The sequence below is a fragment of the Oncorhynchus kisutch genome, linkage group LG11 (assembly GCF_002021735.2).
Source record: "Oncorhynchus kisutch isolate 150728-3 linkage group LG11, Okis_V2, whole genome shotgun sequence".
Classification (NCBI taxonomy): Eukaryota; Metazoa; Chordata; class Actinopteri; order Salmoniformes; family Salmonidae; genus Oncorhynchus; species Oncorhynchus kisutch.
Window position 1 is genome coordinate 79344037 of NC_034184.2, and position 144179 is coordinate 79488215.

A 144179-nucleotide genomic window follows, 5' to 3' on the forward strand; every position below is an offset into this window, starting at 1 on the left:
TCTTCCATAAAGGCCAGATTTGTGCAATAACGAATATAATATACGAATACTTTCGCAAGGCACTGGTCTTACCTGGACCACCATGTGTCTTTTTGTTAAAGTTAATCAGGTGTTTGAGAGATTGGATTAACGCTTTAAATATTCACTGACCTGTCTGTTTTAACACTGTGGCTGGCTGACTCTAATATTGACAAGATGTTTTTTGATATATGTCCTAGAGGCCAAGGTATTGTCTCAGAGAGTCGTAGAGAAAAACAGATATGAAGAGGGCAGGGCAGAGGGCAGGGCAGAGAGAATTGGAAAGTTCATGGTAAGGACGGAGAAGGGACAGAGAGAGAGAGAGAAGGGACAGAGAGAGAGAGAGAGAAGGGACAGAGAGGGAGAGAGAAGGGACAGAGAGAGAGAGAGAAGGGACAGAGAGAGAGAGAGAAGGGACAGAGAGAGAGAGAAGGGACAGAGAGAGAGAGAGAAGGGACAGAGAGAGAGAGAAGGGACAGAGAGAGAGAGAAGGGACAGAGAGAGAGAGAAGGGACAGAGAGAGAGAGAAGGGGACAGAAAGGGAGAGAAGGGACAGAGAGAGAGAAGGGACAGAGAGAGAGAGAAGGGACAGAGAGAGAGAGAGAAGGGACAGAGAGAGAGAGAGAGAAGGGACAGAGAGAGAGAGAAGGGACAGAGAGAGAGAGAGAAGGGACAGAGAGAGAGAGAGAGAAGGGACAGAGAGAGAGAGAGAAGGGACAGAGAGAGAGAGAGAAGGGACAGAGAGAGAGAGAAGGGACAGAGAGAGAGAGAAGGGACAGAGAGAGAGAGAAGGGACAGAGAGAGAGAGAGAGAAGGGACAGAGAGAGAGAGAAGGGACAGAGAGAGAGAGAGAAGGGACAGAGAGAGAGAGAGAAGGGACAGAGAGAGAGAGAAGGGACAGAGAGAGAGAGAAGGGACAGAGAGAGAGAGAGAGAAGGGACAGAGAGAGAGAGAAGGGACAGAGAGAGAGAAGGGACAGAGAGAGAAGGGACAGAGAGAGAGAAGGGACAGAGAAAGAGAGAGAAGGGACAGAGAGAGAGAGAGAAGGGACAGAGAGAAGGGACAGAGAGAGAGAGAGAGAAGGGACAGAGAGAGAGAGAAGGGACAGAGAGAGAGAGAAGGGACAGAGAGAGAGAGAAGGGACAGAGAGAGAGAGAGAAGGGACAGAGAGAGAGAGAGAAGGGACAGAGAGAGAGAAGGGACAGAGAGAGAGAGAGAGAAGGGACAGAGAGAGAGAGAGAAGGGACAGAGAGAGAGAGAAGGGACAGAGAGAGAGAGAAGGGACAGAGAGAGAGAGAAGGGACAGAGAGAGAGAGAGAGAAGGGACAGAGAGAGAGAGAGAAGGGGAGGCAGCAAGAGAGAGAGAGACACACACACACACACTTGTGGGTTTAGAGAGAGAGTGTGAAATTGGAAACACACACACACGCAGCTAATAATCCGTATTGTGCTTGCAGTGTTTTTCCAATTACAGAGATTATAAATTGTTAGGTTCTAATTTTTCAGAATAAATAGGACACTAGAGAAGCTGAACCAGGTTTAATTCTCCCCAAAGGGTGGACACAGCTGTATTCAGATAAAGACATGTTCCCACCACTACCAGTATATACAGTGGGGCAAGAAAGTATTTAGTCAGCCACCAAATGTGCAAGTTCTCCCACTTAAAAAGATGAGAGAGGCCTGTAATGTTCATCATAGGTACACCTCAACTATGACAGACAAAATGAGAAAAATAAATCTAGAAAATCACATTGTAGAATTTTTTATGAATTTATTTGCAAATTATGGTGGAAAATAAGTATTTAGTTGTATAATTAAGAACAGTATCTTGCAGGATTCAATAGTTGGAGTTGTTGCCCCGTCTCTTTCTCTGTGATGTCATTCTAATGGGATCCATAAAGAACACAACCCTGTCTCTTTCTCTGTGATGTCATTCTAATGGGATCCATAAAGAACACAACCCTGTCTCTTTCTCTGTGATGTCATTCTAATGGGATCCATAAAGAACACATCCCTGTCTCTTTCTCTGTGATGTCATTCTAATGGGATCCATAAAGAACACAACCCTGTCTCTTTCTCTGTGATGTCATTCTAATGGGATCCAGAAAGAACACAACCCTGTCTCTTTCTCTGTGATGTCATTCTAATGGGATCCATAAAGAACACAACCCTGTCTCTTTCTCTGTGATGTCATTCTAATGGGATCCATAAAGAACACAACCCTGTCTCTTTCTCTGTGATGTCATTCTAATGGGATCCATAAAGAACACAACCCTGTCTCTTTCTCTGTGATGTCATTCTAATGGGATCCAAAAGAACACAACCCTGTCTCTTTCTATGCGATGTCATTCTAATGGGATCCATAAAGAACACCACCCTGTCTCTTTCTCTGTGATGTCATTCTAATGGGATCCATAAAGAACACAACCCTGTCTCTTTCTCTGTGATGTCATTCTAATGGGATCCAGAAAGGACAGAACCCTGTCTCTTTCTCTGTGATGTCATTCTAATGGGATCCAGAAAGAACACAACCCTGTCTCTTTCTCTGTGATGTCATTCTAATGGGATCCATAAAGAACACAACCCTGTCTCTTTCTCTGTGATGTCATTCTAATGGGATCCATAAAGAACACAACCCTGTCTCTTTCTCTGTGATGTCATTCTAATGGGATCCAAAAGAACACAACCCTGTTCTCAAACATTTACATCAAAAGATGCAAAGTTATGGGCAAAAACACAAAATATTCACATCATATTAAATATTTGTCTTGATCAAATAACATGGAGAACAACCACTTTTTGTGCAGTTTTAATTTACCATCCTTACAAACCACTTAATGTAAATGACTGTATTATACATAGGCTGGTCATCTAGGTTTGCATGGTGCGTGCAACACCAGGGTTGTGGGTTCGATTCCCACAGGGGACCAGTATGAAACTGTTTGCACTCACTACTGCAAGTTGCTCTGGATAAGAGTGTCTAATAAAATGGAAAAGGAATTCATAAACCATTTCAGTTTTTACAAAGTACTTCAACAAACTGGAAAACATATCAAGCAAGTATTTTTTATATTCCACAACTATTATTAGATGAACTGTTTTGTACAGATAATTATCAGACTCAAGTTACAAATGATGGTAAACACTCAAATGCATTTAGTTAAAACATTTCCACAAAAGTAGTGCACTGGGCCTTTACTAGTCCTGTGTTAGCGGACTGATATACTCTTCAGCGCGGGCAATTATTTTGTTGCAGCACCCGCAAACTACTTCCCGCAGCTATGCTCTGATGTGTTGTTCTATGGGTCTGAGAGAGGCTACAGTAACATTCCCGTCAAGGTGTTTTCAGAGGGTAGAAGTAGGCATACGAAGAAAAAAAAGCATTGGGGGGTGGAAACTAAATACCTCTGGTTTTTAAACCGCTGTAATTCGACCAACAAAGAGAAGGGGTCCGAGACTGTTTTAGCTGAACTGAAATGCGTTTTTAATCAAATACATTCGTTTTGGATTTTAAACCCGCGTGTTTTTTTTTCATGCAAGTGAGTAAACTTTCTGAGGGGCGGGTTTACTTTTTACCCCAGTCTGTCTATTCGCGTCAAGCAGGCGTCACCACCCCATTTTTGGGGAGTTGGTGCGCTCCTTACCTCAAACTCAACTGGATGGAAATCCGTGGACACCAAAAGTCCCGAGTTATTTCTGGAGCTTTGTACTGGGTTGAAGGAGGATAAGAAAGCGGGGGGGTTACTTTTCACCAATTGTCATGATAATTGTTGTACATAGAGAAATAAGGAAAAATCCTGCTGTTATTTTCGCTGGATGGAACTCAGTAAAAAGGTTAGTAAAAGTAGCCTTTTCTCAAAACTTCACTGGCTTGGAGGAATCTCAAGCGGTGCCAACATGTATGCGCAAGTGTGCATGTGGAACTTGGTTTTGTAGCCTTTTGTGACTTGTGGGGAAATGATACAGGTATTTGTTTGTCAGCTGATTTGATTTAATGGTAGTAAATTGGCAAGGGTAGGCTACTTGACCATTTGCGTCACTCTTGCTCTGTTGCAACCATCAATTCTATAATTGCTACAGATAAGAACCGATCTTGCTTTAGCCCCCCTACCCTACGTTTTAGGGGGAAATTGACTTCATTACCTACGATCAAAGTTGAAAAGTCTATCTTGACGTGTGGGTCCTGCTTACAACGTTGACATCACCTCAGCCAAGTCTCATAGACAAGACGTAGCATAGTAAACGTAAATCCGGGATGCTGAAACTAGTATGATATGGTTACGTAAGACAGAAGGTTATTTAAAGGGACATTTAAAAAATAATTAAATGTTATGTTAATCATCTCCAGTACCACCCCAACATTAACGTATGTAAAAATGTCGCGTTGCTATGTTTTGTAGTAAAAAAAGATAGAGGAAGATACGTTTTACCAATGACATTGGTTAAAATCACAATGCACACCAATTCAACTGACCTGAGCCCTAGGACCATGCCCCAGGACTACCTGACATGATGACTCCTTGCTGTCCCCAGTCCACCTGGCCATGCTGCTGCTCCAGTTTCAACTTCCACCTGACTGTGCTGCTGCTCCAGTTTCAACTGTTCTGCCTTATTATTATTCGACCATGCTGGTCATTTATGAACATTTGAACATCTTGGCCATGTTCTGTTATAATCTCCACCCGGCACAGCCAGAAGAGGACTGGCCACCCCACATAGCCTGGTTCCTCTCTAGGTTTCTTCCTAGGTATTGGCCTTTCTAGGGAGTTTTTCCTAGCCACCGTGCTTCTACACCTGCATTGCTTGCTGTTTGGGGTTTTAGGCTGGGTTTCTGTACAGCACTTTGAGATATCAGCTGATGTACGAAGGGCTATATAAATAAATTTGATTTGATTTGAATTATCAGGAGGTGTTGCCTCCTAATTGTCTATTTATTGGTGGATGTCATTGGAAACATTTATCTTTTTTAATACAACACAAACTTGCCATTTTCCAATTTAATACAAATAAAAAAATGTAAATCACATTTCCATCAGTATTCAGACCCTTTACTCACTACTTTGTTGAAGCACCTTTGGCAGCGATTACATCCTCGAGTCTTCTTGGGTATGACGCTACAAGCTTGGCACACCTGTATTTGGGGAGTTTCTTCCATTTTCCCCTGTAGCTCCTCTCAAGCTCTGCCAGGTTGAATGGGGAGCATCGATGCACAGCTATTTTCAGGTCTCAAGTGATGTTCGATCGGGTTTAAGTCCGGACTCTGGCTGGGGCATTGAGACTTGTCATGAAGCCGCTCCTGCTTGGTCTTAGCTGTGTGATTAGGGTCGTTGTCCTGTTGGAAGGTGAACCTTGACCCCAATCTGAGGTCCTGAGAGCTCTGGAGCACTTTTTCATCAAGGATCTCTGATACATAGTTTCTGATGACATTTTGACGTTTTTGTTCGTTTCAGACTTCGTGAAGTTTTTTTTTTCTGGCTGTTCAGACACACATATTTTTTTCACGGAGGCACCCCAAAGTTGGTAGCTGAAGTCTACGCCCATTTGTCAGTGATTCGTCAACAGTAGGAACTCTTATTTTAATAACATATGGGGGTGAAAGGGTGTTTCACATGTCACCATTAATATCCACACTATGAGGAGAGTTAATATCCACACTATGAGGAGAGTTAATATCCACACTATGAGGAGAGTTAATATCCACACTATAAGGAGAGTTAATATCCACACTATGAGGAGAGTTAATATCCACACTATAAGGAGAGTTAATATCCACACTATGAGGAGAGTTAATATCCACACTATGAGGAGAGTTAATATCCACACTATGAGGAGAGTTAATATCCACACTATAAGGAGAGTTAATATCCACACTATAAGGAGAGTTAATATCCACACTATAAGGAGAGTTAATATCCACACGATAAGGAGAGTTAATATCCACACGATAAGGAGAGTTAATATCCACACTATGAGGAGAGTTAATATCCACACTATGAGGAGAGTTAATATCCACACTATGAGGAGAGTTAATATCCACACTATGAGGAGAGTTAATATCCACACTATGAGGAGAGTTAATATCCACACTATGAGGAGAGTTAATATCCACACTATGAGGAGAGTTAATATCCACACTATGAGGAGAGTTAATATAAAGTCCCTCTTAATTCACCTGCACATTCATTTCTTTGTTGTTCTGTTTCCATACAATCCATTATGTACAATTACACTAAATATTATTTGAATAATGCAAGTTTTTAAGTTTTTTTAAATCCCTGCTGTCTTTAAAATGACATTCAGGAGCTAAAGGTTTTCAATAGTTGTTTTTAATTAATACAAAAATATATACATTGGAATATATTGGAATGATATATAAATATAATATGGGGAAACTGGCCCCCAGGTGCCAGTTTTCCCCGAGTAGGGGATGGAGCGAGTTGCCCCCAACACACTCATCCAACATATTACTACTTTACTTTAAAATGATCTACATTCTTCTCTCAAAACAAGTGGATTATTTAAGACTTAAAAAAATGTAAAATTATATATATATATAAAAAAACATCTGGCAACATCTTGTGGTTTTAATGTGAATTACAGGGGGGGGGGGGCAAGTTTCCCCCTAGTACCCTAACGGTGCTCCTATGAACGGTCTAAAACCGGGCTTAGTTCAGTTCACAGAGAGACAACGTGATTTCACATGACAAGACATAACTGCCTGCGGTCATAGAAGGTAGAACTGAAGTAAGCCAATGGAAGTCTGTCTGTCTTTCATCGGCTTTAGCTCTGCTCTGGGACTCTGTTATTTATTCAGACAGGGGCTTTGATTTAAGATGGTAAGATTAGCCACGTTGCTTTATGTGTTTTATAAAAGACAGAGAGGACATTTAATTGAAAGCAGCAGCATTTGTCAGCTGACATGGCAATGTTACTGATACTTAACGTAAACTCACTTCCCTCCTTCCTCCCATCCTACCTTAGTCTATAGTAGACGTATTCATTTAAAGGTGTCCGCGTGCCTCCCATCCTACCTTAGTCTATAGTAGACGTATTCATTTAAAGGTGTCTGCATGCCTCCCATCCTACCTTAGTCTATAGTAGACGTATTTATTTAAAGGTGTCCGCGTGCCTCCCATCCTACCTTAGTCTATAGTAGACGTATTCATTTAAAGGTGTCCGCGTGCCTCCCATCCTACCTTAGTCTATAGTAGACGTATTCATTTAAAGGTGTCCGCATGCCTCCCATCCTACCTTAGTCTATAGTAGACGTATTTATTTAAAGGTGTCTGCGTGCCTCCCATCCTACCTTAGTCTATAGTAGACGTATTTATTTAAAGGTGTCCGCGTGCCTCCCATCCTACCTTAGTCTATAGTAGACGTATTCATTTAAAGGTGTCCGCATGCCTCCCATCCTACCTTAGTCTATAGTAGACGTATTTATTTAAAGGTGTCCGCATGCCTCCCATCCTACCTTAGTCTATAGTAGACGTATTTATTGAAAGGTGTCCGCGTGCCTCCCATCCTACCTTAGTCTATAGTAGACGTATTCATTTAAAGGTGTCCGCATGCCTCCCATCCTACCTTAGTCTATAGTAGACGTATTTATTTAAAGGTGTCCGCATGCCTCCCATCCTACCTTAGTCTATAGTAGACGTATTAATTTAAAGGTGTCCGCGTGCCTCCCATCCTACCTTAGTCTATAGTAGACGTATTCATTTAAAGGTGTCCGCGTGCCTCCCATCCTACCTTAGTCTATAGTAGACGTATTAATTTAAAGGTGTCCGCATGCCTCCCATCCTACCTTAGTCTATAGTAGACGTATTAATTTAAAGGTGTCCGCGTGCCTCCCATCCTACCTTAGTCTATAGTAGACGTATTAATTTAAAGGTGTCCGCGTGCCTCCCATCCTACCTTAGTCTATAGTAGACGTATTTATTTAAAGGTGTCCGCATGCCTCCCATCCTACCTTAGTCTATAGTAGACGTATTTATTTAAAGGTGTCCGCATGCCTCCCATCCTACCTTAGTCTATAGTAGACGTATTCATTTAAAGGTGTCCGCATGCCTCCCATCCTACCTTAGTCTATAGTAGACGTATTTATTTAAAGGTGTCCGCATGCCTCCCATCCTACCTTAGTCTATAGTAGACGTATTCATTTTAAAGGTGTCTGCATGCCTCCCATCCTACCTTAGTCTATAGTAGACGTATTCATTTAAAGGTGTCTGCATGCCTCCCATCCTACCTTAGTCTATAGTAGACGTATTTATTTAAAGGTGTCCGCATGCCTCCCATCCTACCTTAGTCTATAGTAGACGTATTCATTTAAAGGTGTCCGCATGCCTCCCATCCTACCTTAGTCTATAGTAGACGTATTCATTTAAAGGTGTCCGCATGCCTCCCATCCTACCTTAGTCTATAGTAGACGTATTCATTTTAAAGGTGTCTGCATGCCTCCCATCCTACCTTAGTCTATAGTAGACGTATTCATTTAAAGGTGTCCGCATGCCTCTCATCCTACCTTAGTCTATAGTAGACGTATTCATTTAAAGGTGTCCGCATGCCTCCCATCCTACCTTAGTCTATAGTAGACGTATTCATTTAAAGGTGTCCGCATGCCTCCCATCCTACCTTAGTCTATAGTAGACGTATTCATTTAAAGGTGTCCGCATGCCTCCCATCCTACCTTAGTCTATAGTAGACGTATTCATTTAAAGGTGTCCGCGTGCCTCCCATCCTACCTTAGTCTATAGTAGACGTATTCATTTAAAGGTGTCCGCATGCCTCCCATCCTACCTTAGTCTATAGTAGACGTATTAATTTAAAGGTGTCCGCATGCCTCCCATCCTACCTTAGTCTATAGTAGACGTATTCATTTAAAGGTGTCCGCATGCCTCCCATCCTACCTTAGTCTATAGTAGACGTATTAATTTAAAGGTGTCCGCATGCCTCCCATCCTACCTTAGTCTATAGTAGACGTATTCATTTAAAGGTGTCCGCATGCCTCCCATCCTACCTTAGTCTATAGTAGACGTATTCATTTAAAAGTGTCCGCATGCTTCCCATCCAAAATTGTTCAGAAGTTTTGGTACATATTTTATGACAACGTTTTGTGACATTTTTGTTCGTTTTGGACTTGTTTTTTCCCCCGGCTGTTCGGGCGCAGGAAGCCAAAGTTAGTCTATGTCCCTTTGTCAGTGATTGGTCAACAGTAGGGATTATTCAATAAAGCGAGAGATTACTTGTTTTCATGCAAATACTTTCATTGAGAAATACTGCACCAAAAATCTGAGTAAAATTGCACCAATAAGATCTCCTCAGCAAACAAGTCAAAATGAATGACAGATCTCTTGAGTTATGGAAGATATTAAATCTGACTATTTTGAAGAAGTGTATACTGGCTATGGCATCTCAAAATGGACAAACAGTACTATTGCCCCCCCCCCCCACACCCCTATTTTTTTCTCTTTGGCAAATCACAGGAGTGGAATGTAGTAGCTGAACAGAGGCTATCGATTTAGATCAACCAGAATAAACTGGTACCAGACTTCTTCTTCACTGGCATCTGTATGATCAAAGTGTGTGCGGTTATATCGTTGTAGCTTGGGGATAGCTGTAAAAAAAAGCTGTAAAATGTCCTGTAGCCCAGATTGTGTGTTTGTGTTGTCTAGGGGGAGGGAGGAAATTAGAAAGTAGTTTAAACAAATAAGGGCAACAGTTGTATAACACTGGCAGACTGTTGAAAGTCAGGGAATTAGAGTTTAAGAAAAGGCTGCTGTTACACACACAAGACGTTTATTCTTTCAGTGAAATACTGAACCGTTCCTTATTTTATCTAACGGGTGGCATCCATCAGTCTAAATATTCCTGTTACATTGCACAACCTTCAATGTTATGTCATAATTATGTAAAATTCTGGCAAATTAGTTCGCAATGAGCCAGGCGGCCCAAACTGTTGCATATACCCTGACTCTGCGTGCAATGAACGCAAGAGAAGTGACACAATTTCACCTGGTTAATATTGCCTGTTAACCTGGATTTCTTTTAGCTAAATATGCAGGTTTAAAAATATATACTTCTGTGTATTGATTTTAAGAAGGGGATTGATGTTTATGGTTAGGTACATTGGAGCAACGAAAGTCCTTTTTCGCGAATACGCACCGCATCGATTATATGCAACGCAGGACATGCTAGATAAACTAGAAATATCATCAACCATGTGTAGTTATAACTAGTGATTATGATTAAGTTTAATGCTAGCTAGCAACTTACCTTGGCTTCTTACTGCATTCGCGAAACAGGCGGGCTTCTCGTAAGGCAGGTGGTTAGAGCGTTGGACTAGTTAACCGTAAGGTTGTAAGTTAGAATCCCCGAGCTGACAAGGTAAAAATCTGTCGTTCTGCCCCTGAACAAGGCAGTTAACCCACCGTTCCTTGGCCGTCATTGAAAATAAGAATGTGTTCTTAACTGACAAAATGACCGATTTTCCGATTGTTATAAAAACTTGAAATCGGCCCCAAATAATCGGCCATTCCGATGAATCGGTCGACCTCTAGTCTCTGGTATCAGTAACAGACAGCTGGATGGAACAGTTTGGTCGTTGTTTTTCTCCAGAGTTGAGTCGTTTGCCAGGGATCCCTAACCTGCAACCTCAATGCTATAAGAATCAGACTAGTTTAATCCTGACTGAGCAGTGCAGCAGATGAACAGGCCTGACTGTGTGGTTGACTGAGCAGTGCAGCAGATGAACAGGCCTGACTGTGTGGTTGACTGAGAAGTGCAGCAGATGAACAGGATATAGGTTGTAATACAGACAACTGGGAGGACAAATACAGACTGTCTTGTCTGTTTGAATCCATCTCATTTAGTTTGTGTTATATCTGACTGTGTTTTCTCACCAGGTTACGCTCTGGGTAAATCCTGCTTCTTGCGCTTCAACCATCCAGAGGAGGCCAGCCATATGAACAGCATGCTGCCTCTGAAGACCCCTGTCTCACCCCTGGGCTACAGCACAGGTAACATACACGCCCCTACCCTCTATCACCTCTGACCTCCCCTTGACCCCAATCCTCGCTTCTACTTTGTTCACTCCCCTCCCTCCCCCATAGATCCCATCAGCCCATAGTCCCTCAAATGTTATATGACTTCCTCTCTTCCACTGAGGATACAGTTAGGAAGTGGAGGTGGAACCCATCTTGACAGTTGTGTGTGATTGAGACGTGTTCATGCGTGACGAAGGCATTCTTGCGTCCCTAATATATGCGATATCTTCATAGAGGGGTCTCTGAAGAGCCACAGGGTTAGAAACACAGAAGGGATGCTTTATTGTAGGGTGTAAAACTGTCTGTTACACCCCACAAACCTAAAACACACTTCTCTAGACCAAGGCTGGTGGAATGTTCTTCAGAACTGGCGATCGCTGTCGTCATGGTGATGCAGCTGTGTTCCGCTGTAACCGTGGTGATTGTTCAATCAATCAAATTTATTTATAAAGCCCTTCTTACATCAGCTGATGTCACAAAGTGCTGTACAGAAACCCAGCCTAAAACGCCAAACAGCAAGCAATGCAGGTGTAGAAGCACGGTGGCTAGGAAAAACTCCCTAGAAAGGCCAGAACCTAGGAAGAAACCTAGAGAGGAACCAGGCTCTGAGGGGTGGCCAGTCCTCTTCTGGCTGTGCCAGGTGGAGATTATAACAGATCATGACCAAGATGTTCAAATGTTCATAGCTGACCAGCAGGGTCAAATAATAATCACATTGGTTGTCGTGGGTGCAACAGGTCAGCACCTCAGGAGTAAATGTCAGTTGGCTTTTCATAGCCGATCATTCATAGTATCTCTACCGCCCCTGCAGTCTCTAGAGAGTTGAAAACAGCAGGTCTGGGTCAGGTAGCACGTCCGGTGAACAGGTCAGGGTTCCATAGCCGCAGGCAGAACAGTTGCAACTGGAGCAGCAGCACGGCCAGGTGGACTGGAGACAGCAAGGAGTCATCAGGCCAGGTAGTCCCGAGGCATGGTCCTAGGGCTCAGATCATCCAAGAGAAAGAGAGGGAGAGATTTCGAGAGAGCATTTGATCACGGTATGTGTGTGATTCTGGAGTACATCAGTGCTGTTCGCTTGCTGTCTCTGCAGTTAGGCAACAGGAATGTACACACACAAACATACATCTGTATAGGGATCTCTCTCACACATGCACACACACACAAACACACAATCAGATATAACACAAACTAAATGAGATGTTTCTGAGAGCTTTGTGAGAGTGTGGTTGTCTTATGGTTATTTTTCACACAAATCAAATTGTATTAGTCACATGCGCTGAATAGAACAATGTGTTGTAGACATTACAGTGAAATGCTTACTTACATTAACCAACAATGCAGTTTAAAAATATATGAAATAAGAATAAGAAATGAAAGGAACAAGGAAGTAAAAAGCAGAAGTAAAATAAAAATGGCGAGACTATATACAGGGGGTACAGAGTCAATGTGGAGGCTATATACAGGGGGTACCGGTCAATGTGGAGGCTATATACAGGGGGTACCGGTCAATGTGGAGGCTATATACAGGGGGTACCGGTCAATGTGGAGGCTATATACAGGGGGTACCGGTCAATGTGGAGGCTATATACAGGGGGTACCGGTCAATGTGGAGGCTATATACAGGGGGTACCGGTCAATGTGGAGGCTATATACAGGGGGTACCGGTCAATGTGGAGGCTATATACAGGGGGTACCGGTCAATGTGGAGGCTATATACAGGGGGTACCGGTCAATGTGGAGGCTATATACAGGGGGTACCGGTCAATGTGGAGGCTATATACAGGGGGTACCGGTCAATGTGGAGGCTATATACAGGGGGTACCGGTCAATGTGGAGGCTATATACAGGGGGTACCGGTCAATGTGGAGGCTATATACAGGGGGTACCGGTCAATGTGGAGGCTATATACAGGGGGTACCGGTCAATGTGGAGGCTATATACAGGGGGTACCGGTCAATGTGGAGGCTATATACAGGGGGTACCGGTCAATGTGGAGGCTATATACAGGGGGTACCGGTCAATGTGGAGGCTATATACAGGGGGTACCGGTCAATGTGGAGGCTATATACAGGGGGTACCGGTCAATGTGGAGGCTATATACAGGGGGTACCGGTCAATGTGGAGGCTATATACAGGGGGTACCGGTCAATGTGGAGGCTATATACAGGGGGTACCGGTCAATGTGGAGGCTATATACAGGGGGTACCGGTCAATGTGGAGGCTATATACAGGGGGTACCGGTCAATGTGGAGGCTATATACAGGGGGTACCGGTCAATGTGGAGGCTATATACAGGGGGTACCGGTCAATGTGGAGGCTATATACAGGGGGTACCGGTCAATGTGGAGGCTATATACAGGGGGTACCGGTCAATGTGGAGGCTATATACAGGGGGTACCGGTCAATGTGGAGGCTATATACAGGGGGTACCGGTCAATGTGGAGGCTATATACAGGGGGTACCGGTCAATGTGGAGGCTATATACAGGGGGGTACCGGTCAATGTGGAGGCTATATACAGGGGGGTACCGGTACAGAGTCAATGTGCGGGGGCACCAGTTTTGTTGTGCCCTCTTCACAACTGTCTTGGCGTGTTTGGACCATGTTAGTTTGTTGGTGATGTGAACACCGTCGATGAGAATGTGGGCATGCTTGGTCCGCCTTTTCCTGTAGTCTACAATCATCTCCTTTGTCTTGATCATGTTGAGGGAGAGGTTGTTGTCCCGGCACCACATGGACAGGTCTCTGACCTTCTCCCTATAAGCTGTCTCATCGTTGTCGGTGATCAGGCCTACCAGGGTTGTCATCGGCAAACTTAATGATGGCGTTGAAGTCATGCCTGGCTATATAGTCATGAGTGAACAGGGAGTACAGGAGGAGACTGAGCACACACCCCTGATGGTCCCCTGTGTTAAGGATAAGCATGGTGTTGTTATCTATCCTTACCACCTGGGGGTGACCCGTCAGGAAGTCCAGGATCCAGTTGCAGAGGGTTCCAGGGTCCTTAGCTTAGTGATGAGCTTTGGGGGCACTATAGTGTTGAATGCTGAGTTGTAGTCAATGAACAGCATTTTCACATAGGTGTTATTTTTGTACAGGTCGGAAAAGGCAGTGTGGAGTGCAATAGAGACTGCATCATCTGTGGATCTGTTCGGGCAGTGTGCAAATTGGAGTGGGTCTAGGGTTTCTGGGATAATGGTGTTGATGTGACCCAGGATCAGCCTTTCAAAGCACTTCTTGGCTACAGAAACGAGTGCTACGGGTCGGTAGTCATTTTGGCAGGTTACCTTAGTTTTCTTGGGCACAGGGACTATGGTGGTCTGCTTGAAACATGTTGGCATTACAGACTCGGACAGGGAGAGGTTGAAAATGTCAGTGAAGACACTTGCCAGTTGGTCAACACATGCTCGCAGCACACGTCCTCGGAATCCATCTGGCCCTGCGGCATTGTGAATGTTGACATGTTTAAAGGTCTTACTCACATCGACTGTGGATAGCGTGATCACACAGTCGTCCGGAACAGCTGATGCTCTCATGCATGTTCCATTATTATTTGACTCGAAGCGAGCATTTAATTTAAAAAAAATACATTTCACCTTTTATTTAATCAGGTAGGCTAGTTGAGGACAACTTCTCATTTGCAACTGCGACTTGGCCAAGATTAAGCAAAGCAGTTCGACACATACAACAACACAGAGTTACACATGGAATAAACAAACATAATAAAGTAGAAAAATCTATATACAGCATGTGCAAATGAGGTAGGATAAGAGAGGTAAGGCAATAAATAGGCCATGGTGGCAAAGTAAATACAATATAGCAATTAAACACTGGAATGGTAGGATGTGCAGAAGATGAATGTGCAAGTTGTGATACTGGGGTGCAAAGGAGCAAGATAAATAAATACAGTATGGGGATGAGCTATGTACAGGTGCAGTGATCGCTGAGCTGCTCTGACAGCTGGTGCTTAAAGCTAGTGAGGGAGGTAAGAGTCTCCAGCTTCAGAGATTTTTGCAGTTCGTTCCAGTCATTGGCAGCAGAGCACTGGAAGAAGAGGCAGCCAAAGGAAGAATTGGCTTTGGGGGTGACCAGTGAGATAAACCTGCTGGAATGCGTGCTACGGGTGGGTGCTGCTATGGTGACCAGTGAGCTGAGATAAGGCGTGGCTTTACCTAGCAGAGACTTGTAGATGATCTGGAGCCAGTGGGTTTGGCAACGAGTATGAAGCGAGGGACAGCCAATGAGATTATACAGGTCGCAGTGGTGGGTAGTATATGGCGCTTTGGTGACAAAACGGATGGCACTATGATAGACTGCATCCAATTTGTTGAGTAGAGTGTTGGAGGCTATTTTGTAAATGACATCGCCAAAGTCGAGGATCTGTAGGATGGTCAGTTTTAGGGTGTGTTTGGCAGCATGTGTGAAGGATGCTTTTTTGCGAAATAGGAAGCCGATTCTAGATTTAATTTTGGATTGGAGATGTTTAATGTGAGTCTGAAAGGAGAGTTTACAGTCTAACCAGAGACTTAGGTATTTGTAGTTGTCCACATATTCTAAGTCCGAACCGTCCAGAGTAGTGATGCTGGACGGGTGGGCAGGTGCCGGCAGCAATCGGTTGAACAGCATCCATTTTAGTTTTACTTGCATTTAAGAGCAGTTGGAGGCCGCAGAAGGAGAGTTGTATGGCATTGAAGCTCATCTGAAGGTTAGTTAACACGGTGTCCAACGAAGGGCCAGAGGTATACAGAATGCTGTCGTCTGCGTAGAGGTGGATCAAAGAATCACCAGCCGCGAGAGCGACATAATTGATGTATACAGAGAAGAAAGTTGGCCCGAGAATTGAGCCCTGTGGCACCCCCATAGAGACTGCCAGAGGTCCGGACAACAGGCCCCCGATTTGACATACTGAACTCTATTGGAGAAGTAGTTCTGCACAGTAATGTCTCTTATCGATGGCGGTTATATCGTTTAGGACCTTGAGCGTGGTTGAGGTGCACCCATGACCAGCTCTGAAACCAGATTGCATAGCGGAGAAGGTATGGTGAGATTCGAAATGGTCGGTAATCTGTTTAACTTGGCTTTGGAAGACCTTAGAAAGGCAGGGTAGAATAGATATAGGTCTGTAGCAGTTTGGGTCTAGAGTGTCTCCCCCTTTGAAGAGGGGGATGACCGCAGCAGCTTTCCAATCTATGGGAATCCCAGACGATACAAAAGAGAGGTTGAACAGGCTAATAAAAGGGGTTGCAATAATTTCGGCAGATAATTTTAGAAAGAGAGGGTCCAGATTGTCTAGCCCGGCTGATTTGTAGGGGTCCAGATTTTGCAGCTCTTTCAGAACTATCTGGATATGTGTGAAGGAGAAGTGGGGAGGTTTGGGCGAGTTGCTGTGGGGAGCGCAGGGCTGTTGACCGGGGTAGGGGTAGCCAGGTGGAAAGCATGGCCAGCCGTAGAAAAATGCTTATTGAAATTCTCAATTATTGTGTGTTTCCTAACCTCAGTGCAGTGGGCAGCTGGGAGGAGGTGTTCTTATTCTACATGGACGTTAGTGTCCCCAGAACTTTTTAAAGTTTGTACTACAGGATGCAAATTTCTGTTTGCAAATCTAGCCTTAGCTTTTCTAACTGCTTGTGCATATTGGTTCCTAACTTTGCTTATGGCGAAATATAACTCATTGAGTGCAGTCTTAGTCTTAGTGCCAGCATTGGTCTGTCGTGGTATATAGACAGCTACGAAAAGTACAGATTAAAACTCTCTAGGTAGATAGTGGGGTCTGCAGCTTATAATGCGAGCCAAACCTTGAGACTTCCTTAGATATCGTGCACCAGTTGTTGTTTACATATAAACATAGTCCACCCCCCTTGTCTTACTAGCCACCACTGTTCTATCCTGCCGATACACTGTATAACCTGCCAGCTTTATGTTGCTAATGTTCAGCCACGACTCCATGAAGCATAAGATATTACAGTTTTTAATGTCCCCTTGGTAGTTTAATCTTCCTCGTAGGTCTTCGATTTTATTTTCCAATGATTTGCAGGTTAGCTAGTAGAACGGAAGGCAGTGGGGGTTTATTCGATCGCCTACGAATTCTCAGAAGGCAGCCCGACTTCCGTCCTCTTTTTCTACGTCTTTTCTTCACGCAAATGACGGGGATTTGGGTCTGTTCCCGGGAAAGACATTTGGGCTCGTCGGACTCGTTAAAGGGAAAATAATCTTCTGCCAGTGACACATCCACATCATTACTGGAATGGTGCAGGATAGCCAGCTAGCACGTAAAATTCTGAGAACCATATGTTTCTTAGGTTGGATTTTCAGTACTTCAGCATAACGTTTTCTGCTTGTTTCCTCATGGTTCTATTTAAAGTCATGTTCTCAGAACATTAAGAAAACTTTCCATAAAAACCACAAGAAAACAACATTAGTAACATTCCAAAAATGCTCTAATAATAATAATCTAAGTTATTTATAAACATATACATTTTGTTCTCAGCGACAACAATTGTCTATCCTCTCTTGTTTAGTGTGTTCAGGTGGGTTGGTCGCGGCCACTGATTGGCCACACCGGATCTTAATGAGTGTTTACTTTGAAATGGGGTTTCGTTTGAATAGACTAAAATGAACAGCTACATATGAGTTAAAAAAAAAAACATGTCATGCTAGCTCCATCCTGGTGGCACACAGTGGACTAATTCCATGGATAGAGAACAGAAGAGCATAGGTTCGAATCTCACTGTCGCCGTGTCACAATAAATAAAGAAATGTGTTATTATGATTAACACCTATGCAAATTCATTTCCATTTGGCCTGTCTGTGCCTGGAATTCAGAACAGTTAACCAGCTAGCAGTGTTATTATGATTAACACCGATGCAAATTAATTTCCATTTGGCCTGTCTGTGCCTGGAATTCAGAACAGTTAACCAGCTAGCAGTGTTATTATGATTAACACTGATGCAAATTAATTTCCATTTGGCCTGTCTGTGCCTGGAATTCAGAACAGTTAACCAGCTAGCAGTGTTATTATGATTAACACCGATGCAAATTAATTTCCATTTGGCCTGTCTGTGCCTGGAATTCAGAACAGTTAACCAGCTAGCAGTGTTATTAAAGGTAGTATTGAAACATTCAGTAAACGTTTTAAGAAAGTTATTAAAAAACCTCCAATCAACCCTAGAATTTACATTCTCAGAACGTTAATAAAACCTCCCAGGAAAACGTTCAGGCAACCCTAGTAAAACGTTCTCAGAACCTCCCTGCAACATCCCTCGTTCTAATATTTATTTACATATTTCTTAATTCTGTTCTTTTACTTTTGGATGTGTGTATTGTTGTGAATTGTTAGATACTACTGCACTGTTAGAGCTAGGAACACAAGCATTTCACCACACCGGCAATAACATCTGCTAAATATGTGTTTGTGACCAATACAATTTGATTTGTATGTTCCCTTCCCAGAACGTTTATTTAAAAAAAAAAAAAAATGTTTTATCGATCAGGAAACTTTCGACTTCATTCCCAGAACCAATGGGCAACCATAAATGTTCATTCCCAGAACCAATGGGCAACCATAAATGTTAATTCCCAGAACCAATGGGCAACCATAAATGTTCATTCCCAGAACCAATGGGCAACCATAAATGTTCATTCCCAGAACCAATGGGCAACCATAAATGTTCATTCCCAGAACCAATGGGCAACCATAAATGTTCATTCCCAGAACCAATGGGCAACCATAAATGTTCATTCCCAGAACCAATGGGCAACCATAAACGTTAACGTTCATTCCCAAAACTTCCAAGGAGCTGCATACTGGGTAGATACACACATGCCCGTCTACATTTAGTGGTTCTATGTGTGTCTTGGAAGTCATGATGGTATGGATAGAACTGTCCCATTACTCAGGTAAGGGAAGAAATGTTTCTCTATCGTTGATGAGTAAAATAACTGTTTCCTCTCCATTGCTTTCACCTATAGAGTGTTTTCAGATCAGCGATGATGGAGGGGAAATTGAACCGTCAGGGGAATTGAGGAAATTCCTGACCGCTTACAGTATTTATATTTCCCCAAATTCCAAAGTAAGGAAGTCAATTGCTCTGCTACTTTTAGAAACCTGAACTACCATGTGTGTATTAGTTTTGGATCTGAGAATAGGTGTGTGTGTGTGTTGGCTGTCAGGCCCTCTGTGTTATGGGCCATTTTGTATAGCAGCTCTCTGCATTTTGGGTTATGGGTGTTCTGCCAAGCCCAGCTAGGAATCAACTTAGCTGCACGTACATCCACCATGCAACTTTCACACTCACTCCTAATGGGGCGGCACAGACTGGCCCACGTATACACAAAGCTATTAATACCTCTCTCCTTCCTCAGTCCAATAGGCTTCAACAGACTAAACAGACAACCATTGGACAGGGAATGGAAATATTTTCTTCACTATTCACTTAACGGTGAACATGGACACTTTAAAATAACATCTCTTATGTATCAACTCTCCTCTCTCGCTCTCTCTCTCTCTCTCTCTCTCTCTCTCTCTCTCGCTCTCTCTCGCTCTCTCTCGCTCTCTCTCGCTCTCTCTCTCGCTCTCTCTCGCTCTCGCTCTTGCTCTCTCTCTCGCTCTCGCTCTCGCTCTCGCTCTCGCTCTCGCTCTCACTCTCGCTCTCTCCCCAGACTATCTGAAGTTTAGTAGTGACTACAGACATGGGGAGGTGGGAGGTGCCAGCAGCGCCAGAGGGATGCGCTCAGCCTCAGAGCTCCGTGATTTGATGGACACCTTACAACGCAAGAAGATCGCCCTGGAGACAAGCCTGAGAGCCAATGGGGACGCTAGCCCCTCCTACTTCAGTATGACACAGGTATGACAGCTGTAAAGCTCTCCCAGCAGGATCAACCATACTCAAAAGGCAGACCCAGAACGGGGTCAATACGGATCTCCTCCCCATGGCAAAATGTGTACAAGTTGAGAAACTGAGCATTATGACTCCGCCAACAAGAGGGGCATGAACAGTTTGGAGTTTCATGCATTGTGAGTTGGGGAGTTTATTACTAAGTCAATACATTACAATATAATTTGGTCCAAGAGACTCCTGAACATCTTCTACCCCCAAGCCCTAAGACTCCTGAACATCTAATCAAATGGCTACTATTTGCATTGACCCTGCCCTCCCCCCTTTATGCTGCTGCTACTCTCTGTTCATTATCTATGCAAAGTCACTTTAACTCTACCAACATGTGCATATTACCTCAATTACCTCGACTAACTGGAGCCCCCGCACATTGACTCTATACTGGTACCCCCTGTATATAGCCTCACTACTGTTATTATACTACTGCTCTTTAATTATTTGTTACTTTTATTTTGTATTTTTTACTTACCAATTTTTTTATATATTTTTTTAACCTATTATTGTGATCGACTACAACAGGTATTACAGTGAAATGCTGACTTACAGGCTCTAACCAATAGTGCGGTTGAATCATGACGTTGGTGATCTTCAGGTCGAAGCTCTAGAAAGAGGCCCGAGTTCCCGACTCAGGAATTCTGAGTTGGATGTCCGTTCAAAACATATTTTCCCAGTCCCCAGTTGTCTTGAACTCACTGGAGGCGCAGTTCCTAGTTCCCAGTTGTCTTGAACTCACTGGAGGCGCAGTTCCTAGTCCCCAGTTGTCTTGAACTCAATGGAGGCGCAGTTCCTAGTTCCCAGTTGTCTTGAACTCACTGGAGGCGCAGTTCCTAGTTCCCAGTTTTCTTGAACTCACTGGAGGCGCAGTTCCTAGTTCCCAGTTGTCTTGAACTCACTGGAGGCGCAGTTCCTAGTTCCCAGTTGTCTTGAACTCACTGGAGGTGCAGTTCCTAGTTCCCAGTTGTCTTGAACTCACTGGAGGCGCAGTTCCTAGTCCCCAGTTGTCTTGAACTCACTGGAGGCGCAGTTCCTAGTTCCCAGTTGTCTTGAACTCACTGGAGGTGCAGTTCCTAGTTCCCAGTTGTCTTGAACTCACTGGAGGTGCAGTTCCTAGTTCCCAGTTGTCTTGAACTCACTGGAGGTGCAGTTCCTAGTCCCCAGTTGTCTTGAACTCACTGGAGGCGCAGTTCCTAGTCCCCAGTTGTCTTGAACTCACTGGAGGCGCAGTTCCTAGTCCCCAGTTGTTTTGAAATGTGCAGAATGTTTATCCTTTTAAGCTTAAAGACCCTTTAGCCCAGACTTGGACCACACATCCACTCCACTGAGTAGCAGGCTAGTGAACGCTTTGCAATGCTTGCAGTTAGCCACTGATTCCTTCCAAACCACTCATTGTTGAATCTGCGATTTCCAACTTGTTGTGTGATGTTTATGGCCTATGAGCACCGATACGTTTTATCAATAATTTCTCTTAATTGAAAAGGATCATCATCATTCATGATGATGACTGATAGATAGCTTGCTAGCTAAGAATTTTGAAAGTATAACGTTGACCGTCCAATCAAAGCTACTGTAGATATGTGGTTTGACGTCATTTTATCTTTGGCCAATGACTTTGAGCCTTCTTAGATGGGTACTTCAGTAACTCTATGGCAGCACCCAAGGGTCTTGAATTATTTTGCTCTCCCCGTAGATTTTGTGGCGTCGTAGTGTCCCCGTGAGTGACAGAACATTGTGCCAATCACGGCACAACTAGAAAACATTACCAACTACTACACTCCGTATTTTCCGCTGGCTGCCCCACCACCACAGAAAACACTGAGCTAGGCTGAAACACCACCACAGAAAACACTGAGCTAGGCTGAAACACCACCACAGAAAGCACTGAGCTAGGCTGAAACACCACCACAGAAAACACTGAGCTAGGCTGAAACACCACCACAGAAAGCACTGAGCTAGGCTGAAACACCACAGAAAGCACTGAGCTAGGCTGAAACACCACCACAGAAAGCACTGAGCTAGGCTGAAGCACCACCACAGAAAGCACTGAGCTAGGCTGAAACACCACCACAGAAAACACTGAGCTAGGCTGAAGCACCACCACAGAAAGCACTGAGCTAGGCTGAAACACCACCACAGAAAGCACTGAGCTAGGCTGAAACACCACCACAGAAAACACTGAGCTAGGCTGAAACACCACAGAAAGCACTGAGCTAGGCTGAAACACCACCACAGAAAGCACTGAGCTAGGCTGAAGCACCACCACAGAAAGCACTGAGCTAGGCTGAAACACCACCACAGAAAGCACTGAGCTAGGCTGAAACACCACCACAGAAAACACTGAGCTAGGCTGAAACACCACCACAGAAAGCACTGAGCTAGGCTGAAACACCACCACAGAAAACACTGAGCTAGGCTGAAGCACCACCACAGAAAGCACTGAGCTAGGCTGAAACACCACCACAGAAAGCACTGAGCTAGGCTGAAACACCACCACAGAAAGCACTGAGCTAGGCTGAAACACCACCACAGAAAGCACTGAGCTAGGCTGAAACACCACCACAGAAAGCACTGAGCTAGGCTGAAACACCACCACAGAAAGCACTGAGCTAGGCTGAAACACCACCACAGAAAGCACTGAGCTAGGCTGAAACACCACCACAGAAAACACTGAGCTGGGCTGAAACACCACCACAGAAAACACTGAGCTAGGCTGAAACACCACCACAGAAAGCACTGAGCTGGGCTGAAACACCACCACAGAAAACACTGAGCTAGGCTGAAACACCACCACAGAAAGCACTGAGCTAGGCTGAAACACCACCACAGAAAGCACTGAGCTAGGCTGAAACACCACCACAGAAAACACCTGCATTTTGGAGCTGCCTTACTCAAGAAAGCAAAAAAAGAGACCATGTTTGTATGCAGCTTTATTAACTCAATCATTTATGATTTTTTAAATGTTTGCATACTGATATGTGACATGTATTAATGCCAAAATAACAGGCAACAACAACCAAAATGATCTGCCTCACTTGCCCTGAATGGGTTACCACTGCACCTAGGAAATGTGTGTGACCGGACCTTCTCAAATAGTAGTTGAGTACCCCTGCTAGATGGACATTCCTAATACATTTTCTTCTACTCTTCTCCCTCCCAGTCTCCACCCACCACGTCTGTGACCTCACCCACCTCGATGTGGTCAGCCTATCAGGAACAGGCTAGGCGCTTCTACGGCTCTGATCGTCCTCCTCTCTCTGGCAAAGCTGCCGCCCCTCGCTCCCCCTCTCGGCGCTCTGACCCCCCTTCCTCCCGAACCTCCATGACCCGGAAACAATCATACCAATCACAGGACAGCCTGCTCATCTCCCCTGGCAATGGGCGACGCCCACTAAACCCAAACTCCTCCCCCCTGGTGTTGATGCGGAACTGTGGAGGTTCCTCTAACTCAGTGGCCGGTGGTGATAGCCTCTCCCCTCCTCCACCCTCATCCCTCTTTCCAACTAGTGGAGCAGCCAGCATGCCCTCCAGTCCCCGCCTGGGACTACGAAGCCACGGCAACCATGAGCCGGTGCCTAGCAACCGAACCAGGAAGTACTCTGCAGGTTCTATAGGCGGCATAATGGAAAGTCACAGCTGCTCATTGCCCCGCCTCTGCCCCTCATCACCTCGTTCCCATGACAACGGAGCCCTGGCCCTGTTTTCCCTGACCTCTAATCCTCTACGCAACTCCTCTCACAACAATAGCCAAAACCATACCACAAACAACAACTACAATCATAACCAAATCACTAACTTCACCTACAGCCAGGCTCAAAACATGAACCGGAACCAAGGAGAGGGGGTGGAATCCATCTCTCTCTCCATCCCTGAATCTCCCACCCAGGCCCCTCCAGACATGACCTCACCGTCCCTATCAGGGGGCTCTTCCAGCCCCGGTGTGGCCAAGATACTCAGCTTCACCTCCACCAGCTCCACCTCCAGCCTTCAGGAGCCAAAGAGGTCAGCCAGCCGAGGAGCCTCCCCTGGACCAGAGCTCTTTCTGGGGGAGAGGCGGAGAGAGCACAGGGGGGGAAGACTGGAGCCTGGGCTAGGATTAGAGGAACGAAGGCAGTCATTTGGAAAGGGAGGGGTGGGGCTGGGGGCGGGGTTGACCCCACCAGGGGGGTTCAGGGTGAGGAGTGGCAGTATCAGCTCCCTGAGTGGGAAGGAAGAACTGACTGACTACCACCATCGCCAGAGAGACGAGAGACTACGAGAACAGGAAGTGGAGAGACTGGTGAGTTGTGTGTGTGTGTCTGAAATTATCCAAATGAAATAGTAATTCAATTAGGAACAGGATGGGTGGAATCAGATGACTTCCCTCTCACCTCTCGACCTCTTGAAGACATTGTTCAGGAGGTGCACTGTTTGGGCGTACGCACACACACACACAGATGAATATGCACACACACACATGTTCCCTGAAGGAGGTTCAGTGCCAAGGTAGATACCTCTGGCTGCTAGCCTATGCTAAGATACGTAGCTATTCTCACTCCTTCACTTTGTTGGGTCTGGTTCAGAGGAAAGTACAGACGTCTTTGGGCTCTCCTTGGTGTGTGTGTGTGTGTGTGTGTGTGTGTGTGGTTCCATAAGTCAGGCCATCTGGAGTTCCGCCCAGTTGGGTTGGTCCGGGTCATTTTGGAACCCATAACAGAAATGTCAGATGTGGGTTAGAACCAGATTGAATTAATGACTGGGAATATACCGCAGGTGGATATACACTCTCCCTCTTTCTCTCGCTCTTTCTCTCGCTCTTTCTCTCGCTCTTTCTCTCGCTCTTTCTCTCGCTCTTTCTCTCACTCACTCGCTCTTTCTCTCGCTCGCTCACTCGCTCTCTCTCGCTCGCTCACTCACTCTTTCTCTCGCTCACTCTCTCTCACTCACTCTCTTGCTCTTTCTCTCGCTCTCTTTCTCTCGCTCTCTTTCTCGCGCTCTCTTTCTCTCGCTCTCTTTCTCGCGCTCTCTTTCTCGCGCTCTCTTTCTCGCGCTCTCTTTCTCTCGCGCTCTCTTTCTCTCGCTCTCTCTTTCTCTCGCTCTCTCGCTCGCTCTCTCTCTCACACTCTTGCTCATTCTCTCGCTCACTCTTGCTCTTTCTCTCGCTCTTTCTCTCTCTCTCTCACTCGCTCTCTCTCTCTTTCTCTCTCTCTCTCTTTCTCTCGCTCTCTCTTTCTCTCGCTCTCTCTTTCTCTCGCTCTCTCTTTCTCTCGCTCTCTCTTTCTCTCGCTCTCTCTTTCTCTCGCTCTCTCTTTCTCTCGCTCTCTCTTTCTCTCGCTCTCTCTTTCTCTCGCTCTCTCTTTCTCTCGCTCTCTCGCTCTCTCGCTCTCTCGCTCTCGCTTTCTCTCGCTCTCGCTTTCTCTCGCTCTCTTTCTCTCGCTCTCTCGCTCTTTCTCTCGCTCTCTCGCTCGCTCTTTCTCTCACTCACTCTTGCTCTTTCTCTCGCTCTCTCGCTCACTCTCTTGCTCTCTCTCTCGCTCACTCTCTCGCTCTCTCTCTCGCTCTTTCTCTCGTTCTTTCTCTCGCTCTTTCTCTCGTTCTTTCTCTCGCTCACTCTCTCGCTCGCTCTCTTGCTCTCTCTCTCACTGTCTCGCTCTCTTGCTCTCTCTCTCTCATCTCAATTCAATTCAAAAGGCTTTATTGGCATGGGAAACAGTGCATTCAGAAATTATTCAGACCCCTTGACTTTTTCCACATTTTGTTACGTTACAGCCTTATTCTAAAATGGATTCAAGTTTTTTTCCCTCATCAATCTAAACACAATAATAATGACAGTGAAAACAGGTTTTTAGAAATACATCATTTACATAAGTATTCAGACCCTTTGCTTTGAGACTTGAAATTGAGCTCCGGTAAATCCTGTTTCCATTGATCATCCTTGAGATGTTTCTACAACTTGATTGGAGTAAATTCAATTGATTGGACATGATTTGGAAAGGCACACACCTGTCTATGTAAGGTCCCACAGTTGACAGTGCATGTCAGTGCAAAAACCAAGCCACGAGGTTGAAGGAATTGTCTGTAGATCTCTGAGACAGGATTGTGTCGAGGCAGAAATCTGGGGAAGGGTACCAAAATATGTCTGCAGCATTGACCACCGAGACTGTTCCTTGAGTTGGCCTTCCAACCACACTGAGCAATCGGGGGGAATGAGTGTTGGTCAGGGTGGTGAACAAGAACACGATGGTCATTCTGACAGAGCTCCAGAGTTCCTCTGTGGAGATGGGAGAACCTTCCAGAAGGAAAACCATCTCTGCAGCACTCTACAAATCAGGCCTTTTATCCTCTTTGGGCTGCAATCCCGTTAACGGGATCGATATGACAACAGCCAGTGAAAGTGCAGGCCGCCAAATGAAAAACTACAGAAATCTCATAATTAAAATTCCTCAAACATACATGTATCTTATACCGTTTTAAAGGTAGTCTTGTTGTTAATCCCACCACAGTGCCTGATTTCAAATAGGCTTTACGGCGAAAGCACCACAAACGATTGTTAGGTCACCACCAAACCACAATAAAAACAGCCAATTTCCCCAGACAAAGAGGAGTCACAAAAGCACAAATAGAGATCAAATTAATCACTAAACTTTGATTTTCATCAGATGACACTCATAGGACTTCATGTTACTCAATACATGTATGTTTTGCTTGATAAAGTTCATATATATATATATATATAAAAAAATCACGTTACATTCACTAGTTCCAAAAACATCCAGTGATTTTGCATAGCCACATCGATTCAACAGAAATACTCATCATAAATGTAGATGATAATACAATTTATACACATGGAATTATAGATATACCTGTCCTTAATGCAACCGCTGTTTCAGATTTCTAAAAAACTTTACGGAAAAAGCAAACCATGCAATAATCTGAGACGGCGCACAGAACAATCAAGTCAAAATAGCCACCATGTTGTAATCAACATAAACCATATATTACATGCTAAATATTCATCAGAATGCACTCTCAGGAATCCCAGGTCCACAATAAATGCTTGATTTGTTCGATAATGTCTGTTATTTATGTCCAATTAGCTACTTTTGAAGGCGTGTTTGGTACACCTATCCAAACGCTGGAGCTGGTCGACCATTTTTTTCAGACAAAATCTTGAAAAAGTTACATTACAGGTTGAAGAAACATTTCAAACTAAGTACAGAATCAATCATTAGGATGTTTTTATCATAAATCTTCAATAAAGTTCCAACCGGAGAATTCCTTTGTGACTTGAGGAGGAACGGAACGCAGGAAGATATCATGCGGTATGCGCGTGACCTGGAACTGGCTCTCTGCCAGTAGTCTGACTCATTTCCCTCTCATTCAGTCCCACAACACAGTAGAAGCCTCATTCAAAATTCTATAGACAGTTGACATCTAGTGGAAGCCCGAGGAAGTGAATCGTCATTCATATCTCAAGGGGATTTCAATAGGGAATGGGTTGAATATATACCAACCTCAGATTTATCACTTCCTGGTTAGATTTGTTCTCAGGTTTTTGCCTGCCATATGAGTTCTGTTATACTCACAGACATCATTCAAACAGTTTTAGAAACTTCAGAGTGTTTCTATCCAATACTACTAATACTGCTAATATATGCATATTATTAGTATCTGGGACAGAGTAGCTGTCAGTATACTCTGGGCACACCTTATTCATCCAAGCTACTCAATACTGCCCCCATGTCACCAAGAAGTTAAGAGTTGAAGTATAGCCAATTTGTCTGTATATTTTATCATTTCATGTAGGATATCATCAACACCGCAGGCCATTTTGGGTTGGAGGGTTTGTATTTTGTCCTGTAGTTCATTCAAGGTAATTGGAGAATCCAGTGGGTTCTGGTAGTCTTTTAATATCTGATTCTAAGATTTGTAATTGCTCATGTACAGTTGAAGTCGAAAATGTACATACACTTAGGTTGGAGTCATTAACTCTATTTTTAACCTCCACAAATTTCTTGTTAAACTATAGTTTCTTCAAGTCGTTTAGGACATCTACTTTGTGACACAAGTAATTGTTCCAACTATTGTTAACAGACAGATTATTTCACTTATAATTCACTGTATCACAATTCCGGTGGGTCAGAAGTTTACATACACTAAGTTGACTGTGCCTTTAAACAGCTTGGAGAATTCCAGAAAATGATGGCATGGCTTTAGAAGCTTCTGATAGACTAATTGACATCATTTGAGTCAATTGGAGGTGTACCTATGGATGCATTTCAAGGCCTACCTTCAAACTCTGTGCCTCTTTGCTTGACATCTTGTAAAAAAATCAGCCAAGACTTCAGAAAACAAATGGTAGACCTCCACAAGTCTGGTTCATCTTTGGGAGCAATTTCCAAATGCCCAAAGGTATCACGTTCATCTGTACAAACAATAGTACGCAAGTATAAACACCATGGTACCAAGCAGCCGTCATACCGCTCAGGAAGGAAACGCCTTCTGTCTCCTGGAGAGGAACATACTTTGGTGTGAAAAGTGCAACTCAATCCCAGAACAACAGCAAAGGACCTTGTGAAGATGCTGGAGGAAACGGGTCCAAACGTATGTATATTCACAGTAAAACGAGTCCTATATCGACATAACCTGAAAGGCTGCTCAGCCACTCCTCTTTCTATTCTGGTTAGGGCCAGTTTGCGCTGTTATGTTAAGGGGGTAGTACAAAGCGTTGTACGAGATCTTCAGTTTCTTGGCAATTTCTCAAACGGAATAGCCTTCATTTCTCAGAACAAGAATAGACTGACAAGTTTCAGAAGAAATATCTTTGTTTCTTGCCATTTTGAGCCTGTAATCGAACCCACAAATGCTGATGCTCCAGATACTCAACTAGTCTAAATAAAGCCAGTTGTATTGCTTCTTTAAACAAAACAACAGTTTTCAGCTGTGCTAACATAATTGCAAAAGGGTTTTCTAATGCTCAATTAGCCTTTTAAAATGATAATCTTGTATTAGCGAACACAACGTGCCATTGGAACACAGGAGTGATGGTTGCTGATAATGGGCCTCTGTACGCCTTTGTAGATATTCCATAAAAAAATCTGCCATTTCCAGCTACAATAGTAATTTACAACATTAACAATGTCTACACTGTATTTCTGGTCAATTTGATGTTATTTTAATGGACAACAATTGTGCTTTTCTTCCAAAACCAAGGACATTTCTAAGTGACTCCAAACTTTTGGACGGTAGTGAGTGTGTGTGTGTGTGTGGACATTTCTAAGTGACCCCTGTCTTGTGAACGGTAGTGTACATGTTTCTGTGTGTGCTGTAGGAACTCCAACGGCTGGAGACCATCCTGTCTTTGTGTTCAGAGCTGGGGCGATCGGAGCAGGACAGGGAGAAGAGTGTTGGTTCTAGTCCAGGTACCGGTCTAGCCGATCTCCAAAAGATCAACCGGGAACTAGAGAAGCTCCAGGTCTCTGACGACAAAGAGCCAGTATCAGTCTTCTTCGACTTAACCGTTAACGGAAATGGTACCGAGGAGCGTCAGGTCGGACAGCGATGGAGCAGAGATCCCCGTGACAACAGGGCGGAATCACCCGTCGTCACTCTACGAAGCTCTGCCTCCTCGCCCACCCCGCATCTACCGAGGACCAATCAGGTGAGACTTCTTCACTTTCTCACACGCTCTTTCTCCCCTTTCAGCCAACCTCCGTCTCTCTCTCTCTCTCCCCCATTTCAGCCAACCTCCCTGTCTCTCTCTCTTTCTCTCCTTTCAGCCAACCTCCCTGTCTCTCTCTCTCTTTCTCTCCTTTCAGCCAACCTCCCTGTCTCTCTCTCTCCTTTCAGCCAACCTCCCTGTCTCTCTCTCCTTTCAGCCAACCTCCCTGTCTCTCTCTCCTTTCAGCCAACCTCCCTGTCTCTCTCTCCTTTCAGCCAACCTCTCTCTCTCTCCCCTTTCAGCCAACCTCCTTGTCTCTCTCTCTCTCCCCCCTTTCAGCCAACCTCCCTGTCTCTCTCTCTCTCCCCCCTTTCAGCCAACCTCCCTGTCTCTCTCTCTCTCTCTCTCCCCTTTCAGCCAACCTCCCTGTCTCTCTCTCTCTCTCCCCTTTCAGCCAACCTCCCTGTCTCGCTCTCTCTCTCCCCTTTCAGCCAACCTCCCTGTCTCTCTCTCTCTCCCTCTCCCCTTTCAGCCAACCTCCCTGTCTCTCTCTCCCTCTCCCCTTTCAGCCAACCTCCCTGTCTCTCTCTCCCTCTCCCCTTTCAGCCAACCTCCCTGTCTCTCTCTCCCTCTCCCCTTTCAGCCAACCTCCCTGTCTCTCTCTCTCTCCCCTTTCAGCCAACCTCCCTGTCTCTCTCTCTCTCTCTCTCTCCCCCCTTTCAGCCAACCTCCCTGTCTCTCTCTCTCTCTCTCTCCCCCCTTTCAGCCAACCTCCCTGTCTCTCTCTCTCTCTCTCTCCCCCCTTTCAGCCAACCTCTCTCTCTCTCTCTCTCTCTCTCCCCTTTCAGCCAACCTCCCTGTCTCGCTCTCTCTCTCCCCTTTCAGCCAACCTCCCTGTCTCTCTCTCTCTCTCTCTCTCTCCCCTTTCAGCCAACCTCCCTGTCTCTCTCTCTCTCCCTCTCTCCTTTCAGCCAACCTCCCTGTCTCTCTCTCCCTCTCCCCTTTCAGCCAACCTCCCTGTCTCTCTCTCCCTCTCCCCTTTCAGCCAACCTCCCTGTCTCTCTCTCTCTCTCTCCCCTTTCAGCCAACCTCCCTGTCTCTCTCCCCTTTCAGCCAACCTCCCTGTGTCTCTCTCCCCTTTCAGCCAACCTCCCTGTCTCTCTCTCCCCTTTCAGCCAACCTCCCTGTCTCTCTCTCCCCTTTCAGCCAACCTCCCTGTCTCTCTCTCCCCTTTCAGCCAACCTCCCTGTCTCTCTCTCCCCTTTCAGCCAACCTCCCTGTCTCTCTCTCCCCTTTCAGCCAACCTCCCTGTCTCTCTCTCTCTCTTAATGTTGCTTCATGTAGCTTCTCATGGCTTAATAAGAGTTAAAGGAGAGAGAGATGAGAGTGGTAGAGAGAGATCCCCTCTCACCATAAAGTATTACAGAGGAAAACACACACTGGCCTTGGCCACGTCTCAACACCTCCTTCTACATTGCTTAGTTCTGTTGTGAAAACTCCTCTGGAATCTGACTTACTCTTATCATTTAGGATCCACGTATTTTATCTACTCGCAAAAATGTCTTATCTTCTTAGACCTCCACAACAAGCTTTAGAGGTCAGGGTCGTTTGTTATAGTGAATCGGTCTTCTATTTACCATGTCAGAACCTGGAGGTGCTGGATACTGTATTTCAAGTTTGGTTTCTGTGCAGCTGTGGGAGGAGGTCACAGGAGATGTGAGTGTGTGGACAGCTAAATTCAACCAATTTTTTTTGCCCTTGTTCTGGATGACCTGTAGTGGGGTGCAGGCTTTTGTTCCTGCTCAGCACTAACACGCATTATTCAACTAATTATCAAGATCTAGTTCAACTGAATCAGGTTTGTTCTGGGCTGGGAACAGACAACAGCACCACCAATATCTCTCCAGGACCAGTGAATAGAGAACATAGCATAGATTCCATTGTGAGAGTGATGTCATCTTTAGGCGCTGGCGGAGGAGGGACGGCGGAGGAAGGAAGTGACCCGTGTGGAGGAGGAGAGGATCCAGGTGCTCAACAACATGGACAAACTGGAACAGAAGATCAAAGAACTGGACAACCAGATGGACGAATCACTCAGAGAAGTAAGGAGGGATGGGGGAGGGACAGAGAGAGATAGGGGGAGGGAGGGACAGAGAGAGATAGGGGGAGGGAGGGACAGAGAGAGATAGGGGGAGGGAGGGACAGAGAGAGATAGGGGGAGGGAGGGACAGAGAGAGATAGGGGGAGGGAGGGACAGAGAGAGATAGGGGGAGGGAGGGACAGAGAGAGATAGGGGGAGGGAGGGACAGAGAGAGATAGGGGGAGGGAGGGACAGAGAGAGATAGGGGGAGGGAGGGACAGAGAGAGATAGGGGGAGGGAGGGACAGAGAGAGATAGGGGGAGGGAGGGACAGAGAGAGATAGGGGGAGGGAGGGACAGAGAGAGATAGGGGGAGGGAGGGACAGAGAGAGAGAGGGGGAGGGAGGGACAGAGAGAGAGAGGGGGAGGGAGGGACAGAGAGAGAGAGGGGGAGGGAGGGACAGAGAGAGAGTGGGGGAGGGAGGGACAGAGAGAGAGTGGGGGAGGGAGGGACAGAGAGAGAGGGGGAGGGAGGGACAGAGAGAGATAGGGGGAGGGAGGGATGCAGAGAAAAAGTTGGGTAGAAAGAGGTGAGAGAGACATACTTACTCCCTCTCTCCATCCAGGTAGAGATGGTCTCTCACACTCTCTCACTCTCTCTCTCTCCATCCAGGTAGAGATGCAGACACTCTCTCTCTCTCCATCCAGGTAGAGATGCAGACAGACTCACTCTCTCTCTCCATCCAGGTAGAGATGCAGACACTCACTCTCTCTCTCTCCATCCAGGTAGAGATACAGACAGACTCATTCTCTCTCTCTCCATCCAGGTAGAGATACAGACAGACTCACTCTCTCTCTCTCCATCCAGGTAGAGATACAGACACTCACTCTCTCTCTCTCCATCCAGGTAGAGATACAGACACTCACTCTCTCTCTCTCCATCCAGGTAGAGATACAGGCAGACTCACTCTCTCTCTCTCCATCCAGGTAGAGATACAGACAGACTCACTCTCTCTCTCTCCATCCAGGTAGAGATACAGACAGACTCACTCTCTCTCTCTCCATCCAGGTAGAGATATAGACAGACTCACTCTCTCTCTCTCCATCCAGGTAGAGATACAGACAGACTCACTCTCTCTCTCTCCATCCAGGTAGAGATACAGACAGACTCACTCTCTCTCTCTCCATCCAGGTAGAGATACAGACACTCACTCTCTCTCTCTCCATCCAGGTGGAGATACAGACAGACTCACTCTCTCTCTCTCTCCATCCAGGTAAAGATGCAGACACTCACTCTCTCCTCATCCAGGTAGAGATACAGACAAACTCACTCTCTCTCTCTCCATCCAGGTGGAGATGGAGGGTGCCCTGGTGCAGGCTGAGCAGGATGCAGAGCTATCAGCTCTGCAGCAGGAGAGAGATGCTGTGGAGACACTCGACACCAAGATGGCCGACATGGAACAACAGGCACCAGACCAGAAGCCTCAGGTGTGTGTCTGTTGTAACACTGAGTCAACTGGGTTTACTAGGGGCAACTCAACATAAGGGAGGGAGAGAGTGACCATATGGGTGGGTGTGTACGTGCTGTTACATGGAGTTTGTAAGAGTTTGTGGTGTCATAGCACTGTGTGGATGCAGTGGTGGAAAAGTACCCAATTGTTATTCTTGAGTAAAAGTAAAGATGCCTTAATAGAAAAGTAAAAGTCACCCAGTAAAATACTACTTGAGTGAAACTCTAAAATGATTTGGTTTTAAATATACTGATGTATCAAAAGTAAATGTAATTGCTAAAATATACTTAAGTATCAAAAGTAAAAGTATAAAAAATAACATTTTTAAATGTACAGATATCCAGGGGCAGGCTTCGACACTTAGACATAATCTACAAACGAAGCATGTGTTTAATCAATCCGCCAGATCAGAGGCAGTAGGAATGACCAGATATGTTCTCTGTTTAGTGAGTCCACCAGATCAGAGGCAGCAGGGATGACCAGGGATGTTCTGTGTTTAGTGAGTCCTCCAGATCAGAGGCAGTAGGGATGACCAGGGATGTTCTGTGTTTAGTGAGTCCTCCAGATCAGAGGCGGTAGGGATGACCAGGGATGTTCTGTGTTTAGTGAGTCCTCCAGATCAGAGGCAGTAGGGATGACCAGGGATGTTCTGTGTTTAGTGAGTCCTCCAGATCAGAGGCAGTAGGGATGACCAGGGATGTTCTCTGTTTAGTGAGTCCACCAGATCAGAGGCAGTAGGGATGACCAGGGATGTTCTGTGTTTAGTGAGTCCTCCAGATCAGAGGCAGTAGGGATGACCAGGGATGTTCTGTGTTTAGTGAGTCCTCCAGATCAGAGGCAGTAGGGATGACCAGGGATGTTCTGTGTTTAGTGAGTCCTCCAGATCAGAGGCAGTAGGGATGACCAGGGATGTTCTGTGTTTAGTGAGTCCTCCAGATCAGAGGCAGTAGGGATGACCAGGGATGTTCTGTGTTTAGTGAGTCCTCCAGATCAGAGGCAGTAGGGATGACCAGGGATGTTCTGTGTTTAGTGAGTCCTCCAGATCAGAGGCAGTAGGGATGACCAGGGATGTTCTCTGTTTAGTGAGTCCACCAGATCTTGTGTTCTCTTGTGTGTAAATTAGACAATTTTCCTGTCCTGCTAAGCATTCATAATGTAATGTACTTTTGTGTGTCAGGAAAAATGTATGGAGTAAAAAGTACATAATTTTCTGTAGTGAAGTGTATGTAGTGAAGTAAAAGTAAACTGTCAAATATAAATGGTAAAGTACAGATAACTCAAACCACTTAGGTAGTACTTTAAAGTATTTTTACTTCAGTACATTACACCACTGTGTGCATGATATGTAATGTGAGCCACATATTCTCAAGCTAAACACATACATATAGTACATTGATTGGCATGTGACTAGATGACGTGGTGTAAATCCCTGTCATGTTGTCTCCGGTCCAAATATACAGCTGTTAATTCACAACAGGGTCATGTGGTTTGGTAAGAAGAATGCCCCTCTCCCCACAGGTGTGATTACTACCTCTGAGGGTTTGGCGCTTGAGGTACTCACCTCATACAAGTACTTGGGAGTATGGTTAGACAGTACACTGTCCTTCTCTCAGCACATATCAAAGCTGCAGGCTAAAGTTAAATCTAGACTTGGTTTCCTCTATCGTAATCACTCCTCTTTCACCCCAGCTGCCAAACTAACCCTGAATCAGATGGCCATCCTACCATGCTAGATTATGGAGACTTAATTTATAGATCAACAGGTAAGGGTGCTCTCGAGCAGCTTGATGTTCCTTAGCATTCGGCCATCAGATGTTCCACCAATGCTCCTTATAGGACACATCACTGCACTCTATACTCCTCTGTAAACTGGTCATCTCTGTATACCCGTCGCAAGACCCACTGGTTGATGCTTATTTTGTAAAACCCTCTTAGGCCTCACTCCCCCCTATCTGAGATACCTACTGCAGCCCTCATCCTCCACATACAACACCCATTCTGCCAGTCACATTCTGTTAAAGGTCCCCAAAGCACACACATCCCTGGGTCGCTCCTCTTTTCAGTTCACTGCAGCTAGCGACTGGAACGAGCTGCAACAAACACTCAAACTGGACAGTTTTATTTACTCAATCATGGACACTGACAGTTGTGGCTGCTTTGCGTGATGTATTGTTGTCTCTACCTTCTTGCCCTTTGTGCTGTTGTCCGTGCCCAATAATGTTTCTACCATGTTGTGTTGCTACCATGTTGTTGTCATGTTGTGTTGCTACCATGTTGTTGTCATGTTGTGTTGCTACCATGTTGTCATGTTGTGTTGCTACCATGCTGTGTTGTCATGTGTTGCTGCCTTGCTATGTTGTTGTCTTAGGTTTCTCTTTATGTAGTGTTGTCTCTTGTTGTCATGTGTTGCTGCCTTGCTATGTTGTTGTCTTAGGTTTCTCTTTATGTAGTGTTGTCTCTTGTTGTCATGTGTTGCTGCCTTGCTATGTTGTTGTCTTAGGTTTCTCTTTATGTAGTGTTGTCTCTTGTTGTCATGTGTTGCTGCCTTGCTATGTTGTTGTCTTAGGTTTCTCTTTATGTAGTGCTGTCTCTTGTTGTGATGTGTGTGTTGTCCTATATTTATACGTAATTTATTTGTTATTATAATTTTTAAAAATCCCTGCCCCCCGTCCCTGCAGGAGGCTTTTTGGTAGGTCGTCATTGTAAATAAGAATATGTTCTTAACGAACTTGCCTGGTTAAATAAAGGTAAGTAGCGTTCACTGCCCTGTCTTACCACACACACATACACAGGGGTGTGTTAAAGTGAGGATCGACTAAAGGATCAATGACAAGAGAATGAGGTGGGGTTGGATGGATGGTTGTGTTCAGGTCTGTTCCAGAGACTTCCATTAACCTCTAGCGTCGAGCAAACCCGTATCCGGGAGCGTAATCATAGCCTCAAGCTCATTACCATAACGCAACGTTTCCTATTCATGAAAATCGCAAATGAAATAAATATATTGAAACACAAGCTTAGCCTTTTGTTAACAACACTGTCATCTCAGATTTTCAAAATATGCTTTAACCAAAGCTACACAAGCATTTGTGTAAGAGTATTGATAGCTAGCATAGCATTAAGCCTAGCATTCAGCAGGCAACATTTTCACAAAAACAAGAAAAGCATTCAAATAAAATAATTTACCTTTGACGAGACTCTGTTAGATGGCAAATGTTCATTTTTTCCAAAAATATTATTTGTGTAAGAGAAATAGCTCCGTTTTGTTCATCACGTTTGGCTAAGAAAAACGAAAATGCAGTCACTTACAACGCCAAGCTTTTTTCCAAATTAGCTCTATAATATCGACAGAAACATGGCAAACGTTGTTTAGAATCAATCCTCAAGGTGTTTTTCACAATTCTATTCGATGAAAAATCATTCCTGGCAGTCGGTTTCTCATCAGAGGCAAATGGAAAAATACTGCAGCTGGAGATTACGCAATAATTGCGACGGAGGACACCAAGCGACCACCTGGTAGATGTAGTCTCTTATGGTCCATCTTCCAATGATATGCCTACAAATACGTCACAATGCTGCAGACACCGAAAACGTGGAAAAGGTAAGCTGACTCCTAGCTCCTCCACAGCCATATAAGGAGTCATTGCCATGAGGCGGTTTCAAAAAATGCGGCACTTCCTGATTGTATTTTTATCTGGGTTGTTTCTGTAACATCAGTTCTGTGGCACTCACAGACAATATCTTTGCAGTTTTGGAAACGTCAGAGTGTTTTCTTTCCAAAGCTGTCAATTACATGCATAGTCGAGCATCTTTTCGTGACAAAATATCTTGTTTAAAACGGGAACGTTTTTCATCAAAAATTAAGAGCGCCCCCTATATCGAAGAAGTTAACCCTACAGCTGGCAGATAAATGAGAATGGAGACGGAGGGAGAATGAGGAGAGACGGAGGGAGAATGAGGAGAGACGGAGGGAGAATGAGGAGAGACGGAGGGAGAATGAGGAGAGACGGAGGTAGAATAAGACTTAATAAGATTTGGCGTTTGCATGCCGGGTCAGCTGGCCTGTTTCTGCCGTGTCGGGTCAGCTAGCCTGTTTCTGCCGTGTCGGGTCAACTAGCCTGTTTCTGCCGTGTCGGGTCAGCTAGCCTGTGTCTGCCGTGTCGGGTCAACTAGCCTGTTTCTGCCGTGTCGGGTCAGCTAGCCTGTTTCTGCCGTGTCGGGTCACCCCCAACCCACCATTGTATCGGTCCTCCCGGTCTTCCCTGTCCTTTAGTCCATCCCTCCATCCAGCTCTCCAGATCACTGTAACACTGTATTAACTCTGCTTCCCTTCTCCCACAAACGCTATATCCTGCCCTCTGTCCTGTGTGTTTGTACCTAGGCGTATGCACATGCTTGTCATTCATCCGTGTGTGCGTATTGTTGTCTATGTGTGTGCTTCTCGTTCGTCTGTGTGTGTGTGTGTGTGCTTATGAGTATGCCAGGTGTGTGTCTCTACAGACTGAGAGGACTAGGGTAGAGCAGCTGTCTCAGGGTGGGTGTCTCTACAGACTGAGAGGACTAGGGTAGAGCAGCTGTCTCAGGGTGTGTGAGAGCTGGGTCAGTACACACACTCTTCCTGCTAAAATTAACAACTTCCGGTGACACACACACACACACACACACACACCTGTTCCTACCTGTTCACCCCTCCTTCTCCTCTAGGCCGTCATCCTCTCATTTGGATTATCTCTACTTGTCTCCCTCTTCCTCCTCCATTTCCTCCTCTTCTCCTGTCAGTCAGTTTCAGGATGGGTCACATGTCCTTCAGCTCCACAGACTCTCCGCCTGTTGATGGGTAGTAGCTGTTTTTTGATAGGATGAGGAAACATGGTTTCTAGCATGTTTGGAGAGAGCCTTGATTTGGTTGTGTGACTGAATGCTCTCTCCCTCATGCACAAAATAGGGAGTAAACAGTGTCCACATAGGAACAGCCAAGATGTTACAACACAATCTGACAAAATGTGTGTGTGTGTCAGGAATCTGAGGTGCTGGAGGCTGAGACAAAGCGTTTTAAGGACCTGGAGGACCAGCAGATGGAGAGAGAGAGTCGTCATAATGAGGAGAAGGAGACAAGCACACAACACCTTCTCAAAGAGATCGTTGACTATCAACTCAGCACCGTCACACGCAAGGTACAGTGTGTTTGTGTTAGAGTATGTGTGTGTTGAACTTTGTGTGTGTTAAACTGTGTGTGTTCCCAGGGGAGACTGGTGACCCTGAAGAAGCAGGCGGACCTGATTACCCAGCAGGCTCAGCGAGAGAAGGATAGCTTTCTGAAGGAGAGGACCAACCTGCAGATGATGCTGCAGAGGGTATGAACGCATGGTGTGTGTGTTTGATTTCAGTCCTACTTGCATTTTAAAGTCTCTCTCTCACTTGCTCTCGCTCTATCTCTCTCACTTGCGTTCTCTCTTTCTTACTTGCGCTCTCTCTCTCGCTCTCACTTGCTCTCTCTCGCTCTCTCTCGCTCTCTCTCGCTCTCTCTCGCTCTCTCTCGCTCGCTCTCACTTGCTCTCTCTCGCTCTCACTTGCTCTCTCTCGCTCTCACTTGCTCTCTCTCACTCGCTCTCTTGCTCTCTTGCTCTCTCTCGCTCTCTCTCGCTCTCTCTCGCTCTCTCTATCGCTCTCTCTCAGGAGAAAGAGAACCATGCCTCTCTGGAGAGGAAGTATGCTGACCTCACAGGTGGGCGGCACTTCCCTCTCAGTCCCATCAGTCTCAAGGAGGTATGTTTGACTGCTGCCTAGCAACCGTCTCCATTCCCGCCGATTGTCCCCCTCGCCTCAGTCTCCTCTCTTTCCTCCTCCTCCCGTCCCCTAGGATACGGCGTTGCTGGCTGACGTGTGACGGTCTCCTAGTGACCAGTCCCGTGACCACGCCCCTTCCTCTCTTTCTTTTCTTATCCTTCCTGCTGACCTGCTGGTCCTCTCATCCCTCCTTTCCTCTCTTGCGTTAAAGAGCGCTAAGATACCATTTCCTCCCTTCATCCTTGTCATTTAAAGCTGAGAACCGCGATAGGTGAAACAGGGCCACTGGCCCACCCAGGGCATTTGTTGTTTTCGTTTTGAGGAAATGGGCAGCCAGCATCGCGGTAAAAATATTGGATCTGCTATTCTGTGCATTGTCACAGGCCGGCTCATAGCCTGTGGCAATAAATGAGGGGTCGCGAACAACAGGTATCGGCCAATCAAAAAGGGTCTTTATTATAAACCAAAAACTATTAACTTTAAACAAAGAAAAGGGAATGAGGTGTGAAAGTATCATAATGTAGGGTGTATGTAAAGTATCATAATGTAGGGTGTATGTAAAGTATTATAATGTAAGGTGTATGTAAAGTATCATAATGTAGGGTGTATGTAAAGTATCATAATGTAAGGTGTATGTAAAGTATTATAATGTAAGGTGTATGTAAAGTATCATAATGTAGGGTGTATGTAAAGTATCATAATGTAAGGTGTATGTAAAGTATTATAATGTAAGGTGTATGTAAAGTATCATAATGTAGGGTGTATGTAAAGTATCATAATGTAAGGTGTATGTAAAGTATTATAATGTAAGGTGTATGTAAAGTATCATAATGTAAGGTGTATGTAAAGTATCATAATGTAAGGTGTATGTAAAGTATTATAATGTAAGGTGTATGTAAAGTGCAGGGATGCGTGAATCTGTGTGTGTGAATATGACTGAGTGAAAACTACATAAAACTACAAAGGAACAAACAAACAGGATCATACCTGGAGGAGCAGAGAGAGAGAGACAAGAGTTATTAGTGAAGCAGTTTAAATACACTGAGCCCAGGTGACTCCAATCACTAACGACCCTCTGCCTGCAGGAGGAACCGCCCCCTGCACTGCAGAGGGACCGTGACAGCATGTCCGAGGGAAAGTTCTGGTATATCATGAGGCTTTAAGAAGCACTTTGTGGAGGCCATCTCAGAAACACTTCCTCCTCCTCTCGTCTTTCGTTTATACAGTGATAATAACACATTGCACGGGTAACAAACAGGCCTGTTCCTATTGTGTATGTTTTCAATGTCAATGTGAAACTAATGGAAGATGCTTAACCTGCATAACAGTACAGCTCTGCCTCTGATGCTAGAGGTTCACTAACCAAACTAACAACAAGTTTGAACATGGCTCTGGCCAATCCCTCCTCTGATCCTGAGCATATCCCCTCCCCTGATGACATCACCCAAAAACCAGAAGATGATGAGGTGTGTGTGTGTGTGTGTAAGGGGTCTGAGTGCATTCAGTTGGTGTGTGTGTTTGAGCGAGGGTAGTTTGGAGGTGGACCAATCGATTGGTCAAAATGTTTAAACGTGTATTTTTCAATATACAGTACCAGTGAGAAATGTTGGACACCTACCTTTTCTACATTGTAGAATAATAGTGAAGACATCAAAACTATGAAATAACACGTAGCCTCCCTTACCCTTGATGACAGCTTTGCACGCTCTTGGCATTTTCTCAGTCACCTGGATTGCATTTCAATTAACAGGTGTGCCTTGTTAAAAGTTAATTTGTGGAATTTCTTTCCTTAATGTGATTGAGCCAATCAGATGTTTTGTGACAAGGTAGGGGTGGTATACAGAAGATAGCCCTATTTGGTAAATGACCAAGTCCATATTATGGCAAGAACAGCTCAAATAAGCAAAGAGAAACGACAGTCCATCATTACTTTAAGACATGAAGGTCAGTCGATCTGTAAAATTTAAAGAACTTTGAACGTTTCTTCAAGTGCAGTCGGCAAAAACCATCAAACACTATGATGAAACTGGCTCTCATGAGGACCACCACAGGAAAGGAAGACCCAGAGTTACCTCTGCTGCAGAGGAGAAGTTCATTAAAATAACTGCACCTCAGAAATTGCAGCCCAAATAAATGCTTCAGAGTTCAAGTAACAGACACATATCAACATCAACTGTTCAGAGACTGTGTGAATCAGGCCTTCATGGTCGAATTACTGCAAAGAAACCACTACTTAAGAACACCAATAAGCAGAAGAGACTTGTTTGGGCCAAGAAGCACGAGCACTGGACATTAGACCAGTGGAAATCTGTCCTTTGGTCTGATGATTCCAAATTTGAGGTTTTGTGTTCCAACCACCATGTCTTTGTGAGATGCAGAGTAGGTAAACAGATGATCTTCACAGGTGTGGTTCCCACCGTGAAGCATGGAGGAGGAGGTGTGATGGTGCTTTGCTGGTGACACGGTCAGTGATTTATTTAGAATTCAAGGCACACTTAACCAGCATGGCTACCACCGCATTCTGCGGGGATACGCCATCCCATCAGTTTTGCGCTTTAGTGGGACTATCATTTGTTTTTCAACAGGACAATGACCAAGAAGGAGAGTGATGAAGTGTTGCATCCACATCAATATGCTGGTTAACTTCGCTATTATGCACATAGCAACATGGTCTAGGAAAAGACACCAATTCAACAGCACACTGATGTTTCAGAACAGCGGACAGCGACCGTTATCAAACGTAGGAGAAAGAACATTTGTTATACAATGATGTGATTGTTATTAGTGTTGAACCATTGTCCTTAACCATATACAATTTCAGTAGCACTAGTCTCTTAGAGTGATGGACTGTTCCATCCCCACGGCCTCCACAATGGATCAGTCCACTCAGACAGGAGCCAATCAGACAGGTGTCTTATACACTATGATATTTATTTGTTTTTGCTACTGCTCGACTAAGGAAATCTCTGTCGACCAACACAGGTTATGGACCAAACATTCGACCAGTCGACTAAATCGGGTCAGCCCTAGTTCCCTTTCTCTGATGGTGTTCCTTTCATCCTCTTTAATCTCTGTCGCCCCTCCTCTCCTGTTGACTGGCCTTCTTCCTCGCCCTGTCGCCCCTCCTCTCACCAAAACCCCTTCTGTTCATTGGCCGGAGGACATGGCAACCGATCGTGACCCCTCCCCTCCCGGACTCTCCTCCTCCTCTCCCTGTAAATAATCACTGCCACAACAGGCAGGTAAAAGCTGTGTGTGTGTTGTGTGATTCTGAATATTGTATGTGCATGTTCAGCACTTCCGTTCGCTGGAGGAGAGGAAGAGGTTAGTGAAAGAAGGCGGGGCCCACCCGAGTGACACGTTACCCAGGAAGAAGACCACTGTCACCCCTCAGTTCAGCTGTGTTACACTGGGACACAGTATGCTTAACAAGGTACGCACACACACACACACACACACACGCATACATACACTCATGCACACACACACACACCATCCCCTTTAATCTCACTCTCGCTGGTCTTCCACAGTCCCAGCAGCCCCCGGTGCAGAGTTGTAGCTGTGTCAGTATTCTACCAAGGGCCATGTCTGTCTCCAGCAATACAGATACACACCGTCTGCACAAGGGTGAGGACACACACACACACACACACACAGTCTGTCACAACACCGGTGATCCTCTGGACTAGATACTGTACAGTAACACAGTATAAGGCTTCAACACACAGGACGGATCCTCAGATTGTGTGTCTGATGGGTGGATAGGAGCATGATTTTTTATTTGTTTGTAGAGATAATTGAGGAGAGGAAGAAGATGCTTTCTGCTGTTGTGAAGCATCCATTTATACAGTAGGTCCCAGTACCCAATGGAGAATGTGTTGTGAAGCATCCATTTATACAGTAGGTCCCAGTACCCAATGGAGAATGTGTGTGTGTGTGTGTTGAGATTGAAGCCTGTTCTATGGGCCAGATGTCTCTGGCCCTCTTGCCTGATGGTATCAGGGTTCCTGCGTGTGTGTGTGTCTCTGTGCCTATGTGTCGACTCGCCATCTCTGTTTTGTGTATGTGTCTTTCCTGTACCCAACTCTAGAACTGTATGGTGTGTTATTCCTGTCATAGTGACAGTCAGGGTGGAGGTCCACTAGTGTGTTATTCCTGTCATAGAGACAGTCCGGGTGGAGGTCCACTAGTGTGTTATTCCTGTCATAGTGACAGTCATAGTGACAGTCAGGGTGGAGGTCCACTAGTGTGTTATTCCTGTCATAGAGACAGTCCGGGTGGAGGTCCAGTAGTGTGTTATTCCTGTCATAGAGACAGTCAGGGTGGAGGTCCACTAGTGTGTTATTCCTGTCATAGTGACAGTCAGGGTGGAGGTCCACTAGTGTGTTATTCCTGTCATAGAGACAGTCCGGGTGGAGGTCCACTAGTGTGTTATTCCTGTCATAGAGACAGTCCGGGTGGAGGTCCACTAGTGTGTTATTCCTGTCATAGTGACAGTCATAGTGACAGTCAGGGTGGAGGTCCACTAGTGTGTTATTCCTGTCATAGAGACAGTCAGGGTGGAGGTCCACTAGTGTGTTATTCCTGTCATAGTGACAGTCAGGGTGGAGGTCCACTAGTGTGTTATTCCTGTCATAGTGACAGTCATAGTGACAGTCAGGGTGGAGGTCCACTAGTGTGTTATTCCTGTCATAGTGACAGTCAGGGTGGAGGTCCACTAGTGTGTTATTCCTGTCATAGTGACAGTCATAGTGACAGTCAGGGTGGAGGTCCACTAGTGTGTTATTCCTGTCATAGTGACAGTCAGGGTGGAGGTCCACTAGTGTGTTATTCCTGTCATAGTGACAGTCATAGTGACAGTCAGGGTGGAGGTCCAGTAGTGTGTTATTCCTGTCATAGAGACAGTCCGGGTGGAGGTCCACTAGTGTGTTATTCCTGTCATAGTGACAGTCAGGGTGGAGGTCCACTAGTGTGTTATTCCTGTCATAGTGACAGTCAGGGTGGAGTTCCACTAGTGTGTTATTCCTGTCATAGAGACAGTCCGGGTGGAGGTCCACTAGTGTGTTATTCCTGTCATAGTGACAGTCAGGGTGGAGGTTCACTAGTGTGTTATTCCTGATATAGTGACAGTCAGGGTGGAGTTCCACTAGTGTGTGGTCTATGATTTGCTCCGGTTGGACTTGTTCACCTGCTGTGTTTTGTGGCCCATGAAGTTGTGGCTTTATTTTTTTGGACAATATATATCTGGATTTTGTTATGAGGAACTTTCGGTTGGTGTTATATATTGTTTTACCGGTTTAACTGTGGCTGGTCTGTGTGATCAGAGGGAGGGGCAGCGGTCTGTAGCGTCCAGTCAGACTGTGGCCCCTGAGACGGGGAGCGGTCTGTAGCGACCAGTCAGACTGGGGCCCCTGAGACGGGGAGCGGTCTGTAGCGTCCAGTCAGACTGTGGCCCCTGAGACGGGGAGCGGTCTGTAGCGTCCAGTCAGACTGGGGCCCCTGAGACGGGGAGCGGTCTGTAGCGTCCAGTCAGACTGTGGCCGCTGAGACGGGGAGCGGTCTGTAGCGTCCAGTCAGACTGGGGCCCCTGAGACGGGGAGCGGTCTGTAGCGTCCAGTCAGACTGGGGCCCCTGAGACGGGGAGCGGTCTGTAGCGTCCAGTCAGACTGGGGCCCCTGAGACAGGGAGCGGTCATGGAGAACAGGGCTCAGCGCATGGAGGGTCAAACACAGGTAACTGATTATTACTCATTAATTAACATAGGTAATAAACACTGTACCTGTGGAGCTCTCTCTCATTCACTCCTTTCTCTCACTACACTGTCCGTCTCTCGCTTTCTGACCCTGGGTGGTCTTGTTGTGGTCCAGGTCAGGCCACCCGGTCCAACATGTACCTGGACAGTGGCAATGGCCAGGCCTACGACACCATGAGCATGGACAGCTTGGACTCCATGGACACCAGCATCTCTGTCTGCTCACCTGACAACGTCTCCTGGTAGGTCTCTGTGTGTGTGTCTCTCTGTGTGTGTGTGTGTGTCTCTCTGTGTGTGTGTGTGTGTGTGACAGAGAGGGAGGATACATAAGACATGTTATTGAAAGTGTCCATCTTCATCAGCTACACTGAACAAAAATATAAACGCAACATGTAAAGTGTTGGTCCCATATTTCATGACTTGAAATAAAAGATCCCTGCTATTTTCCATAAGCACAAAAAGCGTATTTCTCTCAAATTGTGTGCACAAATTTGTTTAGTTCCTTGTTAGTGAGTATTTATCCTTTGACAAGATGATCCATCCACCTGACAGGCGTGGCATATCAAGAAGCTGTTTAAACGGCCTGATCATTACACAGGTGCACCTTGTACTGGGGACAATAAAAGGTCACCCTAAAATGTGCAGATTTATCACACAACACAATGCCACAGATGTCTCAAGTTTTGAGGGAGCGTGCAATTGGGATGTTGACTGCAGGAATGTCCAACAGAGCTGTTGCCAGAGAATGTTAATGTTAATTTCTCTATCATAAGAAAGTTTGTCAGTAGATCAAACTGGTCTCAGAACCGCAGACCATGTGTACGGTGTCATGTGGGCCAACGGTTTGCTGATGTCACCTCTGGTTATGGTATGGCCAGGCAAAAGCTACGGACAATGAACACACTTGCATTTTATCGATGGCAATTTGAATACACAGAAATACTCTGACGAGATCTTGAGGCCCATTTTGTTTTTAAGGTATCTGTGACCATCAGATGCATATCTATATTATCAGTCATGTGAAATCCATAGATTAGGGCCTAAGTGACTAATTTCTTCATATTTTTATTTATTTATTTTTATTTCACCTTTATTTAACCAGGTAGGCTAGTTGAGAACAAGTTCTCATTTGCAACTGCGACCTGGCCTATGAACAGTAACCCGGTGAAACCTTGTGTTCAGTATCTATTGTGTTCAGTATAATAGTCTAACAACCGATCAAGCAACATTGTAGACTAAATGATCAAATCCTGTTGCTGCAGGACTATTTTGCTGAGACAATGTAGGTCAAAATTGAAGTTCTATGTGAAGTCCGCTTATCATTTCATATCATGTGAAACATTGAGTGCTGGAGCTTTTCGGGAATATAAATGTATTGTGAGACTTTGTGTGTTTGTCTAGGGCTAATGTAAATGGTGTGTATGTAAGCCGACCCGTCGCTCTCCCACCGTACAGGCCCCCTTCTCGGGAGGATTGGGAGGTTACAAGTGGGGATAGCCAGCTAGTGGAGGTAGATTTGGGGTTCAGCCTCCCTTTGTAAAATCATGTGTTCTGCATGTAGAGCCCTCGGTCTCTCTCTCTGTCTGTCTCTCTCTCCTCTCTCTTTCCTCTCTCGGTCTCTCTCTCTCTCTGTCTCTCTCTCTCCTCTCTCTCTCCTCTCTCTGTCTCTCTCTCTCTCTGTCTCTCTCTCCTCTCTCGGTCTCTCTCTCTGTCTGTCTCTCTCTCCTCTCTCGGTCTCTCTCTCTGTCTCTCTGTCTCTCTGTCTCTCTCGCTCTCTCGCTCTCGTGCTCTCTGTGTCTGTGTGTTTGTATTTATCATTTGTATTTATTATGGAGCCCCATTAGTTCCTGCCATAGCAGCAGCTACTCTTCCTGGGGTTTATTATGGATCCCCATTAGTTCCTGCCATAGCACCAGCTACTCTTCCTGGGGTTTATTATGGAGCCCCATTAGTTCCTGCCATAGCACCAGCTACTCTTCCTGAGGTTTATTATGGAGCCCCATTAGTTCCTGCCATAGCAGCAGCTACTCTTCCTGCGGTTTATTATGGAGCCCCATTAGTTCCTGCCATAGCACCAGCTACTCTTCCTGCGGTTTATTATGGAGCCCCATTAGTTCCTGCCATAGCACCAGCTACTCTTCCTGGGGTTTATTATGGAGCCCCATTAGTTCCTGCCATAGCAGCAGCTACTCTTCCTGGGGGTTTATTATGGAGCCCCATTAGTTCCTGCCATAGCACCAGCTACTCTTCCTGGGGTTTATTATGGAGCCCCATTAGTTCCTGCCATAGCACCAGCTACTCTTCCTGGGGTTTATTATGGAGCCCCATTAGTTCCTGCCATAGCAGCAGCTACTCTTCCTGCGGTTTATTATGGAGCCCCATTAGTTCCTGCCATAGCAGCAGCTACTCTTCCTGGGGGTTTATTATGGAGCCCCATTAGTTCCTGCCATAGCAGCAGCTACTCTTCCTGGGGTTTATTATGGAGCCCCATTAGTTCCTGCCATAGCACCAGCTACTCTTCCTGAGGTTTATTATGGAGCCCCATTAGTTCCTGCCATAGCAGCAGCTACTCTTCCTGCGGTTTATTATGGAGCCCCATTAGTTCCTGCCATAGCACCAGCTACTCTTCCTGCGGTTTATTATGGAGCCCCATTAGTTCCTGCCATAGCACCAGCTACTCTTCCTGGGGTTTATTATGGAGCCCCATTAGTTCCTGCCATAGCAGCAGCTACTCTTCCTGGGGGTTTATTATGGAGCCCCATTAGTTCCTGCCATAGCACCAGCTACTCTTCCTGGGGTTTATTATGGAGCCCCATTAGTTCCTGCCATAGCACCAGCTACTCTTCCTGGGGTTTATTATGGAGCCCCATTAGTTCCTGCCATAGCAGCAGCTACTCTTCCTGCGGTTTATTATGGAGCCCCATTAGTTCCTGCCATAGCAGCAGCTACTCTTCCTGGGGGTTTATTATGGAGCCCCATTAGTTCCTGCCATAGCAGCAGCTACTCTTCCTGGGGTTTATTATGGAGCCCCATTAGTTCCTGCCATAGCAGCAGCTACTCTTCCTGGGGTTTATTATGGAGCCCCATTAGTTCCTGCCATAGCACCAGCTACTCTTCCTGGGGTTTATTATGGAGCCCCATTAGTTCCTGCCATAGCACCAGCTACTCTTCCTGGGGTTTATTATGGAGCCCCATTAGTTCCTGCCATAGCAGCAGCTACTCTTCCTGGGGTTTATTATGGAGCCCCATTAGTTCCTGCCATAGCAGCAGCTACTCTTCCTGGGGTCCAGCGAAATTAAGGCAGTTTGTACACTTTTTCAAAACATTACAATATATGAACAGATTTCACAACACATTAAGTGTGTGCCCTCAGGCCCCTACTCTACTACCACATATCTACAACACATTAAGTGTGTGCCCTCAGGCCCCTACTCTACTACTACATATCTACAACACATTAAGTGTGTGCCCTCAGGCCCCTACTCTACTACCACATATCTACAACACATTAAGTGTGTGCCCTCAGGCCCCTACTCTACTACCACATATCTACAACACATTAAGTGTGTGCCCTCAGGCCCCTACTCTACTACCACATATCTACAACACATTAAATGTGTGCCCTCAGGCCCCTACTCTACTACCACATATCTACAACACATTAAGTGTGTGCCCTCAGGCCCCTACTCTACTACCACATATCTACAACACATTAAGTGTGTGCCCTCAGGCCCCTACTCTACTACCACATATCTACAACACATTAAGTGTGTGCCCTCAGGCCCCTACTCTACTACCACATATCTACAACACATTAAGTGTGTGCCCTCAGGCCCCTACTCTACTACCACATATCTACAACACATTAAGTGTGTGCCCTCAGGCCCCTACTCTACTACCACATATCTACAACACATTAAGTGTGTGCCCTCAGGCCCCTACTCTACTACCACATATCTACAACACATTAAGTGTGTGCCCTCAGGCCCCTACTCTACTACCACATATCTACAACACACAATCCATGTGTACATGTGTGTTTCTAGTGATGTTATCGTGTGTTAGTATGCGTGTGTCTGTTTGTGTTGCTTCACAGTCCCCGCTGTTCCATAAAGTGTATGTTTATCTGTTTTCTAAATCTAATTTTACTGTTTGCATCAGTTACCTGATGTGGAATAGAGTTCCATGTAGTCATGGCTCTATGTAGTACTGTGGAATAGAGTTCCATGTAGTCATGTGGAATAGAGTTCCATGTAGTCATGGCTCTATGTAGTACTGTGGAATAGAGTTCCATGTAGTCATGTCTCTATGTAGTACTGTGGAATAGAGTTCCATGTAGTCATGGCTCTATGTAGTACTGTGGAATAGAGTTCCATGTAGTCATGTGGAATAGAGTTCCATGTAGTCATTGCTCTATGTAGTACTGTGGAATAGAGTTCCATGTAGTCATGTGGAATAGAGTTCCATGTAGTCATGGCTCTATGTAGTACTGTGGAATAGAGTTCCATGTAGTCATGGCTCTATGTAGTACTGTGGAATAGAGTTCCATGTAGTCATGGCTCTTGTAGTACTGTGGAATAGAGTTCCATGTGGTCATGGCTCTATGTAGTACTGTGGAGTAGAGTTCCATGTGGTCATGGCTCTATGTAGTACTGTGGAATAGAGTTCCATGTGGTCATGGCTCTATGTAGTACTGTGGAATAGAGTTCCATGTAGTCATGGCTCTATGTAGTACTGTGGAATAGAGTTCCATGTGGTCATGGCTCTATGTAGTACTGTGGAATAGAGTTCCATGTAGTCATGTGGAATAGAGTTCCATGTAGTCATGGCTCTATGTAGTACTGTGGAATAGAGTTCCATGTAGTCATGGCTCTATGTAGTACTGTGGAATAGAGTTCCATGTAGTCATGGCTCTATGTAGTACTGTGGAATAGAGTTCCATGTAGTACCGTGTGCCACCCATAGTCTGTTCTGGATTTGGGGACTGTGAACCAACCTCTGGTAGCATGTCTTGTGGGGTAAGTCTGGGTGTCTGAGCTGTGTGCCAGTGGTTTAAACAGACAGCTTGGTGTATTCAACATGTCAATACTTCTCACAAATACAACTAGTGATGAAGTCAATCTCTCCTCCACTTTGAGCCAGGAGAGATTGACATGCATGTTATTCATGTTAGTCCTCGTTGTACATCTAAGGTCCAGCCATGCTGCCCTGTTCTGAGCCAATTTTCCTAAGTCCTCTTTGTGACACCTGACCTCACGACTGAACAGTAGTCCAGGTGCACCAATACTAGAGCATGTAGGATCTGCCTTGTTGATAGTGTTAAGAAGGCAGAGCATCGCTTTATTATGGACAGACTTCTCCCCATCTCAGCTACTGTTGTATCAACAGGGCCAACCATGACAATTTACAATCCAGGGTTACTCCAAGCAGTTTAGTCTTCTCAATTTATTATGGTAGAGATTAAGGAGAGGGTGGGAGGGACTGAAGGATTATCGTAGAGATTAAGGAGGGATGGAGGGAATGATGGATTATGGTAGCGATTAAGGAGAGAGGGATGAGGGAATGAATGATTAAGGAAAGGGTGGAGGGAATGAAGGATTAAGGAGAGGGTGGAGGGAATGGAGGATTAAGGAGAGGGTGGAGGGAATGGAGGATTAAGGAGAGGGTGGAGGGAATGGAGGATTAAGGAGAGGGTGGAGGGAATGGAGGATTAAGGAGAGGGTGGAGGGAATGAAGGATTAAGGAGAGGGATGGAGGATTATGGTAGAGATTAAGGAGAGGGGGATGGAGGGAATGAAGGATTAAGGAGAGGGTGGAGGGAATGGAGGATTAAGGAGAGGGTGGAGGGAATGGAGGATTAAGGGGAGGGATGGAGGGAATTAAGGATTAAGGAGAGGGTGGAGGGAATGGAGGATTAAGGAGAGGGTGGAGGGAATGAAGGATTAAGGAGAGGGTGGAGGGAATGGAGGATTATGGTAGAGATTAAGGAGGGAGGGAATGAAGGATTAAGGAGAGGGTGGAGGGAATGAAGGATTAAGGAGAGGGATGGAGGGAATGAAGGATTAAGGAGAGGGTGGAGGGAATGGAGGATTAAGGAGAGGGTGGAGGGAATGAAGGATTAAGGAGAGGGTGGAGGGAATGGAGGATTAAGGAGAGGGATGGAGGGAATGAAGGATTAAGGAGAGGGTGGAGGATTAAGGAGAGGGTGGAGGGAATGGAGGATTAAGGGGAGGGATGGAGGGAATTAAGGATTAAGGAGAGGGTGGAGGGAATGGAGGATTATGGTAGAGATTAAGGAGAGAGGGATGAGGGAATGAAGGATTAAGGAGAGGGATGGAGGAAATGGAGGATTAAGGAGAGGGATGGAGGGAATGAAGGATTAAGGAGAGGGTGGAGGGAATGAAGGATTAAGGAGAGGGTGGAGGGAATGAAGGATTAAGGAGAGGGATGGAGGATTAAGGAGAGAGGGGTGGAGGGAATGGAGGATTAAGGAGAGGGATGGAGGGAAGCGGTGTAGTTAGTGAGGGGACAGTCAATCAGAAATGAAAAGCAGCAGCCTGTACTGAGATACACATGTCCAGGCTGGTTCTAATGTGTTCCAGCAGACTCGAGTGTGTGTGTGTGTGTTCACGCAGTGCCTTCAGAAGGTATTCATACAACATTATGTTGTGTTACAGCCTGAACTCAAAATAGATCAAACAATATACACTGCTCAAACAAATAAAGGAAGCACTAAAATACCACATCCTAGATCTGAATGAATAAAATATTCTAATTAAATGCTTTTTTCTTTACATAGTTGAATGTGCTGACAACAAAATCACACAAAAATGATCAATGGAAATCAAATGTATCAACCCATGGAGGTTTGGATTTGGAGTCACACTCAAAATTAAAGTGGAAAACCACACTACAGGCTGATCCAACTTTGATGTAATGTCCTTAAAACAAGTCAAAATGAGGCTCAGTAGTGTGTGGGGCCTCCGCGTGCCTGTATGACCTCCCTACAACGCCTGGGCATGCTCCTGATGAGGTGGCGGATGGTCTCCTGAGGGATCTCCTCCCAGACCTGGACTAAAGCATCCGCCAACTCCTGGACAGTCTGTGGTGCAACATGGTGTTGGTGGATGGAGCGAGGCATGATGTCCCAGATGTGCTCAATTGGATTCAGGTCTGGAGAACGGGCGGGCCAGTCCATAGCATCAATGCCTTCCTCTTGCAGGAACTGCTGACACACTCCAGCCACATGAGGTCTAGCATTGTTTTGCATTAGGAGGAACCCAGGGCCAACCGCACCAGCATATGGTCTCACAAGGGGAGACCTATTGGCAGTCAGGCTACCTCTGGCGAGCACATGGAGGGCTGTGCGGCCCCCCAAAGAAATGCCACCCCACACCATGACTGACCCACCGCCAAACTGGTCATGCTGGAGGATGTTGCAGGCAGCAGAACATTCTCCACGGCGTCTCCAGACTCTGTCACGTCTGTCATATGTGCTCAGTGTGAACCTGCTTTCATCTGTGAAGAACACAGGGCGCCAGTGGCGAAATTGCCAATCTTGGTGTTCTCTGGCAAATGCCAAACGTCCTGCACGGTGTTGGGCTGTAAGCACAACCCCACCTGTGGACGTCGGGCCCTCATACCACCCTCATGGAGTCTGTTTCTGACCGTTTGAGCAGGCACATGCACATTTGTGGCCTGCTGGAGGTCATTTTGCAGGGCTCTGGCAGTGCTCCTCCTGCTTCTCCTTGCACAAAGGCGGAGGTAGCGGTCCTGCTGCTGGGTTGTTGCCCTCCTACGGCCTCCTCCATGTCTCCTGATGTACTGGCCTGTCTCCTGGTAGCGCCTCCATGCTCTGGACACTACGCAAACCTTCTTGCCACAGCTCGCATTGATGTGCCATCCTGGATGAGCTGCACTACTTGAGCCACATGTGTGGGTTGTAGACTCCATCTCATGCTACCACTAGAGTGAATGCACCGCCAGCATTCAAAAGTGACCAAAATATAAGTCAGGAAGCATAGGAACTGAGAAGTGGTCTGTGGTCACCACCTGCGGAACCACTCCTTTATTGGGGGTGTCTTGCTAATTGCCTATAATTTCCACCTGTTATCTATTCCATTTGCACGACAGCATGTGAAATGTATTGTCAATCAGTGTTGCTTCCTAAGTGGACAGTTTGATTTCACAGAAGTGTGATTGACTTGGAGTTACATTGTGTTGTTTAAGTGTTCCATTTATTTTTTTGAGCAGTGCTCACACCCCTGAGTCAATACATGTGAGAATCACATTTGGCAGCGATTACAGCTGTGAGTCTTTCTGGGTAAATCTCCAAGAGATGTGCAAACCTGTATTGCGCAACATTTGCCCTTTTATTCTTCAAAAAATTGTCAAATTGGTTGTTGATCATGGCTAGACAACCATTTTCAGGTCTTGACATAGATTTTCAAACCGGTTTGTCATAACTAACTAGGCCACTCAGGAACATTCACTGTCTTCTTGGTAAACAACTCCAGTGTAGATTTGGCCTTGTGTTTTAGCTTGTTGTCCTGCTGGAAGGTGAATTCATCTCCCAGTGTCTGATGGAAAACAGACTGAACCAGGTTTTTCCTCTAGAATTTTGCTTATGCTTAGCTGCATTCCATTTCTTTATTTATCCTGAAAAACACCCCCAGTCCTTAACAATTACAAGCATACCCATAACATGATGCAGCCACCACTATGCTTGAAAATATGGAGAATGGTACTCAGTGATGTGTTGTATTGGATTTTGCCCAAACGTAACGCGTTGTATTCAGGACAAAAAGTGAATTGCTTTGCTACATTTTTTTGCAGTATTACTTTAGTGCCTTGTTGCAAACAGGATGCATGTTTTGGAATATTTGTTTTCTGTTTTTGTTTTCTTCTTTTCACTCTGTCATGTTGGTTAGTATTGTGGAGTAACTACAATGTTGTTGATCCATCCTCAGTTTTCTCCTATCACAGCCATTATGGGATATTCAATGTCTGCTTTTAAAAAAACACTAGTATTGCACACAGTGTGAGTCCATGCAACTTATTATGTGACTTGTTCTACTCCTGAACTTATTTAGGCTTAAGGTGGTTGAATACATTTCAGATTTTATTTTTTTTCTAATACATTTGTACAACTTTTGAAAAACCTAATTCCACTTTGACATTATGGGGTATTGTGTGTAGGTAGGCCACTGACACTGTCAATTTAATCCATTTTAAATTCTGGGTAGAACACAACAAAATGTGGAAAAGGTCAGGGGTGTGAATACTTTCTGAAGGCTCTGTGTGTCTTTGTGCTGCATCGTTCCCAGATGGTAGAATGTGTTTGTGTGTTCCATGGGAAGAACAAGCCTCATGCTGCATCGTTCCCAGATGGTAGAATGTGTTTGTGTGTTCCATGGGAAGAACAAGCCTCATGCTGCATCGTTCCCAGATGGTAGAATGTGTTTGTGTGTTCCATGGGAAGAACAAGCCTCATGCTGCATCGTTCCCAGATGGTAGAATGTGTTTGTGTGTGTTGCAGTGCCAGCACGTCTAATGTGACCAGACTGGAGGAGATGGAGCATCTACTGAGACAGGCCCAGGAAGAGAAGAACCGCCTCATAGAACACAAGGTAACACACACACACACACACACACAGAACTCCAAGATGTGTAAAGTGTGTGTTGTGTCTGGTGCAGGAGCAAGAGATGGAGTCGCGCAAACAGGCTCTGGAGGAGGAGAGGAGGCGGGAGCATCTGGAGAAACGACTGCAGGAGGAGACCAACAGACGACAGAAACTCGTCGACAGGGAGGTGAAACTACGGGAGAAACAGAGAGCACAGGTGAGAGCGAGAGACGGAACAAGAGAGAGTGAGCGAAAGAAAATGATATTCAAAAGTCAAGAGAAAACAGTAGCTCTCCAGGATTATAGGGTTGGTGACCATTTGAGTAACCTTTAACCCCTGTCCCATCAGTCCCGTCCTCTGACGCGTTACCTGCCAGTGCGTAAGGATGATTTTGACCTGAGGGCCCATATAGAGTCAGCGGGCCACAGCGCTGACACGTGTTTCCACCTGTCCCTCACGGAGAAGATCTGTCGAGGATTCCTGGTCAAGATGGGGAGAAAGATCAAGACCTGGAAGAAACACTGGTTCGTCTTCGACCGCAACCGGCGAACGCTCTCCTATTTCTCAGGTATACACTGGATGGTGACCGTGGAGTGTCAATAACTCACACTTTTCTGATGTGTGTGTTAACAACAAGTCTGTGTTTTGTATGTGCTGCAGACAAGCACGAGGCCAAGCTGAAAGGGGTCATCTATTTTCAAGCCATAGAAGAAGTTTACTACGACCACTTAAAGAAGGCACACAAGGTACATGTTGCTCCCATAGTCTATTTCTTCTGATCTAGGTCATTTCAAAATGGTTCAACTTTCTCTCTCACCTTACTCTGCCCCTCTCTCCCTCTTCCAGAGTCCTAACCTGTGCTCCTCTCTCCAGAGTCCTAACCCGTGTCTGACGTTCAGTGTGAAGACTCATGACAGGATCTACTACATGCTGGCGCCCTCTCCTGAGGCCATGAGGATCTGGATAGATGTTATCGTCACCGGGGCTGAGGGATACACTCAGTTCATGGTGTAGAAGGTGTGATGTGGCCAGGGCGGAGGGACACACTCCATTAATGGTGTAGATGGTGTGATGTGGCCAGGGCGGAGGGACACACTCCGTTAATGGTGTAGAAGGTGTGATGCGGCCAATGAGAAGGGACACATCCAGTTGACGCTGTAAGAGTGGTGCTTCGGCCAGAGTGGAAGGATACGACCAGCGTGCGGTTCCGGGGCCAGGACTAGATCCTCTCTTTTCTCTGTGACTATAATGGACGGTTGTTCTTATTTCTGTATTTTATTATTTGTAAAACTTTTTTCTAAGGAAGAATTCTCCAACAGTTCCATTAACTCTCGCCGGTAACTCTACTGGGATTGGCCAGTGTTTTTACGCATCATTATGTTGAAAAGGTAATTGGTTGTTGATTAACTAGGAATGTACATGGCAACCACAGGAGGTTGGTGACATATTATGAGTCGTCCTCACCTCAGCAGTCTTCACTGATAACAACATGATGTGCTGTAGTAAACAAGCAAAACAGAATAGTCATTAAACTTCCTGGTTGTATAGGGATCAAGTTATTGATATTTACTCAACCCTTATGTCCTCTGTTGTGTCCTCCAGTGTAGCCAGAGGTCAAATCATCTCTGCATGGAGTGTCTGGCTAGCCAGGGGTTGATGCGCTATTGGGCATTAACCTTTCTGGGATTTGTGGGACACTAGCGTCCCACCTGGCTAAAAGCCAGGGAAAATGCAGAGCGCCAAATTCAAATAAATTACTATAAAAATCAAACTCATTAAATCACACATGCAAATTAAAGCTACACTTGTTGTGAATCCAGCCAACAAGTCAGATTTCAAAAAGGCTTTTCGGCGAAAGCAAACGATGCTATTATCTGAGGATAGCACCTCCGTAAACAAAGAGAGAAACCCTGCAGGCGCGACACAAAACGCAGAAATAAAAATATAATTCATGCCTTACCTTTGACGAGCTTCTTTTGTTGGCACTCCAATATGTCCCATAAACATCACAAATGGTCCTTTTGTTCGATTAATTCCGTCGATATATATCCAAAATGTCCATTTATTTGGCGCGTTTGATCCAGAAAAACACCGGTTCCAACTTGCGCAACGTGACTACAAAATATCTCAAAAGTTACTTGTAAACTTTGCCAAAACATTTCAAGCTACTTTTGTAATACAACTATAGGTATTTTTTTACGTAAATAATTTATAAAATTGAAGACGGGATGATCTGTGTTCAATACAGAAAGAAAACAAACTGTAGCTAGCTTTCTGGTCACGCGCCTCTAACAGTACACTTCAAGTTACCCTCGTTCAAGATGGCCGTACTTCATTACACAAAGGAATAACTTCAACCAATTTCTAAAGACTGTTGACATCCAGTGGAAGCGATAGGAACTGCAAGAAGGTCCCTTAGAAATCTGGATTCCCAATGAAAACCCATTGATAAGAGTGACCTCAAACAAACAAAAAAATCTGAATGGTTTGTCCTCTGGGTTTTGCCTGTTAAATAAGTTCTGTTATACTCAGACATGATTCAAACAGTTTTAGAAACTTCAGTGTTTTCTACCCAATTATACTAATAATATGCATACCTTGTCTTCTGGGGATGAGTAGCAGGCAGTTGAATTTGGGCATTTCATCCCGGATATGAAAATACTGCCCCCTGTCACCAAGAAGTTAATGTGCTTTTTAACCATTCAAAAAAAAGAAAAAACAACAACATTTGAATGATATCATTGGCTGATTTTATCATGTAGTTATATTGTATTTATGCTATTGATTATCAATCCATATATCTTTATTTCTGCATACAGAAGAGAAAAAAAAAGCAAGAACATATTGTGCCTTAAAGTGTTTGGTCCTTTTTCTTGAAAAGAGAATTATCATATGGTATTGATTTGTTGAACGCAAAAATTCTGTTTTCGCTTACCTTACACAGAGGAGCTATGTGCTCAGAACCAGCAGTATCACATGAGAACCACTAGAGGGTGATCTTGTCCTGGATTCAGACTGAATCCTGGTCTTCTCCAGACATGGTGTAAAGGCACATTGTGTGTGACATTGTCTTCACACACGGTTACTTCGGGAATTAGAGACCTTCAACTAAAGCGGTCTGAGAGAATATCAGATATGACACCTGCTATGAGAATATCAGATATAAGACACCTGCTATGACATATTTGGCACTGTTTGCTGTTTTAGTTGGCATTAGCAAGTTCTTGATGATTTAGTTTTTTCATGTCAGTAACACACATTAAAGTATCATGCAATGGCTCACAATTCTTACTGTATATGAAGAAGGGAATGTGCCACATGGAATCTCTTCAGAAATGATGTAGTCTATTTCAGAATGAGGGGTGCTGTAACTCTGCTAGTGTTTGTTCTGTCTGGGGCAGGGGCTCAGGGAGAGCATGTGTGTGTGTGTGTGGTGGGGGGGTGGGGGTCAGAGAATCAGTGGTGGAAATAATATTGAATTGTCATACTTGAGTAAAAGTAAAGATACCTTAATAGACAATAACTCAAGTGAAAGTCACCCAGTAAAATACTAGAGTAAAAGTATTTGGTTTTAAATAAATTACAATTGACAAACTAAGCATGCGTATTTAGTGAGTCTGCCAGATCAGAGGCAGTAGGGATGACCAGGGATGTTTGTTTGATAAGTGCATGAATTTGAATATTTTCCTGTCCTGCTAAGCATTAAAATGTAACGAGCTCCTTTGGGTTTCAGAGAAAATGTAGGGAGTAAAAAGTACATTGTTTTTAGGAATGTAGTAAAGTAAAAGTTGTCAAAAATATAAATAGTAAAATAAAGTCCAGATACCCTAAAAAAAACTACTTAAGTAAAAATGATTTAAAGTAAACAGTCTACTAGCCTTGCTGCTGAACCTGACATCTGGGCTGAGCTGAGAGTCGTGGTGGAACAGAGGCCAGACAGAGACAGCGAGGGGGAGAATGCAGGTAATTGGCATGTTCTAAATGTGGAAGTCGATTTTTAGGTCATTATAAGGTCAGTATACTTAAGCAATAAAGCCTGAGGAGGTGTGGTATATGGCCAATATACCATGGCTAAGGCTGTTTTTATGCACAACACGGAGTGCCAGGATACAGCCCTTAGCTGTGGTATATTGGCCATATACCACAAACCCCCGAGGTGTCGTATTGCTATCATAAACTGGTTACCTAATTTGTAAAAAATGTTGTCGTACCTGTGGTATACGGCCTGATATACCATGGCTGTCAGCCAATCAGCATTTATGGCTTAAACCACCCAGTTTAGAATGGAAAAATAAGCACAAGGAGCTTAACTGTCAGCCATGGGTGCCAGAAAACAAGGTAGAGGAGCTGGAGAGATAGAATGCAGGTAAATGTCACCGAAATATCAGTTTAAATTATACGTTTATTTGAGTAATGTTTGATATGGTTTAACGTTGTTCAGTACTAACTTTTAACTAATATTTTATTTCATGTTATGTCCAATGTAACCTAAAAATATCTACAGCACTGAGAAAATTTGAACAACATGTGCACATGTGGCAAACCGGCTGTGCGCGTTTGCCAAACTCTGAAAACAAAGCAGAAGGTTTGAGTTCCGTGGAAACAGCGCCGCTCAAAGTGAATGGAACAGATCCATATATGGCAATGGCTATTTGCATACAGGGCTACTGCAGCTGTGATTGGTTATGGCACGAACTGAGTCGTGCCTGTGAAAGCAAGTCCTACTCCAATGCGCTCTGCCTACAATAACATATCTTGCACTGTTAGTTTTGCATACTGAAACAAACTTTGCATCGTTTTGTTTCGGGATATTACATTGAAAATGCCTAATATTGCGTTGATTCGATCACAATTCCCACAGTAAAGCGAAACCTCGATAGGGTTAACTAAAAGGGAAAACGCTAGAAAGTTTAAGTGAAATTTAATCTTGTGCTTCTCTGCTTGGGCTCATATTTCTTCTGGTCAGCGGTCCAAGTGAAGCACACGCGAAGTTTAGTGGGAGCATTGGTTACGTCAGCCCCGGAAGCTAGGGACAGCCAATGAGAGTGAAAACACAGGTATTAGAACACATCTTAAAGAAGAGAAAAGGATAACTCAATTCAAGGTGGCTTTTTCAGCTGTTTAAAACCACAAGGCTTAAGAGTCCAGACTGAGTTCGTCACAGGAGGTTGGTGGGACCTTATTTGGGGAGGACAGGCTCATGGTAATGGCATCAGTGGAATGGTATCACATACGGTTTCCAGGTGTTTAAATGCTATTCCATTCGCTCCGTTTCAGCCATTATGAGCCGTCCTCCCCTGCGGTCAGGGAGAGGGATAATGCAGGCAGCCTTTCCCTATGTTAAGTGTTTCCAGATTTCTATGAAATATGACCACTAATTAATTACAAGTGAAGTAGTTTCCTTCCAAAAAGTGGACATTCACATTTCTGTGTTGGAATGGTGTGGGCGTATACTGTTCATAAGAAAATATGAATGCAATTATACCGCTGATTTGCTGCAGGAGACTGGTGCACTTTACAAAATAGATGGCTTCATGAGGAAGGACAATTATGTGAATATATTGAAGATCAAGACATTAGTCAGGAAGTTAAAGCTTGGTCACCAATGGGTCATGACCCCAAGCATACTTCCAAAGTTCTGGCAAAATGACTTAAGGACAAAAGTGAAGGTATTGGTGTGGCCATCCCAAAGCCCTGACCTCAATTCCATAGAAAATTGGTGGGCAGAACTGAAACAGCATGTGTGAGCAAGGAGGCCTCCAAACCTGACTCAGTTACACCAGCTCTGTCAGGAGAAATGGGCCAAAATTCACACAACTTAGCGTGGAAGGCTACCCAAAACTTTTGACCCAAGTTAAACAATTTAAAGGCAAAACACTCAGTATTTGGTAGCATGTAAACTTCTGACCCACTGGGAATGTGATGAAAGAAAGAAATCCTTCTCTACTATTATTCTTAAAATAAAGTGGTGATCCTAACTGACTGAAGACTGGGAATTTTTTACAAGGGTTGAATGTCAGGAATTGTGATACACCTTTAACCAATATATTTAAACTTCTGTCTTCAACTGTGTATATATATAAATATACACACACACACATTTGTTTACCTACAAGAGTGTACTAAACAGAATCAATTAATAGTATTGTATTGGGGAGGGGGGCAATCCACAAGAAAGAAATTGCACAGACCAACATTTTATTGATGACTTCAGCATTACAAGAGCTGGTGTGTCTGTGTGTGTGTGTGTGTGGGGGGGGGGGGGGGGGGGGGGGTTCAGTATCAAATGATAAATAACAGTACTCAGGGTTGGACACAGTGCTCGACAAGTGCCTAAAGGCTTCTCTAGATCACAGGAACATTCTAGAACTCTGCATTTGAGTTCCAGAACATTCTATAACCACAGCCATTCTAGAATGCCTCTGCTCCAGAACATTCTAAATTAGAAGAAAAGTTCTAGAAGACCAGGCCGAGCATGCGCTCAGTGAGAGGTCCCTAGTCTTCTGACTCTCCAGGGCTTCTGATGTCATCTATCTTCAGGATCATTTTGACTACCTGTGTGGCCAGAGAGATCTGCTGCTTCTTCCCATGAAGAGTCTCAATAACATGCTGCTGCTTCATGTCTGGGGGAGAGAAGAGGGTCAACATCAATAACACATTTATTTAGGAAAATATCAAGGATGTCGAAGGGCCTAGTGTCTGCTGGTTTTTCCCTGTCAATTGAAGAGAATCAGGTGAGAGTTCCTTACTCACTAGTAACCTTAATTCATCAAAGTACAAGGGCTGAGCAAAAACCCAGACACTTGGCCCTCTGTGGAAGGAGTTTGACACGTGCTTTATATTAAGTGTTTGGTATATTTACAATGTTACCTATCTTTTGTATATCCAAATAACTTTTATTAATCTACTTATTTTATTACATTTTCCACATTGTGATTCTATCCTTACCGTTGGTGTTGAGGTGCAGACAGTCGATGCCCAGGGCTGGGTTGGACTCCGTGACCTGCCTGGCACGGACCTCAGTCATGGTCTGGATGGAGTTGAGCCCGCTGTTCTCTGCCAGGGCCATGGGGATCACCTCCAGGGCATCAGCAAACGAACGCATGGCATACTGCTCCAGAGATGGGCACTGCAGAAAGAGTAGAGGGAGAGATGAGCACATGGCTTTGTTTCAGATAACTGAACATCAGGCTGTTACCGAGTCACGCTACAATACAAGGTTTTACAGTGCCTTCAGAAACTATTCATACCCTTTGAAATTTTCAACAACAAAAAAATTGTTACAGCCTGGATTTAAAATGGATTAAATGTAGACGTGTCACTGGCCTAGACCCAAAACCCCATAATTTCAACGTGGAATTATATTTTTCTACATTTGTACAAATGAAATAGAAATGACAAGCTGGAAATGTATTGAGTCAATAAGTAGGCAAGCCTAAATAAGTTCAGGAGTAAAAATGTGTTCAAGTCACATAAGTGTTTAACAAAATTTGAATGACTGACTCTCTCATTCCGATACCCCACACACACACACACACACACAATTATCTGTAAAGTCCCTCAGTTGAGCAGTGAATTTTCAAACAGATTCATCCACAAAGACCAGGCACTTTCCAATGCCTTGCAAAAGGTATATATTGGTAGATGGGTAAACATAAAAATAAAACAGAATAACCCATTGAGCATGTTGAAGTAACACCATCCGAAGTTAATCAATACAATTTGCCCCAAACATACAACACCACCGAGAACCACTCTCCATATTTTCAAGCATAGTGGTGGCTGTGTCATGTTATGGGTATGCTTGTAATTGTTAAGGACTGGGAAGGTTCCAGGATAATAAAAAAAAAGATTACTAAGAGTTAGTTTTTGTTTGAAAATCTATGGGAAGATCTGAAAATGGCTGTCTTAGCCATGAACAATAACATCTTCACAGAGCTTGAATATTTTATTTATTATGGGCAAATGTTGCACAATCCAAGTGTGCAAATCTCTTAGAGACTTACCCAGAAAGACTCACAGCTGTAATCGCTGCCAAAGGTGTATTGTCTCAGGGGTTTGAATACTTATCTAAATTAAGATGTTCCACTTTTTTTTCTTCATAAATGTAAAATCTTCCAAATGTGTAGATCACTGACAATAAAAATTAAAATGTAGAAAAGGTTTAGGGTTGTGAGTACTTTCTAAAAAAGGTACTGTAGATGTTTGACCTGATACGGTGTGTTAATGGTGTATGCACATTGTACCTTGTCAGCGGCCTGGTTGACGGCGAGGGCACAGGCGATCTCAGAGGCTCCGCCCCCGTACACGATGCGGTTGTCCCTGACCAGGTTACGGATGACACACAGTGCGTCATGCAACGCGCGCTTAGCCTCCTCAATGATCTGACAGGGAAATAAATAAAAATATACAAAAAAAGGAGGGACAGTTAATGCTGGGCTGCAATTAAAGCACACCGACAGCTCTCCAGGACCAGAATTGTCCACCCGAAAGAGATACCAATGATTGGGAATCTCTGAACGGTCTACATAAACCGATTATCAGTCCCCTTAGCGTCGTCTCCAACAGTCAACACTAACAGTCCACTCACCATCTTGTTTCCTCCGCGGATGAAGATGGTGACTGCCCTGGAGTTCTTGCACTCCTCGATGACCAGCATGCGGTCCTTGGTGGTGCCGAAGCAGATCTCCTTGACGACGCCGGCTGAACCCAGCTTCTCGGCGGTCAGCTCAGAGAACCGCGGCACGATGCGGCCTCCTGTCGCTATGGCAATCAGCTGAGGCAGGGTGAAACGGAGGTTAGCAACACAGGAATACACGGAGGGAAAATAAACTAACATTTCGCAAGCTGAATGGCATGATGTCTCACCTCGATCTCAGGCCCCCCGACCCAGCGGATGGCGGGCAGCTCATTCTGCAGCAGCAGGTGGTTAGCCTCGTCATCAAAGCCCCACTGGCAGATGGCCAGGTTAGCGCCAGTATCCTTGATCTGAAAAAAAAGAGTTAATGACATATTTTCACTTTTATTTATTTCATCACGACATTCAGTTAGTTTAGATTATATTTAATTAAATGAGGGTCCTTCATATACACATCTTCCAGTTAGTATGTTCCTGTCATTCAGTCAGCCTATCTCTACAACACAGCTGCTAAAGGTAAGTTATAAAAAGGTTGTGTGACTAACCTGTTTGATCATCTCCAGGAACTTGTCCTTCTCGTACTTCTGCAGGGCCTTGTATTCCTCCACACAGGTCACGTCCAGCTTGTGCTTGGTCTTGGGCTTAGGGGGCTCAAACGGGCAGGTCAGGATGGCCATCTTTGTGTCTTTCAGGAGCTGAGGGGAGAAGGAGTAAAGGAGATTGTTGTAGAAGATAACTGGATGATTTACCATGCTAAATACGATTTAAAAAAGGGAGTGCTTTAGACTTGGATGGGCTAAAATAATTGCATTTTTAACCCACTGTTCCTAGGCTGTCATTGAAAATAACAATTTGTTCTTAACTGACCTGCCTAGTTAAATAAAAGTAAAATAACATTTTAAAAATTTAACCTACAGAAATTGTCAGCTCTCTCACAAGCCCCATGTAAGACGAAGATCCTAGATGAGAGGTGAGAGAGCCGTGGTGCTGTATCCCCTGTCAATGTCAGACCACTCCACTGGGGACAGAGTGACTGGTGTAAGGGAGGGGAAGAGCAGTAACACACACTGCATCCTAGGTTTACATCGGAGGTGACAGCATAGGCGTGCTAACACTATGGCCGAGGCACCGCTGCCGTCTGTATGTGGGTGTGTACCTTGGGCATCTGAGGGTGGCTGAACTCCTTGTCTATGATGACTCCCTTGATGAGCTGGGTGTCCTCCAGCTTGCCTCCCACCTTGCCCTCCATCTTGATCAGCTCAAAGTCCACGTCCTTACGGTTCATGTCCGCCACAGTTAGGACGGCGTTCACCGCGATCTCCGCCATCTGTCTGTGGCAGCGGTTGATCCTGAAAGAAGGAAGATGAGGAGAGAAATGTGTATGAGACCTAATGAAACCAACAGTCAGGTTCATAAATTATACACGTATGACATCACATCTGGGCCAAACCAATTTGTGCAGAGCTCAAAACTCTACACCACGTTGCCATGCCAATAGCTAGCTGGACCATAACTGACATTTCTGAAAGTTGTCATGAAAACCACAAAAAAAGCACCAACTTCCAGTAAAACTCACACTTTGGAACCTAGTGTGGTCATGGCGGTCTGGATGAGCGGCTCTGTGTTGCTGGGGTCGTAAGGAAAAGTCTCGCTAATCTTGTCCAGCTGCGCAATGGCAATCTTGGCAGCCTGGTCGTAACCATCAGAGATACGGATGGGGTGGATGCCCCTGTCCAGCAGCTGCTCTGCCTCCTCCAGGAGAGCACCAGCCAGCACTGGAGAGGGGGGAGGAGTTTGTTTGGATGAGTGTACCAATATGATTCTGCATTGATTAACAATTGTATCATAGAAAGAATTGCAGGTAATGTGCATGGCTTTCAGAAATTGTCAGCTCTCTCACAAGCCCCATGTAAGACGAAGATCCTAGATGAGAGGTGAGAGAGCCGTGGTGCTGTATCCCCTGTCAATGTCAGACCACTCCACTGGGGACAGAGTGACTGGTGTAAGGGAGGGGAAGAGGAGCACTCTGCAATTTAAATCCAATGTCTGGATTGGCACAAAAAAAAATCACCAGGAGTAGTCTACCATCCAATGTTTTTTTGTTTTAACTAGGCAAGTCAGTTAAGATCAAATTCTTATTTACAATGACAGCCTACTAACAGGGTAGAGATGCAATAGACCCCAATTGTTTAATTAATAAGCTAATGAGTCAAAGATCAATCTGGGAGACTCAAAAAAAAAATATATATATATATAGGGGACCATACCAACGACTCCGGTGGTCCCGTCTCCGATCTCGTCGTCCTGAGACTTGGAGAGCTCCACCATGAGCTTGGCGATCTGGTGGTCCACATCCATCATGCTGAGGATGGTGGCTCCGTCGTTGGTGACAGTCACCTCCCCATCCCTGTCAACCATCATCTTGTCCAGGCCTAATGAAAGAGGAAAAGTGGGAGGTTAAATGTACTTCCAAGATGAATGTGTAGCCGTAGGTAGCTGCTGTTATACTGTGTTAAGTCACCAGAGGGGTAGAGCACACAAAAATACTAGCAGTGGCTTTATCACAGCGCGGTGAATGAATACGCTTCGGTGTGGCTGTCTGGGCTTACCGTTTGGTCCTAGTGACGTCCTCAGCGTCGAGGCAACCGCCTTTGCTGCCATGATGTGAGACTGCAAAACACAAAAGCAAATCTGGTGAATTTCTTCACTGCGGCTGAGGAAGGGATGCTGCGGGAATGATCAACTAGGTAGATGGCCATGTCCGTGCAAATGCATGTTTAACAACTTGACGTTGGTCAAACTCTCAGTCAGGGTCAAGAAGCAACTGACAAACCTTTCATCTAGATTAGACCGCTAACTGTGGCTAAGCTACTTAGCTAATGAACTAGTTAACGTTAGCTGCATGACAGCATACGCACGTTCAACAAAACCAAACTATGAATTGCACTTTATTTATTATTCATCATAACTAAGTGAGAAAACACATAACGTATGATAACATTAACTAGTTAAATGATTCCATTGTTTATTTGACAACCAGCCGCGACTCACTGGCCTCTTCAGAAAATAAGCACATGGGCAGACTTAGCATGCCGTAGCTAATCGGCTAACTAGCCAACTTGTACAACATAAATGAAAGATACCATTTAATTGGCTCAGAATGTTAACTATAAATCCATAATAACTAAACTTACTTGCTAGCCAACTAAACTAAGTGGGTCTGAAGTTGCAAAGTGTTTTGGAAATGTGCATTGGTAAGATGCTGAACCATGAATGAAGTGCCATGCTAGCTAACGGGACCTGCTAAATCCATTGTACCTTCAGTGCATCAAGGCCCGATAAGCGAGTCTTCTTATCCTGGTCTTTGATGATGATGAACGGCCGTCCATACTCATCGAACGCGAGCTGCCCCATAGCGGACATTTTTGGCTGAAAGACGGCGACACTTCAGAAGTGTCCAATGGCTGAAATTCGGACTATTATCGGTGAAAAAGTGGAGTGTTGCTGAACACCTGGTCGCACGGGTCTGCCGGCGACTTCTGGAAGGATCTCAGGGTGGGGAGGGCGAGACAAAGTGGGGAGGGGGATGTTGATTATATTTTTTGTTTTTTTTTAACTATATTATGAACATAGATTTCAGTTGCATTTTATACAATTAACGGTTTGAGAGAGATGTTGTGCATAAAATGTTTTCATTTACTTTATTTTCAAAATCCCACCTATTATCCCGTTGCCAAATGAGTTCTTCCAGTCTCGCGATTCTATCACTCTAATCTCGCGGTGTAGTCGAGAAGTCTTTGCTGCTAAAGTTGAAAAGTGTGCTGAAAATGTTGTATCAAGGAGTTTAAAACTCCGTAACTGTATTTGTTTTATAATGTTTTGGGGTGAATACGTATATATTTTTAGCAAACTATCAGACAGTTTGCAGTTTTACTGGTATCGCCTCAAGCTCTTTCCCAGGCTTGAGTAAATTGTCCAGAAAAGTTAATTCAATATTTGGCTTGTGAGCTAACGTTAGTTAGTGCCATTTTTGTCTGTCAGTTCCACCAAATAAATTATATCGGGACTCCACCACTGAGTTTAGTAGCTGGTCAGTGTCCAGAGCTGGAAGACTGGCACTCAGGAGTTTTAACAGCTATCTTGCCTGTCAGTCCTGATAAGCAGAGAGCTGTTCTCCAAAAGCATCCTCATATCAGAGAAAAGCAGTTCGTGTTATGTTAACCGTTAGATAAATAAATGGACACAAATCCACGTGCAATTAGGACAGCCTGTTCCTTCCTGGTGTATGTCGTGCGTCACAAGTGACGTAACTTCTGGGTAGGATTTGTACAGTGCTGAACGTGTTCAAAGGTTTATACAATGTTACAAAAGGAATTCCACTGGGATCTGCTACGAGCTCTTCAACTTTCCGATCGTGTAGGTAAGATGCATGAAATGTACTCAGTCGTGGATGATCTAGTATGGAATTCAGTTTTAGTTGGCTCTGTTTTTAATCTGTTGTCGAGTTGAAATGGAAGGATCAGTGTCAGTACGGATGATGCTTCTCAGTTTCTGCACAATGTTCCTATTGTCATCAACAAAACAATGTTGCCACAACAATTTATAGATTTGCTTGCAATAACGTAAAGTTTCACTGACTTTTGTTGTTTCCGCTTGTCCAGCAGAATGCCTTGTGAGTTAAAGCCTCGGTTCCTGGTTCTGTACGGGTCTCAGAAAGGCCAGGCCCAATCCATAGCGGAGGGGATAGCTGACGAGGCCGAGGAGAGGGGACTGTTTGCTGATATCTGCTGCTTGAGTGAAGGACACAAGGTAAAGTTATCAAAGACAAAATAGTGTCAACCTGCCCTCCATGGCATGCATTCCAATGCAGGCACAACACCTACAATGGGAAACATCGCCAACAATCGATCTGCTAAGGAAACTTAACTAGGCCTATGTATGAGTGTATTTGTGGTAGATGTTGTTACTGGCCTCTTCTATTCTCATGTGAATAACTGATCCTGTGTTGTGTATCCCACCCTCAGTTTAACTTGGAGAAGGAGAGTTCTCCTGTGGTGTTCGTTGTGTCGACCACAGGGGATGGGGACCCACCAGATACAGCCCAGAAGTTTGTCAAGAGAATCAAGAAAAAGACCCTGCCCCGTGACCTCTATGCACACCTCTGCTATGCTTTTTTAGGTAAAGAAGAATTGTGTGTCAGACGAAATGCCTAGTGCTGAGATAAATTGCTACTATGGCTTTAAAATAAGATTTATTGTGTTGATGGTCAATATCTCGTATTTTTTTCTTCTCTGCTCCAGCTCTGGGCGATACAAACTATGCAGATTTCTGCAAATGTGGGAAGACTATTGACAGCCGTCTACTGGATCTTGGTGCTAAACGTTTCTATGCAACAGGACATGCAGACGACGGTGTAGGGTAAGGCCCAAGGTTTTTGAATTGGGAAAATAATACATATACTAAAATAGTACTGCATGTCTACATGTTGATGTATGAGAACCACTTTAAATCCTGGCACTCACCTAAGAATCTACATGTTGATGTATGAGAACCACTTTAAATCCTGGCACTCACCTAAGAATCTACATGTTGATGTATGAGAACCACTTTAAATCTTGGCACTCACCTAAGAATCTACATGTTGATGTATGAGAACCACTTTAAATATTGGCACTCACCTAAGAATCTACATGTTGATGTATGAGAACCACTTTAAATCCTGGCACTCACCTAAGAATCTACATGTTGATGTATGAGAACCACTTTAAATCCTGGCACTCACCTAAGAATCTACATGTTGATGTATGAGAACCACTTTAAATCTTGGCACTCACCTAAGAATCTACATGTTGATGTATGAGAACCACTTTAAATATTGGCACTCACCTAAGAATCTACATGTTGATGTATGAGAACCACTTTAAATCCTGGCACTCACCTAAGAATCTACATGTTGATGTATGAGAACCACTTTAAATCCTGGCACTCACCTAAGAATCTACATGTTGATGTATGAGAACCACTTTAAATCCTGGCACTCACCTAAGAATCTACATGTTGATGTATGAGAACCACTTTAAATCCTGGCACTCACCTAAGAATCTACATGTTAATGTATGAAAAACACTTTAAATCCTGGCACTCACCTAAGACGCTTTAAGGTAGGGGTACAATGAAAGTGGCATGAATAGAGACAGACTTTTAATGTACTTTCCCCACGTACCTCCTGTCACCTCGTTTGTGTTGTGTGACACGTTATCTTTCGGTTCCATCACACTGCTTATCTCTGAGTCTGAATAGTCTTTGCTTTTTGTCCAGGCTTCAGTTGGTAGTGGCCTCTTAGGGGCTGTCTCATGTTAATAGTTTAGCTCTTAATCCAAACCGTGTGTGTGTCCAGGCTCGAGTTGGTGTTGGACCCCTGGCTTGAAGGACTGTGGGAGGCGATCAGAGAAGCGTTATCCAAGATGGCCGCCCCTCAGCCTGAGAGAGATGGCCATGTTCGGGACCAGAGAGTATCGTCGAACGAAACGCCGGAATCGTCAGCAACAGACATCAAACTCCACCTCCTGAGTCTCAACGAATCAGAATCCCAGATCACCAAATCCCTCACAACAGCAGCAAGTGCTAAGACTGATTCTTTGGCTGTTTTAGCATCAGAGACCGGGAGCTCAGTTAATGATCTCGTAACGGTGTCAGCGACCGACAACACTGGGACTGCTCTTAAACTTGATAGTGTTGTCTCTGAACGCAAGTCAGTGTTGACGACACAGAGTGGACAGACTGGGGCTCCCCCTGCTGTTGTAGAGGCCTCTCTGACACGCTCCTTGCCTCCGCTGTCTGAGTTGGCCCTCAACATCCCAGCTCTGCCTCCACCCTACCTGGATGTCATGCTTCAGGAAGCCACCATAGAAGAAGAGGTGGGTTGTCTCTCAACTCATATTTGTTTGAATTCTAACATCACTAGCTCCTCATATCCTGTCCCTTCCCAGATCAATGCTCCGGTCAGTAAGGAGACTCTTCACGAGGTTCCCATCTCCAGGGCAGTCCAGCTGACCAGAGACGACTCAGTTAAAACAGCCCTTCTGATCGAGATGGACATCTCAGTGAGTGGCCGTCCCAATCTTACAACATGGTTTTTCATTTAGAGACCAATAGATAGGTCAATAGATCGAAATGGTGGTTAAAGTAGTTTCTTTACTCCATCCTCTCCTTTGTGTACCCAGTCCCACCCTATGGCCTACCAGCCTGGGGACTCGCTTGATGTGCTCTGCCCTAACAGAGCCTCTGAGGTGGGGGAGCTGCTCCGTAGACTGGGCCTAGAGGATCAGAAGAGCAACCGCATCCAGCTCTCACTACAAAAAGAAACCATGAAGAAAAGTCTCTATATACTATATAGCTCTAGTGATGACATTAAACAAATATATTACAACTCTATGTAACTACACACAGTATATGTAATCGACGTAAAATGTGACCCAGTGTTGTTTCCCTCCAGCTGCTCAGATCCCCTCCTACATCCCAGAGAACAGTACTCTGCACTACCTGCTCACCTGGAGTCTGGAGATCAGGACTGTTCCTAAGAAGGTCCCTTCTCCTTTCACTTCCTATACCTGAACTAGCCAGTCCAGAACCCGACTGTAAAAGTTTACTGCTCTGCAGTAAGATAGTCCTTCTGAGTGTGTGTGGCAGACAGCTAAGGTTGCAGTGTTGGCAGGTACAATATGGTGCAGGAATGTTGCCTGGGTGCCAAGTCTGTCTCTGCCTCAGCCAACTTGCCATTGTCTTGTTTGTCAATGTAACATTGTAACAAGTTCCAGCAGTCCAGAGGAAACTACAAATATGAACTATTTGTATTATTTTTTAAGTTTAACTAGGCAAGTCAGTTAGGGACAAATTCTTATTTACAATGACGGCCAAAACCGGGCGACGCTGGGCAAATTGTGCACCGCCCTATGGGACTCCCAATCACGGCCGGTTGTGATTCAGCCTGGATTCGAACCAGGGTGTCTGTAGTGATGCCTCTAGCACTGAGACGCAGTGCCTTAGACCGCTGCACCCCTCGGGAGCCCAAACTATACTATCTGGGACAATAGGTTCTGTGCTATGTGGTGTGTAATGCTACTTAGTATTTTCTCAGGCGTTCCTCCGTTCCCTGGTGGAGTGTACAGGAGACAGTGGTGAGAAGAGGAGACTACAGGAGCTGTGTAGTAAACAGGGATCAGCCGACTACAACCTCTATGTCAGAGACCACAACCTCGGCCTATTGGACCTGCTCACGGCTTTCCCCGCCTGCCAGCCCCCTCTCAGCCTCCTCATAGGTCAGAGCACACTCCCTCTCCTGTCGGTCATAATGTATGAGCTAATCAGAGGGCGTTGTATAGCTTTTACACGTCACATAACATGTCTCTAGTTTCTAATGGTCAATACAGTGAGCGTATCTAAGTGGTGTACTGGTATTCCTCATCTAACCAGCAGAGGGCAGTATAGCCTCAGTGAATGCAGGTTCAATATAATTTTACATAGAGCGTTTTCCCTCAACTTACCTATTTTTTTCTTTCTTTTTTTCCCCCTTCTTTTTTGACTCAACTTGGATTTTTACAAACATTTTACTGAATCCTAAATGACCAAACCAATGTTCCTGCATGGATTCAATCAAGTCTTGATCTATAGGCCCGCAAAAAGGAAATTGTTCAATTGCAAATTTTGCCACCCTTCAGTGGATCCATCCTGTCTCACCATTTGGTCACCCCTGACACACACAACTATTGGCTGTAGACAGTTAGACATTATAGTGTCTCATGGCATAAAGCCTAGACTCACGCTGAGGATTACTTATGTACATTTGTTTGAAGCCAGTTGGAAATGCCCTTCCCATCAGATCAATACATATTGTACATAAAAGGAATCTAATACTCATAAAAAATACTTAGACTAGAACTGTGTTATGTGTCCCATTTGCACTTGTAAGTTGCAATGTCCTCTTACAGAGGCTGTGTCACGACTTAATGTCCAGTGTTGTGACACAGCCCTTATGGTGACATATATAAGTCTTCAGCTTATATCTCCCTCACTAACTTTAAGCATCTCCCTTACTAACTTTAAGCATCTCCCTTACTAACTTTAAGCATCTCCCTTACTAACTTTAAGCATCTCCCTTACTAACTTTAAGCATCTCCCTCACTAACTTTAAGCATCAGCTGTCAGAGCAGTTTACCGATCATTGCACCTGTACACAACCCATCTGTAAATAGCCCACCCAACTACCTCATCCCCTTATTGTTATTTAGTCTTGCTCTTTTGCACCCCAGTATCTCTATTTGCACATCATCATCTGCACATCTATCACTCCAGTGTTAATGCTAAATTGTAGTTACTTCGCCACTATGGCATATTTATTGCCTACCTCCCTAAACTTACTTAATTTGCACACACTGTGTATAGACTTTTTCTATTGTGTTATTGACTGTACGTTTGTTTATTCCATGTGTAACTCTGTTGTTTTTGTCGCACTGCTTTGCTTTATCTTGTAAAGGTGAAATAAAAAACAGCAACACCTTTTCAGTAGAAGAACTGGGCGATGCAGAAATGTGGACATATTTAAATGGGGACATGCGTACCCTGGTGAAGAATGTGCTGGTGGAAGCGTTTTGGATCCACTAGTTGTTGTTGGGGTCCTGTCATAGACTATCCTACTATATTTCACAGGGGCATAGCTACGGAGCTGTGGAGGGCAGGGCAGGCCACAGGTTAACGATCGCTACATCTCTGACTGTCTGTGTTAAAACACATTTACTGGCCTCGTGGTGTCCCATTAGGTTTGACTGAGTGAGTTTAAGGTGGAGTAACACTCTGTGCCTAATTATTATCTTTCCTGCGGCATTGAGTCTCCTAGCTACAGATGCTGTGGAATGTAAAGGTTAAAGAGGGGATTTGTAATTGTAATCCACTTTGTGGTTATTATTTTTCGTCTTTGTGCAGGGGACAGAAATGAGATGTCACTCAGAGTCAAATATCTCTGACACTACTATAAAAGATGAAGGGAATATCTTGTGATATGCATCAGATTCCTCCTTCCAGTGATGTCATGTGACCTCCCCCCTGTTGTCTGTGATAGAACGTTTACTGTCAGAACTCGGAGGCCGGGCTGTAGACCATCAGGGAGGGAATGAGACGGTTAATGACCATGTTAAACCTGTAGATGAGAATGGCAGGGGGAGATTACAGCAGTACCTGGGGGTGATGGATACACCAGGTGTCAGTGATACATCCTGACCCGTTTCCTGTAGTAGAGTCAGTGATACATCCTGACCCGTTTCCTGTAGTAGAGTCAGTGATACATCCTGACCCGTTTCCTGTAGTAGAGTCAGTGATACATCATGACCCGTTTCCTGTAGTAGAGTCAGTGATACATCATGACCCGTTTCCTGTAGTAGAGTCAGTGATACATCCTGACCCGTTTCCTGTAGTAGAGCCAGTGATACATCCTGACCCGTTTCCTGTAGTAGAGCCCAGTTAGTCCAGCTGTTCTGGTTCTCTCTCCTCTCTAGTTGTATTGTAGGGTTGAAGTGAATAATGGGTTGAGGGTATTTTATCACATAAAAGCTGAGATTGTAGTAGATCTTCTTCACCTGCCCTAATCATTACATTTGACATATTTAGCAGACTCTTATCCAGAGCGACTTACTCTGGGGGGGGGGGTATACCCTGGTATTTCAAGCACCGTGCTCTACCAACTGAGCCACACCGTACCCAACTATTATAACTCTTCCTGTACCATATTCCTCAGAGGCCTCATTCCCAGACTCCAAATTACCTCAAAAGAGGGCACCTTCAAATGCTGACATTGAAATATGGTGGACATGAACTATCTCCATCCTACATGCACCACATCTACACTCTGGGGATATGAAAAAAACAACATGATTTTATGAATACAAGTATGCCCTAAAATAAACGTGTGTGTGTGTGTGTGACAAGGAAACAGGACTTGGAGGTTGGGTGGGTGGATCTCAACTCTGAAGTAGTGTGCCCCCTCAGCTCCTTTACGCCGGTGTCAGTGATCTACATAGAAAGGTGACACCATTCCTCCTTACGGTAATATCCTCTCACCTGACACATTTTCCTTTTTATTTCAGAACATTTGCCCAAACTGCAACCAAGACCGTACTCCGCGGCAAGGTAAGCTGTTGTACTAGGGCGGCAGGTAGACTAGTGGTTAGAGCGTTGGGCTGGTAAGTGAAAGGTTGCTGGTTACACTACCCGAGCCTGTTAGTTGAAAAATCTGTCAATTTGCTCTTGAACAAGGCACTTAGCCCTAATTTATAATGGAACAAGATTATGGTATACAGTCACTTATTTAGCCTCTACGTACTGGAACAAGAGTCGGCTATGGTATACAGTGGTGGGAAAAGTACCCAGCTGTCATACTTGAGTAAAAGTAAAGATACCTTAATAGAAAATGACTCAAGTAAAATTTTACTTGAGTTTGTCTAAAAGTATTTGGTCTAAAATATAGTTATGTATCAAAAGTAAATGTCATTGCTTATTAAGTATTAAAAGTATAAATCTTTTCAAATTCCTTATTTTAAGCAAACCAGATCAGAGGCAGTAGGGATGACCAGGGATGTTCTCTGTTTAGTGAGTCCACCAGATCAGAGGCAGTAGGGATGACCAGGGATGTTCTGTGTTTAGTGAGTCCACCAGATCAGAGGCAGTAGGGATGACCAGGGATGTTCTGTGTTTAGTGAGTCCACCAGATCAGAGGCAGTAGGGATGACCAGGGATGTTCTGTGTTTAGTGAGTCCACCAGATCAGAGGCAGTAGGGATGACCAGGGATGTTCTGTGTTTAGTGAGTCCTCCAGATCAGAGGCAGTAGGGATGACCAGGGATGTTCTGTGTTTAGTGAGTCCTCCAGATCAGAGGCAGTAGGGATGACCAGGGATGTTCTGTGTTTAGTGAGTCCTCCAGATCAGAGGCAGTAGGGATGACCAGGGATGTTCTGTGTTTAGTGAGTCCTCCAGATCAGAGGCAGTAGGGATGACCAGGGATGTTTGGTTGATGAGTGCATCAATTGAACCATTTTCCTGTCCTGCTAAGCATTCCAAATGTAACTAGTACTTTTGGGTGTCAAGGAAAATGTATGGATTAAAAAGTACAATATTTTCTCAAGGAATGTAGTAAAGTAAAAGTAGTCAAATATATAAATGGTAAAGTACACATACCCCAAAAAACCACTTAAGTAGTACTTAAAAGTATTTTTACTTCAGTACTTTACACCACTGATGGTATACAGTCACTTATTTACCCTCTACGTACTGGAACAAGATAGTGACTTCATCTATATTCTCCACTATATATATTCTCCACTATGTCTCCTAATCTGTTACTCTATCTCTTCTTCTTCTTTCTTCTTCCTCCCCCTCCAGCTCCAGTTTAAGACATCCAGGTCGGCTGCACTTTGTTTTCAACATCATAGAGTTCCCAGCATGTGCTGGGAGACCCGTGGGGAGGCGTGGCCTGTGTACTGGTTGGCTCTCTGACCTAGTTGATCCCATCCTGGTGCACCCTGGGAAGGCTCAGTCCTCCAGCACCCCAGCCCTCCCTAAGGTGAGTAGAGGAGTCACCTGTGTCTAGACGTGTGTGTGCATACAAACTTAACATGTAAAGTGTTGGTCCCATGTTTCTAGAACTGAAATAAATGTTATTTCTCTCATTTTGTGCACCAATTAGTTTACATCCCTGTTAGTGAGTATTTCTCCTTTGACAAGATAATGCATATGTGGCATATCAAGATGCTGATTAAACAGCATGATTATTACACATTATTATGTCCTGGGGACATTAAAGGCCCCTCTAAAATGTGCAGTTTTGTCACACAACACAATGCCACAGGTGTCTCAAGTTTTGAAGGAGTGTGCAATTGGCATGCTGACTGCAGGAATTTCTCTACCATAAACTGCCTCCAACATTGTTTTAGAGAATTTGGCAGTACATCCAACCAGCTTCACAACCACAGACCATGTGTAACCACGCCAGCCCAGGACATCCACATCCGGCTTCTTCACCTGAGGGATCGTCTGAGGCCAGACACCCAGACAGCTGATGAAACTGTGGGTTTGCACAACCGAAAGATTTCTGCACAAATTGTCAGAAACCGTCTCAGGGAAGCTCTTCGTCCTCACCAGGGTCTTGACCTGACTGCAGTTCAGCATCGTAATCAACTTCAGTGGGAAAATGCTCACCTTTTATGCCACTGCTCTTTATGGGTGAATTCCGGTTTCAACTTTACCGGGCAGATGGCAGACAGCGTGTATGGCGTTGTGTGAACGAGTGGTTTGCTGATGTCAGTGTTGTGAACAGAGTGCCCCATGGTGGCGGTGGGGTTATGGTATAGGAAGGCATAAGCTATGGACAACGAACACAATTTAATTTTATCGATGGTAATTTGAACGCACAGAGGTACCGTGATGAGATCCTGAGGCCCGTTCTCGCGCCGTTAATTCACCGCCATCACCTCCGGTTTCAGCATAATGCACGGCCCCACATCGCAAGGATCCTGGAAGCTGAAAACGTCCCAGTTCTTCCATGGCCTGCATTCTCACCAGACATGTCACCCATTGAGCATGTTTGGGATGCTCTGGCTCTATGTGTGCGACAGTGTGTTCCAATATCCAGCAATTTCACACAGCCATTGAAGAAGAGTGGGACAACATTCCACAGGCCACAATCAACAGCCTGATCAACTCTATGCGAAGGAGATGTGCTGCGCTGCACAAGGCAAATGGTGGTCACACCAGATACTGACTGGTTTTCTGATCCACACCCCTACCTTTTTTACAGCTATCTGTGACCAACAGGATCTGTATTCCCAGTCCCAGTTAGGGCCTAATGAATTTATTTCAATTGATTGATTTCCATATGAACTGTAGCTCAGTAAAACCTTTTGAAATTATACGAGTGTATAGGTGTGACACACCCATAAACACCTTTTGACCTTTGACCTCAGGTCCATGTGTGTGTGCGTCAGAACTGCTCCTTCCGCCTGCCCTCTGACCTCTCCAAACCCTTCATCATGATTGGACCAGGCACCGGGGTTGCACCCTTCATTGGATTCCTACAACAAAGGTACAGCCCACAAATATTGAGGATTCGTACTAAGCAGGCTACTGTTGTGTTTTAAGTGATGCTTGTTTATCTAGTCAGTGAGTAGAAGTATTTGTTTGAGTTGTGAAGGCCAACTCGGTGTGAAGTTTTCTCTATGGCTCAAGAACAACGACATGAAATCACCAGGCTGCTATAACAACCGTGATGCAACAGGAGTGTGTTAAATGTTTACTGTTCAAGTACACCATCAATTTAATATGAACAATTCTTAAGCGATGTCATGTGTAAGTAACGCAAAAAACGTGTGTGTCCAATAAGTCTGGTGGTAATTAGAGGTCGATCGATAATGTTTTTTCAACACCGATAGCGATTTATTGGAGCACCAAAAAAAGCATTTTTTTATTTTTATATATATATATATATATATATATATATATATATACTTGTAATGATAACAATTACAACAATACTGAATGAATAATGAAATATAATACATAAATAAAATCTATTTAGTCTCAAATAAATAATGAAACATGTTCAAATTGGTTTAAATAATGCAAAAACAGTGTTGGAGAAGAAAGTAAAAGTGCAATATGTGCTATGTAAGAAAGCTAACATTTAAGTTCCTTGCTCAGAACATGAGAACATATGAAAGCTGGTGGTTCAATTTTCCCAGTTCTTTAATATTCCCAGTTAAGAAGTTTTAGGTTGTAGTTATTATAGGAATTATGACTCGTCGACTATTTCTCTCTATACCATTTTGTATTTAATACAGTTGAAGTTGGACGTTTACATACACTTAGGTTGGAGTCATTAACTTGTTTTTCAACCACTCCACAAATTTCTTGTTAACTGACTTTTGGCAAGTCAGTTAGGACATCTACTAGGTGCGTTACGCAAGTCATTTTTCCAACAATTGTTTACAGACAGATAATTCACTGTATCACAATTCCAGTGGGTCAGAAATTTACATACACTAAGTTGACTATGCCTTTAAACAGCTTGGAAACATACAGAAAATGATGTCATGGCTTTAGAAGCTTCTGATAGGCTAATTGACATCATTTTAGTCAATTGGAGGTGTACCTGTGGATGTATTTCAAGACCTTCAAACTCAGTGCTTGACATCATGGGAAAATCAAAATAAATGAGCCAAGACATCAGGAAAAAAAATGTAGTCCTCCACGAGTCTGGTTCATCCTTGGGAGAAATGTCCTCTGGTCTGATGAAACAAAATAGAACTGTTTGGCCATAATGACCATTGTTATGTTTGGAGGAAAAAGGGGGAGCCTTGCAAGCCGAAGAACACCATCCCAACCGTGAAGCACGGGGGTGGCAGCATCATGTTGTGGGGGTGCTTTACTGCAGGAGGGACTGGTGCACTTCACAAAATAGATGGCATCATGAAGATGGAAAATCATTTGGATATATTGAAGCAACATCTCAAGACATCAGTCAGGAAGTTAAATCTTGGTCACAAATGGGTCTTCCAAATGGACAATGACCCCAAGCATACTTCCAAAGTTGTGGCAAAATGGCTTAAGTCAAGGTATTGGAGTGGCCATTACAAAGCCCTGACCTCATTTCTATAGAAACTTGTGGGCAGAACTGAAAAAGCATGTGCGAGCAAGGAGGCCTCCAAACCTGACTCAGTTACACCAGCTCTGTAAGGAGAAATGGGCCAAAATTCACCCAACTTATTGTGGGGAGCTTGTGGAAGGCTACTTGAAACGTTTGACCCAATTTAAAGACCATGCTACCAAATACTAATTGAGTGTATGTAAACTTCTGACCCACTGGGAATGTGCTGAAGTAACTTATTCTCTCTACTATTATTTTGACATTTCACGATCTTAAAATAAAGTGCTGATCTTAAGACAGATTTTTTTTTATTAGGATTAAATGTCATGAATTGTGAAAAACTGAGTTTAAATGTATTTGGCTAAGGTGTATGTAAACTTCCAGCTTCAACTGTATACCTTTGACTAATGGATGTTCTTATAGGCACTTTAGTATTGCCAGCCTAATCTCGGGAGTTGATAGGCTTGAATTCATAAACAGCGCTGTGCCTTAAGCATTGCTAAGAGCTTCTCGCAAACACAGTAAAGTGCTGTTTGAATGAATGCTTACGAGCCTGCTGCTGCCTACCACCGCTCAGTCAGACTGCTCTATCAAATCATAGACTTAATTATAATAAACACACAGAAATGCCAGCCTTTGGTAATTTAATATGGTCAAATCCGGAAACTATAATTTCGAAAACAAAACGTTTATTCTTTCAGTGAAATACGGAACCGTTCCGTATTTTGTCTGAACAGCTGGCATCCCTAAGTCTAAATATTGCTGTTACATTGCACAACCTTCAATGTTATGTCATAATTATGTACAATTCTGGCAAATGAATTACGGTCTTTGTTAGGAAGAAACACAGTTCACAATGAGCCAGGTGGCCCACACTGCTGCATAAACCCCGACTCTGCTTGCACTGAACGCAAGAGATGTGACACAATTTCCCTAGTTAATATTGCCTGCTAACATGCGTTTATTTTAACTGAATATGCAGGTTTAAAAATATATACTTCTGCGTATTGATTTTAAGAAAGGATGTTTATGGTTCGGTACATTTGTGCAATGAATGTGCTTTTTTTTTTTGCAAATGCGCTTTTGCTAAATCATCAGCCATTTGGCGAAGTTGAAGTAGGCTGTGATTCAATGATAAATTAACAGGCACCGCATTGATTATATGCAACACAGGATAAGCTAGTTAAACTAGTAATATCATCACCAATGTGTAGTTAACTGGCGATTGTGAGGATAGATTTTTTTTATTTTATAAGATAAGTTTAATGCTAGCTAGCAACTTACCTTGGCTCCTTGCAGCCACGAGGTCCTTTCGACGCTGCACTCGCGTAACAGGTGGTCAGCCTGCCACGCAGTCTCCTCATGGAGTAACAGGTGGTCAGCCTGCCACGCAGTCTCCTCGTGGAGTAACAGGTGGTCAGCCTGCCACGCAGTCTCCTCATGGAGTAACAGGTGGTCAGCCTGCCACGCAGTCTCCTCGTGGAGTAACAGTTGGTCAGCCTGCCACGCAGTCTCCTCGTGGAGTAACAGGTGGTCAGCCTGCCACGCAGTCTCCTCGTGGAGTAACAGGTGGTCAGCCTGCCACGCAGTCTCCTCGCGGAGTAACAGGTGGTCAGCCTGCCACGCAGTCTCCTCGCGGAGTAACAGGTGGTCAGCCTGCCACGCAGTCTCCTCGCGGAGTAACAGGTGGTCAGCCTGCCACGCAGTCTCCTCGCGGAGTAACAGGTGGTCAGCCTGCCACGCAGTCTCCTCGCGGAGTAACAGGTGGTCAGCCTGCCACGCAGTCTCCTCGCGGAGTAACAGGTGGTCAGCCTGCCACGCAGTCTCCTCGCGGAGTAACAGGTGGTCAGCCTGCCACGCAGTCTCCTCGCGGAGTAACAGGTGGTCAGCCTGCCACGCAGTCTCCTCGCGGAGTAACAGGTGGTCAGCCTGCCACGCAGTCTCCTCGCGGAGTAACAGGTGGTCAGCCTGCCACCCAGTCTCCTCGTGGATTACAATATAATCGGCCATAATCTGCGTTCAAAAAGGCCGATTTCAGATTGTTATGAAAGGCCGATTAATCAGGGCCGATTTCAAGTTAACTCTAGTGGTAATGAGACAAACAGAGCTGGGATTAACACTAGTTCTTCAGTGAAACTACGTGTAAAGAGGAAATGAGCTCTTAAACGCCAATCGAAGGTCCATTGTGTGTTCTACCTCCTAATGGTTAAAGGAGTAATCTGCAATTACCACATCCATGTTTTTGCTTATAAATTGATGATATGTAAAATTGATTTAAACTTAAATTGTTTTAAATTTTTTACAAATGGCTTAGTTCACGTACCCCATCAGAACCCAAAATATAAGCTTGTTTTATTTACTCCAATGTTTGTAATTGATGCAAATATAAACAACTACTTAATAGCCTCATAACATGGTTAAAACTATAATGTTGATGTCGTGGATGGTCAGTCCTTGCATCCATAGCTCTGTCTATGAATTTGAGAGTGGTTACCTTTCTCTAGCCGCATCCCTCAGCTTTTTACAGAAACGATTTACTGTTTCAACTGCGGATTTGCCCCTTTTTTTAATGTCAGTATTTGGAGCGAGTAAAGCTGATCCTAGATCTGAGCCTAAGGGCAACTTCCCCACCTGAGGTAATAAGTCAAGCGTTTCCAGAGATGTTGGCTGTGTGTGTCTGGTGTTTATGACTTCGGGAATACGGAGACGTATTGATTTGAATGTGAAGAGGTCTGTAGACCGTCTGTGTCGATGTAAATCATAGCTGGTCATTACTGGGAAGTGCACCGCGGCTCAGACACGGTCACGCCACCTGCCATCTATGAGTGTGCGTGGTTGATGAATGGCTCATGTTTGCTAGGTTCAGCTACACCGACCTGTCAGCGTCGCCATGGCGACTACACAGTTGTACCCTCCTTTTCAGGGCACGTTAGTTGATTTAGTTTTCGAGCTTTTATATCTTCTTGTTACCTATCAACTAAAGGAATCCATGTTTCTTGGCACGACTCAGGCTTTAGCCTAGACCCAGAGTGGTGGCTCTCCAGTCTCTTTTAGTTGAGTAAAAATCAGTGCAGTCAGGATTGTCAGTTATTGTATGGAATCACATGTATCCCATCACGATTTACATGAGGTGTCCTCTTGCATGTGAAAAGTTCATCAGATTAGCGATGACATATCGGTCACGTTCCTTTCAAACCTGATTTGATATAACGGGGACATTCCACTTTATAGCGTTCAGAAATGTTTTCATGTCTACAATAACAGCCTTCAGTAACATGTAGGTATAGAGCGGCCTTCAGTAACATGTAGGTATAGAGCGGCCTTCAGTAACATTTAGGTATAGAGCGGCCTTCAGTAACATTTAGGTATAGAGCGGCCTTCAGTAACATGTAGGTATAGAGCGGCCTTCAGTGACATGTAGGTATAGAGCGGCCTTCAGTGACATGTAGGTATAGAGTGGCCTTCAGTGACATGTAGGTATAGAGCGGCCTTCAGCAAATCAAATCAAATGTATTTATAAAGCCCTTCGTACATCAGCTGATATCTCAAAGTGCTGTACAGAAACCCAGCCTAAAACCCCAAACAGCAAGCAATGCAGGTGTAGAAGCACGGTGGCTAGGAAAAACTCCCTAGAAAGGCCGAAACCTAGAGAGGAACCAGGCTATGTGGGGTGGCCAGTCCTCTTCTGGCTGTGCCGGGTGGAGATTATAACAGAACATGGCCAAGATGTTCAAATGTTCATAAATGACCAGCATGGTCTAATAATAATAAGGCAGAACAGTTGAAACTGGAGCAGCAGCACGGCCAGGTGGACTGTGGACAGCAAGGAGTCATCATGTCAGGTAGTCCTGGGGCATGGTCCTCCGAGAGAGAGAAAGAAAGAGAGAAGGAGAGAATTAGAGAACGCACACTTAGATTCACACAGGACACCGAATAGGACAGGAGAAGTACTCCAGATATAACAAACTGACCCTAGCCCCCCGACACAAACTACTGCAGCATAAATACTGGAGGCTGAGACAGGAGGGGTCAGGTAACATGTAGGTATATAGCAGCCTTCAGTAACATGTAGGTATACAGCAGCCTTCAGTAACATGTAGGTATACAGCGGCCTTCAGTAACATGTAGGTATAGAGCGGCCTTCAGTAACATGTAGGTATACAGCGGCCTTCAGTAACATGTAGGTATAGAGCGGCCTTCAGTAACATGTAGGTATAGAGCGGCCTTCAGTAACATGTAGGTATACAGCAGCCTTCAGTAACATGTAGGTATACAGCGGCCTTCAGTAACATGTAGGTATATAGCAGCCTTCAGTAACATGTAGGTATACAGCGGCCTTCAGTAACATGTAGGTATACAGCGGCCTTCAGTAACATGTAGGTATAGAGCGGCCTTCAGTAACATGTAGGTATAGAGCGGCCTTCAGTAACATGTAGGTATAGAGCGGCCTTCAGTAACATGTAGGTATAGAGCGGCCTTCAGTAACATGTAGGTATAGAGCGGCCTTCAGTAACATGTAGGTATAGAGCGGCCTTCAGTAACATGTAGGTATAGAGCGGCATTCAGTAACATGTAGGTATAGAGCGGCATTCAGTAACATGTAGGTATAGAGCGGCATTCAGTAACATGTAGGTATAGAGCGGCCTTCAGTAACATGTAGGTATAGAGCGGCCTTCAGTAACATGTAGGTATAGAGCGGCCTTCAGTAACATGTAGGTATAGAGCGGCCTTCAGTAACATGTAGGTATAGAGCGGCCTTCAGTAACATGTAGGTATAGAGCGGCCTTCAGTGACATGTAGGTATAGAGCGGCCTTCAGTGACATGTAGGTATAGAGCGGCCTTCAGTGACATGTAGGTATAGAGCGGCCTTCAGTGACATGTAGGTATAGAGCGGCCTTCAGTGACATGTAGGTATAGAGCGGCCTTCAGTAACATGTAGGTATAGAGCGGCCTTCAGTAACATGTAGGTATAGAGCGGCCTTCAGTAAGCCCCGGTGATTGGCTGTGGAAAGGCAGCTTCTCGTTTTCTAAGTGCTTTTCAACATAGACATTTTCTCTGCATAAAGCTTTTCACCGTAGGAAGAAGTTGGGTGAAACGATCTGTTAGTGTACCCTTGTCTCTCGCTCTCGGTCTCTCTGTCAGATTGTAAAACCTGTCACGAAGCTTTGTACAGTACCTGATTTTAAGATTCCAAACAAGGTGTCTACCCCTGATGTCGTGCTTTGATAAGAGATAACAACGTCCAATTTGACAACAGGACGCTGTATCACCAACAGCCATTTTGAAAGCAGGTCGCCAACAAGCCTGAATGCCCTCTTTTTTTAGCAACAAAGCAGCATTGGGACATTTAACTTCTTCTCCCTCTCCCCTCACTCTTTCCTCATCGCTCCTTCTCCCCTCACTCTTTCCTCATCGCTCCCTCTCCCCTCACTCTTTCCTCATCGCTCCCCTCACTCTTTCCTCATCGCTCCCCTCACTCTTTCCTCTTCGCTCCCCTCACTCTTTCCTCATTGCTCCATCTCCCCTCCCCCTTCTGGCATCCTGTCTTCCTTTGTCAATCGATGGATGTTTTGAAAATGACTTTGTTCCACTTTGTAACTGCAGAAGAGATGGAGCGAAGGAGCTATGGAGAGAGGGAACAAAGGAGAGAGGGAATGAGAGGGAACAAAGGAGAGAGGGAACAAGGAGAGAGGGAATGAGAGGGAACGGTTGAAATATCATAACTCGGTGGGATCTGGCGACCTCTGGCTGTCTGACATTGATTAGTCTTCTGAGCTTAAGGAGGAGTAATTCATTGAGGTTGTTCACCGGATGAACGGTAGTTGTATTTGGTTATTGTAAACGACTCTCTAGTTTCTCCACATTCAGCTGAATCCATTCAAAATCAGGCATGCTAATGTCATTGTAATTCGGCATACAGGTTCAGTGATCAGAGCTCAGTGGCACTTCCTGGAATTGTCACGTACAGGCACATATTATCACAGTCTCCTAAAACTCTCATAACATGGCTCACACAGAGCATCAAAACCCATTCAGCATGAACAAGGTCAGAGGAAATAAAACAATTGCTGATTTTACCAAGACTTCATTCCTGCTGAATCACAGTTTCTTCTGCTCCTTGTTCATCAGAGAAGCATTGAGAGGTAACCGCCTCCTTTGGACCCAGAATGGAGTGATAGGTTCTGATGCTGTGGCACGACTTCCTGTCGTCTGGGCAGAGATGTGATTTTGGATTTAGAGGGATGAACCGTGTGGTCTGCGCAGAGATGTGATTTGTATTCAGAGGGAGTGGTAGTGTGGTCTGGGCAGAGATGTGATTTGTATTCAGAGGGAGTGGTAGTGTGGTCTGGGCAGAGATGTGATTTGTATTCAGAGGGAGTGGTAGTGTGGTCTGTGTGGTGCAGTAAAAGCCAGGCTATTGATATTGATCCCTGTGGGTTGAGGAGGAGAGGGGAGGGGAGGGTTGAGGAGGAGAGGGGAGGGGAGGGTTGAGGAGGAGAGGGGAGGGTTGAGGAGGAGAGGGGAGGGGAGGGTTGAGGAGGAGAGGAGAGGGGAGGGTTGGGGAAAGAGGGGAGGGTTGGGTTGAGGAGGAGAGGGGAGGGTTGGGGAAAGAGGGGAGGGTTGGGGAAAGAGGGGAGGGTTGGGGAAAGGGGAGGGTTGGGTTGAGGAGGAGAGGGGAGGGTTGGGGAAAGGGGAGGGTTAGGTTGAGGAGGAGAGGGGAGGGTTGGGTTGAGGAGGAGAGGGGAGGGTTGGGTTGAGGAGGAGAGGGGAGGGTTGGGTTGAGGAGGAGAGGGGAGGGTTGGGTTGAGGAGGAGAGGGGAGGGTTGGGGAAAGGGGAGGGTTGGGTTGAGGAGGAGAGGGGAGGGTTGGGTTGAGGAGGAGAGGGGAGGGTTGGGTTGAGGAGGAGAGGGGAGGGGAGGAGAGGGGAGGGTTGGGTTGAGGAGGGGAGGGTTGGGTTGAGGAGGAGAGGGGAGGGTTGGGTTGAGGAGGAGAGGGGAGGGTTGGGTTGAGGAGGAGAGGGGAGGGGAGGGGAGGGGAGGGGAGGAGAGGGGAGGGTTGGGTTGAGGAGGAGAGGGGAGGAGAGGGGAGGGTTGGGTTGAGGAGGGGAGGGGAGGAGAGGAGAGGGGAGGAGAGGGGAGGGGAGGGTTGGGGAAAGAGGAGCCCAGTTAAATATGTTTACAGATTAAAAAATGTAATGAGAAAATGTAAATGGTGATGTCATTTGTTTGGTCTGCTCTCTGCTTACCTAATGTATTCATCAATGAGACTGGAATGTTCAGGGTCTTCATCGATGAGACTGGAATGTTCAGGGTCTTCATCGATGAGACTGGAATGTTCAGGGTCTTCATCAATGAGACTGGAATGTTCAGGGTCTTCATCGATGAGACTGGAATGTTCAGGGTCTTCATCAATGAGACTGGAATGTTCAGGGTCTTCATCGATGAGACTGGAATGTTCAGGGTCTTCATCGATGAGACTGGAATGTTCAGGGTCTTCAGAAACCTTATCCAGTCAAGGTTCTCCACATCATCTGGCGGGGCTGTAGATGGTGGGGGTGTAGATGGTGTTGCTGTAAATGGCGAGGGTGTAGATTGCGGGCGTGTAGATGGTGGCGACGGGGCTGTTGATGGCCAGGGTGTAAATGGCGTGGCTATAAATGGCGGGCGTGTAGATGGTGGTGGCGGGCGTGTAGATGGCAGGGACACGGCTGTAGATGGCGGTAGCGGGGGTGTAGATGGCGTGGCTGTAAATGGCGAGGTGTAGATGGTGGGGGTGTAGATGGCGAGGGTGTAGATGGCGAGGGTGTAGATGGCGGGGGTGTAGATGGCGGGGGTGTAGATGGTGGCGGCGGGCGTGTAGATGGTGGGGGGTGTAGATGGTGGCGACCGGGCTGTAGATGGCGAGGTGTAGATGGTGGCGACGGGGCTGTAGATGGCGGGGTGTAGATGGCGAGGTGTAGATGGTGGCGACGGGGCTGTAGATGGCGAGGTGTAGATGGTGGCAACGGGGTTGTAGATGGCGGGGCTGTAGATGGTGGGGTGTAGATGGTGGCGTCGGGTTGTAGATGGTGGGGTAGATGGTGGCGTCAGGGCTGTAGATGGCGTGGCTGTAAATGGCGTGGCTGTAAATGGCGAGGGTGTAGATGGTGGTGGCGGGCGTGTAGATGGTGGCGACGGGGCTGTTGATGGCGAGGGTGTAGATGGCGAGGGTGTAGATGGCGAGGGTGTAGATGGCGGGGTGTAGATGGCGTGGCTGTAGATGGCGTGGCTGTAGATGGAGGGCTGTAGATGGAGGGCTGTAGTGTAGATGGAGGGCTGTAGATGGAGGGCTGTAGATGGAGGGCTGTAGATAGTGGCGTCGGGGCTGTAAATGACGGGGCTGTAGATGGCGTGGCTCTAAATGGCGTGGCTGTAGATGGTGGGGTGTAGATGGTGGCGGCGGGCGTGTAGATGGTGGGGGTGTAGATGGCGGGCCTGTAGATGGTGGGGCTGTAGATGGCGTTGTGTAAATTGCGGGGCTGTAGATGGCGGGGTGTAGATGACGGGGTGTAGATGGCGAGGTGTAGATGGCGGGGGTGTAGATGGCGTTGTGTAAATTGCGGGGCTGTAGATGGCGGGGGTGTAGATGGCGGCGGTGGTGGGGGTGTAGATGGTGGGCCTGGAGATGGCGAGGGGTGTAGATGTTGGGGGTGTAGATGGCGGGGTGTAGATGGCGGGGGTGTAGATGGCGGGGTGTAGATGGCGAGGGTGTAGATGGCTGGGCTGTAGATGGTGGCGAAGGGGCTGTAGATGGCGGGGTGTAGGTGGTGGAGACTGGGCTGTAGATGGCGGGATGTAGATGGTGGCGACTGGGCTGTAGATGGCGGGATGTAGATGGTGGCGACTGGGCTGTAGATGGCGGGCCTGGAGATGGTTGCGACGGGGCTGTAGATGGAGGGGGTGTAGATGTAGATGGTGGGGGTGTAGATGGCGAGGGTGTAGGTGGCAGCGCACTGGCTCAGCATTTTGTGTCTTTGTGCCACCTCTGTGCAAAGAATTCTGGGAGCCCTGACAGACTTGTTGGCCACAGGAGGAATCACTTTTATAAGTGGGGCTGACGTGCGGAGGGACGTGTGTACACGCACATACACGGCAATGAGCTTAACTCCTTGTTTTAGTTGTAATCTACGGTGTAGTGTGGTCCATCTCTTTAGGAGCATGTTAACTTCCTGTCCCTTCTGGACTGCATCATCCCCATCATAATTGTGTCTCTGTACAGTGTCACTGCTCCCTTTTAATGTCTGTTGTGACAAGGACTCTGTCCATTCTTCTGTGTTTTTATTGATTGGGCTTTGAGGTGTGTGTGTGTGTGTGTGTGTGTGTGTGTGTGTGTGTGTGTATATATATTTGTTATTTTCTCCTTTTGTTTTTCTCTTTCAGGGAGAAGGAGAGGGAGGAAAACCCAGAGGCGGAGTTCAGTGAGACCTGGCTGTTCTTCGGTTGTCGCCATAGAGACCGAGACTTCCTGTTTAGGTGAGTGTCATTTTGACCAAAACGTTGGGTCTTTCCAAAATGGCACCCCATTCCCTATGTTGTACCTGACCTGGGCCTGCATAGGGTTTCTGGTCGTAGTCCACTGTATAGGGAGTATGATGCCATTTCGGAAGCACCCATGTATTCCCAAAGTGAAACACCCAAATGGGTGAACTCTGACTATTCCTCCAATCAGAGTGCAAAGTGTGCAGAGTGTTGAAGGCGTTCCACAGGGACGGTGGCCCATGTTGACTCCAATGCTTCCCACATTTGTGTCACGTTGGCTGGATGTTCTTTGGGTGGTGGACCATTCTTGATACACACGAGAACCCGTTGAGTGTGAAAAACAGTGTTGCATTTCTTGACACAAACCAATGCACCTGGCACCAACTACTATATACCCTGTTCAAAGGCACTTAAACCCTTTGTCTTGCTCATTCACCCTCGGAATGGAGCACATATACACAATCCATGTCTCAAGGCTTAAACATCCTTCTTTAACCTGTCTCCTCCCCTTCGTCTACACTGATTTGAAGTGATTTTAACAGGTGACATCAATCAAGGGGTCATAGCTTTCACCTGGATAATTTTTTAAAATTTTATTTATTTAACCTTTTATTTAACTAGGCAAGTCCGTTAAGAACAAATTCTTATTTACAATGACGGCCTGCCCCGGCCAAAACCGGATGACACTGGGCCAATTGTGCGCAGCCCTATGGGACTCCCAATCGCGCCCGGTTGTGATACAGCCTGGAATCGAGTCAGGGTCTGTAGTGACTCCTCTAGCACTGAGATGCAGTGCCTTAAACCACTGCACCACTCGGTAGCGCAAGTTCACCTGGTCAGTCTGTCATGGAAAGAGCAGGTGTTCTTAATGTTTTGTCCACTCAGTGTCGATATGCCATTCAGCAATTCCAGTACAGAAGACTTGAAAACATTTGTATTTCAAATAAAACGGAACTTACTTAACTGAGATTAATGCAGAACGTCCAAACTTAAATGACTTGTAGCACTACAAGGCCAGTGCACCAATCAAAGCATTGCATTCTTAGTAGATGAATTTGTCCCGGAAATCATGAAAGAACAGATCAAAGAAATATCCGGCTGTATTTGTTTATTTGCTTCCATCTCTTTGTTAAATGCATCCTCACAGCCAGGTATCCTGATGGTTTGTTCACAGTGTAGATCTCTCTATCTGCGGGAGTTCAACCTAACCCGGCTTTGTCCGGTCAGTGGGGGTCTGAAACTGATAGAAAAAGAATGCATTCCCTTTGATGCTAAATATATTCTGTGGTCCGAGGCTAAAACCTGGTATCCCGGGTGTGACATTAACATTGCTACACAATGTTCTCCTTAAAAAGCCCTCATCAACCCCAAAACTTAACATGTGTGTTAGAGGGTGACACCGATCTGACCTACAGTCAGATACTCAGACCCCCTAATGTTTGCCGTTTCCACCTGTTTTCTCCCTTACCCTCCTTATGGTTCCCTCCCTTTTTTCTCTCTCTTATCTCTCTTTTCATGGATTGTGATTTCGGTGCAGAGGGCTCTTGTTAAGGAGGAGATTGGCACCACCAGACCAGGGCTGTTTTCTCTGTCAATACACACCAGGGTTTGACTGAGAGCTGAGGCCAGACAGAAGAGCTCAGCTCAGTGGGGTCTGAGTGGACCCCTGGTACCAGGATGTTAACCTTTCAAACACAAATCAAACACTCATTCAACAGAGAAGGGAGAGAAGGACAGAAAAGAGAGAAAGGAGGAGAAATGGGAAATGGCAATATGAAAGTCTCTTATCTAGAGAGAATATTTTTTCTCTGTTAGTTAGCATCTTTCCTCTGGACGTTTCTGTTAGACGTCTTTCCTCTGGACGTTTCTGTTAGACATCTTTCCTCTGGACGTTTCTGTTAGACGTCTTTCCCCTGGACGTTTCTGTTAGTCGTCTTTCCCCTGGACGTTTCTGTTAGACGTCTTTCCCCTGGACGTTTCTGTTAGACGTCTTTCCCCTGGACGTTTCTGTTAGACGTCTTTCCCCTGGACGTTTCTGTTAGACGTCTTTCCCCTGGACGTTTCTGTTAGACGTCTTTCCCCTGGACGTTTCTGTTAGACGTCTTTCCCCTGGACGTTTCTGTTAGACGTCTTTCCCCTGGACGTTTCTGTTAGACGTCTTTCCCCTGGACGTTTCTGTTAGACGTCTTTCCCCTGGACGTTTCTGTTAGACGTCTTTCCCCTGGACGTTTCTGTTAGACGTCTTTCCCCTGGACGTTTCTGTTAGACGTCTTTCCCCTGGACGTTTCTGTTAGACGTCTTTCCCCTGGACGTTTCTGTTAGACGTCTTTCCCCTGGACGTTTCTGTTAGACGTCTTTCCCCTGGACGTTTCTGTTAGACGTCTTTCCCCTGGACGTTTCTGTTAGACGTCTTGCCCCTGGACGTTTCTGTTAGACGTCTTGCCCCTGGACGTTTCTGTTAGACGTCTTGCCCCTGGACGTTTCTGTTAGTTAGCACCTTTTTAAGGGGGTGTGTATATTCATGTTGTTCTTTGATCACCAGGAAGTGAACCCTCGTCGCTGCTCTTGTTGATTCTGTCTGTGACCTCTTCCTCCCCTCTTCCTGTTTTCTCTCTTGTTTTTCTGATGTTTAACATGCTTGGTAAACTAGGGATTTGTTTGCAGCTGTCAGAGGTAAAAGAGAATTGTTCATACTGAGTCATCCAGATGAATAAATGTCATAAGATAAACATGGTGATGTTGTTGCATCAATGTGTGACATTCAACCCAGTGAAGGACAAAAAGAGAGAGAGAAATGTACAGTAAACACAATGTCTCCTTCGCTCACCTCCCCTGCAGTATTTACTGCATTTATTCTCATTCCTGTCATGGCCTTCATATTTTATTAAAACTAGTTCTAAAAAGTCTCCCTGCTACTGCAAAACATTATGTGAATACCTTCACCCAAGTTCCCTGTGTTTCCAGACAACATCCCATATGTCTCTGTCTGTCTGTCCGCCGGTCCATCCTGTCAACCTTGGGTAAGGTTCTTCACTGGCCCAGAAAACAGTCAACTTTATCGTGCTGTTCCTATATACACAAGGCCCTGTTAAACATTGAGGCGGAATACACAAACAAGCAAGTAATGGACACAGACACACAGACAAGGTTGCAGCAAGGCTAGGTGGATTGATTGTAAAAAATATATATGGTTATCAGAGGGACTCAACCTTTATGAAGTCTATATTTGTCCATTTCTCTTGCTCTGAATAAGGTGCATCGGCTAGCCTGTGTGTTTATGCTTAGGCTTCTACACCACTTGGATGGATATTAAAAACAGTGAAATATATGTGTAAAATAACTCTCATTAAAGCTACAGTGTGTAAAATAACTCATCGTCTCTCTCGCTCTCTCTTTCTCTCAGAGAGGAGCTGCAGGGGTTTGTGGCCAGTGGAACCCTCACCCATCTGAAAGTGTCTTTCTCACGGGACACTCCGGAGGGAACAGAAACACAGACCGAGACGGGACCCAGATACGTCCAACACAACCTGCTCAGCCATGCCAAAGACATCGTCAACCTCCTCCTCAAGGAGAATGGATACCTCTATGTCTGCGGGTGAGCTCAGCTTTGATGATGTCAATAGGGAAACAATGGAACAATATGGTTGATAGAGATCATTATCTTAGTAGATGTGGATCACTGGTTTTACTGTCCACTTTGCTCACACAGTGATGCTAAGAACATGGCTAAAGATGTAAACGACACCCTGATAGAGATGGTATCAGCAGAGCTTCAGCTGGATAAACTGGACGCCATGAAAAGACTGGCTGGACTCAGGGAGGAGAAACGCTATCTTCAGGACATCTGGAGCTGAAAGAATTCACACCCCTTTACTTTTTCTACATTTTTTTTTTTGTGTTACAAGTTGGGATTGAAATGTATGTAATTGTCAGGCCAGCATCCCGGAGTCGCCTCTTCACTGTTGACGTTGAGACTGGTGTTTTGAGGGTACTATTTAATGAAGCTGCCAGCTGAGGACTTGTGAGGCGTCTGTTTCTAAAACTAGACACTCTAATGTACTAGTCCTCTTGCTCAGTAGTGCTCCGGGGACTCCCACTCCTCTTTCAATTCTGGTTAGCGCCAGTTTGCGCTGTTCTGTGAAGGGAGTAGTACACAGTGTTGGACGAGATCTTCAGTTTCTTGGCCATTTCTCACATGGAACAGCCCTCATTTCTCAGAACAAGAATAGACTGATGAGCTTCAGAAGAATGTTCTTTGTTTCTGGCCAGCTTGAGCCTGTAATCGAACCCACAAATGCTGATTCTCCATATACTCAGCTAGTCTAAAGAAGGCCAATTGTATTGCTTCTTTAAGCAGAACAACAGTTTTCAGCTGTGCTAACATAAGGGTTTTCTAATGATCAATTAGCCTTTTTAAAATGATAAACTTGGATTAGCTAACACAACAACCAACACCGGAGTGATGGTTGCTGATAATGGGCCTCTACGCCTTTGTAGATATTCCATAAAAAAATTGCCGTTTCCAGCTACAATAGTCATTAACAAAATGAACAATGTCTACACTGTATTTCTGATCAATTTGATGTTATTTTAATGGACACATTTTTTGCTTTTCTTTAAAAAACAAGGACATTTCTAAGTGAATTCATTTTCAATACATTACCAAACATTTCTAAAAACATGTTTTTACTTTGTCAATATGGGGTATTGTGTGTAGATGGGTGAGAAGAAAAATATATTTAATTCATTTTGAATTAAAGCTAACAACAATGTGGAATAAGTCAAGGGGTATGAATACTTTCTGAAGGCTCTGTATTTTATGTCGCAGACAGAAAAGGTCCATGTCATTTTACTTGGCCATTAATTTCCATTCAGCAACACCTAAACTGACAATACGGATTGGGTTGCATGCTGTTCGTCTTCCCTCACAGGACCATAAACTGACTGCAGAAGATTTGATTTTCAAACTTTCAAGTACTATAGTTGTTTTTATTGTAGTTTTATGCAAGACTAACACGCTGCCTGTTATACTACTCACACACCTCTGTTTGACTCTGGAGTCCTGCCGTGTATTCACACCATGAGATCAGTACTGTCGCTATCCCTGGAAGACTTCTTGTCGACTTGAGATTATGGAAGAACACCAAGGTACACCAGAGACCATACTTTGTCTGTACAAGCTAAATGAAAGCTAGGTGAAACTGCCTTCAATCATGAGTTAACAAATGTTGCACATTTTCACATGCTTGTCTTACTGTCTACAAAATACACTCACTCAAAAAGCTTGTATTAAATGATGGATTAGCTGCTGCCAAGGCAGAAGCTACTCTTCCTGAGGTCCAGCAACATTAAGGTAGTTCAAATTAAAGGCATTACATTCCATAACACTTTTCACAACACATTAATCGTGATTCCTCAGGCCACTACTCTACTACAATAGAGTAGTGGCCTGATACAGTAGTGCGTATGTTCTCGTGTGTGCGTGTGTCTGCCTGTGTCTTCACAGTTCCCGCAGTTCAATAAGGTGTACTTTTATAATAAAAATTTTAACATCTGATTCTACTGCTTGCATCAGTTGTGGAGTAGAGTTCCATGTAGTCATGGCTCTATGTAGTACTGAGTGCCTCCCACAGTCTGATTTTGACTTGGGGATTGTGAAGAGACCTTTGGTAGCATGTCTGGGTGTTAGAGCTGTGTGCTAGTAGTTTAAACAGACACCTCGGTGCATTCAGCATGTCTATACCTCTCACAAATACAAGTATTGATGATGTCCATGTCTCCTCCACTTTGAGCCATGAGAGATTGACATGCATGTTATTAATGTTAGAAGCCGTGCTGCCCGGTTCTGAGCCAATTGTAATTTCTCCGAGGTCCCTCTTTCTGGCACCTGACCACACGACTTAACAGTAGTCGAGGTGCAACTAAACTATGGCCTGCAGAGCAGCACTTTATTATAGACAGACTTCTCCCTATCTTAGCTACTGTTTTATCAACATGTTTTGACCATGACAATTGGTCACCTAAACCTGCTCAATTTCCACATCATTTATTACAAGATTTAGTTGAGGTTTAGGCTTCAGTGAAGAATTTGTACCATATACGATGCTTTTAGTTTTCTTTTTTATATTCAGGATGATCTTATTCCTTGCCACCCGTTCTGAAACGAACCGCAGCTCTTTAAGTTTTGCAGTGATTTCACTCGCTGTAGTAGCTGACGTGTATAGTGTTGAGTCATCCACATACACACAATCGTGGCCAAAAGTTTTGAGAATGACACAAATATTAATTTTCACAAAGTCTGCTGCCTCAGTTTGCATGATGGCAATTTGTATATACTCCAGAATGATATGAAGAGTGATCAGATGAATTGCAATTAATTGCAAAGTACCTCTTTGCCATGCAAATGAACTGAATCTTTGAAAATTTGAAAATTAATATTTGTGTCATTCTCAAAACTTTTGGCAATGACTAGACGCACTGGCTTTAATCAAGTTAGTAAAAATTTTGAAAAGTAAGGGGCCTAGACAGCTGCCCTGGGGAATTCCTGATTCTTCCTGGATTATGTTGGAGAGGCTTCCATTAAAGAACACTCTCTGTGTTCTGTTAGACCGGCAACTCTTTATTCACAATATAGCAGGGGTGTAAAGCCATAACACGTACGTTTTTCCATCAGGAGACATCAATTTCTCTCAGCCAATCATCAGTCATTTGTGTAGGTGCCATGCTTGTTGAATGTCCTTCCCTATAAGCGTGTTGAAAGTCTGTTGTCAATTTGTTTACAGTAAAATAGCATTGTATGTGGTCAAACACAATTTTTTCCAAAGGTTTACTAAGGGTTGTTAACAATGTGATTGGTTGTCTATTTGAGCCAGTAAAGGGGGGCTTTGCTATTCTTCACTAGCGGAATTACTTTGGTTTCCCTCCATGCCTGAGGGCACACACTTTCTAGCAGGCTTAGATTGAAGATATGGCAAATAGCAGTGGCAATATCGTCTGCTATTATCCTCAGTAATTTTCCATCCAAGTTGCCTGCTTGAAAGGTCTGATGTATTTCTGATGCTCACTGTATGATGATAATATTGTATGAAGATCTGGTGGGTGAAACTTATCTTGGCACGGGTACAAGACCAGATGAAACCTATTCAGAGAGAACAATCAAAGATAATGAGTTTTGATTGATTAGGGATGATTTCGTTTTAATTCAAGAATCATTTAATCGTTCAAGGTGACTTTCCTCACTAGATGAAGCTGTAGCAGGCGGTTAGTTAATTGAAGGATTTCCGTCTCCACCCAAGTTTCAAGTTTTATGAGTTGTATGTATGGGATAAGCATGGTATACATCCAACGAAATGTTTACTGCAGGTTCCTTCTCGACAATGCAACAACAATAAGAAATAGTCCACAAAAAAAATCATTATTAATCTTTATTTTAAAATGGTGTCATATTGAGACCGTCTCTTTTTCAAAGGAGCTCTGCACAGTAGCCGTGCCAATGAAAATACGCAATTACAAAACATGACAAGAAAAAAAAACAATCTTCACTTGGATCTTTCTCCACTGTTTTACATTATACGGAGACTTGATTACACACAGGTGGATTGTATTTATCATCATTAGTCATTTAGGTCAACATTGGATCATTCAGAGATCCTCACTGAACTTCTGGAGAGAGTTTGCTGCACTGAAAGTAAAGGGGCTGAATAATTTTGCACGCCCAATTTTTCAGTTTTTGTTTTGTTAAAAAAGTTTGAAATATCCAATAAATGTCGTTCCACTTCATGATTGTGTCCCACTTGTTGTTGATTCTTCACAAAAAAATACAGTTTTATATCTTTATGTTTGAAGCCTGAAATGTGGCAAAAGGTCGCAAAGTTCAAGGGGGCCAAATACTTTCGCAAGGCACTGTAAATTCCCCAAAATGCAGCAGACATTCAAACCCTGAGCCTCTCATGCAACCCTTTTTTTTCCTCCCCAATTTCGTGGTATCCAATTGATAGTTACCGTCTTGTCTCATCACTGCAACTCCATTATGGACTCAGGAGAGGCGAAGGTGTCCTCCGAAACACAACCACTCCTTGACACAATGCCCACTTAACCCGGAACCCAGCTACACCAATGTGTTGGAGGAAACACTGTGCACCTGGCAACCGTGTCAGCGTCCACTGTGCCCGGCCTGCCACACTAGTGCACGATGGGACAAGGACATCCCTGCCGGCCAAACCCTCCCCTAACCCGGATCATGCTGTGCCAATTGTGCACTGCCCCATGGGCCTCCCGAGCCTGGATTCAAACCCAGAATCTCTAGTGGCACAGCTAGCACTGCGATGCAGTGCCTTAGACCATTGTGCCACTCGGGAGGCCCAACACATTCAAACCTGAGCCTCTCCTGCAACACATTCAAACCTGAGCCTCCCCTGCAACACATTCCATCCTGAGCCGCCCCTGCAACACATTCAAACCTGAGCCTCTCCTGCTACACATTCAAACCTGAGCCTCTCCTGCAACACATTCAAACCTGAGCCTCTCCTGCTACACATTCAAACCTGAGCCTCTCCTGCTACACATTGAAACCTGAGCCGCCCCTGCAACACATTCAACCTTGAGCCTCTCCTGCAACACATTCCACCCTGAGCCTCCCCTGCAACACATTCAACATTGATCCTCCCCTGCACCACATTCCACCCTGAACCTCCCTGCATCACATTCCACCCTGAGCCTCCCCTGCATCACATTCCACCCTGAACTTTTCCTGCAAAACATTCCATCCTGATTCTCCCCTGCAACACATTCAAACCTGATCCTCTCCAGCAGCACATTCTATCCTGATTCTCTCCTGCAACACATTCAAGCCTGAGCCTCTCCAGCAACACATTCAAACCTTAGCCTCTCCAGCAACACATTCAATCCTGAGCCTCTCCAGCAACACATTCCATCCTGAGCCTCTCCTGCAACACATTCCATCCTGAGCCTCTCCTGCAACACATTCAAGCCTGAGCCTCCCCTGAAACACATTCAATCCTGAGCCTCTCCAGCAACACATTCAACCCTTAGCCTCTCCAGCAACACATTCCAACCTGAGCCTCTCCTGCAACACATTCAACCCTGAGCCTCTCCTGCAACACATTCAAGCCTGAGCCTCCCCTGCAACACATTCAAGCCTGAGCCTCTCCTGCAACACATTCAAGCCTGAGCCTCCCCTGCAACACATTCAAGCCTGAGCCTCCCCTGCAACACATTCAAGCCTGAGCCTCTCCTGCAACACATTCAAGCCTGAGCCTCTCCTGCAACACATTCAAGCCTGAGCCTCTCCTGCAACACATTCCACATATGTATAAAGCATAAAAACCCAAAGCAGCTCTCCCTAAGTCAGAAGCCACCCATGGAACCTCCAGCACTAACCAATCTTGTGCTCTTGTATTGTGTTCTATTGTTGTGACCTTGACGAGGGTTGTCAGATACATCAGAAGTTTCTACAGGAGTACTTTGTAAATAAACAAAAAGCAATGCTGCTCTCTTACATACAGAGAGGCCCAACCGACCTTTTGATGCAATACAAAAGGGTGAGTTATAAAATGATCACGAGTAAGAATCTAAGGGCAGAGTGGAAAACAGAATCTAGAGGTGTGGAATCTGTAGCTGATGTCTCTGTAATCTAAAACAGAGAAGTGGCAGAAAACTTCCTTTCTATTATCAAGATGACAGACGTGATTATTTTGCATAAATAGACAATTTTGATCTTCAATTTCTTTACCAGCTTAGTAACATGCGTTTTAAATGCCAATTCATCATCTAGCCAGATACCAAGATATTTATGAGAGGGAACTTGTTCCATTTTTCTTCCTTTCAGGCTAGTAATTTCAAGGTCACTTAAATCCAAGTTATGTGACCTAGGAAATAGCATGTGTTTTGTTTGCCTTAAGTGCTAACTTAAGATCCAAGAGTGTATTCTGTAGTGCCTGGAAATCAGACTGCAAATGGGGAAAGGCTTGATTTACAGATGTAACAGTACTGTATCATCAGCATAAAAACTTACTGGCAAGAAAAAGTATGTGAACCCTTTGGAATTACATGGATTTGTGCATAAAGTGGTCATACAATTTGATCTGATCTTCATCTAAGTCACAACAACAGACAAACACAGTCTGCTTAAACTAATAACACACAAACAATTATACATTTCTGTGTCTTTATTGAAGACACCATGTAAAAATTCACAGTGCAGGGTGGAAAAAGTATGTGAACCCTTGGATTTAATAAGTGGTTGACCCTCCTTCGGCAGCAATCACCAAACATTTTCTGTAGTTGCGGATCAGACCTGCACCATGGGCAGGAGGAATTTTGGACCATTCCTTTTTACAAAACTGTTCAGTTCAGCAATAGTCTTTGCATGTCTGGTGTGAACTGCTCTCTCGAGGTCATGCCACAGCATCTCAATCGGGTTGAGGTCACGACTCTGACTGGGCCACTCCAAAAGGCGTATTTTCTTTTGTTGAAGCCATTCTGTTGTTGATTTACTTCTGTGTTTTGGGTTGTTGTCCTGTTGCATCATTGAACTTCTCTTGAGCTTCAATTGGCGGACAGATAGCCTAGCTTTCTCCTGTAAAATGCCTTGATAAATTTGGGAATTCATTTTTCCGTCGATGATAGCAAGCTGTCCAGGCCTTGAGGCAGCAAAGCAGCCCCAAACCATGATGCTCCCTCCACCATACTTTACAGTTGGGATGAGGTTTTGATGTTGGTGTGCTGTGCCTTTTTGTCTCCACACATAGTGTTGTGTGTTCCTTCCAAACAACTCAACTTTAGTTTCATCTGTCCACAGAATATTTTTCCAGTAGCGCCATGGAACATTCAGGTGCTCTTTTGCAAACTTCAGACATGCAACAGTGTTTTTTTTGGACAGCAGTGGCTTCTTCAGGTGGTGTCCTCCCATGACCACCATTCTTGTTTAGTGTTTTACGTATCGTAGACTCGTTAACAGAGATGTTAGAATGTTCCAGAGATTTATGTAAGTCTTTAGCTGACACTAGGATTCGTCTTAACCGCATTCAGCATTCTGCTCTGTGCTCTTGCAGTCATATTTGCAGGACGGCCACTCCTAGGGAGAGTAGCAACAGTGCTGAACTTTCTCCATTTATAGTAAATTTGTCTTAGCGCGGACTGATGAACATCAAGGCTTTTATAGATACATTTGTAACCCTTTCCAGCTTTATGCAAGTCAACAATTCTTCATCTTAGGTCTTCTGAGATCTCTTTTGTTCGAGGCATGGTTCACATCAGGCAATGCTTCTTGTGAATAGCAAACTCAAACTTTGTGATTGTTTTTTATAGGGCAGGGCAGCTCTAACCAACATCTCCAATCTCGTCTCATTGATTGGACTCCAATTAGTTTTTGGACAAGTCATTAGGGGTGGCAGGGTAGCCTAGTGGTTAGAGCGTTGGACTAGTAACCGAAAGGTTGCAATTTCAACTCCCCGAGCTGACAAGGTACAAATCTGTCTTTCTGCTCTGAACAGGCAGTTAACCCACTGTTCCTAGGCCGTCATTGAAAATATGAATTTGTTCTTAAGTGACTTGCCTAGTTAAATAAAGGGAGAAAAAAAAAGATTAGGATTTCACATACTTTTTCCAACCTACACTGTGAATGTTTAAATGATGCATTCAATATAGACAAAAAAAAATGCAATAATTGCTGTTATTAGTTTAAGCAGACTGTGTTCATCTATTGTTGTGACTAAGAAGAAGATCAGATCAATGTTTGATTTATGCAGTTTATGCAATTAAACTATGCAATTTATGCCGAAATCCAGGTAATTCCAAAGGGTTCACAAACTTTTTCTTGACAATGTATGTAAAATGTTTTCACAGTATGTCCATTGTTATTTATATATAGCATAATCAACAGGTGTAGACTAACAGGGAAATGCTTACTTATTGGCCCTTCCCAACAATGCAGAGAAATAATAGAAAAGTAATGACACACAAAGAAAAGGAATAAATACACAATGAGTAATGATAACTTGGCACACGGAGTACCAGTACTGAGTTGATGTGCAGGGGTACGAGGTAATTGAGGTAGATACATTACATGGCCAAACGTATGTGGACACGTGGTCATCGAACATCTCAAAATCAATGGGCATTAATATGGAGTTGGTCCACCCTTTGCTACTATAACAGCCTCCACTCTTCTGAGAAGGCTTTCCACTAGATGTTGGGAACATTGCTGAGGGGACTTGCTTCCATTCAGCCACAAAAGCATTAGTGAGGTCGGGCACTGATGTTGGGCGATTAGGCCTGGCTCACAGTCGGCGTTCCAACTCATCCCAGTGACTGCTGTGAAAGGACAGCTGACAACATAGGAAAGTCTGTGTGACAGCTTGGAGAGACAGCTGACCGGAGGGTATAGACCCCACTGGGGGTCATGGGCTAGCTACCCATGTTGGCAGTCTCCGACACTGCATCAGTATGTTGGAGACACCCGCTAAGTGCTACTGAAAGTCAACAAAGGAACATACCCCTAGAGCCTGCGAGAGCTGGGGCGCAAGATGGCTCAATGACTGATCACACGGCTACGGACCCAGGAACGGAAACGACTACGAGTAGGAACACAGCACATGAGACAACCATAACAGGATGAAAATCAAGCCAAGGAAATCTCGAAGCATCTCCATAGTCAAGGGACAGCTTAAAGATGTGAGGTTCTGCATTGGAGATGACACGATTCCAACGGTGTCTTAGCAACCCGTCAAGAGCCTGGGTAGATGGTACAACGAAAGCCTCCGGGATAAAGATCAAGTGCAGCAAGTAAGGCAGGACATCGCCGACGGTCTTGAGAACATCGACAATACCCTACTGCTTGGGAAGCTCAAGCTTTCGTGCCTACAGTTTGGACTTCTCCCCCGGGTAATGTGGCCACTCACCGTCTATGAGGTCCCAATAACAACAGTGGAGAAGATGGAGCGAACCATTGCCTCATACGTGAAGAAATGGCTGGGTGTCCCACGATGCCTGAATAACATCGGCCTCTATGGCAAAGGGGTCCTTGAACTACCTCTTACAAGTCTAACGGAGGAGTACAAGTGCTCTAAGGTAAGACTTCAGATGACATTGAAGGACTCCAAAGTCCAGACCATTAGCAAGGCTGCACCTCCCCTACAAACTGGACGGAAATGGACATCATCCAAGGCTGTGCAGCAAGCAACATCAGCCCTGAGACACCAAGACAATGTGGGGAATATCCAGCATGGAAGAGGAGGCTTTGGCCTGGCAGCAAGCAAACCAATGTTCCATAAGGCAACAACATCTGAACGCAGGAAGCTGATGGTCAAGGAGGTGTGCAGACAGGAGGAGACTGCAAGAAGTGGAAAGGCTGTCTCTCTTGCTAAACTAGGGCAATGGACGCGGTGGGAAGGCCTGATGAGTAGAAAGATCAACTAGAGTGAGCTTTGGCAAATGGAGGCAAGCAACATCAGCTTCATCATAAGAGCTTTTTATGAAGTGCTTCCATCACCAAAAAACCTACATCAATATTATGGCGAGGACTCGATCTGTCCCCTCTGCCCAGCTCCAGCGACTCTCAGGCATATAATGACAGGTTGCAAGACCAGCCTCTCACAAGGCCGGTACACCTGGTGGCACAATCAGGTCCTCAAGAGCCTGGTTGCAGCACTTGCGACCAAGAGGAGTGCAACCAATTCATTACCTCCAAAAACAAGCAATCCCGTCAAAACAACAGCATTCATCCGGGAGGGACAGAAAAGGGCCAAGCATCCTCCTACGAAGCCAGAAACTGGACACCTAGCCATGGCCCGGGACTGGAAGATGCTTGTTGATATTGGCCAGCAACTTATTTTTCCACCCTGAGATTGCTTCTACCAACGTTAGGCCAGACATGGTACTCTGGTCCCCTTCACGAAAGGCTGTGTACATCATAGAGCTCACAGTCCCGTGGGAAAACTCTGTTGAAGAGGCTTACGAGCGTAAGAAACTGCGTTACACAGAGTTGGCAGCAGCCGCAACAAAGCGTGGCTGGAATGCAAATGTCTGGCCAGTTGAAGTGGGATGCAGAGGATTTGTGGCTTCTTCCACCACCAGGTTGCTGAAAGAACTTCAGAGCAGTTTCTCAAGCAGCTGAAAGAGGCAGCCAGTGGATCTGGATCAAACGGAAGGACCCTTGATGGGCTATAACTTCATGACCCCACACCCCCACCTGAGAACCCAATTCAGATCCCTCCAACTTGAGGAGGGCTTATGAGGTATGCGGCACCTAAAGATTCTCAGACCAGGAGAAACAAGATTCTCTGGTCTGAGGAAACCAAGATTGAAATCTTCGGCTTAAATTCCAAGCGTCACATCTGGAGGAAACCTGGCACCATTCCTACGGAGAAGCACGGTGGTGGCAGCATCATGCTGTGGGGATGTTTTTCAGCGGCTGGGACAGGGAGACTAGTCAGGATCGAGGCAAAGATGAACGGAGCAAAGTACAGAGAGATCCTTGATGAAATCCTGCTCCAGAGCGCTCAGGACCTCAGACTGTGGCAAAGGTTCACCTTCCAGCAGGACAATGACCCTAAGCACACAGCCAAGACAACACAGGAGTGGCTTCGGGACAAGTCTCTGAATGTCCTTGAGTGGCCCATCCAGAGCCCGGACTTGAACCCGATCAAACATCTCTGGAGAGACCTGAAAATAGCTGTGCAGCATCGAAAGGATCTACAGAGAAGAATGGGAGAAACTCCCCAAATACAGGTGTGCCAAGCTTGTAGCTTCCGATCCAAGAAGACTCGAGGCTTCAATCGCTGCCAAAGGTGCTTCAACAAGGTACTGAGTAAAGGGTCTGAATACTTATGTAAATGTGATATTTCAGTTTTTTTTTTTTTTTTTTATACATTTGCAAAAATTTCTAAAAAACTTAAATGCTTTGTCATTAAGGGGTATTGTGCATAGATTGATGAGGACATTTTAGAATAAGACTGTAACGTAACAAAATGTGGTCAAGCAGTCTGAAGTTCTTTCTGAATGCACTGTAACGTGTATGTGAGGTAGATTTCACCTTTATTTAACCAGGTGGGCCAGTTGAGACCACCTTTATTTAACCAGGTAGGCCAGTTGAGAACACCTTTATTTAACCAGGTAGGCCAGTTGAGACCACCTGTATTTAACCAGGTAGGCCAGTTGAGACCACCTTTATTTAACCAGGTAGGCCAGTTGAGAACACCTTTATTTAACCAAGTAGGCCAGTTGAGAACAAGTTCTCATTTACAACTGCGACCTGGCCAAGATAAAGCAAAGCAGTGCAACAAAAACAACACAGAGTTACACATGGGATAAACAAACATACAGTCAATAGCACAATAGATAAAATCTGTATACAGTGTGTGCAAATGGAGTAAGGAGGTAAGGCAATAAATAGGCCAATAGTGGCAAAGTAATTACAATTTAGCAATTTACACTGGAGTGATAGATGTGCAGCTGAGGATGTGCAAGTAGAAATGATGGTGTGCAAAAGAGAGAAAAACAAAAACAAATATGTGGATGAGGTAAGTAGTTGGTTGGATGGGCTATTTACAGATGGGCTATTTACAGATGGGCTGTGTACAGCTGCAGTGATCGGTAAGCTGCTCTGACAGCTGATGCTTAAAGTTAGTGAGGGAGATATAAGTCTCCAACTTCAGTGATTTTTGCAATTCGTTTCAGTCATTGGCAGCAGAGAACTGGAAGGAAAGGCGGCCAAAGGAAGAATTGGCTTTGGGGATGACCAGTGAAATATACCTGCTGGAGCGCGTGCTACGGGTGGGTGCTGCTATGGTGACCAGTGAGCTGAGATAAGACGGGGTTTTACCTAGCAAAGACTTATAGATGACCTGGAGCCAGTGGGTCTGGCGCCGAATGTGTAGCGAGGACCAGCCAATGAGAGCATACAGGTCGCAGTGGTGGGTAGTATATGGGGCTTTGGTGACAAAACGGATGGCACTGTGATAGACTACGTCCAGTTTGCTGAGTAGAGTGTTGGAGGCTATTTTATAAATTACATCGCCGAAGTCAAGGATTGATAGGATAGTCAGTTTTACGAGGGTATGTTTGGCAGCATGAGTGAAGGAGGCTTTGTTGCGAAATAGGAAGCCGATTCTAGATTTAATTTTGGATTGGAGATGCTTAATATGAGTCTGTAAGGAGGGTTTGCAGGTCAGCCAGATACCTAGGTATTTATAGATGTCCACATATTCTAAGTCAGAACCGTCCAGAGTAGTGATGCTTGTCAGGCAGGCGGGTGCGGGCAGCGATCGGTTGAAGAGCATGCATTTAGTTTTACTAGCATTTAAGAGCAGAGGCCACGGAAGGAGTGCTGTGTGGTATTGAATCTCGTTTGGAGGTTTGTGTCCAAAGAAGGGCCAGAGGTATACAGAATGGTGTCGTCTGCGTAGAGGAGGATCAAAGAATCACCCACAGCAAGAGCGGCATCATTGATACAGTGCCTTGCGAAAGTATTCGGCCCCCTTGAACTTTGCGACCTTTTGCCACATTTCAGGCTTCAAACATAAAGATATAAAACTGTATTTTTTTGTGAAGAATCAACAACAAGTGGGACACAATCATGAAGTTGAACGACATTTATTGGATATTTCAAACTTTTTTAACAAATCAAAAACTGAAAAATTGGGCGTGCAAAATTATTCAGCCCCCTTAAGTTAATACTTTGTAGCGCCACCTTTTGCTGCGATTACAGCTGTAAGTCGCTTGGAGTATGTCTCTATCAGTTTTGCACATCGAGAGACTGACATTTTTTCCCATTCCTCCTTGCAAAACAGCTCGAGTTCAGTGAGGTTGGATGGAGAGCATTTGTGAACAGCAGTTTTCAGTTCTTTTCACAGATTCTCGATTGGATTCAGGTCTGGACTTTGACTTGGCCATTCTAACACCTGGATATGTTTATTTTTGAACCATTCCATTGTAGATTTTGCTTTATGTTTTGGATCATTGTCTTGTTGGAAGACAAATATCCGTCCCAGTCTCAGGTCTTTTGCAGACTCCATCAGGTTTTCTTCCAGAATGGTCCTGTATTTTGCTCCATCCATCTTCCCATCAATTTTAACCATCTTCCCTGTCCCTGCTGAAGAAAAGCAGGCCCAAACCATGATGCTGCCACCACCATGTTTGACAGTGGGGATGGTGTGTTCAGGGTGATAAGCTGTGTTGCTTTTACGCCAAACATAACGTTTTGCATTGTTGCCAAAAAGTTCAATTTTGGTTTCATCTGACCAGAGCACCTTCTTCCACATGTTTGGTGTGTCTCCCAGGTGGCTTGTGGCAAACTTTAAACAACACTTTTTATGGACATCTTTAAGAAATGGCTTTCTTCTTGCCACTCTTCCATAAAGGCCAGATTTGTGCAATATACGACTGATTGTTGTCCTATGGACAGAGTCTCCCACCTCAGCTGTAGATCTCTGCAGTTCATCCAGAGTGATCATGGGCCTCTTGGCTGCATCTCTGATCAGTCTTCTCCTTGTATGAGCTGAAAGTTTAGAAGGACGGCCAGGTCTTGTTAGATTTGCAGTGGTCTGATACTCCTTCCATTTCAATATTATCGCTTGCACAGTGCTCCTTGGGATGTTTAAAGCTTGGGAAATCTTTTTGTATTCAAATCCGGCTTTAAACTTCTTCACAACAGTATCTCGGACCTGCCTGGTGTGTTCCTTGTTCTTCATGATGCTCTCTGCGCTTTTAACGGACCTCTGAGACTATCACAGTGCAGGTGCATTTATACGGAGACTTGATTACACACAGGTGGATTGTATTTATCATCATTAGTCATTTAGGTCAACATTGGATCATTCAGAGATCCTCACTGAACTTCTGGAGAGAGTTTGCTGCACTGAAAGTAAAGGGGCTGAATAATTTTGCACGCCCAATTTTTCTGTTTTTGATATGTTAAAAAGGTTTGAAATATCCAATAAATGTCGTTCCACTTCATGATTGTGTCCCACTTGTTGTTGATTCTTCCCCAAAAAATACAGTTTTATATCTTTATGTTTGAAGCCTGAAATGTGGCAAAAGGTCGCAAAGTTCAAGGGGGCCGAATACTTTCGCAAGGCACTGTATATACAGAGAAAAGAGTCGGCCCTAGAATTGAACCCTGTGGCACCCCCATAGACTGCCAGAGGTCCGGACAACAGGCCCTCTGATTTGACACACTGAACTCTATCTGAGAAGTAGTTAGTGAACCAGGCGAGGCAGTCATTAGAGAAACCAAGGCTGTTGAGTCTGCCGATAAGAATACGGTGATTGACAGAGTCGAAAGCCTTGGCCAGGTCAATGAAGACGGATGCACAGTACAGGCTTTTGTCGATGCCGGTTATGATATTGTTTAGGACCTTGAGCGTGCCTGAGTTGCACCCGTGACCAGCTCGGAAACCAGATTGCATAGCGGAGAAGGTACGGTGGGATTCACAATGGTCGGTGATCTGTTTGTTCACTTGACTTTCGAAGACTTTAGAAAGGCAGGGTAGGATGGATATCGGTCTGTAACAGTTTGGGTCTAGAGTGTCTCCCCCTTGTAGGGGTAAAGTGACTAAGCAACAGGATAGATAATAAACAGTAGCAGCAGTGTATGTGTTGAGTGTGTGTGTGGACATCAGTATGCGTGTGTGGGTGTATATAGTGTGTGTGTGGACATCAGTATGCGTGTGTGGGTGTATATAGTGTGTGTGTGTGGACATCAGTATGCGTGTGTGGGTGTATATAGTGTGTGTGTTGGGATGAGTGTGTGTGTGGACATCAGTATGCGTGTGTGGGTGTATATAGTGTGTGTGTTGGGATGAGTGTGTGCCCAGAGTCAGTGCAAAAAACAAGGGTCAATGCAGGTAGTCCCGGTAGCCATTTGATTAGCTATTTATCAGCCTTGTTTAGCAGTCTTATGGCTTGGGGGTAGATGCTGTTCAGGAGGGTCCTGTTGGTTCCAAACTTGGTGCACTGGTACCGCTTGCCGTGCGGGAGCAGAGAGAACAGTCTATCCAAAAATTTGACCTATTTCTGAGATCAGACCATGGTGGAGAATGTTGTACGGCTGGACAAATTGGAGGAATTTTGAACACAGTTCAGTTAATATCAGAGCAGATTGGGATATTGTCAGTACGTCTCGGACACCTCCTTCTGCTGACCCACTTTGTCAGAGGAGTATAAAATCAATAGTGGTAGTTTGAAACCATTGTCTCTGGGACTTGTAGCCTGGCTGCCCTGGTCTCTTCCTTCTTTAGCCAACTCATTTTGTTGTTGTCATGACAACATATGAGAGATCTATGGGTCATACGGAATGCTACAAGTTATGAGTCACAGTCGATGCTACTAAGAGGAGGAAGAAGAGGACCATCCTACTCAGTGAATTTCAGAGTAAGGAATGATGTAATGAAGCATTAAAAAAGTAGTTTTTAGATAAAACCAAACTCAATATGGAACCCTGACTTGTTCACTGGATGTGCTACCTTGTCTCGGATCTGTTGTTTTCGACCCTCTCTCTCCCTATGCTTCTCTCTCTCCGTCTCTACCACACCTGCTGTCTCCCCTACTGAATGCTTGGTTATGAAAAGCCACCTGACATTTACTCCTGAGGTGCTGACCTGTTGCATCCTCTACAATCACTGTGATTATTATTTGACCCTGCTGGTCATCTATGAACGATTGAACATCTTGAATTATGATCTGGCCTTAATGGCCATGTACTCTTATCTCCACCAGGCATAGACAGAAGAGAACTGGCCACCCCACAGAGCCTGGTTCCTCTCTAGGTTTCTTTCAAGGTTTCTGCCTTTCAAGGCAGTTTATTCTAGCCACAGTGCTTCTATTTCTGCATTGCTTTCTGTTTGGGGTTTTAGGCTGGGTTTCTGTATAAGCACTTATAAAGAAGGGCTTCATAAATAAATGTTTTATTTGATTCTCACCCCCTTCTATAGACTTGCACTGTAATGATGACGACTTCCGGGGGACATCCTCCAACCTACCAGTGCTCTTGTAGTATGAACTGACATGTTATCCATCCAATCAAAGGATCGGAAAATGAATATACTACTGAAAGCATAAGTTACAGCTAGCTAACACTGCAGTGCATAAAATGTAGTGAGTAGTTGACTCAAAGAGAGAGAAAGACAATAGTTGAACAGTTTTGAACAAATGCATTTCTACAAAAAATAATAAGAATCAGCAGAGAGAGAGGGAGCTAGCTATATTTTGTATTTTTTTCTTAGTTTACCTTTCACATAGTTATCAAATGCAGATAATTTAGCCTACATAAGAACCCGACTCAAACAGAGAGGAAGGATATTTATGTTAGCTATCTGGCTAAGGCTATACAACACTGCAATTTATTGCCAATGGGGCCCACCGGTGTAACTGCTAAACTGCTTGCTGTACACTGTAGCGTGTGATTGTACACATGGATTGGATTGTGGGTTTACTAACGTATGTATTAGTTCTAGTTTGTTGACTATAACGTTAACATGGTGACAACGATGTAGGCTGTTTAGCGGTTATGGTACGAGGCTGCTATGAAAGTGAACTGTGTGTGCAGGTGATCGGGTGTGTATTCATTCCAACGATTCTGTTGCAAAACATTTTTTAATTGGAACAAATGGAATTAAAACGTGGAGGGATCTACTTGATTTTGTCCAATAGAAACTCTTATTTTAGTTTTGCTTGGACTAATGATTACACCCCAGATCATCCAGATGCTGGCAAATGTCCAATGCGTTATTGAATGTGTCACTGTCTGGCACCTTGATTACTCCAATTTGTCTCTCGACCTGTGCACCTAGCTACGGTATAAACTTTAATTTAGCGTCCTCGTGATTGGTATAGGGCAAATTTGAATATCACGTTACATTGAGCTCTGTGAATGGAATATGAATGACAGTCATCCAATATGCTGTAATAGAATTAAGGCTATCCTCCATAAAAATATATATATATATATAAAATATAAAAAACCTTCCTTCCTAATCTTAAATGGCACCAAGGTCATTGTACTGTATAGACATCACTACAGAATGAGGAGAGGTTCAGTATTTGGTGTTTTCATGCATGTTGGTTTAATCAGAATCAAGCTGGCATCCAGGGTCAGGGAGGAATTACAGGATGTATTAACTAGGCTCTTTTATAGAGGTCACAGAATAATCTGGAGGGAGTGGGTTACTGAATGTGATGATTGGTCTTTTCATTGATCCACAATCTACTATCATCCAGCTATAATTGTCAACCCAAGGCTGACATTTTTACCAGGGGGGGGGGGGGGGGGGGGGGGGTAGGCCCTGGTAACTAGAGGACAATTCTTCCTTCCCTGCTCAAGGACAAACAAAAGTTTAGCAATCGGTTAGATGTCTGCAAAAAGGTGGGAACGTTTTGTTTGTTTTAGTGAGAGAACAAAGAAGGCCTCAGGCTCTTCTCCACACACACACACGGATACTTAAGCTTGATAAATGACACCAAACTCACTCAGTGTGTAATAAACAAGAGGGGAAAACTTTCATTAAGTATGGCCTTGTCTTTTCCTAAACAAAACGCCCCCTGAATGACAGTGTTGCTGCTGAGTGTTTTTTGGGGGGCAGGCGCATCACCCCTTATTTACCTAGCCTATTAGCATCCTCACGTGAAGACCGAGAGCCCTGCCAATCATCAGTAACGACGGATTACATTTTAAATGACAGTTTCTTAATACATAAGGTTCAATGTTTCTTTTTCCTCGCAGTGAGAGGTGAAGAGGAAGAGAGGTAATCAGAATAAATCAGACTGAGGGAGGGAGAGCGAGCCAGCCAAGCGCTAGCGATGACTGGAGAAGAGTGCTATGATGGATCTGCCTAGTTAAAAATAGTGTAAATGAAGCAGAAAGATGTGTGTGGATGGTAATGACTGTCATTAGGTGGAAGTGGAGAGTGGGGCAACGTGGGGGATGTAGTTGGCTTCTCTAAGGGTTTTCAGGGGGGTACAAGAGGTGTGCATCTGTACAAACTCCAATCCAATACAGTGGGTGCATATGTGGGATATTGATTGCTAGATGGTGTCAATCTCTCCCATTGATTTGGTGATTTAAGCATGTCGTTTTCTCCTGTTGCTCAACTGCTGGCCTTGTATTCCCTTTATCAAAAGTTTATCAGGAGGACACAAGTCTATGTTCTCAGACTGAAGTGGAATGGGGAAATGGTGTCTACTCTGCCTGCTGCTCCATCATAATGGTGTCTACTCTGCCTGCTGCTTCAACATAATGGTGTCTACTCTGTGCCTGCTGCTCCATCATAATGGTGTCTACTCTGCCTGCTGCTCCATAATAATGGTGTCTACTCTGCCTGCTGCTCCATCATAATGCTGACTACTCTGCCTGCTGCTCCATCGTAATGGTGTCTACTCTGCCTGCTGCTCCATCGTAATGGTGACTACTCTGCCTGCTGCTCCATCATAATGGTGTCTACTCTGCCTGCTGCTCCATCATAATGGTGACTACTCTGCCTGCTGCTCCAACACAATGGTATCTACTCTGCCTGCTGCTCCATCATAATGGTGTCTACTCTGTGCCTGCTGCTCCAACATAATGGTGTCTACTCTGCCTGCTGCTCCAACATAATGGTGTCTACTCTGCCTGCTGCTCCATCATAATGGTGTCTACTCTGCCTGCTGCTCCATCGTAATGGTGTCTACTCTGCCTGCTGCTTCAACATAATGGTGTCTACTCTGCCTGCTGCTCCAACATAATGGTGTCTACTCTGCCTGCTGCTCCAACATAATGGTGTCTACTCTGCCTGCTGCTCCATCATAATGGTGTCTACTCTGCCTGCTGCTCCATCGTAATGGTGTCTACTCTGCCTGCTGCTTCAACATAATGGTGTCTACTCTGCCTGCTGCTCCAACATAATGGTGTCTACTCTGCCTGCTGCTCCAACATAATGGTGTCTACTCTGCCTGCTGCTCCATCATAATGGTGTCTACTCTGCCTGCTGCTCCATTATAATGGTGTCTACTCTGTGTCTGCTGCTCCAACACAATGGTGTCTACTCTGCCTGCTGTTCCATCGTAATGGTGTCTACTCTACCTGCTGCTCCATCATAATGGTGTCTACTCTGCCTGCTGCTCCAACATTTAAAACAAACAGCAACATAGAAACAGCCCTATCCAGCATACCTCTTGAGAGACCCAACTCTCTCTGATTTTCAACACACACTGATTATCACTTCAGCATCTGTCAAGAAAGACCAGAGGCAACAAAAAAAGCCATTGTGTTATTAGGTTTCCTGCTCTGCTCTCCCTTCCACTGTGGAAACCTGAAAATGAATGTTTTCTATTCCAGGGCTTCGTGTTTATCGACGGCAGATACCTCTGGTCCACATCTGGCAGAGCAAAACATTTGTTATAATTGATGATGAGTTCAGTAACAAGTCCCATCTCGCTACTAAGCTTGTAAAGATTGTTTACATCTGTGACATTATCACACTGTGATAATGCATTAATGCAGTAGGCGACAACCATTGTAACATGATGTAGTTTGGTCTTAAAATATTGCGCCGAGGGAAATACAACTCCTCACAAGGAAGTAGGATTTATCTCTCAGAAATCAAACACTATTTTACTTTCCTCATAACTTGTGTGACATAACAGTGTTATAGGCAGTCACCTGATGTTAGCATTCATCATCTATAGCCCTCAAACTCAACTTTGGACATGGAAGTCCTGATTTAGACCTGGGACACCAGTTCCACTGCATTGTGTCATTGTTCCCTCTCTAATCAGGGACTGATTTAGACCTGGGACACCAGTTCCACTGCATTGTTTCATTGTTCCCTCTCTAATCAGGGACTGATTTAGACCTGGGACACCAGTTCCACTGCATTGTTTCATTGTTCCCTCTCTAATCAGGGACTGATTTAGACCTGGGACATCAGTTCCACTGCATTGTTTCATTGTTCCCTCTCTAATCAGGGACTGATTTAGACCTGGGACACCAGGTGTGTGCAATTAATTATCAAGGTAGAACAGAAAACCAGCAGGCTCTGGGCCTCGTAGGGTAAGAGTTGAATAACCATAATAATCTACAGTACAGTATATTCTAGTGTCATGTAGGCCTATGTTATGTATCTGTCCCAAACAATGACGCAAATTGAAACTAAATATGGATTTATCTCTCAGAAACAAATGCTGCTCTCCAACATATTGCATTTCTTTCATAATTCTACATAATATCAAGTAATACCACTAAACTCAGCAAACCCAACACACAGCAACAACTCACGTAGCCTCAATAACATTCTGTGGTACCGACACTCAATCATCATTAGTCAAAGACAAAACCCAAATGAAACATAAATCATTTTAGCGTGTCTAAACTTTGGGCAGCGAGCGGCAGTCAGATGTGTGTTTCCCAGGATTGACGCCATCCTGCGTATTGACAGACAATGACTTATGCAAATGACTGATTAATTGGATTTCAGAGAGATGAGTGTGTTGGACAGTGAGGGACGTGCTCAGACTGAGGGATGGACTCTCTCTGTGTGTGTGTGTGTGTGTGTGTGTGTGTATGTATGTGTGTGTGTATTTGTGTGTGTGTGTGTGTGTGTTGTGTCTATTTGAGAGAGAGAAAGAGTATTAACTTCCAGTTAGGTTTTGATGAACATCCATTTCCTCTCAACAAACTGCTTTCCCCTCCTTCCAAGTGTGCTCCTACCAGCAGAGCTATGTGCTCTGTAGACCCCAGCGCAGCTTGCTATGTGCTCTGTAGACCCCAGCGCAGCTTGCTATGTGCTCTGTAGACCCCAGCGCAGCTTGCTATCTCTCTGTAGACCCCAGCGCAGCTTGCTATCTCTCTGTAGACCCCAGCGCAGCTTGCTATGTGCTCTGTAGACCCCAGCGCAGCTTGCTATGTGCTCTGTAGACCACAGCGCAGCTTGCTATGTGCTCTGTAGACCCCAGCGCAGCTTGCTATGTGCTCTGTAGACCCCAGCGCAGCTTGCTATGTGCTCTGTAGACCCCAGCGCAGCTTGCTATCTCTCTGTAGACCCCAGCACAGCTTGCTATCTCTCTGTAGACCCCAGCGCAGCTTGCTATCTCTCTGTAGACCCCAGCGCAGCTTGCTATGTGCTCTGTAGACCCCAGCGCAGCTTGCTATGTGCTCTGTAGACCACAGCGCAGCTTGCTATGTGCTCTGTAGACCCCAGCGCAGCTTGCTATGTGCTCTGTAGACCCCAGCGCAGCTTGCTATCTCTCTGTAGACCCCAGCGCAGCTTGCTATCTCACTGTAGACCCCAGCGCAGCTTGCTATCTCTCTGTAGACCCCAGCGCAGCTGGCTATCTCTCTGTAGACCCGAGGGCAGCTTGCTATCTCTCTGTAGACCCCAGCGCAGCTTGTTATCTCTCTGTAGACCCCAGCGCTGCTTACTATCCCTCTGTAGACCCCAGCGCAGCTTGCTATGTGCTCTGTAGACTCCAGCGCAGCTTGCTATCTCTCTGTAGACCCCGGCGCAGCTTGCTATCTCTCTGTAGACCCCAGCGCAGCTTGCTATCTCTCTGTAGACCCCAGCGCAGCTTGCTATCTCTCTGTAGACCCCAGCGCTGCTTGCTATCTCTCTGTGGACCTCAGCGCAGCTTGCTATGTGCTCTGTAGACCCCAGCGCAGCTTGCTATCTCTCCGTAGACCCCAGCGCAGCTTGCTATCTCTCTGTAGACCCCAGTGCAGCTTGCTATCTCTCTGTAGACCCCGGCGCTGCTTGCTATCTCTCTGTAGACCCCAGCGCAGCTTGCTATCTCTCTGTAGACCCCAGCGCAGCTTGCTATCTCTCTGTAGACCCCAGCGCTGCTTGCTATCTCTCTGTAGACCACAGCGCAGCTTGCTATGTGCTCTGTAGACCCCAGCGCAGCTTGCTATCTCTCTGTAGACCCCAGCGCTGCTTGCTATCTCTCTGTAGACCACAGCGCAGCTTGCTATGTGCTCTGTAGACCCCAGCGCAGCTTGCTATGTGCTCTGTAGACCCCAGCGCAGCTTGCTATGTGCTCTGTAGACCACATCGCAGCTTGCTATGTGCTCTGTAGACCCCAGCGCAGCTTGCTATGTGCTCTGTAGACCCCAGCGCAGCTTGCTATCTCTCTGTAGACCCCAGCACAGCTTGCTATGTGCTCTGTAGACCCCAGCGCAGCTTGCTATCTCTCTGTAGACCCCAGCACAGCTTGCTATCTCACTGTAGACCCCAGCGCAGCTTGCTATCTCTCTGTAGACCCCAGTGCAGCTGGCTATCTCTCTGTAGACCCGAGGGCAGCTTGCTATCTCTCTGTAGACCCCAGCGCAGCTTGTTATCTCTCTGTAGACCCCAGCGCTGCTTGCTATCCCTCTGTAGACCCCAGCGCAGCTTGCTATGTGCTCTGTAGACCCCAGCGCAGCTTGCTATCTCCCCGTAGACCCCAGTGCAGCTTGCTATCTCTCTGTAGACCCCGGCGCTGCTTGCTATCTCTCTGTAGACCCCAGCGCAGCTTGCTATCTCTCTATAGACCCCAGCGCAGCTTGCTATCTCTCTGTAGACCCCAGCGCTGCTTGCTATCTCTCTGTAGACCACAGCGCAGCTTGCTATGTGCTCTGTAGACCCCAGCGCAGCTTGCTATCTCTCTGTATACCCCAGTGCAGCTTGCTATCTCTCTGTAGACCCCAGCGCTGCTTGCTATCTCTCTGTAGACCCCAGCGCAGCTTGCTATTTCTCTGTAGACCCCAGCGAAGCTTGCTATCTCTCTGTAGACCCCAGCGCTGCTTGCTATCTCTCTGTAGACCACAGCGCAGCTTGCTATGTGCTCTGTAGACCCCAGCGCAGCTTGCTATCTCTCTGTAGACCCCAGCGCAGCTTGCTATCTCTCTGTAGACCCCAGCACAGCTTGCTATGTGCTCTGTAGATCCCAGCGCAGCTTGCTATCTCTCTGTAGACCCCAGCACAGCTTGCTATCTCACTGTAGACCCCAGCGCAGCTTGCTATCTCTCTGTAGACCCCAGCGCAGCTGGCTATCTCTCTGTAGACCCGAGGGCAGCTTGCTATCTCTCTGTAGACCCCAGCGCAGCTTGTTATCTCTCTGTAGACCCCAGCGCTGCTTGCTATCCCTCTGTAGACCCCAGCGCAGCTTGCTATGTGCTCTGTAGACCCCAGCGCAGCTTGCTATCTCTCCGTAGACCCCAGTGCAGCTTGCTATCTCTCTGTAGACCCCGGCGCTGCTTGCTATCTCTCTGTAGACCCCAACGCAGCTTGCTATCTCTCTGTAGACCCCAGCGCAGCTTGCTATCTCTCCGTAGACCCCAGTGCAGCTTGCTATCTCTCTGTAGACCCCGGCGCTGCTTGCTATCTCTCTGTAGACCCCAGCACAGCTTGCTATCTCACTGTAGACCCCAGCGCAGCTTGCTATCTCTCTGTAGACCCCAGCGCAGCTGGCTATCTCTCTGTAGACCCGAGGGCAGCTTGCTATCTCTCTGTAGACCCCAGCGCAGCTTGTTATCTCTCTGTAGACCCCAGCGCTGCTTACTATCCCTCTGTAGACCCCAGCGCAGATTGCTATGTGCTCTGTAGACTCCAGCGCAGCTTGCTATCTCTCCGTAGACCCCAGCGCAGCTTGCTATCTCTCCGTAGACCCCAGCGCAGCTTGCTATCTCTCTGTAGACCCCAGTGCAGCTTGCTATCTCTCTGTTAACCCCGACGTTGCTTGCTATCTCTCTGTAGACCCCAGCACAGCTTGCTATGTGCTCTGTAGACCACAGCGCAGCTTGCTATGTGCTCTGTAGACCCCAGCGCAGCTTGCTATCTCTCTGTAGACCCCAGCGCAGCTTGCTATCTCTCTGTAGACCCCAGCACAGCTTGCTATGTGCTCTGTAGACCCCAGCGCAGCTTGCTATCTCTCTGTAGACCCCAGCACAGCTTGCTATCTCACTGTAGACCCCAGCGCAGCTTGCTATCTCTCTGTAGACCCCAGCGCAGCTGGCTATCTCTCTGTAGACCCGAGGGCAGCTTGCTATCTCTCTGTAGACCCCAGCGCATCTTGTTATCTCTCTGTAGACCCCAGCGCTGCCTGCTATCCCTCTGTAGACCCCAGCGCAGCTTGCTATGTGCTCTGTAGACCCCAGCGCAGCTTGCTATCTCTCCGTAGACCCCAGTGCAGCTTGCTATCTCTCTGTAGACCCCGGCGCTGCTTGCTATCTCTCTGTAGACCCCAGCGCAGCTTGCTATCTCTCTGTAGACCCCAGCGCAGCTTGCTATCTCTCCGCAGACCCCAGTGCAGCTTGCTATCTCTCTGTAGACCCCGGCGCTGCTTGCTATCTCTCTGTAGACCCCAGCGCTGCTTGCTATCTCTCTGTAGACCACAGCGCTGCTTGCTATCTCTCTGTAGACCCCAGCGCAGCTTGCTATGTGCTCTGTAGACCCCAGCGCAGCTTGCTATCTCTCTGTAGACCCCAGCGCAGCTTGCTATCTCTCTGTAGACCCCAGCGCTGCTTGTTATCTCTCTGTAGACCACAGCGCAGCTTGCTATGTGCTCTGTAGACCCCAGCGCAGCTTGCTATCTCTCTGTAGACCCCAGCGCAGCTTGCTATCTCTCTGTAGACCCCAGCGCAGCTTGCTATCTCTCTGTAGACCCCAGCGCGGCTTGCTATGTGCTCTGTAGACCCCAGCGCAGCTCGCTATGTGCTCTGTAGACCCCAGAGCAGCTTGCTATGTGCTCTGTAGCCCACAGCGCAGCTTGCTATGTGCTCTGTAGACCCCAGCGCAGCTTGCTATGTGCTCTGTAGACCCCAGCGCAGCTTGCTATCTCTCTGTAGACCCCAGCACAGCTTGCTATGTGCTCTGTAGACCCCAGCGCAGCTTGCTATCTCTCCTGCTCTTTTCCCTCTATCTCTCCATCCCTCGTGCTCTTCTCTTTAATAAGTGTATAAACAGCTAACAGTCCAGTGTAACCCTGACCATTCCCACATAAACAGCTAGGAGAGGAGACTCATAGTCATCAAGGACCAGCTTAATGTCCAAGGCAGAGACAGAGAGAAAATAAGAGATTGAGAGGAAGGAGGAGAGTGTGGGAGGGGGAAAACAGACTCATCAAGACTGGTTTCATGTCCAGAGAGGGAGACTGAGAAGAGAGAGGGGGGGGGGGGTGAAGAGACTGAGGAAAAGAGAGAGGAAGGAGAAGGAAAGAGAGATGGAGGAAGAGAAGGAGGGAAAGGGATGGGGGATAGACAAAGAGAGAGTGAAACAGAAATTGGGGATAGAGAGATAGGAAGAGCGAGAGAGGGGAGAGAGAGAAAGAGAAGGAGAGAGAATCAGAGATGGAGGATAGAGAGTGAAACAGAGATTGGGGATATAGAGACAGAGGAAGAGAAGGGGAGGGAAGGAGAGATGGGGGATAGAGGAAGAGAGAGAGAGCATGAAGGATGTTTAGAGGTGAGAGTAGAGGCTGCTTTAAACACACTATCCCTGTCCTGTAACCCATCAGTGTGTTTACTGGATAGCAGGAGGGGGACATAGTTCCACCTGGGTGTGGTGGAACACCACCTACCCTCCTCTTCCTTCACATCTCCCCTGCAGAGATACATTTCTCCCCTGCGGAGACACATGCACGCACCACATGCACGCACACACAGTGGTCAGAAGATGGTATCTGACTGTTACTATGACTGCAGAAGTCAGGAGAACCGTTGCTAAGTGATCTCTAAGGTAACCGGTCACGACAAGCTCTCTGGATCACTGTGACCTTAACATAAAGCATGAGAACATGTTCAATCTCCATCATAGTTTGGAGAAAGCAGTGGAGTATTTTTCACGGGATATTATGGTTGCATTAATGATGTATAACTAATCAAACACTGTAGAACATCTGGATTGTATAATTTCTACATCAACAGTTTGGCAATATACAACAAAGACTATTACCAGACACACACAGTTTATATGAGTTGTATCTGCATAAGACATTAATAGTGGAATATATCAGAAGGTATTCAGACACCCAGACTTTTTCCACATTTTGTTACGTTACAGGCTTATTCTAAAATGGATTAAATAGATCCCCCGCCCCCTCATCAATCTATACACAATACCCCATAATGACAAAGCAAAAACAGATTTTTAGACATTTTTGCAAATGTATAGAAACCACCCCCAGGAAATATCACATTTTCATAAGTATTCAGACCCTTTACTCAGTACTTTGTTGAAGCACCTTTGGCAGCATTGAGTCTTCTTGGATATGAAGCTACAAGCTTGACACACCTGTATTTGGGGAGTTTCTCCCGTTCTTCTCTGCAGATCCTCTCAGGCTGCACATGGGGGATAGATAACATCTCTCCAGAGATGTTTGATGGGGTTCAAGTCCGGGCTCCGGCTGGGCCACTCAAGGACATTAAGAATTGTCTCGAAGCCACTACTGCGTTGTCTTGGCTGTGTGCTTAGTGTCGTTGTCCTGTTGGAAGCTAAACCTTTGCCCCAGTTTGAGGTCCTGAGTGCTCTGGAGCAGGTTTTCATGAAGGATCTCTCTGTACTTTGCTCGGTTCATCTTCCCCTTGATCCTGACTAGTCAAAATCAAATAAATCAAATCACATTTTATTTGTTACATACACGTGTTTAGCAGATGTTATTCCGTTTCCAGCTACCAGAGTCATTAACAAAATTAACTATGTCTACACTGTATTTCTGATCAATTTGTTATTTTAATGGACAAAAAATGAGCTTTTCTTTCAAACACAAGGACATTGTCACGACTTCCGCCGAAGTCGGCTCCTCTCCTTGTTCGGGCGCCGTTCGGCGGTCGACGTCACCGTTTTTCTAGCCATCGCCGCTCCATTTCTCATATGTCCATTTGTTTTGTCTTGTTTTGTTTTGACTCCGCCTCCCATATACACGCCTAACAGACATATGAGACAGAGTCTCCAAACTTTTGAACGGTATTGTCTGTAAATACATCTTTTCATTTTTTATAAAAATATAAAGAATAACAGTTTTAGCACCTCAGTGATTATTGTTTTATCCTTCAGTGCTGACTGTTTTTTTTTTTTTTTTAATCTATACTTACTGTAGATAGAACAATAACATAATTCATTGTTTACAGCACCAGCACTATTTACCAATACACAAGGCAATCTTACAAGAGAGATGACTTCTTTTCATCTGACGGAGATTTGACCCGTATGTATCCACATTTGTATGTTTGATAACTGTTGTGTTGAATGGATACTCTGGCTGTGTCATGCATTGTTTGGCTTTGTGTTGTTGTGAAATGTATCAAATCAAATTGTATGTAGCTCTACAATGCTGGGTTTTATGCCACAGCTGAAGTGCTTTGTCAGAAAAATGAAGTTATTCAACTGAATTCAATTAGTTCAGTATTCATGAAGCATGAAACTGTAATTATTTAGGGGTGTAAGTCTGGCCCAAAACTACAGTTACTCAGAATTGTATTATTATTTTTATTAATAAGATAATAAAATACATAGTAACGGTCACTCCGAACCAATCAGAGTCTGTGGTGAATTTGATTATCTTTGTCAAAGATAAGAACACTTTATCATGGGGATAAAATACCATTACAACGTGCTCTACTCAAATATATTTGGGTAATTTCATTCAGTAAAAGTTTATGTCAGGGAAGGTTCACCGTCCCTCATCCAGCCAGTGAAATAGGATTATAGGTTATTGTTATTAGGATTATTATTATATATCAGCGAAGAGCTTGACGAACAGGTAAGGAGGTGCATGGAATAAAATAATCTGAAGAGGCTGTTCAGCAGCTAGAAATAGACAGGCAGAGACAGGTAGCAATAGACAGACAGAGACAGGTAGCAATAGACAGACAGAGACAGGTAGCAATAGACAGGCAGAGACAGGTAGCAATAGACAGGCAGAGACAGGTAGCAATAGACAGACAGAGACAGGTAGCAATAGACAGGCAGAGACAGGTAGCAATACAGGCAGAGACAGGTAGCAATACAGGCAGAGACAGGTAGCAATACAGGCAGAGACAGGTAGCAATACAGGCAGAGACAGGTAGCAATACAGGCAGAGACAGGTAGCAATACAGGCAGAGACAGGTAGCAATACAGGCAGAGACAGGTAGCAATAGACAGACAGAGACAGGTAGCAATACAGGCAGAGACAGGTAGCAATACAGGCAGAGACAGGTAGCAATACAGGCAGAGACAGGTAGCAATACAGGCAGAGACAGGTAGCAATACAGGCAGAGACAGGTAGCAATAGACAGGCAGAGACAGGTAGCAATACAGGCAGAGACAGGTAGCAATAGACAGACAGAGACAGGTAGCAATACAGGCAGAGACAGGTAGAAATACAGGCAGAGACAGGTAGCAATACAGGCAGAGACAGGTAGCAATAGACAGACAGAGACAGGTAGCAATACAGGCAGAGACAGGTAGCAATACAGGCAGAGACAGGTAGCAATAAAGGCAGAGACAGGTAGCAATAGACAGACAGAGACAGGTAGCAATACAGGCAGAGACAGGTAGCAATACAGGCAGAGACAGGTAGCAATACAGGCAGAGACAGGTAGCAATAGACAGACAGAGACAGGTAGCAATACAGGCAGAGACAGGTAGCAATACAGGCAGAGACAGGTAGCAATACAGGCAGAGACAGGTAGCAATAGACAGGCAGAGACAGGTAGCAATACAGGCAGAGACAGGTAGCAATACAGGCAGAGACAGGTAGCAATAGACAGGCAACAATAGACAGGCAGAGACAGGTAGCAATAGACAGGCAGAGACAGGTAGCAATAGACAGGCAGAGACAGGTAGCAATACAGGCAGAGACAGGTAGCAATAGACAGGCAACAATAGACAGGCAGAGACAGGTAGCAATAGACAGGCAGAGACAGGTAACAATAGACAGGCAGAGACAGGTAGCAAGAGACAGGTAGCAATATACAGACAGAGACAGGTAGCAATAGACAGACAGAGACAGGTAACAATAGACAGGCAGAGACAGGTAGCAATAGACAGACAGAGACAGGTAACAATAGACAGACAGAGACAGGTAACAATAGACAGGCAGAGACAGGTAGCAATAGACAGACAGAGACAGGTAGCAATAGACAGACAGCAATAGACAGGCAGAGACAAGTAGCAATAGACAGGCAGAGACAGGAAGCAAGAGACAATTTTATAAACAGTATCATCCTATCATCCTCATCTTGTACAACAATTAGATGTAAACCTCATATCTGAGGCTATTATATAAACAGCGTTATGGTAATGTTGCCGCACCGTCTCTCATGAGTTTTACAAACTTGTACCAAACGGACCAGTTCGTAGCTGGATTCTTCACCGATCTTTTATACCTTCTCCGGAACATAAATGTTATTCGGACCTCAAGTTCTGTGAGGTGGAAGAAATTCCTTTGTTCTCTATGAAAATTCACTCTGTCTTTGCCATGAGAAGATAATCTCTTCCAGGAATTTACGACCTCTCTCTGACCACAGCAGCCTAGTTGTAGGAGGCAGGGAGAGGGGGATGGGGCTTGCTGTACCCAAAGAGGGCAACGTCATGACACAGGTAAGTAGGTTAACGGAATAAAATAATCTGAACAGACTGTTCAGCAGCTAGCCATAGACAGGCAGAGACAGGCATACAGGCTGTGTGTGCATGTAAATGATGTCTCCCCCTGCTGAGGCCTGATCTCTCCAAAACCACTGAGCCATGTAATGCTATCATCACCTTATTGCCCACCTATAAATGCTGCATCATACCAACAGACCAACTTGAAACCTTATAGAAATCTCTCTGAGCCTTGAGAACACCAGGATTCCAATAATGCTTCCAAGAGTTATACAGATAGAATCTACAGGACTCTGCTCCCTTTTCAAAACAATTCACTCTGTATTCTATTGATTCCTGACTACGTGACTTCTCTCTGCCCTCCTCCTATTCTGTGTGTTTATCTCTGAATTGAGTTTTTCCAGTATTGATGAACTGGTACAGTAGTTGTGTCATGGTCATGGAGTTTAAGTCAACAACATTGAAACAATGCTGATACAACCAATGTTTACCCTGTACTGTACTCAATGTTTTCTCCACATCAACCAGTCTGGCCCATCTCCCAGCATTGGCTTCAGAGACAGTGGTGGTCTCCTTCTGTGTGTTCTAGTCTTTGTGCTGTCATGATTCTCCTGGCTGAGGATCCAAGACCTCAGATCAGCTTGGCAAATGGTTGACAGATAGCCAGACCCCCCTCTCTCCCACAGGAGAGGTGAGGGGGGATTGACACCTTAACACTCTATCATAAATTAAGGAGGAGGGGAATCTCCCTCCTGCTCTTCAGGATTACTAAAGGAATGTCTTTGTCCCCCAGAAGATTTTCGCACCCAAAAAGTGAATATTGGAAAAATATTTCTAAGATAGGAATGGTCATTGAGGATCTAAAGAATAATAATGTCACATTGCTTTTCATTTTGTGATGTTATTAAAAACTGTATGAAACAAATACTGTAACTTAGGAAGGAAACACACTTTGGCTGTTAACTTTTTGAGTGTAGGGGGCAGGATTTTTGTTTTTGGCAAAAAAAGCCGTACCCTTTTGAAACGGCCTATTTCTCAGGCCCAGAAACTAGAATATGCATATAATTGTCAGATTAGGATAGAAAATACTCTAAAGTTTCCAAAACAGTCAAAATATTGTCTGTGAGTATAACAGAACTGATATTGCAGGCGAAAACCTGAGGAAAATCAAACCAGGAAGTGGCTTCTATTTTGAAAGCTCCATGTTCCATAGCCTGCCTTCGTTCCATTTAAAGGGATATCAACCAGATTCCTTTCCTATCGCTTCCTCAAGGTGTCAACAGTCTTGAGACATAGTTTCAGGCTTTTATTTTGAAAAATGAGCGAGAAAGATAACATTGTGTCAGTGGATAGCTGGTGTTCGCATGAGTTTTGCTTGACAGAGTGGGGCAGCCATTGTCTCTCCCTCTCCTATTCACAAAGCGACAGTACCAGTTGATATATTATTGATTATATATTTGAAAAAAAACCTGAGGATTGATTATAAAATCACTCCACAAATTTCTTGTTAACAAACTATAGTTTTGGCAAGTCGGTTAGGACATCTACTTTGTGCATGACACAAGTAATCTTTCCAACAATTGTTTGCATTATTCCACTTATAATTCAAGGTATCACAATTCCAGTGGGACAGAGGTTTGCATACACTAAGTTGACTGTGCCTTTAAACAATTGACACTCTCAGTGCCTCTTTGCTTGACATCATGGGAAAATCAAAAGAAATAAGCCAAGACCTCAGAAAATAAAATTGTAGACCTCCACAAGTCTGGTTCATCCTTGGGAGCAATTTGATTTGATACAAAACAGTCATCAGATGAACAGCAGTCACGTCATGACAGTGCTAATGATAAATGATAACCAACGGCTAGCCTCTCCTCGCCAGTGCTGTTCTGTTCTCCTCGCTCTGGGCTCCATGGGTAATTGGCTCTCCTCGCCAGTGCTGTTCTGTTCTCCTCGCTCTGGGCTCCATGGGTAATTGGCTCTCCTCGCCAGTGCTGTTCTGTTCTCCTCGCTCTGGGCTCCATGGGTAATTGGCACTCCTCGCCAGTGCTGTTCTGTTCTCCTCGCTCTGGGCTCCATGGGTAATTGGCTCTCCTCGCCAGTGCTGTTCTGTTCTCCTCGCTCTGGGCTCCATGGGTAATTGGCTCTCCTCGCCAGTGCTGTTCTGTTCTCCTCGCTCTGGGCTCCATGGGTAATTGGCTCTCCTCGCCAGTGCTGTTCTGTTCTCCTCGCTCTGGGCTCCATGGGTAATTGGCTCTCCTCGCCAGTGCTGTTCTGTTCTCCTCGCTCTGGGCTCCATGGGTAATTGGCTCTCCTCGCCAGTGCTGTTCTGTTCTCCTCGCTCTGGGCTCCATGGGTAATTGGCTCTCCTCGCCAGTGCTGTTCTGTTCTCCTCGCTCTGGGCTCCATGGGTAATTGGCTCTCCTCGCCAGTGCTGTTCTGTTCTCCTCGCTCTGGGCTCCATGGGTAATTGGCTCTCCTCGCCAGTGCTGTTCTGTTCTCCTCGCTCTGGGCTCCATGGGTAATTGGCTCTCCTCGCCAGTGCTGTTCTGTTCTCCTCGCTCTGGGCTCCATGGGTAATTGGCTCTCCTCGCCAGTGCTGTTCTGTTCTCCTCGCTCTGGGCTCCATGGGTAATTGGCTCTCCTCGCCAGTGCTGTTCTGTTCTCCTCGCTCTGGGCTCCATGGGTAATTGGCTCTCCTCGCCAGTACTGTTCTGTTCTCCTCGCTCTGGGCTCCATGGGTAATTGGCTCTCCTCGCCAGTGCTGTTCTGTTCTCCTCGCTCTGGGCTCCATGGGTAATTGGCTCTCCTCGCCAGTGCTGTTCTGTTCTCCTCGCTCTGGGCTCCATGGGTAATTGGCTCTCCTCGCCAGTGCTGTTCTGTTCTCCTCACTCTGGGCTCCATGGGTAATTGGCTCTCCTCACCAGTGCTGTTCTGTTCTCCTCGCTCTGGGCTCCATGGGTAATTGGCTCTCCTCGCCAGTGCTGTTCTGTTCTCCTCGCTCTGGGCTCCATGGGTAATTGGCTCTCCTCGCCAGTGCTGTTCTGTTCTCCTCGCTCTGGGCTCCATGGGTAATTGGCTCTCCTCGCCAGTGCTGTTCTGTTCTCCTCGCTCTGGGCTCCATGGGTAATTGGCTCTCCTCGCCAGTGCTGTTCTGTTCTCCTCGCTCTGGGCTCCATGGGTAATTGGCTCTCCTCGCCAGTGCTATTCTGTTCTCCTCGCTCTGGGCTCCATGGGTAATTGGCTAGCTTCTCCTCCCCTAAAAACATTATTTTCACCAAGTCAATATGGGGTATTGTTTGAAGGGTGAAGATTATTATTTTTTTTTTAATCCATTTTGTATTCAGGCTGTAACACAACAAAATGTGGAATCAGTCAAGGTTTATTAATACTTTCTGAAGGCTCTGCATGTGTCTATTCTATTGTCCTCAAACCCTAAATTCTAAATGCAGAATAGTGTGTTTCTCAGTAACAGGGCTCCAGTAATTAGAGCAGTATGACAATTGGAAACTTTAGAGATTGCAGCCTCAGGCCAGCTGATTAGAGTGCTGAAATTTGACAGTGTCCTCTAGGTGGCCCCGCAACGCCACATCAACCCCATACTGTACCTAATTACCACAGAAGAAGATGTCAGAGACAGTTCAGGCCCGTCCTTCAACACATACTGTACAGGTCCTGAATGATTACATGGGGTATCAATGTGCACCGTCTGATGGTCCTATACCAGCAGGAAATCAAGGGACTTAGTTGTGCAGCCTTGAGCAAACATTTATTTTCTGTCTTGTATACGCCTGCAGCTAGTCCTGATGTGTACCTGAATGCGTTCGTGACTGTGTATGACAGTGGCTGGAACTGAACTTTTAAGTCTACAAAATGCCCATGTACTCATGTAAACTACGCTTGTGTGTAGTGAGTTTCACTTACTGCCAAGTGCAAAAGGGGCCTTAAAGTGTGTTTGGCTCTGCAGCGGTACTACCAGCTCATTAGATAGCAGATGTTCCAGTTATCATAGCATCATTCACTAACCTCTTTACCAAGGAGAGAATTAAACATCAGACGGGTACAGTTGAAGTCAGAAGTTTACACACACCGTAGCCAAATACATTTAAACTCCGTTTTCCACAATTCCTGATATTTAATCCTAGTAAAAAATCCCTGTTTTAGGTCAGTTAGGATCACCACTTTATTTTAAGAATGTGAAATGTCAGAATAATAGTAGAGAGATTCATTTATTTCAGATTTGATTTCTTTCATCACATTCCCAGTGGGTCAGAAGTTTACATACACTCAATTAGTATTTGGTAGCATTGCCTTTAAATTGTTTAACTTGGGTCAAATGTTTCGGGTAGCCTTCCACAAGCTTCCCACAATAAGTTGGGTGAATTTTGGCCCATTCCTCCTGACAGAGCTGGTGTAACTGAGTCAGGATTTTAGAACTCCTTGCTCTCACACGCTTTTTCAGTTCTGCACACAAATTGTCTATAGGAATGAGGTCAGGGCTTTGTGATGGCCAGTCCAATACCTTGACTTTGTTGTCCTTAAGGCGTTTTGCCACAACTTTGGAATGATGCTTGGGGTCATTGTCCATTTGGAAGACCCATTTGTGACCAAGCTTTTACTTCTTGACTGATGTCTTGAGATGTTGCTTCAATATATCCAAATGATTTTCCATCTTCATGATGCCATCTATTTTGTGAAGTGCACCAGTCTCTCCTGTAGCAAAGCAACCCCACAACATGATACTGCCAGCCCCGTGCTTCACGGTTGGGATGGTGATCTTTGGCTTGCAAGCCTCCCCCTTTTTCTTCCAAACATAATGATGGTCATTATGGCCAAACAGTTCTATTTTTGTTTCATCAGACCAGAGGACATTTCTCCAAAAAGTACAATCTTTGTCCCCATGTGCAGCAGCAAACTGTAGTCTGGCTTTTTTATGGTGGGTTTCGAGTAGTGGCTTCATCCTTGCTGAGCGGCCTTTCAGGTTATGTCAATATAGAACCCATTTTACTGTGGATATAGATACGTTTGTACCTGTTTCCTCCAGCATCTTCACAAGGTCCTTTGCTGTTGTTCTGGGATTGATTTGCACTTTTCGCACCAAAGGACGTTCATCTCTAGGAGACAGAATGTGTCTCCTTCCTGATCGATATAACGGCTGCGTCGTCCCATGGTTTTTATACTTGCTTACTATTGTTTGTACAGATTAACGTGGTACCTTCAAGCATTTGGAAATTGCTCTCAAGGATGACCAGACTTGTCGAGGTCTACAATTTTTTTCTGAGGTCTTGGCTGATTTCTTTTGATTTTCCCATGATGTTAATCAAAGAGGCACTGAGTTTGAAGGTAGGCCTTGAAAGACATCCACAGGTACATTTCCATTTGACTCAAATGATGTCAATTAGCCTATCAGAAGCTTTCTGGAATTTTCCAAGCTGTTTAAAGGCATAGTCGACTTAGTGTATGTCAACTTCTGACCCTTCTGGAATTGTAATACAGTGAATTATAACAAACAATTGTTGGAAAAAGTACTTGTCATGCACAAAGTAGATGTCCTGACCAACTTGCCAAATCTATAGTTTGTTAACAATACATTTGTGGGGTGTTTGAAAAACAAGTTTTAATGACCTCAACCTAAGTGTATGTAAACTTCCGACTTCAACTTTACATGCACCCTCGGGCATTATGCAGCCCGTAACATCACCCAGCTTATCTGACTGTAGGTAAACTAAGGCAGCATCAAGCCGATTGGGGGCAGATAAGACTTGTAGTGTATTCAGTTACTGCCTCAGGAAGTTTAGGAAGCTGTCTGTGGGACACAATAGAGACCTGTTTCCACTGAGAGAAAGAACTTGTGCTCTGGAACTGGACTGTTCTAGGTTGTCAAAACGCCCAGGTACTCAACCACCAAGTTCTAGGTAGCCCAAAAGACTAAGTTAAGACTATAAGCACTGACTTTGTTGAATTAGTAGGTCACAATAAATTCACAACTATTTTTAAGTGGGTCACAATGCAAATAAACCTTTCAGAAATACTACGGTAAGTCAATGAGATGCGGTATCTTAAATGACGTCCCTTAGGAAATTGTTTGTGTCCTCCGGCTGTTGTCCAAATCATATTTGGGAGTGAAACCTGATTACATCTCCATATGTGAAGAGACCACTGGGACCAATAGAGGTTATTAAATATGCTCTTTGCAGAAATAATCTAAACCGCCGCCAAACGTATTTTCCATAACCAAAAGTATTGTTTTTTTCAGCGGTTTGAAACAAAACCGAAAGTGAACGGAGAAAAAAATGAAAATTAAGAACGGGAAGCATAGAAATAGCATACATAGAACAGATCTACAGCTTCTTAGAGTCTCTCGCTATCTCTCTCTCTCCTTCTCCCTAGCTTTCTACATCTTTCTCTTCCCCCCCTCTCTCTCCATCTCCCTAGCTTTCTACATATTTCTCTCTCTCTCTCCATCTCCCTAGCTTTCTACATCTTTCTCTCTCTCTCTCCATCTCCCTAGCTTTCTACATCTTTCTCTTCCCCCCCTCTCTCTCCTTCTCCCTAGCTTTCTACATCTTTCTCTCCCCCCCCTCTCTCTCCATCTCCCTAGCTTTCTACATCTTTCTCTCTCTCTCTCTCTCCATCTCCCTAGCTTTCTACATCTTTCTCTTGCCCCCCCCTCTCTCTCCATCTCCCTAGCTTTCTACATCTTTCTCTTGCCCCCCCCTCTCTCTCCATCTCCCTAGCTTTCTACATCTTTCTCTTGCCCCCCCCTCTCGCTCTCTCCATCTCCCTATCTTTCTACATCTTTCTCTTGCCCCCCCTCTCGCTCTCTCCATCTCCCTAGCTTTCTACATCTTTCTCTTGCCCCCCCCCTCTCTCTCTCTCCATCTCCCTAGCTTTCTACAACTTTCTCTTGCCCCCCCCTCTCTCTCCATCTCCCTAGCTTTCTACATCTTTCTCTTGCCCCCCCCCTCTCTCTCCATCTCCCTAGCTTTCTACATCTTTCTCTTGCCCCCCCCCTCTCTCTCCATCTCCCTAGCTTTCTACATCTTTCTCTTGCCCCCCCCTCTCGCTCTCTCCATCTCCCTAGCTTTCTACATCTTTCTCTTGCCCCCCCCTCTCGCTCTCTCCATCTCCCTAGCTTTCTACATCTTTCTCTTGCCCCCCCTCTCGCTCTCTCCATCTCCCTAGCTTTCTACATCTTTCTCTTGCCCCCCCCTCTCTCTCTCTCTCCATCTCCCTAGCTTTCTACATCTTTCTCTTGCCCCCCCCTCTCTCTCCATCTCATTACACGTATGCATATACACATCTGCACACACACTCATACACACACTCACAACCCCACCCCAATAGGTTCTGCACGCGCTTCAAAGCTTGAAAACCAAAATAACACCCTATCTTACATGTTATCCACACTAATTGGTCATGCTAACGACCCTCTGAAATATGTTGGCCTTATTTTCCTTCCTTGTTTAAACGATCTCATGTATAAATTATCATAGAATTTACATCTGTGATTCTGTTTCATACGGCTTGTTATCACACATGTAATTATAGGTACTCTGTGAACATTGTAAGAACTACTCTATACAACAATACGTGTCTACAGTTCAATTACACTGTACCTACCAATGTAATTACTATGTGACGTAAAGAACATTTCATTTAAAGTACAGACAGGTCTCATGAATACAGATAAAGGGAAAGAAAAAAGAAAAGAAAAGAAAAATATATATATATTCTAGCAGAGGTCATGATAGCATGGGTTATATTGAAACCCGTTCAGATTTGAATTATGGAAATAATGAATGAAATTGGTGGTCCATGAAGTGTTGAATAGAATGGGGTTTAGTCTGAAAAAAGATAAAATCATAATTTATACATTGAGAGTAGCCTATTCATTGTGCTCAGCCATTGTAAAAGAGGCCATTTCTGGTGGTACCTCTGAACCTAGTCGGTGGGTGTATCATACACGGCACCCTATTTCCTATATATTAGGGGCCTTAATCAAAAGTAGAGGACTATACAGCATAGGGAATAGGGCACCATTTGGGATGAATACTTCTACAGGCTGTTACGTTCTAATCTCCATAAATCTCCTCTAATTGATCTCGTCCTCCAGTTTCTTCTGGTATTGATGTCAGCCATTGACCAGAGACATTTATTTTAAAAAAGGGCTTTAGTTTCGCACCGTAAACGTCAGCTTTATTGCCACTAAGGGATGTAGGGGGAAAGTTATTAGTCTGTGTTTCATAAAATGAACTCCTCGACATCTTGAATGGACATAAAGAAACTAATAGAGAACATCATTTTAACTCTGTTACAGAAGGCAAATCTCTTGATTGATTTTGACATTAATGTTAATATTTGAAATATATTAAGATATTGAAATAACCATATTAAATAATACAATAAATATATACTCAAGAGAAAAAAATCATTCTACAGTGCCTTCCGAAAGACCCCTTGACCTTTTTCCACATTTTGCTGCGTTACAGTCTTATTCGAAAATGGATTAAATAAAATATATTCCTCAGCAATCTATACACAGCACCCCATAATGACATCACAATACCCCATAATGACATCACAAAACCCCATTCTGACTAAATGAAAACACGTTTTTAGAAATGTTTGAAACTGTATTTAAAAAAAATTAAACACCGATACCTTATTTACATAAGTATTCAGACCCTTTGCTATGAAAGTCGAAATTGAGCTGTGGTGCATCCTGTTTCCATTGATCATCCTTGAGATGTTTCTACAACTTGATTGCAGTCCACCTGTGGTAAATTAAATTGATTTGACATGATTTGGAAAGGCACACACCTGTCTATATAAGGTCCCACAGTTGACAGTGCATGTCGGAGCAAAAACCAAGCCATGAGGTTGAAGGAATTGTCCGTAGAGCTCTGAGACAGGATTGTCTCGAGTCACAGATCTTGGGAAGGGTACCAAAACATTTCTGCAGCATTGAAGGTCCCCAAGAACACAGTGGCCTCCATCATTCTTAAATGGAAGACGTTTGGAACCACCAAGTGTAAGGACAGAGGCTACGAGACGAGAAGCAAGTACAGAGAGTGAAAATGTAATAAACGGACTTGAAACAGAACACAGACAGCGTCTGGACAGGAAATAAAATGACATTAATGCGGGGATCAAACTGAGGAACAGACACATATAGAGGGGGCAATCAACAAAGTGAAGGAGTCCAGGTGAGTCCAATGAAACGCTGATGCGTGTAATGATGGTCACAGGTCTGCGTAATGATGGGCAGCCTGGCACCATGGAGCACTAGAGAAGGGGAGCGGGAGCAGGTGTGAAACCAAGACTCTTCCTAGACCTGGCCACCCTGCCAAACTGAACAATTGGGGGAGAAGGGCCTTGGTCATTGAGGTGAACAAGAACCTGATGGTCACTCTGACAGAGCTCTAGAGTTCCTCTGTGGAGATGGGAGAAACTTCCAGAAGGACAACCATCTCTGCAGCACTCCACCAAGCAGACCTTTATGGTGGAGTGGCCAGAAAAAAGCCACTCCTCAGTAAAAGGCACGACAGCCCACTCTGAGTTTGCCAAAAGGTACCTAGAAACTCTCAGACCAGGAGAAACAAGATTCTCTGGACTGATGAAACCAAGATTCAACTCTTTGGCCTGAATGCTAAGGGTCACGTCTGGAGGAAACCTGGCACCATCCCTACGGTGAAGCATGGTGGTGACAGCATCATGCTGTAGGGTTGTTTTTCAGCGACAGGGACTGAGAGACTAGTCTGGATTGAGGTAAAGATGAACGGAGCAAAGTACAGAGAGATCCTTAATGAAAACCTGCTCCAGAGCTCTCAAGACCTTAGACTGGGGCGAAGGTTCACCTTCCAATAGGACAACGCCCCTAAGCACACAGCCAAAAAAACGCAGGAGTGGCTGACAAGTCTCTGAATGTCCTTGAGATGCCCTGTGTCAAGCTTGTAGGCTGTAATCGCTGCCAAAGGTGCTTCGGTCTGAAAACGTACGTAAATGTGATATTTCAGTTTTTTTATTTTCATTACCCAGTAAAATACTACTTGAGTAAAAAGTATTTTGTTTGAAATATACATAAGGATCATTAGAAAATGTAATTAAGTATCAAAAGTATCAAATGTAAAAGTATAATTAATTTCAAATGCATTATATTTAAGCAAAGCATACATATTCATCGCCAAACCCACTGGCTCCAGGTCATCTACAAGTCTTTGCTAGGTAAAGCTCTGCCTTATCTCACCTCACTGGATACCATCACCCACCCATAACACAGTAGGTATATATAACAGTAGGTATATTTCATTGGTCATCCCCAAAGCCAACACCTCCTTAGGCTGCCTTTCCTTCCAGTTCTCTGCTGCCAACGACTGGAACTAATTGCAAAAATCACTGAAGTTAGAGACTTGTATCTGCCTCACTAACAATAAGCTTCAGCTGTCAGAGCACCTTCCGATCGCTGCAGCTGTACACAGCCCATCTGTAAATTGCCCATCCAACCAACTACCTACCTCATCCCCATATTTATTTTTGTTTTTCTCTCTTCTGCACAACAATATTTCTACTTGCACATCCTCATCTGCACATATATCACTCCAGTGTAAATTGCTAAATTGTAATTACTTCGCCACTATTGGCCCATTTATTGCCTCCTTACTCCATTTGCACACACTGTATGCAGAGTTTTCTATTGTGTTATTGACTGTACGTTTGTTTATCCCATGTGTAACTCTGTGTTGTTTTTGTCGCACTGCTTTGCTTTATCTTGGCCAGATCGCAGTTGTAAATGAGGACTTGTTCTCAACTGGCCTACTTGGTTAAATAAAGGTGTTCTCAACTGGCCTACTTGGTTAAATAAAGGTGAATTAAAATGTACTCAAATGAATTAGCAAACATATCAAAAAATCTGTTTTTGCTTTGTCATTTTGGGGTATTGTGATGTCATTATGGGGTATTGTGATGTCATTATGGAGTATTGTGATGTCATTATGGGGTATTGTGATGTCATTATGGGGTATTGTGTGTAGATTGATGAGGATTAAAAAAAATAGTAATATATTTTAGAATAAGGCTGTAATCTAACAAAATGTGCTCGTTGGAAAAAGTACCCAAATGTCTTGAGTAGAGTATAGATACATTTAATAGAAAGTTAAGGTAAAAGTGAAAGTTATCCAGTAAAATACTACTTGAGTAAAACGTATTTAGTTCTAAATATACTTAAAGTATCAGAAGTAAAAGTATAAATCGTTTCAAATATATTAAGCAAAGCAGATGGCACCATTTTCTTGTTTTTAAAATGTACATATAGCCTGGGGCAGACTCCAACACTCAGATGTTATGTACAGATAGCCTGGGGCACACTCCAACACTCAGATGTAATGTACAGATAGCCTGGGGCACACTCCAACACTCAGATGTAATGTACAGATAGCCTGGGGCACACTCCAACACTCAGATGTAATGTACAGATAGCCTGGGGCACACTCCAACACTCAGATGTAATGTACAGATAGCCTGGGGCACACTCCAACACTCAGATGTAATGTACAGATAGCCTGGGGCACACTCCAACACTCAGATGTAATGTACAGATAGCCTGGGGCACACTCCAACACTCAGAGGTAATGCACAGATAGCCTGGGGCAGACTCCAACACTCAGATGTAATGTACAGATAGCCTGGGGCACACTCCAACACTCAGATGTAATGTACAGATAGCCTGGGGCACACTCCAACACTCAGATGTAATGTACAGATAGCCTGGGGCAGACTCCAACACTCAGATGTAATGTACAGATAGCCTGGGGCACACTCCAACACTCAGATGTAATGTACAGATAGCCTGGGGCAGACTCCAACACTCAGATGTAATGTACAGATAGCCTGGGGCACACTCCAACACTCAGATGTAATGTACAGATAGCCTGGGGCACACTCCAACACTCAGATGTAATGTACAGATAGCCTGGGGCACACTCCAACACTCAGATGTAATGTATAGATAGCCAGGGGCACACTCCAACACTCAGATGTAATGTACAGATAGCCTGGGGCAGACTCCAACACTCAGATGTAATGTACAGATAGCCTGGGGCAGACTCCAACACTCAGATATAATTTTCAAACGATGCATTTTTGTTTAGTGAGTCCGCCAGATCAGAGGCAGTAGGAATGACCACATGTTCTCTTGATAAGTGTGTGAATTTGAATATTTTCCTGTCAAGGAAAATGTAGCAAGTAAAAAGTACATTGTTTTCTTTAGGAATGTAGTGAAGTAAAAGTTGTCAAAAATATAAATAGTAAAGTAAAGTACAGATACCCCAAAAAACGACTTAAGTAGTACTTTAAAGTATTTCTACTTACGTACTTTACGCCACTGACTAATTGTTGAGCGAGTCAAGTCAAGGTCTGATTACACTGTATATGTGTGACAGTGCATTTTACATATCTACAGGTAACTGCCAAAATAAAGGAAACACTTCTTAATTGATTTATTTTACCTTTGTTTAATTAGGCAAGTCAGTTAAGAACAAATTCTTATTTTCAATGACGGCCTAGGAACAGTGGGTTAACTGCCTGTTCAGGGGCAGAACGACAGATTTGTCTGTCAGCTCAGGGGTTTGAACTTGCAACCTTCCGGTTACTAGTCCAACACTCTAACCACTAGGCTACCCTGCCACCCCGTATTTTGAAAGCAGGTGCTTCAACACAGGTGTGTAATTAGCATCCCATCATGCTTAGGGTCATGTATAAAAGTTGCCCATTATACAACGGTCCATCCATAGGGCACGAGTGGTCACCGAATGGTTTAATGAGCATGAAAATAATGTCGACATAACGCCATGGCCGTCTCAGTCACCAGATATCAACCCAATTAAACACCTACGGGAGATTCTGGAGCGACGCGTGAGACGGCTTTTCCCACCACTATCAACAAAACACCAAATCATTGGAACTTATCATGGAAGAATGATACACATCACATCCCTCCAATAGAGTTCCTCACACTTGTAGAAGCTATGTCAAGGTGCGTTGAGGCTGTTCTGGATGCTTGTGGTGGTCCAATGGCCCGTTAAACCTTTAACTGTCTCTTCTAGATAAACAGGTTGGAAAATGTTGGAAAATGTTTTCCACCTTTAATTCCTATTACTAACAACTCAAATAAGAACTTCCAATAGTTCTTTTTTTTCAACTTACTGTTTATTCTTTGTAAAGAACAGGCAGTTGAGAGGTCAAACGAGGGTCATACAAGCAAGGCCATATTAGCATGGCAATTTGCATAGCATTTTTACTCATCTCGACAATATACTTTCATTTGTATTTATTTAGGTCTGCTTCAATGGCTTTTCCAGGTTGTTAAGCATTGTTAAATGAAGACTGATGTCAACTTTTTACAAATTGTATTTGTGTATCCCAACGTGAATATTCAATTACATTGAAATGAATGCATTTTCAGCTGGTGTAAAGTGCAATGTCCCTCAAATGATCCACTATCGTCCACCTTGTTTTCAGACATTTTGAGAAAGTACATGAGATAGTGCAGTTTTACAATTTATAGGCATTATTTTATAGGCGACCTTAAATCTGAATATTGATTAATTGACCCCATGTGTCATCAAACGTGGTTAACCAATTTATGTTACCTATTATAAACTGGGTGGGTCGAGCCCTGAATGCTGATTGGCTGACAGCCGTGGTATATCAGACCGTATAATACGGGTATTATTTTTACTGCTATAATTAAGTTGGTAACCAGTTTATAATATCAGTAAGGCACCTCGGGGGTTTGTGGTATATGGCCAATATACCACGGCTAAGGGCTGTGTCCAGGCACTCCGCGTTGTGTCGTGCTAAGAACATCCCTTAGCCGTGATATATTGGCCATACACCACACCCCCTGATGCCTTATTGCTTAAATGTAGTGTGTTGTCTACAATTCAATCCTTCGTCAACTGAACTCCTGACTTTTATCCCATATCTTTAGTGACTGATTTAGAGTTTTCGTCCAGCACCCCGAGTGGGAAAAGTCAGAGTGCCACTGAACTGCAGCAACCCAGATGGACACACATTATGGTCATTGTTGCATGAGGGCTGGAGGAGTAGACCAATCAACTTCAAGTAAATAAATCAATCAATCAATCATATCCACTTCTATATCCGTTGTCAAAACATGCTCTTCCAGACGGTTAACAGACGGTTGTGTTAGAGAGTGTGTTACAGTATAGTGTGTGTGTCCACAGTGTGGCTAACACAACAATGTCTGTGTGAATATTGCTCTATTGGCACAGGCCTCCTGTATAAAATATATTTTAATCTCAATGGGATCAACTGTATAAATATTGGATGATTCAAATATTATTGTGTATGCGTATTACTCTCTCAGGAGAAATAGTCCCATCTGTCTTGTCCCCTCAGTAATGGGGGCTAAGGATAGCTTATACTTGTCCCCTCAGTAATGGGGGCTAAGGATAGCTTATACTTGTCCCCTCAGTAATGGGGGCTAAGGATAGCTTATACTTGTCCCCTCAGTAATGGGGGCTAAGGATAGCTTATACTTGTCCCCTCAGTAATGGGGGCTAAGGATAGCTTATACTTGTCCCCTCAGTAATGGGGGCTAAGGATAGCTTATACTTGTCCCCTCAGTAATGGGGGCTAAGGATAGCTTATACTTGGCCTCCCGATCATCCCGATCCGTCCTCATTTGGTTGGCATTTCGTTCCGGGCGAGACACTCTTTCTCTGACATCAGGAGAGAGAGACCCAGACCTTTTCTTCTCCTCCCCTGTCTGCCACTCTCCTGTTTCCCACTGTCTCTTCTCTTCTCTGCCCTCTGTCTCCTTTCCTCCCCTCTGTCCCCTCTCCTCCCCCGACTACTCCCTCCCTAGCTCCCTCGCTCCCTCCCTCACTCACTACCTCCCTCTGTCTCCTCTACTCCCCCGACTCCTCTCCTCCCCTTTGTCTTCTCTCCTCCCTTCATCTCCTCTCCTCCCCTCTGTCCCCCCCCCTCTGTCTCATCTCCTCCCATCTGTCGCCTCTCCTCCCCACTGTCTCCCCCCCTCCCACTGTCTCCAATCCTCCCCTCTGTCTCCTCTCCTCCCCTCTATCTCCTCTCCTCCCTCCCTCCATCTCCTATCCTCTCCTCTATCTCCTCTCCTCCCTCAGTCTCCTCTCATCCCCTCTATCTCCTCTCCTCCCTCCATCTTCTGTCCTCCCCTCAGTCTCCTCTCCTCCTCTCTATCTCCTCTCCCCCCTCCCTCCATCTCCTGTCCTCCCCTCTGTCTCCACTCCTCCCCTCTATCTCCTCTCCTCCCTTTGTCTCCTCTCTTCCCCTCTGTCTCCTCTCCTCCCTCCCTCCCTCCCTCCATCTCCTGTACTCCCCTCTGTCTCCACTCCTACCCCTCCGTATCCTCTCCTCCCTCTGTCTCCTCTCCTCCCTCAGTCTCCTCTCCTCCCCTCTATCACCTCTCCTCCCTCCCTCCATCTCCTGTCCTCCCCTCTGTCTCCACTCCTACACCTCCGTATCCTCTCCTCCCCTCTGTCTCTTCTCTCCTCTCTTTCCCCTGCCTCTTCTCTCTACCCCCCCCCTCCTCCTCTTCACACCACAGGGATAGAGAACAAAACTAGGACAAAATGATACAGCATGAACCTCAGAGGAGGAGAGGAAAAAATAGTCGACAGAAGGCAAGTCAGTCGTTAGCATACAGAACCTTCAGAAAGTTTTCACACCCCCTGACTTTTTCCACAATTTAAAATGGATGAAATGTATATTTTTGTCACTGGCCTACACACACAATACTCCATAATGTGAAAATGAAATTATGTTTCTGAAATGTGTTCTAATAAATACAAATGAACGTATGAAATGTATCGAGTCAATACGTATTCAACCCCTTTGTAATGGCAAACCTAAATAAGTTTAGGAGTAAAAATGATTTGTTTAACAAGTCAAATAATAAGTTGCATGGACTCATTGAGCATGGTGAAGTTAGTAATTACACTTTGGATGGTGTATCAATACACCAAGTCACTACAAAGATACAGACGTCCTTCCCAACTCAGTTACTGAGAGAGTGATCTGCCTGTGTTGTAAATGCAGACGCACGCACGCACGCACGCACGCACGCACGCACGCACACACACACACACAGCAGTATTGCAGTTTTCAACAGGAGTGGTGTCCTCCAACAGATGTGAAACCATGTAGTGCTGACTCAACTGGTCTACTCAGGCCAGGGCCATTATACTGTATATGTACTGCATATGGGAAATATATATGTTCATACAGGTGTGGGTGGGTATGAAACCCCCTCCCTCCCTCCTCTCTCTCTACCCCTCTCTCCCTCTCCCTCTCTACCCCTCTCTCCCTCTCCCTCTCTCTTTCCCTTGTGTCTTTCTCTCGCTCTCCCTCCCTCCCTCCCTCCCTCCCTCCCTCACTCTCTCTCTCTCTCTCTCTCTCTCTCTTTCTTTCTCTCTCTCTCTCACCCTTACTCTGCATCTGTCTCTCTATCTCTCTTTCTCCCTCCCTCGCCCTCGCCCTCTTCCTCTCTCTTTCTCTCTTTCTCTCTCTCTCCCTCACTCTCCCTCTTCCCCCCCCCCCCCCCGTCTCCTCCTTGAAAGACTGGCTATGTTTTGAGGTCGGGCACCTCCAGGGTGGAAAAACACTCTGGAGGAGAATTGGCTTCCGATGAGATGAGGTTTGTCTCTGCTTGGTGTCAGCTCCTGTTTAAACCCAGGGGATTTACTGTGCTGTGTTTGTGTGTGTGTGGGGGGGGGGGGAGTGTGTGTGGGGACGTGTGTGTGGGGACGTGTGTGGGGATGTGTGGATGTGTTTTACTATACTTGTGGGGACCAGAAGTTGGAAATTTGACCAACTGGGGAAATTTGACCAAGTCGGAAATTTGACCAACTGCAGACATTTTGTTAGTCCCCACAAGGTCAAATGTTATTTCCAGGAGGTGTAGGTTTAAGGTTAGAATTAATTTTAGGATTAGAGTAAGAATTAGGGTTAGGAGCTAGGGTTAGAGTTAAGGTTGTGTCTGATAGAGAAAGGGTTAGGGTTGTGTCTGATAGAGAATGGGTTAGGGTTAGGGTAGTGTCTGATAGAGATTGGGCTAATTAGGGTTGTGTCTGATAGAGAATGGGCTAATTAGGGTAGTGTCTGATAGAGATTGGGCTAATTAGGGTTGTGTCTGATAGAGATTGGGCTAATTAGGGTTGTGTCTGATAGAGAATGGGCTAATTAGGGTTGTGTCTGATAGAGAATGGGCTAATTAGGGTTGTGTCTGATAGAGAATGGGCTAATTAGGGTTGTGTCTGATAGAGAATGGGCTAATTGGTGTTGTGTCTGATAGAGAAAGGTTTAGGGTTAGGGTTGTGTCTGATAGAGAATAGTTTAGGGTTGTGTCTGATAGAGAATGGGCTAATTAGGGTTGTGTCTGATAGAGAATGGGCTAATTAGGGTTGTGTCTGATAGAGAAAGGGTTAGGGTTGTGTCTGATAGAGAATGGTTTAGGCTTGTGTCTGATAGAGAATGGGCTAATTAGGGTTGTGTCTGATAGAGAATGGGCTAATTAGGGTTGTGTCTGATAGAGAATGGGCTAATTAGGGTTGTGTCTGAAAGAGAATGGGCTAATTAGGGTTGTGTCTGATAGAGAATGGGCTAATTAGGGTTGTGTCTGATAGAGAATGGGCTAATTAGGGTTGTGTCTGATAGAGAATGGGCTAATTAGGGTTGTGTCTGATAGAGAATGGGCTAATTAGGGTTGTGTCTGATAGAGAATGGGCTAATTAGGGTTGTGTCTGATAGAGAAAGAACATACCAATATTAGGCTGTCAAAACATTAGATTCAGTGAAAAATAAAGACTATTAAGGCTGTGAATCTTTCTCGTTCCAGTGGGAAAGACCAGATGATCACTACCCAGAGCCGTGGATATCGATACCATATGAAAGGAAGCACTTTGAAGTTTGTGGAAATGGAGCCAGAGACAGTAGTCGTGTCGAACTGTAGAACCTATTTGAATGCAAAAATGGATTTTGACAAACAAAACTAGCTACTGTAAATTGGACACTGCGGTTAGATTAACAAGAACATAAGCTTTCTGCCTATATAAGACATGTCTATGTCCTGGATAGTTGGATGTCGTTTACAATGTCATTCTAGTCACATTATCGCATATTGAGCAACAGCTGTCCCGGTTTAGGGACAACGATCCCGTAGAAGTTGGTGCCAGAGACAGCAGTGGTGTTAAACTGTAGAACTCAGTTCCTACATTTGAAAATAAAAGTAGATTTTATCAAACAAAACTACGCTACATTTTATCGCCGGGACCCTCAGGATGACAAATCAGAAGAATGAAAACATCCGACTGCTGCTTCCACTGCTGCACGGAGAATGACCATCACGTGACGTGTGTTCAGCGCACGTTTCGAGCAAAGTAGCTTTATTTTTAGGGGGGGGGGCATTTGATGGGTCTTGCCAGGAAGCTTATCCCGAAGACGGATGCTGTGTCATCATTGACAGTGGATCGATGGATCTAGCAAGTGCTAACCATAACGTAAGATTCAGACTTTTATGAGTCTGACACGGTGACTGTGGCTGTAACGGAACAGTATATATTCTGTAAAAACACACCCAATAGTCACTATATGGTTGTTCGTCTTCCAGCCCCAAGCCCTCCTACGTTGAGTCTGAGAACTGCCAGCACAAAAGGAGTTGTGGCATGTATAGGATTTGTAATTTACCCCTGGAATTATTTTAGTTTCCATCTCCTTTTGTCTCTCCACTGTCATCAAGCTGTAATGATAGAGATTTCTTTTTTAAAATCTACTCTGTCTGCACAGCTTACCAGGCAACTACCGCAGCAGGAATGCTGTGATACCAATTCATATTTACCAAGGAAAAGAAGGGGGGGATATGCTGTGAATCCTTTGAAGACAGACCAAGGAAGGGGGGGATATGCTGTGAATCCTGTGAAGACAGACCAAGGAAGGGGGGGATATACTGTGAATCCTGTGAAGACAGACCAAGGAAGGGGGGGATATACTGTGAATCCTGTGAAGACAGACCAAGGAAGGGGGGGATATACTGTGAATCCTGTGAAGACAGACCAAGGAAGGGGGGATATACTGTGAATCCTGTGAAGACAGACCAAGGAAGGGGGGGATATACTGTGAATCCTGTGAAGACAGACCAAGGAAGGGGGGGATATACTGTGAAGCCTGTGAAGACAGACCAAGGAAGGGGGGGATATACTGTGAATCCTGTGAAGACAGACCAAGGAAGGGGGGATATACTGTGAATCCTGTGAAGACAGACCAAGGAAGGGGGGGATATACTGTGAATCCTGTGAAGACAGACCAAGGAAGGGGGGGATATACTGTGAATCCTGTGAAGACAGACCAAGGAAGGGGGGGATATACTGTGAATCCTGTGAAGACAGACCAAGGAAGGGGGGGATATACTGTGAATCCTGTGAAGACAGACCAAGGAAGGGGGGATATACTGTGAATCCTGTGAAGACAGACCAAGGAAGGGGGGGATATACTGTGAATCCTGTGAAGACAGACCAAGGAAGGGGGGATATACTGTGAAGCCTGTGAAAATCAATTGAGCATTTCAGGCACAACAAAACTTCCAAATACAAACATTGAAAGGTTTCACAAAAAAAAGTGCAAGACAAAATGTATAATTGAGTACTTTAAAAACAACAGAAAACACACTGTAGAATGAGTAGATCACTACGTCAACGAATCGACAGCATCATGAGAACAGTAAATGAAAGTAAATAAAACATTTAACCAACATTTCCCCTTTTCAAAAACATTACAGGCAACGTAGACCGGCACCTGCATGTCCTCTTCAACGAGGTCACCGTTGATCCTGCACCGTATGTGGGGAAGCTGTGTCAGCTGTCCACCCCAGAACCCCTGTCTGCCCAGTGAGAGAGGCCTGATCTGTCCATCCCAGAACCCCTGTCTGCCCAGTGAGAGAGGCCTGATCTGTCCATCCCAGAACCCCTGTCTGCCCAGTGAGAGAGGCCTGATCTGTCCATCCCAGGACCCCTGTCTGCCCAGTGAGAGAGGCCTGATCTGTCCATCCCAGAACCCCTGTCTGCCCAGTGAGAGAGGCCTGATCTGTCCATCCCAGAACCCCTGTCTGCCCAGTGAGAGAGGCCTGATCTGTCCATCCCAGGACCCCTGTCTGCCCAGTGAGAGAGGCCTGATCTGTCCATCCCAGAACCCCTGTCTGCCCAGTGAGAGAGGCCTGATCTGTCCATCCCAGAACCCCTGTCTGCCCAGTGAGAGAGGCCTGATCTGTCCATCCCAGAACCCCTGTCTGCCCAGTGAGAGAGGCCTGATCTGTCCATCCCAGAACCCCTGTCTGCCCAGTGAGAGAGGCCTGATCTGTCCATCCCAGAACCCCTGTCTGCCCAGTGAGAGAAGCCTGAGAAGGAAGAGGTCATAGCTGGATTGATCTCACGCTTCAATCTTTGGGGTGACTGAAGCCAAGTGGATGACTGAAGCCAAGTGGATGACTGAAGCCTGTTTGATTGATCCAGGTAAGTGGATCCCCCTCCCCTCCTGCTACCCTCCCGATCAATTTCTAGTTGGTTTAAATTCCTAAAGCCTAACTAATTCACTTTTACGTGATAAGATATCAGATTTTGTTACTTTGTATTGTTGTTTTCAAGCATTCGGACAGGAGATGAGTGTTACCATTTGTGCAAATCAATAGTGTCCTACACACTGTAGGGTGGCTGAGTGTCTATATTAAAGGGGTCCTACACACTGTAGGGTGGCCTATTGTCTATATTAAAGGGGTCCTACACACTTTAGGGTGGCCTAGTGTCTATATTAATGGGGTCCTACACACTGTAGGGTGGCCGAGTGTCTATATTAATGGGGTCCTACACACTGTAGGGTGGCTGAGTGTCTATATTAATGGGGTCCTACACACTGTAGGGTGGCCTATTGTCTATATTAAAGGGGTCCTACACACTTTAGGGTGGCCTAGTGTCTATATTAATGGGGTCCTACACACTGTAGGGTGGCCGAGTGTCTATATTAATGGGGTCCTACACACTGTAGGGTGGCTGAGTGTCTATATTAATGGGGTCCTACACACTGTAGGGTGGCCGAGTGTCTATATTAATGGGGTCCTACACACTGTAGGGAGGCTGAGTGTCTATTTTAGGCTTATGACGCTAATTAGAATTTCTTAGTAAAATTTCTCACCTTTATTTCTCATGAGTGTTGATGTTGATCAATAAATGGTCAAATAAATGTCCAATCAATACATACAATTCTGAACATATTGTCATTTATAATGCTAATGAAGAGGCACCAGTAAATTGCTCAGTACACACAGGTGACTCAGGCTCTACTAATTCTTGTGAAGAAGTGTATCAGTGAAGTGTCTTCTGTAATTAGTTACAAAACAATTGAAATTCAACTGTGTATTGATGCTGTTTATCTGATATCCAGCAGTCCATTACTCTGTTGACCATGAGAACATATTGAAGAGAACAGTGAGGGATACTATTTAGGCTCGGAAGGACACGTGGCCCATTGTTTTCCTGTAAATAAATCTTGAAAATGGAAAGAAGTGGAGGGCGCTCAACCATCGTGAGTCAATGTGCAATGTGTGAGCGTGTGATCTCAATTTAGTAGAATATAGCCTATGCACGGGCAGAGAAGCCCGGAGGCAGTTATCAAGGAAATGTAAATCCTAAAAAGTATTAGGCTATAGTTTACTACACTGTCTAGAAATAAATATGATCAACAATATTTCACAGTTTGAAAATCATAAAAGCTAAGCTATAAAATAAAATAAATCTCAAGAGAAAGTGCAAGTCTCTCCGACTCGGCTCTCTTCAAACTACGTCCAGCACATTGGCTGATATAGTAATGAAGCCTAATATAATGGGCCACGTGAGAATATCTGGTAAATGAAAGAATTTCTCAAGTCCTTTTTTGTGCATTTGATATTGCCTATAGGGTGCAACATTGCTGGGAGGTGAGCTGCGTCACGTACGCCTAAAATACCATTGCGAGACTGCCGTTAGGTTTGGAACCAGTTCTTCGCTAGAGGGTGAGAGTCAGACAGAAACGGGGTACGGTAAGTAAAGTTGTAGATGAGGGTGGGAGTGGGATGAATAAATCCATCCTGAGCAGACCTCTACCACAAAGGGTGTTTCAAAGAGCTGTCAGTCAAGGCAAGCTCATTATTATACTGTAAGCTCTCCGCCCACTCAGCCTGTTCTTTTAGGTTTCCTGAAAGGTTTCCTGATAGTTAAAAGTTACAATTTCTTCAATTCTGAGCATTTTCGTAATGGAACAAATATTATGGGTGATGTTTTGGTCTTTCAAATACTATTTTTACTTGGGAAATAGAACAACTGTACCGGACCTTTAAATAGTAAAAGTTGAAGCACAGGGTTAGATGGGA

At 45.0% G+C, this 144179-nt stretch overlaps 3 protein-coding genes and 2 non-coding genes across 12 annotated transcripts; 2 read left to right on the top strand and 3 right to left on the bottom strand.

Annotated features, from left to right (window-relative positions):
* The first annotated feature begins 3289 nt into the window (after nt 1–3289).
* Nucleotides 3290–56127, top strand: LOC109900115 (pleckstrin homology-like domain family B member 2). Of its 2 annotated transcripts, none has more exons than XM_031836377.1 (18): nt 3290–3852; nt 10917–11030; nt 19716–19900; nt 23106–24224; nt 29259–29588; nt 31553–31690; nt 33018–33155; nt 38194–38349; nt 38419–38529; nt 38852–38941; nt 42258–42395; nt 42493–42589; nt 44830–44956; nt 54253–54343; nt 54411–54554; nt 54687–54906; nt 54999–55084; nt 55185–56127. In XM_031836377.1, exons 2-18 carry the CDS (start codon nt 10976–10978, stop codon nt 55350–55352), a joined length of 3393 nt encoding a protein of 1130 aa, XP_031692237.1. In that variant the 5' UTR covers nt 3290–3852; nt 10917–10975; the 3' UTR covers nt 55353–56127. The 2 variants fall into 2 exon arrangements, with proteins under 2 accessions (XP_031692237.1, XP_031692238.1); XM_031836378.1 differs by having other exon boundaries at nt 3291–3852; nt 55212–56127.
* A 4321-nt stretch (nt 56128–60448) lies between these two features.
* Nucleotides 60449–67275, bottom strand: LOC109899197 (T-complex protein 1 subunit epsilon-like). Its single transcript, XM_020494251.2, has 11 exons — nt 66295–67275; nt 65586–65646; nt 65244–65408; nt 64553–64751; nt 64133–64325; nt 63522–63671; nt 63207–63326; nt 62929–63114; nt 62585–62722; nt 61287–61467; nt 60449–60961 (listed from the first exon to the last, which is right to left on the bottom strand). Exons 1-11 carry the CDS (start codon nt 66397–66399, stop codon nt 60834–60836), a joined length of 1626 nt encoding a protein of 541 aa, XP_020349840.1. The 5' UTR covers nt 66400–67275; the 3' UTR covers nt 60449–60833.
* On the bottom strand, nt 63896–64029 carry LOC116376366 (small nucleolar RNA SNORA49). Its single transcript, XR_004211779.1, has one exon. It is a non-coding gene; the product is annotated as a small nucleolar RNA SNORA49 (small nucleolar RNA).
* On the bottom strand, nt 64860–64993 carry LOC116376367 (small nucleolar RNA SNORA49). Its single transcript, XR_004211780.1, has one exon. It is a non-coding gene; the product is annotated as a small nucleolar RNA SNORA49 (small nucleolar RNA).
* LOC109899196 (methionine synthase reductase) lies at nt 66821–93738 on the top strand. 7 transcript variants are annotated; one of them, XM_020494248.2, is made up of 15 exons: nt 66821–67396; nt 67638–67785; nt 68001–68154; nt 68277–68394; nt 69374–69893; nt 69966–70079; nt 70200–70353; nt 70472–70560; nt 71114–71294; nt 74112–74154; nt 75403–75583; nt 76983–77101; nt 88083–88175; nt 91585–91776; nt 91891–93738. In XM_020494248.2, exons 2-15 carry the CDS (start codon nt 67642–67644, stop codon nt 92033–92035), a joined length of 2247 nt encoding a protein of 748 aa, XP_020349837.1. In that variant the 5' UTR covers nt 66821–67396; nt 67638–67641; the 3' UTR covers nt 92036–93738. The 7 variants fall into 7 exon arrangements, with proteins under 7 accessions (XP_020349837.1, XP_020349836.1, XP_020349839.1 ...); XM_020494247.2 differs by having other exon boundaries at nt 67242–67396; nt 67641–67785; XM_020494250.2 differs by having other exon boundaries at nt 67242–67392; nt 67641–67785.
* Nucleotides 93739–144179: the final 50441 nt, after the last annotated feature.

Excerpts from the sequence above, each read along its gene's own strand:
- LOC109899197 (XM_020494251.2), bottom strand. The coding sequence starts at position 66,399 with ATGTCCGCTATGGGGCAGCTCGCGTTCGATGAGTATGGACGGCCGTTC. Across the intron at positions 64,326-64,552 it reads ACCACACTAGGTTCCAAAGT|GATCAACCGCTGCCACAGAC; the intron begins GTGAGTTTTACT and ends TCCTTCTTTCAG. Across the intron at positions 63,672-64,132 it reads GCCACCCTCAGATGCCCAAG|CTCCTGAAAGACACAAAGAT; the intron begins GTACACACCCAC and ends TTCTCCCCTCAG.
- LOC109899196 (XM_031836380.1), top strand. The coding sequence starts at position 67,642 with ATGCCTTGTGAGTTAAAGCCTCGGTTCCTGGTTCTGTACGGGTCTCAG. Across the intron at positions 70,561-71,113 it reads TCAGGACTGTTCCTAAGAAG|GCGTTCCTCCGTTCCCTGGT; the intron begins GTCCCTTCTCCT and ends GTATTTTCTCAG. Across the intron at positions 91,777-91,890 it reads GGATACCTCTATGTCTGCGG|TGATGCTAAGAACATGGCTA; the intron begins GTGAGCTCAGCT and ends TTGCTCACACAG.
- LOC109900115 (XM_031836377.1), top strand. The coding sequence starts at position 10,976 with ATGAACAGCATGCTGCCTCTGAAGACCCCTGTCTCACCCCTGGGCTAC. Across the intron at positions 19,901-23,105 it reads CCTACTTCAGTATGACACAG|TCTCCACCCACCACGTCTGT; the intron begins GTATGACAGCTG and ends TCTCCCTCCCAG. Across the intron at positions 42,590-44,829 it reads TACACACCGTCTGCACAAGG|GTCAGGCCACCCGGTCCAAC; the intron begins GTGAGGACACAC and ends GTTGTGGTCCAG.